This window comes from Phyllobates terribilis, unplaced genomic scaffold (genome assembly GCF_046119375.1).
Source record: "Phyllobates terribilis strain yellow unplaced genomic scaffold, ASM4611937v1 Scaffold_1__5_contigs__length_1240528914, whole genome shotgun sequence".
Taxonomy (NCBI): domain Eukaryota; kingdom Metazoa; phylum Chordata; class Amphibia; order Anura; family Dendrobatidae; genus Phyllobates; species Phyllobates terribilis.
In genome coordinates, this window is record NW_027362761.1 from 490633932 (window position 1) to 490751473 (window position 117542).

The window sequence follows — 117542 nt, forward strand, 5'->3', positions numbered from 1 at the left end:
GTTCCTGCTCCATTACAATAGAATAGAGCAATGGACTGAGTGAAATATTAAACTTTGTTGGTTATGAAAGTAAATGTCCAGGAGGATAAAGCTATGAGGTGCAGTGTACAGGAGGGTAAAGCTATGAGGTGCAGTGTGCAGGAGGGTAAAGCTATGAGGTGCAGTGTGCAGGAGGGTAAAGCTATGAGGTGCAGTGTACAGGAGGGTAAAGCTATGAGGTGCAGTGTACAGGAGGGTAAAGCTATGAGGTGCAGTGTACAGGGGGGTAAAGCTATGAGGTGCAGGAGGGTAAAGCTATGAGGTGCAGTGTACAGGAGGGTAAAGCTATGAGGTGCAGTGTGCAGGAGGGTAAAGCTATGAGGTGCAGTGTACAGGAGGGTAAAGCTATGAGGTGCAGTGTACAGGAGGGTAAAGCTATGAGGTGCAGTGTACAGGAGGGTAAAGCTATGAGGTGCAGTGTACAGGAGGGTAAAGCTATGAGGTGCAGTGTACAGGAGGGTAAAGCTATGAGGTGCAGTGTACAGGGGGGTAAAGCTATGAGGTGCAGGAGGGTAAAGCTATGAGGTGCAGTGTACAGGAGGGTAAAGCTATGAGGTGCAGTGTGCAGGAGGGTAAAGCTATGAGGTGCAGTGTACAGGAGGGTAAAGCTATGAGGTGCAGTGTACAGGAGGGTAAAGCTATGAGGTGCAGTGTACAGGAGGGTAAAGCTATGAGGTGCAGTATACAGGAGGGTAAAGCTATGAGGTGCAGTGTACAGGGGGGTAAAGCTATGAGGTGCAGGAGGGTAAAGCTATGAGGTGCAGTGTACAGGAGGGTAAAGCTATGAGGTGCAGTGTACGGGAGGGTAAAGCTATGAGGTGCAGTGTGCGGGAGGGTAAAGCTATGAGGTGCAGTGTGCGGGAGGGTACAGCTATGAAGTGCAGTGTGCGGGAGGGTACAGCTATGAGGTGCAGGAGGGTAAAGCTATGAGGTGCAGTGTACAGGAGGGTGAAGTGTACGGGAGGGTAAAGCTATGAGGTGCAGTGTGCGGGAGGGTAAAGCTATGAGGTGCAGGAGGGTAAAGCTATGAAGTGCAGTGTACAGGAGGGTAAAGCTATGAGGTGCAGTGTACAGGAGGGTAAAGCTATGAGGTGCAGTGTACAGGAGGGTAAAGCTATGAGGTGCAGTGTACAGAAGGGTAAAGCTATGAGGTGCAGTGTACAGGAGGGTAAAGCTATGAGGTGCAGTGTACAGAAGGGTAAAGCTATGAGGTGCAGTGTACAGGAGGGTAAAGCTATGAGGTGCAGGAGGGTAAAGCTATGAGGTGCAGTGTACAGGAGGGTAAAGCTATGAGGTGCAGTGTACAGGAGGGTAAAGCTATGAGGTGCAGTGTGCAGGAGGGTAAAGCTATGAGGTGCAGTGTGCTTGAGGGTAAAGATATGAGGTGCAGTGTGCAGGAGGGTAAAGCTATGAGGTGCAGGAGGGTAAAGCTATGAGGTGCAGTGTGCGGGAGGGTAAAGATATGAGGTGCAGTGTGCAGGAGGGTAAAGCTATGAGGTGCAATGTACAGGAGGGTAAATCTATGAGGTGCAGGAGGGTAAAGCTATGAGGTGCAGTGTACAGGAGAGTAAATATATGAGGTGCAGTGTACAGGAGGGTAAAGCTATGAGGTGCAGTGTACACGAGGCTATGAGGTGCAGTGTACAGGAGGGTAAAGCTATGAGGTGCAGTGTACAGGAGGGAAAAGCTGTGAGGTGCAGTGTGCGGGAGGGTAAAGCTATGAGGTGCAGTGTACAGGAGGGTAAAGCTATGAAGTGCAGGAGGGTAAATCTATGAGGTGCAGTGTACAGGAGGGTAAAGCTATGAGGTGCAGTGAACAGGAGGGTAAAGCTATGAGGTGCAGTGTGCGGAAGGGTAAAGCTATGAGCTGCAGTGTACAGGAGGGTAAAGCTATGAGGTGCAGTGTGCGGGAGGGTAAAGCTATGAGGTGCAGTGTACAGGAGGGTAAAGCTATGAGGTGCAGTGTACAGGAGGGTAAATCTGAGGTGCAGTGTGCAGGAGGGTAAAGCTATGAGGTGCAGGAGGGTAAAGCTATGAGGTGCAGTGTACAGGAGGGTAAAGCTATGAGGTGCAGTGTACACGAGGCTATGAGGTGCAGTGTACAGGAGGGTAAAGCTATGATGTGTAGGAGGGTAAATCTATGAGGTGCAGTGTACAGGAGGGTAAAGCTATGAGGTGCAGTGTACAGGAGGGTAAAGCTATGAGGTGCAGTGTGCGGGAGGGTAAAGCTATGAGGTGCAGTGTACAGGAGGGTAAAGCTATGAGGTGCAGGAGGGTAAATCTATGAGGTGCAGTGTACAGGAGGGTAAAGCTATGAGGTGCAGTGTGCGGGAGGGTAAAGCTATGAGGCGCAGTGTACAGGAGGGTAAAGCTATGAGGCGCAGTGTACAGGAGGTTAAAGCTATGAGGTGCAGTGTACAGGAGGGTAAAACTATGAGGTGCAGTGTACACGATGGTAAAGCTATGAAGTGCAGTGTGCAGGAGGGTAAAGCTATGAGGTGCAGGAGGGTAAAGCTATGAGGTGCAGTGTGCGGGAGGGTAAAGATATGAGGTGCAGTGTGCAGGAGGGTAAAGCTATGAGGTGCAGTGTACAGGAGGGTAAATCTATGAGGTGCAGTGTGCAGGAGGGTAAAGCTATGAGGTGCAGTGTACAGGAGAGTAAATATATGAGGTGCAGTGTACAGGAGGGTAAAGCTATGAGGTGCAGTGTACATGAGGCTATGAGGTGCAGTGTACAGGAGGGTAAAGCTATGAGGTGCAGTGTACAGGAGGGAAAAGCTGTGAGGTGCAGTGTGCGGGAGGGTAAAGCTATGAGGTGCAGTGTACAGGAGGGTAAAGCTATGAAGTGCAGGAGGGTAAATCTATGAGGTGCAGTGTACAGGAGGGTAAAGCTATGAGGTGCAGTGAACAGGAGGGTAAAGCTATGAGGTGCAGTGTGCGGAAGGGTAAAGCTATGAGCTGCAGTGTACAGGAGGGTAAAGCTATGAGGTGCAGTGTGCGGGAGGGTAAAGCTATGAGGTGCAGTGTACAGGAGGGTAAAGCTATGAGGTGCAGTGTACAGGAGGGTAAATCTGTGAGGTGCAGTGTGCAGGAGGGTAAAGCTATGAGGTGCAGGAGGGTAAAGCTATGAGGTGCAGTGTACAGGAGGGTAAAGCTATGAGGTGCAGTGTACACGAGGCTATGAGGTGCAGTGTACAGGAGGGTAAAGCTATGATGTGCAGGAGGGTAAATCTATGAGGTGCAGTGTACAGGAGGGTAAAGCTATGAGGTGCAGTGTGCGGGAGGGTAAAGCTATGAGGTGCAGTGTACAGGAGGGTAAAGCTATGAGGTGCAGGAGGGTAAATCTATGAGGTGCAGTGTACAGGAGGGTAAAGCTATGAGGTGCAGTGTGCGGGTGTAACGGGTCTGGGAGGCGGAACCTCTGAGCTACTATACAAGGGGGCGGCCCTTGTAAGGGAGCGGGTGGCAGTCTCTGGATGAACGGACAGGGAGATACGGCAAGTGATCAGGGCAGTCTCTGGGTAAAGGGTAGGTACGACCTGTGATGGCAGAGCCTCCGGGTAGGCTAGCAGGCAGATGGTAGATGTGTGCTCCCAGGTGAGCAAGCGAGAGTCTCTGGAATAGCAGGTGGTCACGGCACGTGACGGCGGAACCTCCGGGCTGGCAAGCAGGCAGGTAACGGAGAAGCGCTCCCAGGTGAGCGGACAAGAGTCTGAAGTAGCTGACGGTCACTGCACGTGACAACGGAGCCTCCGGGCAGGCAAGCAGGCAGGTAACGGAGAAGCGCTCCCAGGTGAGCGGGCAAGAGTCTGGAATAGCTGGTGGTCACAGCACGTGACAACGGAGCCTCCGGGCAGGCAAGCAGGCAGGTAACGGAGAAGCGCTCCCAGGTGAGCGAGCAAGAGTCTGGAATAGCTTGTGGTCACAGCACGTGACAACGGAGCCTCCGGGCTGGCAAGCAGGCAGGTAACGGAGAAGCGCTCCCAGGTGAGCGGGCAAGCTGGTCCATAGACAGACTGACCGGAGTTGTAAGGCAGACCGTCGGACCTCAGGAAAGCAGGCAGGTAGCTGATGTGCGCTCCCAGGTGAGCGGGCAGGCTGGTCCTTTAGACAGACTGACAGGAGTAGTAAGGCAGACCGTCGGACCTCAGACTGGCAGACAGGTAACAAGTATTCAGGCAGGAATCAGGCAGGTAACTGGCAGGAAACTGGCAGGTAACTGGCAGGAAACTGGCAGGTAACTGGCAGCGGGACCTGAGGGCTGAAGCACAGGTGAGACACAGGTGCAAACAACATTGCTCGGGCACCTCTATTTTGGAGGAGGTGCCTTATATATGATGAAGTCCTCCGGCCATTGGCCGGGGACTCCTTAGGACGGCGCGCGCGGCCCCTTTAAGAGGAGGGGAGCGCGCGCGCGTGCGCCCTAAGCACAGGGGCCGGGAAGGAGCGCGCGCTGAGAGCAGAGCGGGAGGAGGACGCCGGGAAGGAGCGCGCGCTGACAGCAGAGCGGGGAGAGAACGCCGGGCATGGAGCAGAGCGGTAAGGGGAGCAGCGTCCCTGCCTAGCAGAGGGCAGGGACGCCAGCGCTACAGTACCCCCCCCTTTAGGCCCCCCCTTTTTTAGGCCAGACAGAAATTTAGCTAGGATGAGAGGGGCATGGATGTTCTCCCGGGGCTCCCACGTTCTCTCCTCAGGACCAAACCCCTTCCAATCTACCAGAAAAAAGGTCTTTCCTCTTACCCTTTTGGTGGCAAGAATGTTCTCTACCTCAAAATCGTCCTCAGCAGAAACCGGAGCAGGAGGCGTACCTGTAGACTTGGAAAAAGAGTTAAGTACCACAGGTTTGAGGAGAGATACATGGAAGGAGTTAGGGATCCGTAAGTTGGCCGGGAGTTTCAATTTATAGGCCACCGGGTTGATCTGACTGATGACCTCCAGTGGGCCGATGAACCGAGGCCCTAACTTATAGGAAGGGATCTTGAGCCGGACATATTTGGACGAGAGCCAGACTTTATCCCCAGGACGGAATTGAGGAGGGTCCAGACGTTTTTTGTCAGCGTGTCTTTTCATACGCTCGGAAGACTGAAGGAGTGCGGATCGGGTACTCTCCCAAATGGAGGAAAATTTGCTAACGAGAGATTCCGCAGCCGGGTTGTCCACCGAGGTGGAGACAGGAAAAGGAATCCGAGGATGCTGACCAAAGACTACAAAAAACGGGGATTTGGAGGAGGATTCGCTCTCGTGATTATTGTAAGAGAACTCGGCCCATGGTAGGAGATCCACCCAGTCAGAATGGTGGGCATTAACGAAGTGCCGGAGGTAACTGGTCAGGTTCTGATTGATCCGCTCCACTTGACCATTGGACTGTGGGTGGTAAGCGGAAGAGAAGTCCAGGGTGACGTCTAGTAGTTTACAAGTGGCTCTCCAGAAGCGTGAGGTGAACTGTACCCCACGATCCGACACGATGTGGAGGGGCAGGCCATGAAGACGGAAGATGTGACGAATAAAGTCTCTAGCTAGCTCGGGTGCAGACGGGAGGCCTGGCAGGGGAACGAAATGAGCCATCTTGGAGAAGCGGTCAGCGACCACCCAAATGACCGTACAACCGGCAGAGAGTGGGAGGTCAGTTATGAAGTCCATTGCAATATGCTGCCAGGGGGCAGCAGGTACTGGGAGCGGAAGGAGGCGACCGGCTGGCAGATGTCTCGGAACCTTGTTGCGGGCGCAGGACACACAGGCAGAAACAAAGTCTATTACATCCTTGTGCAGGGTAGGCCACCAGTAGTGCCGGGAAATAAGCTGGAGGGTCTTCTTCTGACCAGCGTGGCCAGCCAGTTTAGACGAGTGACCCCAGTGAAGGATCTTCTCCCGATCAGGTACTGATACGAACGTCTTTCCGGGAGGGAGACGATTTAGACTCACGGGAGCCACCTGCATTACTCTGGCGGGATCGATGATGTGTTTCGGATCTTCCTCGAGATCAGATACCAGAAAGGATCGAGACAAGGCGTCCGCCTTGACGTTTTTGTCAGCCGGGCGAAAATGAAGGACAAAATCAAAACGAGCAAAAAACAAGGACCACCGGGCTTGGCGCGGGTTAAGTCTCTGGGCATGCTGGAGGTAAGCCAAGTTCTTGTGGTCAGTGTAAATTATTACCGGGTGAAGAGCCCCCTCAAGCAGGTAACGCCACTCCTCCAATGCCAGTTTGATGGCCAATAACTCTCGATCTCCTATGGAATAATTGCGCTCTGAGGAGGAGAAGAGTTTAGAGAAGAAGCCGCAAGTTACCATCCTCCCGGAAGAAGATTTTTGAGTAAGTACCGCTCCAGCTCCAGAGGAGGAGGCGTCCACTTCCAGGAAGAACTGCTTGTTGCCGTCCGGGCGATGCAGCACCGGGGCGGAAGAGAAGGCCTGTTTTAAGGAAAGAAAGGCTTCTTCTGCTTCGGGCGGCCACTCTTTGGGATTAGTACCCTTACGGGTGAGCGCGGAAATTGGGGCAGTCCGGGAAGAGAAGTGTGGTATGAAGAGGCGGTAGTAGTTGGCGAAGCCCAGGAACCGCTGAATGGCCTTCAGCCCCTCCGGTCGAGGCCATTTCTCGATGGCAGACAGTTTCTCTGGATCCATTCGTAGGCCGGTCTGAGAAATAATGTAGCCCAAAAACGGAAGCGAGGTCTGCTCAAAGAGGCACTTCTCGTATTTAGCGAAGAGGTGATTCTGCCTGAGCCTGAGCAGGACCTGACGAACGTCCCTCCGGTGAGTCTGGAGATCCGGAGAGAAGACCAAGATGTCGTCCAGGTACACCACTACGCAGGAGTAGAGAAGGTCCCGGAAGATGTCATTGACCAACTCTTGAAAGACGGCAGGAGCGTTACAGAGACCAAAGGGCATTACCAGGTATTCATAGTGGCCGTCCCGGGTGTTGAATGCCGTCTTCCATTCATCCCCTTGACGGATACGAACCAGGTTGTACGCCCCACGGAGGTCTAGTTTGGTGAAGATTCTAGCCCCCCTCAGACGATCAAATAATTCTGGAATGAGCGGAAGGGGATACTTATTCTTCACCGCGATCTGGTTTAGGCCTCTATAGTCTATACAGGGACGGAGAGAGCCGACCTTCTCTTTGACGAAAAAGAAGCCTGCTCCCGCCGGGGAGGTAGATTTCCGGATGAATCCCCTGGCCAGATTCTCCTCAATATATTCGGACATCGACCGGGTCTCAGCAGCGGATAAAGGATAAATACGCCCACGGGGAGGAGTAGTACCGGGTAACAGGTCGATGGGACAGTCGTATGGTCTATGAGGGGGTAATGTCTCTGCCTCCTTTTTATTAAAGACATCAGCATAAGACCAATAAGGAATTGGAAGTCCAGGTAGATTAGCTGGGGTAGGAGAGGGACGGACGGGATGGACGGGAACCAGGCAGGTCTTATGACAGTCTTGTCCCCAGCGAAGGACTTCTCCGGTTTGCCAGTCAAGCACGGGTGCATGTCTCTGGAGCCAAGGCAGACCTAGCAAGAGGGCGTGAGAGAGTCCAGGCAGAACATGAAAGGAGATACTCTCAGAATGCAGCATTCCCACCTGCAGAGTAATGGATTCGGTGATGAGTTGGATGGGGCGTGGTAAGAGACCCCCATCCACGGCAGCCACAGACAAGGGTACAGCCAGAGGTTTGGTGGGGATGCGGTATTTCTCTACCAGGGACTGTGAAATAAGATTCCCGGCTGCTCCAGAGTCCAGTTGGGCTAGTTCGAAATAACGGTTCTCCCCGTAGACGATTGAAACTGACAACAGCAGGGATGGAGAGGATTTATTCTTGTCTAGGTGGACCTCTCTGAGCGAACCTAGACACAGGCGTTTCCCGACCTCTCCGGGCAGGCACGGATCCGGTGCTCCTTACTGCCACAGTAGAAGCAGGTCCCCTCGGCACGGCGTAAGTCCTGATGGGTCTTGACCATCTTGGTCTGGTCGACCTGCATAGGCTCAGGAGGGTGTACCTGGTTAGAGACAGAAGGAGTGACGGGTTTCTGAAAAGTAGGAGCTAGACGTGGTAACCTCCTCTCACGGGTGACCTCTCTGGCACGCTCCTGGAACCGTAGGTCAATCCGGGTGGCAAGAGTTATTAAGTCATCGAGAGTGGTAGGAATGTCCCGACCGGCAAGTTCATCTTTAATACGGCCGGACAGACCCTCCCAGAAGACGGAAACCAGAGCGTCGTTATCCCAGGCCAGCTCCGAGGCAAGGGTACGGAACCGTATGGCATATTGGCCCACGGTGAGACTCCCCTGACGGAGGCGTAGCAACGATGATGCAGATGAGGTCTTCCGTCCGGGTTCGTCGAAGACTTTCCGGAAAGCCGTGAGAAAAGCAGGCAAGTTGGACACCAGGGGGTCTCCTCTCTCCCATAGAGGATTTAGCCAGGCCAGGGCCTCCCCGGTGAGATGGGACATGATGAAGGCAATTTTGGCCCGGTCGGAGTTAAACTGGTAGGACAAAAGTTCGAAATGCAGGGTGCACTGATTTAAGAAGCCCCGAGCCTGGACGGAGTCGCCTCCGAAGCGAGGAGGTGCAGAAAGCCGGGGTCCGGGGTAGGATACCATGGTATTAGTGGGCAGCGGAGCTGCCGGATTGCAAGATATGGCACTGGCGGAGGTTGTTGGTGGATCAGACAGAGTGTTCAGGCGAGTATTAACATTCCGCAGGTGACCCAGGATGGACTCCTGTTGGGACCTCTGACGGGAAAGTTCAAGACAGAGGTCCGAGAGCGAGGGAGCTTGGGTGCCACCGGGTTCCATGGCCCGAGCAAACTGTAACGGGTCTGGGAGGCGGAACCTCTGAGCTACTATACAAGGGGGCGGCCCTTGTAAGGGAGCGGGTGGCAGTCTCTGGATGAACGGACAGGGAGATACGGCAAGTGATCAGGGCAGTCTCTGGGTAAAGGGTAGGTACGACCTGTGATGGCAGAGCCTCCGGGTAGGCTAGCAGGCAGATGGTAGATGTGTGCTCCCAGGTGAGCAAGCGAGAGTCTCTGGAATAGCAGGTGGTCACGGCACGTGACGGCGGAACCTCCGGGCTGGCAAGCAGGCAGGTAACGGAGAAGCGCTCCCAGGTGAGCGGACAAGAGTCTGAAGTAGCTGACGGTCACAGCACGTGACAACGGAGCCTCCGGGCAGGCAAGCAGGCAGGTAACGGAGAAGCGCTCCCAGGTGAGCGGGCAAGAGTCTGGAATAGCTGGTGGTCACAGCACGTGACAACGGAGCCTCCGGGCAGGCAAGCAGGCAGGTAACAGAGAAGCGCTCCCAGGTGAGCGAGCAAGAGTCTGGAATAGCTGGTGGTCACAGCACGTGACAACGGAGCCTCCGGGCTGGCAAGCAGGCAGGTAACGGAGAAGCGCTCCCAGGTGAGCGGGCAAGCTGGTCCATAGACAGACTGACCGGAGTTGTAAGGCAGACCGTCGGACCTCAGGAAAGCAGGCAGGTAGCTGATGTGCGCTCCCAGGTGAGCGGGCAGGCTGGTCCTTTAGACAGACTGACAGGAGTAGTAAGGCAGACCGTCGGACCTCAGACTGGCAGACAGGTAACAAGTATTCAGGCAGGAATCAGGCAGGTAACTGGCAGGAAACTGGCAGGTAACTGGCAGGTAACTGGCAGGTAACTGGCAGCGGGACCTGAGGGCTGAAGCACAGGTGAGACACAGGTGCAAACAACATTGCTCGGGCACCTCCATTTTGGAGGAGGTGCCTTATATATGATGAAGTCCTCCGGCCATTGGCCGGGGACTCCTTAGGACGGCGCGCGCGGCCCCTTTAAGAGGAGGGGAGCGCGCGCGCGTGCGCCCTAAGCACAGGGGCCGGGAAGGAGCGCGCGCTGAGAGCAGAGCGGGAGGAGGACGCCGGGAAGGAGCGCGCGCTGACAGCAGAGCGGGGAGAGGACGCCGGGCATGGAGCAGAGCGGTAAGGGGAGCAGCGTCCCTGCCTAGCAGAGGGCAGGGACGCCAGCGCTACAGCGGGAGGGTAAAGCTATGAGGCGCAGTGTACAGGAGGGTAAAGCTATGAGGCGCAGTGTACAGGAGGGTAAAGCTATGAGGTGCAGTGTACAGGAGGGTAAAACTATGAGGTGCAGTGTACACGAGGTTAAAGCTATGAGGTGCAGTGTACAGGAGGGTAAAGCTATGAGGTGCAGGAGGGTAAATCTATGAGGTGCAGTGTACAGGAGGGTAAAGCTATGAGGTGCAGTGTGCGGGAGGGTAAAGCTATGAGGTGCAGTGTACACGAGGTTAAAGCTATGAGGTGCAGTGTACAGGAGGGTAAAGCTATGAGGTGCAGGAGGGTAAATCTATGAGGTGCAGTGTACAGGAGGGTAAAGCTATGAGGTGCAGTGTGCGGGAGGGTAAAGCTATGAGGTGCAGTGTACAGGAGGGTAAAGCTATGAGGTGCAGGAGGGTAAATCTCACCTCTCCGCTCCGTGCCCGGCGTCTTCCTCCCGCTCTGCTGGCAGCGCGCGCTGCTTCCCGGCCACTGTGCTTAGGGCGCGCGCGAGCTCCCCCTCTCTTAAAGGGGCCGCGCGCCAATGGCCGGAGGACCTCACCATATGTAAGGCACCTCCTCCAAAATGGAGGTGCCCGAGCAATGTTGTTGCATAGCCTATCACTCTGCTTCAGCCCTCAGGTCCCGTTACCAGATACCTGCCAGATTCCTGCTTGATACCTGCCTGATACTTGTCTATCTGCTTACATTCCTGCGGTCCGACAGTCTGCCTACCAGCCCTGCCAGTCTGTCTATGGATCTGTTTGCCCGCTCACCTGGGAGCGCTCATCTGCTACCTGCCTGCTAGCCTACCTGGAGGCTCTGCCGTCACGTGCTGTGACCACCTGCCTGTCCTGAAGACTCTTACCCGCTCACCTGGGAGCGTCTGCCTGCTACCTGTCTGCTAGCCTACCTGGAGGCTCTGCCGTCACCTGCTGTGACCACCTGCCTGTCCAGAGACTCTTGCCCGCTCACCTGGGAGCGTCCACCTGCTACCCTATCTGGAGGCTTAGCCGTCACTTGCCGTGACCACCCGCCTGTCAAGAGACTGTCCCCGTCACTTGCCGTGACCTCCTGCCCTTCTACCCAGAGACTGTCCCGGTCACTTGCCGTGACCTCCTGCCCTTCTACCCAGAGACTGTCCCCGTCACTTGCCGTGACTACCTGCCCGCCTACCCTGGGAGCCACCCGCTTCCTTACAAGGACTGCCCCTTTGTATCGTTGCCCAGAGGTTCCACCTCTCAGACCCGTTACAGCGGCCTACAAACCTGGATCAGTTACACCAGTTTTATCAGGAGGAATGGGCTCAAATTTCGACCAACTATTGTGAGAAGCTTGTGGAAGGATATCTCAAACATCTGACCCTAGTCATTCAGTTTAAGGGCAATGGTACCAAATACTAGTGATGAGCGAGTATGTTCTGTTAACCCTTTCGGCGAGTATGCTCAGGCCGAGCACTGAGTAGTTACAGCTGCTCAGTGTTATGTTTGAATCACTTCATGAGCATGATTTGCGACTGTTTGTCAGCTTTGATACATGTAAGGAATGTCTGCTTCTTACACATTCCTCACATGTATTAAAGTTGTCAAACAGTCGCAAATCATGCACATGGGAGTGATTTAAACATAACACCGAGCAGCTGTAACCACTCGGTGCTCGGCCCGAGCATACTCGCCGAAAGGGTTAACAGAACATACTCGCTCATCACTACTAATGAAATGTATGTAAACTTTTGCCTTTGTAGTAAGTAATAAAAATGCCTTAAAACATTCTCCCTCTCTCATTATTCTGGCATTTGGCAAATATAAAAAATTCTGGTAATCCTAATTGACCTAAAATGGGAAAGGTTTATTCTGATTTCCTGTCAAATATTGAGAAAAACATGCATATGTGTCTTTTTATATACTGTATGTAAACTTCTGTTTTCAACTGTAAGTGAGTGGTTCGTCGAGGGTTTCGTCTAAATCACGTAATTTTGGATTTACACGGAAACCTCTACTTTAAGCGCTCAGCCACGAGCACAGGATAAATGTGAGCCAAGCCTTATTCAGATTTTTGGGTGGCAGAATGAAATAGACAGCAGCTCAAGAATAATTCCTTTTTTTTTTCTCACTGTGCAGTATAAGTTGTTACGGGTCCGGGTGGTGGAACCTCTGTGCCGAGGAGCAAGGAGGGACCCAGAGGGACGTGACTAAGTATCCACCCGAACCGACCCTGGTCGTACGGCAGCTAACGACACCGTGACCAGGGAGGATCCGGGCAGAGGGACCAGGTGCTACTCTGGGGATGACCTTGTAAGAGAGCAGGTGGCTCCCACGGGTCAGATGGCTGATACTGACCGGTATGTTGGATGGACACGGCAAGCAGGCGGAAGTCTCTGGTAGCTGACAGGTGGTCACAGTTCGAGAAAGCAGGGCAAGTAGCAGTCTTTAGGTTTACCAGGAAGGCGGTCACAGCAAGTGACAGCTGGGTCTCCAGGCAGGTTGGCAGAAAACAGGCAGGTGCTCCCAGGTGAGTGGGCAGACAGACGAGGCGGGTAACTGACAGGTAACTGGTGGGCGCTCCCAGGTGAGCGGGCTGACGGACACAGCAGGTAACTGGTGGACGCTCCCAGGTGAGCAGGCAGACAGACGAGACAGGTAACAGGCAGGTAACTGGTGGACGCTCCCAGGTGAGCGGTCTGACAGACGAGGCAGGTAACTGGTGAACGCTCCCAGGTGAGCGGTCTGACAGTCGGGGCAGGCGGATGCTCCCAGGTGAGCGGGCGGATAGCCAAGGCAGGTAACAGGTGAGCGCTCCAGGTGAGCAGGCTGGCTGGCTCGGCAGGTAACGGACAGATAACAGGCTGGCAGGCAGGACGAGAAGTCAGGCTAGCAGCGGAACCTGAGGGCTGAAGCACAGGTGAGACACAGTGCAAACAACTTTGCTCGGGCACCTCCATTTTGGAGGAGGTGCCTTATATATGGGAAGTCCTCCGGCAATTGGCCGGGGACTCCTTAGGACGACGCGCGCAGCCCCTTTAAGAGAGGGGGAGCGCGCGCGCCCTAAGCACAGTGCCCGGGAAGGAGCGTGCGCCGGCAGCAGCGAGGGAAGGTGCGCTGGAGGACGCCGCGCGCTGAACAGGAAGGTGAGAGGGACGGCGTCTCTGCCTAGCAGGAGGCAGAGACGCCGATGCTACATAAGTGATAAGGCAGATCTTTTCTCCTGTGGGTGCAATTACAGCAATATCAGATTTAGGCTATGTGCCCACGATGCAGAAATGCTTCGGATCTCCCTGGCAGAAAAACGCATGCGGATTGTACATGCGTTTTTCCTGCCAGGGACATGCGGAAGTGAAGAGTTCTTCACATGCATTTCCGCATGCGGGTTGACAAGCGCTTTCCAAACAATTTTAGCATCACTTGGAAAGTGCTTGACAACTTGGTCACACTATATAAATCCATGCAAACGGCATGGATTTATATACTGTGACCGAAAGAATGGTTAAAAATAAAAAAATAAATCTATACTTACCTTCCAATGGCCCCCGCAGTCTTGCTTCACTCCGGCCTGGCTGCCGGCAGACCGCGGTACACTACACTGAAGGACCTGCCGTCACATGACTATGACGTCAGCGCAGGTCCTCCAGTCCATCGCGATCTGCCGGTAAGGGAGGAGGACGAGTGCACCGGGGGGCCATCAGAAGGTAAATAAAAGATGTATTTTTTATTTTCTTTTTTTCACAGTTTCTATGGTACTCGAGTCCGGAGGAGAGTCTCCTCTCCTCCACATCCGGGTACCATCCGCACATTGAACGCATGTATTCCGCATGTGCTTATCTAGTGATGCGTAATCCATGCGTTCTAATGCAAGTCAATGGCGGCGAAAACACAGCACTTCGGCTCATGCTGCACATAACACATCTGCATCTCTGGCTGCTATGGGCATAAAAGGGGACAAACTTATGGTGTGGCCCCCATGCTCCCCTGACCTCAACCCCATTGAGAACCTCTGGAGCTTCATCAAAAGGAGTGTCTATGATGGCGGGAGGCAGTTCACATCTAAGCAACAGCTCTGGGAGGGTATTCTGTCCTCATGCAAAACAATTGAAGCAGAAACCATCCAAAACCTGACAAATTCAATGGACGAGAGAGTTCAGAAGCTCCTTTCGAACAAGGGGTCCTATGTGCAAATGTAACATCACCTAGAATAAAGTTTTGAGTTGAAAACTGTTTGATTTCAGTGTGTAATAACCTGCTAATGCTTATAATTTCAAAAATGACCATTTTTTTGTTCTTTATTAAAATGAAAAGGTTGAAAACTCTGCTGTGCATAATAATTTGGAACATGCATTTTGAGTGCATTTTGAGTGTTTTATTTTTTAAAAAATATACTGTTATCATAGGCAGTTTGTACAAAAACCTTTCAGTTGTACTCTAATAGTTATTTGACTGGAAAATTACAATGACTGCAATTCATATAGGTAATTTGGGAAAATCTGAGAAAATATTATTTGCATAATAATTTGGAACACAGTGTATTAACCCGCAGATCCTGTCACGTTGTACATGCAGGCCGATCTGAGGACAGTACGGTATAGCGAAGATGCTGAGCAGAATGACAGGATTGTTGGGAAAGATTCAGTATATGGGAAGAGTCAGACGGCCGCGTAAGTCGGACGAGGATCGCAACGCAATGCCTTGACTGGACGCGGGCCGGCTCTCTATGCAGCTCGGTCGGGAGAGCTGACATACAGTTTCGGCATTGCGTTAAGATCCTTGTCCGAGTTATATGACCGTCTGACTCTTCCCTAACTTGTATTTTATTCACTGAAATCATTGGTGTTTGTATAAATGAGTCCAGGGGGCGGTCCTACTAGTGATTGACAGCTATCTCTTCATGCACAGTCATCTGAATAGGACCGCCCCCTGGACTCCTATGTATACAAACACTGGGGATTACATTGAATAAAGTATAAATTTTGCTAATATTACAAAAATGTTTATCTGTCTGATCAGCCCCTCCAGCTCGCTTAACACCCTGCACTATAGAGCAGATACCATTATAACGTGACGGGTTCCCTTTAATGGAAAGTGACAAAATACAAGTGCCCACTGAGTTTGCCTGGTCCCCATCAGACATCTTGTATTGATATCACATTATAGTTTCATCTGAGTAACTGCCATTTAAGCAATTCCCTGATACACTGATCAAGAACAGTTTGATAGAGCAACAGGTCAGAATGCCAACACTATATTACAGCTGCAGCCTCATCTACCCGGCCTACTGTGCTCGCTATCCCCCCAGGACTTCACTGCAGTCATCACCCCCTATCAGCTAATCACGTGCCCTTGTCAGGTCAGCTTCCCTCTTCAAAGATGGCGGCCACGGCTTCCTGTGTGGGAGGGGTTGTAATCTTCCAGGAAGAGAAGTGGCACTGTGTTGTGTATAGGAGGAAGCTGCGAGCGGTGTGTGAATGGAGGGAAAAATAAAAGTGGAGCTGCAACTTATACCTCCCATATCCTGGTAAGTGATCTGACGAGTGGGGGCGCTATCCTGTACAGCTGGCACGGAGGGTCCTTACATGACTGCCTGGGCTCTGTACATTCAATGCATTGTTGCCTCCATCTGTAAAGATGTCCAGACTTGTCCCTGCTCCACACCTGTAATGTCAGGGATAAATGACAGCTTATGTCAAGTGCTGGAACTTTTCAGAAACTACAACTCCCAGCATGCTGCAGGTATCAGGGTTTGCTGGGACTTGTAGTTTCCCAACCATATACATTATATTATTACTAATTATATAGTGCGCGGCTGCACTGCACTCAGAACTATTACATCCTAGGACAGTGTTCACATGTGGCAGCAGTTGTATCGCAGAAACGTTCCCATTCACCTAAATGGAGCTTTCAGAAATCCTTGCTCAGATATAACCTCATTCAGAATGAGATGAATGTTTTGTTGCAGAAATTTCTGCAACAAATCTTTAGTGTGTGAATTGTTTCCATGGAGGCTTTGTATCATGCAGGGTGTTTGGGCTCATGCCAATCCCTGTGCAGGGACCGTCCTCGGGTCTCCGACCAGAACGCAGAACCTTATAGGTGGATATGAGGCCGGCGACCTGTGAAAAGTCCGTGATCGGACCGAGTTTTATGGACAACTGTATGAGCTCTTTGTCTTGTGCTTTTTAAAGGGTGTAGGTCACCCCCAGAGCTCAAATAATCCATTAATATGGGGGACTTAGCCCCTATAAATATTATTCTCTTAGTTTAGATTTCACTTAGTGTGTTTATATAAAAAAACAAACAATTTATTACAAATGTAAATGAGGGGTCCTCAGCTCACTGTTCCTCCTCCTCTAGTTCGCACCTCTGGAGTGTCAGTGTGTGCAGGGCTGAGGATTCATCCAGGTACAGTAGCACTGTCAATCATTATAACGGGAGCAGGATAGCAATTGAGGAGGCTGAACAGTGCACTGAGCCCTTGGTCACACCACAGTTGCACCAAGGTTCCCTGAATTACATATCCAATAAAACAGTTTTTATTTAAAACAAAAGAAGTAAAATCTCTACAATTATAATTTGTTTAGGGGCTAAGTCCCTAATATGATTGTATAGCAGTCCTATTTGCATTTTGGAGGTGACAGGCTCCCTTTAAAGCGATTGTCTGGTCCAAATCGATAAGTCTGCAGTCACTCTGTGTGACTGTAGACTTAGGAATCCACCCAGCGCATGCACTGTGCACTGCCAGGATTCGCCGGTTTCTGAGCCGGGACCGGAATGTATGTATGAGTTAGGGCTCTTTCACACGTCAGCATTTCTGGTACGTATGGTGACAGTTTCCACACTTACCGGAGACACTGACACACGTAGACCCACTCAAATGAATGGGTCTGCACACATGTCAGTGTGTTTGCACGGACCGTGTGTCCGTGTGCTCCACACACTGACATGTCCGTTTTTTTGCGGATGCACGGTCCGCAAAATTTACCAAGCTGAACACACACAGATGACATCCATGTGTCATCAGTGTGACACGTACCAGCACCTGGGAATCAGTGTTCAGTTAGTGCTGTTCCCAAGCGCCGGGTGTTGAATGCTGCCCTCATCTTTGTCCCCTGCTCATACTATGATCAGGACGAGCAAGGGGCAATGTTGGGAGTGATGGTTCCACCAACATAATTGAAACCAGATTGTGGTTTGATAAAACGGTGTAATTACAGAAGACGGAGGAGACGTGAGATCTGCTCATTGTGCAACTCTCTGTGTAACAATACGAAAAAATCCAAGTGAATGGGACATGACGCAATGCTAAGCGCACTGGTAGAATAGTACACGTTGTGCAGTACCACCCAATGTAAACTATGAGGAGGCCCATTCACACAGCTGATGGGCGGGAAATGCCTGGGGTCAGACCCCACCCATCTAATACTGGATAGGACATCCGTATTGGCAGCCCCTTTAACTAGTAAGATGTGCAAGCGGATCGCAGTTACCTGTTTCAGTGAGATAGTCAAGCAATTCTATGTATTGCTATCCATAAGATCCCTTGGCTAGCATAAGCCAGGAGAAAGTAAAGGGTTAAAAAACTTCTTTGAAGGAGTTGTCCATCACTCCGATATTGATGGTATAGCCTTAAGTTATCAATGTCAAACTTGTGGGCGCCTGACATCTGACCACCCCACTGATCAGCTGATTCCAGCTCCTTCTGCAGACAGATGCACAGCGCCATACCCTGTGCAGTGGCCGTTCTCGGTACTGCAGCTGTGCTCCCATCTACTTCATTAGGAGCTGAGCTGCAGTACCCAATCACATCTACCAGGTTTGATTACTGAAGGTATGCTTTATCATTGTTTGACTTTTGTAACCATTGAAAAAAAAATTGCAAAAAGATGCAATTTTTTTTTACACTATTCCCAGTGATCTTCCATTAATGCTAAATCAATGATTTTTCTTGCTACACTTTGATCTGTATGGACGGTTTTGGGTTATTCTTATTATTAATGGATTTACGACTCGCTCATGAGCCTTTTCCAGTAAAGACTTAATATAGACATTTAACTGAAAAATATAGATTTACCATCAAGATTTCAACTTAAAAAGGACGTATCGGCAGTGCTCAGCCGGTTTTAAAAGTAGAAACAAGAGGATCATTGACATATTTTATAAATGATAGAATATTTGCTTTGATTTTCCTGGACATTTGAAAATAGAAACATACAAACCATCAGAAGAAAAAAATAATCCAGCCATGTTTTTCACAAGTAAATGTTACAGGGGTTGTCTGGGTTTTTTACTGCAGACATGTGAATCCTCACATCACACACATTGCATGCTTTCAGGATTCTCTGGTCCTTGCGCCAGGAGTAAGCAGTCATGTGACCGCAAGTATGCTCTATGCATACTCCCAGACACATTCCGACTAGACTGTGCGGCCTCACTCAATACAAGTGAAGTGAGCGAGGCTGCGCACGTCTAGTCGGAATGTGGCCGGAAGTATGCATTATTGCAGTCACATGACCTTCCCTGTCTCAGACTTTCCCATTACTTAGATAGGAGATGACAGTTGGTACTGATGAGATTCTATGTAGACCAAAGAGATAGAGAAAGAGCTCCTCCCTCCTATCTAGACAGAATCTCCTCAGTACAGCGTGTCATCTGTCTAAGTAATGGGAAAGTCTGTCTTCACTGAATACAGATTTTATATCAGAATTGAGAATTTTGATAATTCTGGCAGAGAAAGAAGCAGATTCCTCTGATAAAATGTATTACAAAGTTGCTTATTTTTACATATACTATTGATTTATTTAATAACAATTGAAATGACGTGACCTTTTTGTGACCACATAACATATTTCTTAGAGTTGGTGTGAAGTGATTCACTCGTCCTATTCCATCGGCCATGACAGCGGTCTGTGGCCACTGCACTGTATAGGGAGTACCGCCTCTTACCCGGTGACACACACGGCTCTTTGCTTTGCATTCGCCAGCCTGGCACAACTTCTCATGTACGTAATTCTGCAACGATGCCGCCAGGCCGGCTAATTAAAAGAAAAATGACTCATCCAGGATGGCACATCAATGCGAGCTGTGGCAAGAAGGGTTGCTGTGTCTGTCAGCGTAGTGTCCAGAGGCTGGAGGCACAACCAGGAGACAGGCCAGTACACCAGGAGAAGTGGAGGGGGCCGTAGGAGGGCAACAACCCAGCAGCAGGACCGCTACCTCCGCCTTTGTGCAAGGAGAAACAGGAGGAGCACTGCCAGACCCCTGCAAAATGACCTCCACAAATGTGCATGTGTCTGCACAAACGGTTAGAAACTGACTCCATGAGGGTGGTATGAGGGCCCGACGTCCACAGATGGGGGTTGTGCTCACAGTCCAATACCGTGCAGGACGCTTGGCATTTGCCACAGAACACAAGGATTGGCAAAGTCACCGCTGCCGCCCTGTGCTCTTCACAGATGAAAGCAGGTTCACACTGAGCACATGTGACAGACGTGACAGAGTCTGGAGACTCCATGAAGAGCGATCGGCTGCCTGCAACATCCTTCAGCATGACCGGTTTGACAGTGGGCCAGTAATGGTGTGGGGTGGCATTTCTTTGGAGGACGGCACAGCCCTCCATGTTCTCGCCAGAGGTAGCCTGACTGCCATTAGGTACCGAGATGAGATCCTCAGACCCCTTGTGAGACCATATGCTGGTGCGGTTGGCCCTGGGTTCCTCCTAGTGCAGGACAATGCCAGACCTCATGTGGCTGGAGTGTGTCAGCAGTTCCTGCAATATGAAGGCATTGAAGCTATGGACTGGCCCGCCAGTTCCCCAGACCTGAATCCGATTGAGCACATCTGGGACATCATGTCTCGTTCCATCCACCAACGTCACGTTGCACCACATACTGTCCAGGAGTTGGCGGATGCTTTAGTCCAGGTCTGGGAGGAGATCCCACAGGAGACCATCCGCAGCCTCATCAGGAGCATGCCCAGGCGTTGTAGGGAGGTCATACAGGCACGTGGAGGCCACACACAATAATGAGCGTCATTTTGACTTGTTTTAAGGACATTACATCAAAGTTGGATCAGCCTGTAGTGTGTTTTTCCACTTTAATTTTGGGGGTGCCTCCACATCCAGGCGTCCATTGGTTAATAAATTTGATTTCCATTGATGATTTTTGTGTGATTTTGTTGTCAGCACATTCAACTTTGTACAGAACAAAGTATTCAATGAGAATATTTCATTCATTCAGATCTAGGATGTGTTATTTGAGATATATACATACATATACTCTGTTCCAAATTATTATGCAAATAATATTTTCTCAGATTTTCCCAAATTACCTATATGAATTGCAGTCATTGTAATTTTCCAGTCAAATAACTATTAGAGTACAATTGAAAGGTTTTTGTACAAACTGCCTATGATAACAGTATATTTTTTTAAAAAATAAAACACTCAAAATGCATGTTCCAAATTATTATGCACAGCAGAGTTTTCAACCTTTTCATTTTAATAAAGAACAAAAAAATGGTCATTTTTGAAATTATAAGCATTAGCAGGTTATTACACACTGAAATCAAACAGTTTTCAACTCAAAACTTTATTCTAGGTGATGTTACATTTGCACATAGGACCCCTTGTTCGAAAGGAGCTTCTGAACTCTCTCGTCCATTGAATTTGTCAGGTTTTGGATGGTTTCTGCTTCAATTGTTTTGCATGAGGACAGAATACCCTCCCAGAGCTGTTGCTTAGATGTGAACTGCCTCCCGCCATCATAGACACTCCTTTTGATGATGCTCCAGAGGTTCTCAATGGGGTTGAGGTCAGGGGAGCATGGGTGCCACACCATAAGTTTGTCCCTTTTTATGCCCCTAGCAGCCAGAGATGCAGATGTGTTATGTGCAGCATGGGACGGGGCATTATCATGCATGAAATGATCTCTATGGTCCAGATGGATGGAGTGGAGGATGGCTGGTTGATGGACACCCCATGCAAACACGGCTACGGCGCTAACAAGGAGGAGGTGGAGTAATGTTTTTGGCTGGAATCATGGGGAGAGAGATTGTCGGCCCTTTTAGGATCCCTGAAGGGGTAAAGATGAACTCCATAATGTATGTTGAGTTTCTCAAACAGCACTTCCTTCCATGGTTCAAGAAGAAGAAACGTGCATTCCGCAGCAAGATCATTTTCATGCATAATGCCCCGTCTCATGCTGCACATAACACATCTGCATCTCTGGCTGCTATGGGCATAAAAGGGGACAAACTTATGGTGTGGCACCCATGCTCCCCTGACCTCAACCCCATTGATAACCTCTGGAGCATCATCAAAAGGAGTGTCTATGATGGCGGGAGGCAGTTCACATCTAAGCAACAGCTCTGGGAGGGTATTCTGTCCTCATGCAAAACAATTGAAGCAGAAACCATCCAAAACCTGACAAATTCAATGGACGAGAGAGTTCAGAAGCTCCTTTCGAACAAGGGGTCCTATGTGCAAATGTAACATCACCTAGAATAAAGTTTTGAGTTGAAAACTGTTAGATTTCAGTTTGTAATAACCTGCTAATGCATATAATTTCAAAAATGACCATTTTTTTTTGTTCTTTATTAAAATGAAAAGGTTGAAAACTCTGCTGTGCATAATAATTTGGAACATGCATTTTGAGTGCAGTTTGAGTTTTTTATTTTTTAAAAAATATACTGTTATTATAGGCAGTTTGTACAAAAACCTTTCAGTTGTACTCTAATAGTTATTTGACTGGAAAATTACAATGACTGCAATTCATATAGGTAATTTGGGAAAATCTGAGAAAATATTATTTGCATAATAATTTGGAACACTGTGTGTGTATGTGTATATATCAGTACAGACCAAACGTTTGGACACACCTTCTCATTTAAAGAATTTTCTGTATTTTCATGACTCTGAAAATTGTACATTCACACTGAAGGCATCAAAACTATGAATTAACACATGTGGAATTATATACTTAACAAAAAAGTGTGAAACAACTGAAAATATGTCTTATATTCTAGGTTCGATCAAAGTAGCCACCTTTTTGCTTTGATGACTGCTTTGCACACTCTTGGCATTCTCTTGATGAGCTTCAAGAGGTAGTCACCGGAAATGGTTTTCACTTCACAGGTGTGCTCTGTCAGGTTTAATAAGTGGGATTTCTTGGCTTATAAATGGGGTTGGGACCATCAGTTGTGTTGTGCAGAAGTCTGGTGGATACACAGCTGATAGTCCTACTGAATAGACTGTTAGAATTTGTATTATGGCAAGAATAAAGCAGCTAAGTAAAGAAAAACGAGTGGCCATCATTACTTTAAGAAATTAAGGTCAGTCAGTGTGAAAAATTGGGAAAACTTTGAAAGTGTTCCCAAGTGCAGTTGCAAAAACCATCAAGCGCTACAAAGAAACTGGCTCACATGAGGACCGCCCGAGGAAAGGAAGACCAAGAGTCACCTCTGCTTCTGAGGATAAGTTTATCCGAGTCACCAGCCTCAGAAATCGCAGGTTAACAGCAGCTCAGATTAGAGACCAGGTCAATGCCACACAGAATTCTAGCAGCAGACACATCTCTTCAACAACTGTTAAGAGGAGACTTTGTGCAGCAGGCCTTAATGGTAAAATAGCTGCTAGGAAACCACTGCTAAGGACAGGCAACAAGCAGAAGAGACTTGTTTGGGCTAAAGAACACAAGGAATGGACATTAGACCAGTGGAAATCTGTGCTTTGGTCTGATGAGTCCAAATTTGAGATCTTTGGTTCCAACTACCGTGTCTTTGTGCGACGCAGAAAAGGTGAACGGATGGACTCTACATGCCTGGTTCCCACCCTGAAGCATGGAGGAGGAGGTGTGATGGTGTGGGGGTGCTTTGCTGGTGACACTGTTGGGGATTTATTCAAAATTGAAGGCATACTGAACCAGCATGGCTACCACAGCATCTTGCAGTGGCATGCTATTCCATCCGGTTTGCGTTTAGTTGGACCATAATTTATTTTTCAACAGGACAATGACCCCAGACACACCTCCAGGCTGTGTAAGGGCTATATGACCAAGAAGGAGAGTGATGGGGTGCTACGCCAGATGACCTGGCCTCCACAGTCACCAGACCTGAACCCAACTGAGATGGTTTGGGGTGAGCTGGACCACAGAGTGAAGTCAAAAGGGCCAACAAGTGCTAAGCATCTCTGGGAACTCCTTCAAGATTGTTGGAAGACCATTTCCGGTGACTACCTCTTGAAGCTCATCAAGAGAATGCCAAGAGTGTGCAAAGCCGTCATCAAAGCAAAAGGTGGCTACTTTGAAGAACCTAGAATATAAGACATATTTTCAGTTGTTTCACACTTTTTTGTTAAGTATATAATTCCACATGTGTTAATTCATAGTTTTGATGCCTTCAGTGTGAATGTACAATTTTCATAGTCAGGAAAATACAGAAAAATCTTTAAATGAGAAGGTGTGTCCAAACTTTTGGTCTGTAAAAAATAAAAAAAATAAAAAATAAATAAAATAAATAAATATATATATAATATACATACACAGTGCCTACTAGTAGTGTTCAACCCCCTGCAGATTTAGCTGGTTGACACATGCGGAATTAACTTGGCATTGTGACATTTGTACTGTAGATCAGCCTGGAAGTGGGAAATGCACTTCAGCAAGTTTTTTTTTTTTTTTTTTTTTTTAAACGTTAAAAGTTAATTCAGAGTGTCATTTATTATTCAACCCCTCAAACCACAAGAATTCTGTTTGGTCCCCCTAAAGCAGGGGTCTCAAACTCGGCTGGGTATATGGGCCGCACATGGAAAAAATTTGAATTTGGGGGGCCGCATTCTTTGTTCAATGTGACATTTTTAGTGATACCATTTTTTTTGTATACACCTTTTGAACATTTTTGCCGTGTTTATTTTTTTATGGCTTGGGTCGTTATGGATGTGGCGATAATAAACGTGCACTTTTTTGTGTTTACTTTAGTTTACATATAAAACAGCATTTTTAGTGCCCAATATTTTTTCATGCTTTATTTTATTTTTTATTTTTTTTACAATTTTATTTCCCCCAATTGGCCACATACAGTAATATTGTCTTACAATTAGCATCATATAGTAATAATGGAAAACATCTTGTAGTAATGTTCCCCATCCAAGTCCCCATCTTGTACTAATGTGCCCCATCCAGGTCCCCATCCTGTGGCTATGTGCCCCATCCAGGTCCCCATCCTGTGGCAACGTTCCCCATCCTGGCGCCCATCTTGTACTAATGTGCCTCATCCAGGTCCCCATCTTGGGGCTATGTGCCCCATCCAGGTCCCCATCCTGTGGCAATGTGCCCCATCCAGGTCCCCATCTTGTGGCTATGTGCCCCATCCAGGTCCCCATCTTGTGGCTATGTGCCCCATCCAGGTCCCCATCCTGTGGCTATGTGCCCCATCCAGGTCCCCATCCTGTGGCAATGTGCCCCATCCAGGTCCCCTCTTGTGGCTATGTGCCCCATCCAGGTCCCCATCTTGTGGCTATGTGCCCCATCCAGGTCCCCATCCTGTGGCTATGTGCCCCATCCAGGTCCCCATCCTGTGGCAATGTGCCCCATCCAGGTCCCCTCTTGTGGCTATGTGCCCCATCCAGGTCCCCATCTTGTGGCTATGTGCCCCATCCAGGTCCCCATCCTGTGGCTATGTGCCCCATCCAGGTCCCCATCCTGTGGCTATGTGCCCCATCCAGGTCCCCTCTTGTGGCTATGTGCCCCATCCAGGTCCCCTCTTGTGGCTATGTGCCCCATCCAGGTCCACATCTTGAGGCAATGTGCCCCATCCAGGTCCCCTCTTGTGGCTATGTGCCCCATCCAGGTCCCCTCTTGTGGCTATGTGCCCCATCCAGGTCCCCTCTTGTGGCTATGTGCCCCATCCAGGTCCCCTCTTGTGGCTATGTGCCCCATCCAGGTCCCCTCTTGTGGCTATGTGCCCCATCCAGGTCCCCTCTTGTGGCTATGTGCCCCATCCAGGTCCCCTCTTGTGGCTATGTGCCCCATCCAGGTCCCCATCCTGTGGCTATGTGCCCCATCCAGGTCCCCATCTTGTGGCTATGTGCCCCATCCAGGTCCCCTCTTGTGGCTATGTGCCCCATCCAGGTCCACATCTTGAGGCTATGTGCCCCATCCAGGTCCCCTCTTGTGGCTATGTGCCCCATCCAGGTCCCCTCTTTTGGCTCTGTGCCCCCTGTGCTGTTCTTCACACACATAAAATAGAAAAAAAAAAAGATGATTCTCACCTGTCCTCCGTTCCCTCGGCGGCCTTCCTGCAGATGTGGCCCGCAGGCACCACAGAGTCCGACCCCTTGACGATCCCGACCTGGTCCAGGAGGAGCCGCCGACAGCAGCGCTGCATTGCCGCACAGAGACTGTCTCCCAGCACAGCATTTTCAATGTCAGCCGCCGGCCAATCAGAGGCCAGCAGCTGACATCTGCATATGGCAATGACGTCATACTCGCTGCGCCGACACGCAGATATCAGCTGCTGGCCTCTGATTGGCCAGCGGCTGGCATTGGAAATGCAGTGCTGGGAAACAGTCTCTGTGCGGCAATGCAGCGCTGCTGTCGGCGGCTCCTCCTGGACCAGGTCGGGATCATCAAGAGGTCTGTGCCTGCGGGCCGCATAAAGCAGCCTCAGGGGCCGCATGCGGCCCGCGGGCCGCGTGTTTGAGACCCCTGCCCTAAAGTATTAAGAAGTAGTTCAGGCACCAAGAATAATGAGCTTCACATGTGTGGATTAAAGATCTCTTTTGCCAGCCTTTTCTGACTATTTAAGACCCTCCCCAAACTTGTGAACAGCACTCAGACATGGTCAACATGGGAAAGACAAAGGAGCATTCCAAGGCCATCAGAGACAAGATCGTGGAGGGTCACAAGGCTGGCAAGGGGTACAAAACCCTTTCCAAGGAGTTGGGCCTACCTGTCTCCACTGTTGGGAGCATCATCCGTAAGTGGAAGGCTTATGGAACTACTGTTAGCCTTCCACGGCCTGGACAGCCTTTGAAAGTGTCCTCCCGTGCCGAGGCCAGGCTTGTCCGAAGAGTCAAGGCTAACCCAAGGACAACAAGGAAGGAGCTCCGGGAAGATCTCATGGCAGTGGGGACATTGGTTTCAGTCAATACCATAAGTAACGTACTCCACCGCAATGGTCTCCGTTCCAGACGAGCCTGTATGGTACCTTTTACTTTCAAAGCGTCATGTCAAGGCTCGTCTACAGTTTGCTCATGATCACTTGGAGGACTCTGAGACAGACTGGTTCAAGGTTCTATGGTCTGATGAGACCAAGATCGAGATCTTTGGTGCCAACCACACATGTGACGTTTGGAGACTGGATGGCACTGCATACGACCCCAAGAATACCATCCCTACAGTCAAGCATGGTGGTGGCAGCATCATGCTGTGGGGCTGTTTCTCTGCCAAGGGGCCTGGCCATCTGGTCCGCATCCATGGGAAGATGGATAGCACGGCCTACCTGGAGATTTTGGCCAAGAACCTCCGCTCCTCCATCAAGGATCTTAAGATGGGTCGTAATTTCATCTTCCAACAAGACAACGACCCAAAGCACACAGACAAGAAAACCAAGGCCTGGTTCAAGAGGGAAAAAGTCAAGATGTTGGAGTGGCCTAGTCAGTCTCCTGACCTTAACCCAATTGAAAACTTGTGGAAGGAGCTCAAGAATAAAGTCCACATGAGACACCCAAAGAACCTAGATAACTTGGAGAAGATCTGCATGGAGGAGTGGGCCAAGATAACTCCACAGACCTGTGCCGGCCTGATCAGGTCTTATAAAAGAAGATTATTAGCTGTAATTGCAATCAAGGGTTATTCCACAAAATATTAAACATAGGGGTTGTATAATAATTGACCCACACTTTTATGTTTAAAATTTAATAAAATTCAACTGAGCAACATAACTTTTTGGTTTGTAAGATTTATGCTTCTGTTCATAAAACCTACTCTCATTTGCAGTTTGAAGGCTCTAACTTATTTGCATCTTATCAAACCAGCTAAATCTGCAGGGGGTTGAATACTACTTGTAGGCACTGTGTGTGTGTAATATATATATATATATATATATATATATATATATATATATATATATATATATATATATATATATATATATATATATATATATATATATATATATATATATATTATACACTACTCAAATAGCACATCCTAGATCTGAATGAATGAAATATTCTCATTGAATACTTAGTTCTGTACAAAGTTGAATGTGCTGACAACAAAATCACACAAAAATCATCAATGGAAATCAAATTTATTAACCAATGGAAGCCTGGATTTGGAGTCACCCCCAAAATTAAAGTGGAAAAACGCACTACAGGCTGATCCAACTTTGATGTAATGTCCTTAAAACAAGTCAAAATGAGGCTCAGTATTGTGTGTGGCCTCCACGTGCCTGTATGACCTCCCTTGAACGCCTGGGCATGCTCCTGATGAGGTTGCGGATGGTCTCCTGTGGGATCTCCTCCCAGATCTGGACTAAAGCATCCGCCAACTCCTGGACAGTCTGTGGTGACGTTGGTGGATGGAGCGAGACATGATGTCCCAGATGTGCTCAATTGGATTCAGGTCTTGGGAACGGGTTGGCCAGTCCATAGGTTCAATGCCTTCATCTTGCAGGAACTGCTGACACACTCCAGCCATATGAGGTCTGGCATTGTCCTGCATTAAGAGGAACCCAGGGCCAATGGCACCAGCATATGGTCTCACAAGGGGTCTCAGAATCTCTTCTCGGTACCTAATGGCAGTCAGGCTACCTCTGGCGCGCACATGGAGGGCTGTGTGGCCCTCCAAAGAAATGCCACCCCACACCATTACTGACCCACTGCCAAACCGGTCATGCTGAAGGATGTTGCAGGCAGCAGATCACTCTCCACGGCATCTCCAGACTCTGTCATGTCTGTCACATGGACTCAGTGTGAACCTGCTTTCATCTGTGAAGAGCACAGGGCGCCAGTGGCGACTTTGCCAATCCTGGTGTTCTGTGGCAAATGCCAAGCGTCCTGCACGGTGTTGGGCTGTGAGCACAACCCCCATCTGTGGACGTCGGGCCCTCATACCACCATCATGGAGTCGGTTTGTGCAGACACATGCACATTTGTGGCCTGCTGGAGGTCATTTTGCAGGGCTCTGGCAGTGCTCCTCCTTTTCCTCCTTGCACAAAGGCAGAGGTAGCGGTCCTGCTGCTGAGTTGTTGCCCTCCTACGGCCCCCTCAACGTCTCCTGGTGTACTGGCCTGTCTCCTAGTAGCGCCTCCAGCCTCTGGCCACTACGCTGACAGACACAGCAAACCTTCTTGCCACAGCTCGCATTGATGTGCCATCGTGGATGAGCTGCACTACCTGAGCAACTTCTGTGGGTTATAGAGTCCGTCTCATGCTAGCACAAGTGTGAAAGCACAACCAACATTCAAAAGTGACCAAAACATCAGCCAGAAAGCATTGGTACTGAGATGTGGTCTGTGGTCCCCACCTACAGAACCAATCCTTTATTGAGGGTGTCTTGATAATTGCCAATAATTTCCATCTATTGTCTATTCCATTTGCACAACAGCATGTGAAATTGATTGTCAATCAGTGTTGCTTCCTAAGTTGACAGTTTGATTTCACAGAAGTTTGATTTACTTGGAGTTATATTCTGTTGTTTAAGTGTTCCCCTTATTTTTTTGAGCTGTGTGTGTGTGTGTGTGTGTGTGTGTGTGTGTGTGTGTGTGTGTGTATGTATGTATGTATGTATGTGTATATATATATATATATATATATATATATATATATATATATATATATATATATATCTATCAGTACAGACCAAAAGTTTGGACACACCTCATTTAAAGATTTTTCTGTATTTTCATGACTTTGAAAATTGTACATTCACACGGAAGGCATCGAAACTATGAATTAACACATGTGGAATTATATACTTAACAAAAAAGTGTGAAACAACTGAAAATATGTCTTATATTCTAGGTTCTTCAAAGTAGACACCTTTTGCTTTGATGACTGCTTTGCACACTCTTGGCATTCTCTTGATGAGCTTCAAGAGATAGTCACTGGAAATGGTCTTCCAACAATCTTGAAGGAGTTCCCAGAGATGCTTAGCACTTGTTGGCCCTTTTGCCTTCACTCTGCGGTCCAGCTCACCCCAAACCATCTCGATTGGGTTCAGGTCTGGTGTCTGTGGAGGCCAGGTCATCTGGCGTAGCACCCCATCACTCTCCTTCTTGGTCAAATAGCCCTTACACAGCCTGGAGGTGTGTTTGGGGTCATTGTCCTGTTGAAAAATAAATGATGGTCCAACTAAACGCAAACCAGATGGAATAGCATGCCGCTGCAAGATCCTGTGGTAGCCATGCTGGTTCAGTATGCCTTATGGTCTGTAGTGTGTGTGTGTGTGTGTGTGTGTGTGTGTGTGTGTATATTTATATATAATACCCTGTTCCCACTTAAAGGGGTATTCCCATCTCCAAGATTCTATCTCAATATGTAGTGGGTGTAGTAGTTGTAGTAATAATAATAAAATATAGTATAATTCTTCTGATAAGCTATGCTGATTACCCCATGTGCAGGGCGTTGTAGTAGCTTAGGTATCCATGGTTACGACCACTCATATAGTGACATTTAATTAGTTGTTAGTTGTCATAAGGATAGATATCTAACCTACTGCAATGCCCTGCACATGGGGTAAGCGACATAGCGAGTCAGAAGAACTATACTGCATTTCTAATTGGAGGTATTTACTTCTACTACTACTACTACTACTACTACTACTACTAATATTATACCTACTACATATTGGGTTAGGATAGGATCTTGGAAATGGAAATACCCCTCTATGCTTGATATATGTGGAGTGCTCAGACACAAAAGCAGTGTAATAGCATCTCGTGATGTTTAGAATAAGGCCAGAAAGCCCTTCATCAGGCATAGCACAATTTGGACATGATGTCTCAATGTTATGTCCGGCCCAGATCCCTTCTCTGGCACACAAGACTGTTAGCTTTGGCATGTCGGCCTCTATATCCAGAGTTGTTATACAACTACGTGTGTTTCTAACCTGAGATATCACTTTCGTTATTTTCATACTTCTTTGAATTTTGCAGGATAAACCTTGTCATGTTTTTGTATTTTAATATTTCATCTTGTGTTCCACAAAAGCCTCCAAGGTCGGAGTTCGGCACGACTCCTGTAGGAGTACAGTTGCTTTCCTGGCATTGAAACGTAGGATGTGTCTGTTTACTAGAATGTGTAGGGCAGCACTTACCACGAAAGGTTTGTGTAAATCCCCTGCTCAGGTTGGCTCTTCTTCAACTACATATTTTATGGCTTTGTTTTTGTGTTCTGACATGGGAACCCTATTTTTGTAGTACGCCTTTGGTTCCCATCTGTTTTTTTTTTTCAGGGCATAACCTTTTATGCGTTTTTCTTTCCATGTGTCTGGACCACTCGTAGACCCTTTCTGTAGATACCTGCCACATTCCAGTGCTGATCTGCTCTTCTGAGCCGGATCCACTTTGATGTTAAAGGGAAACACTTGTAAAAACAGCAGTTTCCAGTGTAATTATTCATTATGGAGTCTTTCAAGCTCCTATTTTCTGGCTTTTACTTAGTAAAACGAGACGCAGTTGCCATAGATTTATTTCCATCTTCAGCCCTTCCTGTCCTTGCTGCAGGCCTTAGAAATATGGTGGCAAGGCTGCGTTCACACTGTGACCTGGGGCCAAAACCGCTGCAGCTAGAGATGGTGCGATCTTCTCAATATTTTCTATTCTTTTTTTTCTAATACAGGTTCATCTCATTAACTTTTTGATGATATTCTAATTTAATTTATTTCAGTTCTTCAATACAAAAAGTGAAACTCATATACAGGGTGGGCCATTTATATGGATACACCTAAATTAAATGGGAATGGTTGGTGATATCAACTTCCTCTTTGTGTTACATTAGAAATATGGGAGGGGGAAACTTTTCCAGATGGGTGGTGACCATGGCGGCCATTTTGAAGTTGGCCATTTTGGATCCAACTTTATTTTTTTCAATGGGAAAAGGGTCATGTGACACATCAAACTTATTGAGAATTTCATAAGAAAAACAATGGTGTGCTTGGTTTTAACGTAACTTTATTCTTTCATGAGTTTTTTACAAGTTTAGGACCACTTATAAAATGTATTCAAAGTGCTGCCCATTGTGTTGGATTGTCAATGCAACCCTCTTCTCCCACTCTTGGCACACTGATAGCAACACCGCAGAAGAAATGCTAGCACAGGCTTCCAGTATCCGTTATTTCAGATGCTGCACATCTTGTATCTTGATGGTATGGTGTTGTATATGGGGTACAAAGATAGTGGGGCCATTCTTCATCAATGGAAACCTCAATGCCACTGGATATCTGAAATTGCTACATGATGATGTGTTGCCCTCTTTATGCACTGAAGATGGCACGTTCCCTGAGTTTTTCCAACAAGATGGTCACCACCACATTATGGGTGTCAGGTCCTAGGATTCCTACATGAACAGTTTCCTGGAAAGTGGATTGGTTGTCGTGGGCCAGTTGATTGGCCACCAAGGTGTCCCAATCTGACCCCCTTAGACTTTTATCTTTGGGGTCATCTGAAGGCAATTGTCTATGCTGTGAAGATATGAGATGTGCAGCATCTGATACTGGAAGCCTGTGCTAGCATTTCTTCTGCGGTGTTGCTATCAGTGTGTCAAGAGTGGGAGAAGAGGGTTGCATTGACAATCCAACACAATAGGCAGCACTTTGAACACATTTTATAAGTGGTCCTAAACTTGTAAAAAAACTCATGAAAGAATAAAGTTACGTTAAAACCAAGCACACCATTGTTTTTCTTATGAAATTCTCAATAAGTTTGATGTGTCACATGACCCTCTTCCCATTGAAAAAAATAAAGTTGGATCCAAAATGGCCGACTTCAAAATGGCCACCATGGTCACCACCCATCTGGAAAAGTTTTCCCCCTCCCATATACTAATGTGCCACAAAGAGGAAGTTGATATCACCAACCATTGACATTTAATTTAGGTGTATCCATATAAATGGCCCATCCTGTATTATATAGAGTCATTACAAACAGAGTGATCTATTTCAAGTGTTTTTTTCATGTTAATGTTGATGATTATGGCTTACCGCCAATGAAAACAAAAGTCATTATCTCAGTAAATTAGAATAATTAACAAAAAGCAACTGCAAAGGCTTCCTAAGCACTTAAAAAGGTCCCTTAGTCTGTTTCAGTAGGCTCCACAATCATGGGGAAGACTTCTGACTTGACAGATGTCCAGAAGGCAGTCATTGACACACTCCACAAGGAGGGTAAGCCACAAAAGGTCATTGCTAAAGAAGTTGAGTGTAAGGAAAATATGTGGTAGAAAAAGGTGCACAAGCAACCGGGATAACCGCAGCCTTGAAGGGATTGTTAAAAAAGGCCATTCAAAAATTTGGGGGAGATTCACAAGGAGTGGACTGCTGCTGGAGTCATTGCTTCAAGAGCCACCACACACAGACGAATCCAGGACATGGGCTACAAGTGTGGCATTCCTTCTGTCAAGCCACTCATGACCAATAGACAATGCCAGAAGCGTCTTACTTGGGCCAAGGAGAAAAAGACCTGGACTGTTGCTCAGTGGTCCAAAGTGTTTTCAGATGAAAGTAAATTTTGCATTTCATTTGGAAATCAAGGTCCCAGAGTCTGGAGGAAGAGTGGAGAGGCCACAATCCAAGCTGCTTGGGGTCTAGTGTGAAGTTTCCACCATCAGTGATGGTTTGGGGAGCCATGTCATCTGCTGGTGTAGGTCCACTGTGTTTTATCAAGACCAAAGTCAGCACAGCCGTGTACCAGGAAATTTTAGAGCACTTCATGCTTCCCTCTGCCGACAAGCTTTTTGGAGATGGAAATTTCATTCTCCAGCAGGACTTGGCACCTGTCCACACTGCCAAAAGTACCAATACCTGGTTTAAAAACCACAGTATCACTGTGCTTGATTGGCCAGCAAACTCGCCTGACCTTAACCCCATAGAGAATCCGTAGGGTATTGTCAAGAGGAAGATGAGAGACACCAGACCCAACAATGCAGACGAGCTGAAGGCTGCTATCAAAGCAACCTGGGCTTCCATAACACCTCAGCAGTGCCACATGCTGATCACCTCCATGCCACGCCGCATTGATGCAGTAATTGATGCAAAAGGAGAACTGATCAAGTATTGAGTGCATTTACTGAACATACATTTCGGATTTTAAAAAACATTTTTCAAGCTGTTGTTATAAAGTATTCTAATTTACTGAGATAATGACTTTTGTGTTTTCATTGGCTGTAAGCCATAATCATCAACATTAACAGAAATAAACACTTGAAATAGATCACTCTGTTTAATGAGTTTCACTTTTTGTATTGAAGAACTGAAATAAATGTAACTTTTTGATATTTTAATTATGTAGCATTAGAATTATGCAAATTGAGGACTAGAACTCTAGCGCCACCTATTGGAAGCAGCCTTTTAGAATCGCTGCTTCCAATAGGTGGCGCTAGAGTTCTAGTCCTCTTCCTCTCTGAATTTGCAGATTTAATTTCATGGCTCATAAGTCTCCTCACTCTGGCATGCCAGGCCTGGCTTGTGACTCTTCACAAGGAGAAACGTTACCCCTTAGAACCCAATAGCAGTTGAACAAATATACAAAATTGGGTGCGCAGATCCTATCGAAAACTCATACAGAGAACAGTCCTATTCCTATTACGCTGTCACGGGTCAGGAGACCTATGGCCAGTCTGTGCCTTGTGGTCCGTACATAAACAGTGTTCCACGGCCTCCTGAATTCGGCCAATCAGTCATGGAAGTTGCTTTTAAATTTGCCAGAAGTACAGATCGGGTATTTTGAGATTTTCTTCTCGGAGGTCCCCAGAACTTTAGTCTGCTGTGGTCTTCTAACTGCTTCATAAACAATCACTGAGTTTTTGCAGGGAAAGAGTGGTTTCACAATTAGGCCGATCATTCCAGCTCAGTGCTGCTCTGGATTTTGGCCACCTAACCGGCGAATCATGGCTGCACAGTGTGAACGCAGACTAATGGTTCAAGCACTGAATCTGGGACTTCCCTGTTGACTTTCCTGTTCTCCAATTGAGATTCTGCAGCTTTCACTGAGTTACGTCAGTATCCATCGCGGGCAAATGTGAACATAGCCTTACTTGTGGATTTTATTTTTATTATTTTTGTTTTTTTATTTCTCTTTTTTTTTTTATATATATATTTTACTTTTACTTTTAAGCAAAACCCTTGGCAGTCTATGCCGCTTTATTTAGGTGCTGTTCTGGCACAACCTCCCGCATCCCCCCCAATACATATTGTGTAGTTTGGCGGATAGCTGCGACAGCAATTTTGGCCTAAATATCCCTAAATAAAATACCCCTTGTACCCACAGTGCGGTGGTAGTATTCTATATCTCACATGGCCCTTATTCATTAAAGCTTTATATTAGCCTGTCATGGTCGAGCTATGATTCTTATCATTACAGCGTTATTACCTTGCATTGCTGTCATTATGTAGCTGGAGATCAGATTAAAGGATAATATATGTATTATTGCCATTGAAAGATGCAATACTGACAATCAATGGAACATCAGTAAGTTGCTCAGCCTTGTTTTTTAATAATTGTAATAGTAATAAAAGCAAATATGTAATAGTTGCAAGATTTATACTATCTAAGAATACAAACACATCTGAAAAAAAAATTGCACAATGAAAGCAGATTGTAAGTTGTATTTTTGAGCGTTAGACTGATATTGCGTTAGAAAAAAGCAGAAAGGCATCGCAGTATACCAAAAAAAAGTAACTGGAGACATGACCAAGGAACCCACAAACTGTGGTAGCAATACTTGTGAAATTCCTGCATCCATTACTATTCATGTTATTTGTATGCGCTCACGCTGTCTGCAGGTGTTTGCCACCTAATCTGAGAGCAGGATGGTGTAGGGGCAGAGATCCTGATTCCAACGATGTGTCATTTACTGGGCTGCTTGCTGTAGTTCTGATAAAATTACTGTTTTATCAGCAGGAGATTATCACTACAGGACTAATACATTTGCTGCATGTAGTCCAACCACACCCACCACCACCGATTGGCAGCTTTCTGCCTATGCAGTGTACATAGAAAGCTGCCAATCAGTGGTATGGGCGGAGTTTCAGAGCTCAACATTTGGAGAAGTGGTAGATCTGAAGCAGAGAAAAGTGATTTTATCAAAACTTCAGCAAGCAGCCCAGTAAGTGACACATCGCTGGAATCAGGGTCTCTGCCCCTACATCATTCAGCTCTCATATTGAACAGAGCCTCTCCAAAATCTCCTTGGAAAACTTTCAATTAATTTCTATGAGAAATCCACTTAGCTGTTTATATGATGTTTTTTTTGTCTTTCACTGTAAAGAGGTTTTGAAAAAAATGCCTGCTAGTAAAAAAAGAAGTGCATGTCACTTTGAAGAGGATCTTAAAGGAAACCTCTCCAAGCGAGGCATCGTCCGGTCCAATCAAAAGGATGCAAACAATGTTAAAGGGAAAAAAAATGTAATCAAAACCACTTTAGGAAAAGATAAACATGTAAAAACTCCAAGAAACTCTCAATTTTTGAGAATTTTTGTTATTGCTTGAAAAACGAGTGGCTTTTGAATGCTTCTAAAAACCAGGGCTTGGGAGTCTGAGTCGGTATAAAATAGACCGACTCCAACTCCTAAAATATATAATAAATTGGGTACAGTAGTTCAATGCAGTTTGTGGGGAATATATTTTCATAAGAATTTTGGAAAGTTATGAAATGTCCTATAAATGTCTGTCCTATTCCTGATCTAAGGGTCTAGACTTTTAGCTGAGATGAATCTGTGCTACAGTAAATTCATCACTTAAACATGAGCCGTGTATGAGTTGGAGGTTTGGCTTACCAACTCCACAGCCCTAAAAACTCAATGTGCACGAGGCCTTAGGGTTTATGCACATAAACGTGTTTTTTTGGCGAGGCTGTCAAAAACGACGAGTTTTCTAATAAAATGTGCTGTAGGGAACTATTTTCTTCTTTGAGAAGTTTTTGGAGGAGTTTTTAGTTTCCTGAAGAGGGGTTGTAGAGTTTTTAAAGTGTTATTAGGGTATGTGCACATCCTCAAAAGCAAGTAAATGAGTATAAATAAAACATAACCTGTATTATAAGTGATTAAAATATAGTATATAAGTAACTGCAAACCAGCAAAAGTAAAAACAACCCTTGCCAACAAAAATGTGAGGCAGATGGGGATTAAATTGACCAAAAGGTAAGTAGAGTGGTGGGATCTATTAGACCAACAATGGTCAGTCCTAATAGAGATGATCCATGTAGCAAAGTACCCACCCTAAACAGAAAAGTAAGGTATCTAAATCTAATCCTCACCAGTAATACAAAAGAATTAGCATAGGCACAATGGAATAAGAAGATGGAACAATCGCACCCATCTAGGAGGTTCAGCGCAGTCATGGCATATAGACTACGTGTCATGTTGACTCCTGTTCCTCATTCTTGTTGGAACTAACCCTTTTGGCTATCATCTACCTGGTCAGTCCTAAAACTGCTGCCCTGAGAAGGGGAGTCCACAGGTGTCCCTAGTAACTGGAAGCAGTAGACCGTCCCTCCGTGTTCTTCCAACAAGTTTCTGCCATCAAGTTTCTTCAGGGGAGCTTGGCACGTATCGAAAAGTCCAGAGCTAAGGTGCGACACATCCTCGACTGAGATGTATATATGGCTCCTAGTGTTATTTCAGGTGGGTCTGCTCTGAAACCCACCTGTCTAAGAACTATCTAAACGCTCAAATTAATGAACATTTCCCCTTTTCGGGATCCAGTTTTGGGCTCTACGTTTTAAAAAGGATATTGGAGAGCAAGACCGAAGGAAGCAACTAGATTATTACATGGGATGGAAGGTCCATGGGATGGAAGGTCTCCTATGATGAGAGGTTAGAAAATTTGGGCATAATCTGATTGAGAAAATCACCCCTCGGAGCCAATCTCACTTACATGTATAATACATGTGTGGTCAATACGAAGGACTGGCACATGATTTATTTCTTTCAAAGACCTTACAAGGGTCCAGGAGGCACTTATTACGTGCGGAGGAAAGGTGATTAATGCATCTACGTAAGAAAGGATTCTTTATAGAGTAGTGAAACTGCACAATGCCACCATAGGTAGTAATGGCAGACACTATATCAGCATTTACAAAATGGCTGGATGCTTTTCTCACAACAAATGGCATTGTGGGTTATAAATAATCTAGTGATAGAGGATGTAGAACTGGTGGAGAAAAGTTGGACTGGATAGACGTATGTAGTTGTGGACAGCCTCAGACTGCTATCTGTGCCGTACTACTGCGGCTCCATACTAACAGGGGGCTTGTACAGAGCCATAACAGTGGAGTCATTATAGGGTTTGTCAGTCCCTATATATAAGCACTAATAGGGTGTGATAATTTAATAGGGGCATATTCAATGCTTGGGACTCTAAAAACAAGAATGGACAAGTGTCTCCCACTCGGGTGGACTCACGGTGTAAATGTACTAGATTCATCTAAGGTGGACAACCCCTTTTAAAATCACTTTACTTTTGCAAGAACCATTAAGATCACAGCTCAGGTTCTGCATTGTACCTGATATTTTAGGAAATTCTAAGACGTCTTCAATGTTATGTATGCTGTCAAGGAAAATGTCACCTGTTCTAGATTGGCGACTTTACATGTCGCGAAAAGCTGAAATCCACCACAGTCATCTACTGGAATTGAGCTCTTGGGAAGATTACGTCTGGTAATGCTTGGAATAACAAAGTTACAATGGTGTGAAATGAGTTCTGTGTAGGTTTAATGGACGGCTGAGAAATAATTTATTACTGTAATGAGTTTGATGGTAAGAGGCTCGGGACAGGCCTTCCCATGGTATCTCCATATTATCATCTCTGTATGTGCAGTATCTTTTATATGAAGAAAACCCGGGAGACAAGTGGTTAATGAGTCGCAAAATTTGTTGGTGGCACTTTGTTGGTTTGTGTTGGGTCACTAGGGAAAAAATGGAAAATCCCTCACAACACTAGAAGTATTGTCACATGAGCTATTACCACAATATCCATTATATGTGGTGTGATCATGGCAGAAGATGCAAAATGTAGCCCAGGCTGGCGGTGCACCAGCTCCCCAACCATGATGAAGTGTCCACAGACTCAGGAAATGTCCGATGCTCTGATCCTCGGGACTGGCAAATGTACAAAGGGCTGGTGAAATCCAGCACCGGAAGCATCAAAAGTTATTTATTGGATCAGCATTAAAAAGCTAAATAAAACAAGCCAAATAGGACACTTAACACCTTACTCGTTTTGGACAGTAATGTTCTTACTCATCAGTTGTGAGTAAGGACACCACTGTCCAAAACTCATAAGGTGTTAAGTGTCCTATTTGAAAAAGGAATTAAAAAAAAAAAAAATAATTTTAAGCTGAAATCTTTTCAGGAAACACTTACTTTTTTGGGATGGGGTAGATTTTGTATGACCTTTTCCTGTAGCGTTTTTGAAAGGCCTTTTTTTTTTTTTTTTGCACCCATTTGACTGGACAGTACCTAGTTGGAGCCAATTCCATCAGAATGCACTTTTTCAGATACATATTAGTTATTAGGAAAAACTTTTTGACAGTGAGGGTGATCAATGAGTGGAACAGGCCGCCACGAGAGGTGGTGAGTTCTCCTTCAACGGAAGTCTTCAGAGGCTGGACAGACATGTGTCTGAGATGGTTTAGTGACTCCTGCATTGAGCAGGGGGCTGGACGAGATGACCCTGGAGGTCCCTTCCAACTCGTAACATTCTAAGATCCCCCCCCCCCCCCCCCCCCATCAGGCCATTTTCAAAACCTCTTCAGGAAAAAAAAACCTCACATGAACGGAAGACTGGATTTCCAACTGCAATGAATAGGAAGAATTTTACAAGCATTTTTAAGTAGGATTTTGGGGGAAAAAAAATCCTCGAGGACCGAGCCGCTCGGGTAACTATTTGTACAGGCTGGTCCCCGACAGATTCTCCCTGTGACTGACAGGTCTCTGCCTATACACGCATGCAGTCAGAGGATGCCAGTAAGTGTCCGCAGGCGGGGAGATGTCGCCGGGGTCCGCCTGTACGACTAGTCACCCTTGCGGCTCGGTCCCCAGCTGCTATTAGAGGTATGTTTTTCTCTCAAACGTTGCAGTATTTCAGAGCCAAACATGGCTGTGATCGTACAGCCAGCGTCTGATAAATGCTGCACGTGGTTTCTATCACCGGTCAGGCTTCCTTTATAAAAATAAAAGACAAAAAAATCTGGGCTGTGCTCACCCTTCCTGGGTCCACAAAGAGCCTTCACCATTATTGCCCTCAGTATGTTATTGTCTACAGCGCTGACATCACCACGAACCGCTGTAGCTAATTCCTAAGCTCAGCAGCCAGAGTGGATGGCATTAGCATTTCAGAGCCACTGAGCATACTGATTGGCTGCAGTGTCGGAAGTGCGTGAGCATACTGATTGGCTGCAGTGTCGTAGGCGCTACAGAAAATAACAAACATCGGGAGCAGAAGTAGGAATTCAGTGATGGAGCCGGGGAGTATTAATAAAGCTCAATTTATTTGTTTTATAAAAAATAAACCTCCTGGAGACGGGTTTTCTGAAGCCAGAAAGCCAAAAAGCCCTTTGATTATAACTTTCCTTTTTTCTTTTAACAGGTTTTTATATTTGTTTTGTGTTTTTATTTTTTTTCCCTCTTATCAGAAAACTTGCTTAATAAAGACATATACCTCGTAATTGATAGAACGCTTCTTGGCCTCACCGCCGTCGCCTGCTATGTGATTTCATATGATGGACATGCTGCTGAGTTATTCTTTATTCCCTCTATATATTCTCACTAATTGCAAACTTGATTAAGATGATTTGGAAAAAACTTGATTATTTGATTATCATCGATGAGGCTAAATTGAGATAACCTGCAAGTATATATATAGCCGGACAGTCAGGGATGCGTCTGCCTCTCAGGTATACTCTTCTTTTTACAGATTATCTTGGTTGACGTTGGCTCCAGACTGTCTCACCCCGTAGACTCCAAAAACAAGCCTATTCTTATTAATTTAGCAGTTTCTGATGAATGACATGTGTCAGATGCCCTCATGTAGAGGATTGAAGGCATACGTGGTACTACTAAGAACACCTCCATAGCAATCAGATTATGGCTCCGTATAAAACAGGTCATTATTCAGTTTTGTGCATGATTTTAAAGGGGTATTCCAGTCTCAGCAAGTAACGGCATGCTGTTAGCTAGATTTTACCATCATTTAAAGGGAATATGTCATCAGAAAATGACTTGTCTTTTTAAACCAAGTTTTTGTGTTTTAGATGTATTTTTAAACATTTTGTCACCATAAAATCGCATTCTGTATTAAAGATAAAAATGAGAAATTTAGCAGTTTTCACACTGGCCACTGGGGTTATTCTGCATTCAAACTTCCTGTTTAAGGAAATCCACTTGTAGGTTAGGAGAAATGAGCAGACCAAGGCCCTAACTAATAAGCCTGTCCAAAAGTCATTGTGAAGGGAGGAGGAGCAGGGGGAGCTGTGACATCACCCATTTTGATTGGTGGATCCTGTGTTATCAGCTGTCATTCTGCCTCTGCTGACAATGAGAGTGCTGAAAACTCTTCCAGAAAAAAACAGGAAACAATAGTCTAAAATAGCCCCAGTGGCCAGTGTGACAATGTCTATATACAGTGAAGGAAATAATTATTTGATCCCTTGCTGTTTTTGTACGTTTGCCCACTGACAAAGACGTGAACAGTCTATATTTTTAAGGGTAGGTTCATTTTAACATTGGGAGATTATAATATCCCCCCCCCCCCAAAAATCCAGAAAATCACATTGTATAAATTAGATAAATTTATTTGCAGTGAGAAATAAGTATTTGATCCCTCTGGCAAACAACACTTAATACTTAGTGGCCAAACCCTTGTTGGCAAGCACAGCAGTCACTTTTTTTGTAGTTGATGATGAGGGTTGCGCACATGTCAGGAGGAGTTTTGGTCCACTCCTCTTTGCAGATCATCTCTAAATCATTCAGATTTTGAGGCTGTCACTTGGCAACTTGGAACTTCAACTCCCTCCATAAGTTTTCTATGGGATTAAGGTCTGGAGACTGGCTAGGCCACTCCATGACCTTACTGTGCTTCTTTTTGAGCCACTCCTTTGTTGCCTTGGCTGTATGTTTTGGGTCATCGTCTTGCTGGAAGACCCAGCCACGATCCATTTTTAATGTCCTGGCGGAGGGAAGGAGGTTGTCACTCAGGATTTTACAGTACATGGCTCCATCCATTCTCCCATTGATGTGATGAAGTAGTCCTGTGCCCTTAGCAGAGGAACACCCCCAAAACATAATGCTTGACAGTGGGGACGGTGTTCTTTGGGTCATAGGCAGCATTTCTCTTCCTCCAGACACGGCGAGTTGATTTAATGCCAAAGAGCTCAATTTTTGTCTCATCTGACCACAGCACCTTCTCCCAATAACTAACAGAATCATCCAGGTGCTCATTGGCAAACTTCAGACAGGTCTGCACATGTGCCTTCTTGACCAGGGGGACCTTGCGGGCACTGCAGGATTTTAAACCTTTAAGGCGTAATGTTTTACCAATGGTTTTCTTGGTGACTGTGGTCCCAGTTGCCTTGAGATCATTAACAAGTTCCCCCCGTGTAGTTTTAGGCTGATTTCTCACCTTCCTCATGATCAAGGATACCCCACGAGGTGAGGTTTTGCATGGTGCCCCAGATTGATATCGATTGACAGTCATTTTGTATTTCTTCTATTTTCTTACTATTGCACCAACAGTTGTCTCCTTCTCACCCAGCGTCTTACTTATGGTTTTGTAGCCCATTCCAGCTTTGTGCAGGTCTATGATCTTGTCCCCGACATCCTTAGAAAGCTCTTTGGTCTTGCCCATGTTGTAGAGGTTAGAGTCTGACTGATTAATTGAGTCTTTGGACAGGAGTCTTTTATACAGGTGACTATGTAAGACAGCTGTCTTTAATGCAGGTAACAAGTTGATTAGTCTAACTCAGGGGTCCTCAAACTTTTTAAACAGGGGGCCAGTTCACTGTCCCTCAGACCATTGGAGGGCCGGAATATAATTTAAAAAAAAAAAACTATGAGCAAATTCCCATGCACACTGCACATATCTTATTTTGAAGTAAAAAAAAAAACAATACAGGAACAAATACAATATTTTAAATGAAGAACAAGTAAAGTTAAATCAACCGGTATTTCAATAGGCAGCATAGGTCCCCAATAGGCAGGTAAATGTCCCCAATAGGCAGCATAGGTCCTCAATGGGCAGGTAAATGTTCCCAATAGGCAGGTAAATGTCCCCAATAGGCAGCATAAGTCCTCAATGGGGAGGTAAGTGTCCCCAATAGGCAGCATAGGTCCTCAATAGGCAGGCTGTTCCCCCCTTATAATGCCCTATGCAGGCTGTTCCCCCCCCCCTTATAATGCCCCATGCAGGCTGTTCCCTCCCCCCCTAATAATGCCCCATGCAGGATGTCCCTTTCTCCCACCATATAATGCCCCATGCAGGATGTCACCCCCCAATATAATGCTCCATGCAGGATGTCACCCCCCCCCCCCCCAATATAATGCCACATTCAGGATATCACTCCCCTATCGTTATAATGCACCATGCAGGATATCACCCCCCCTCCCTTTATAATGCCCCATGCTGCATGTCACTCCCCCATATTATGCCCCATGCAGGATGTCACCCCTAATATTATGCCCCATGCCTCCATACATTAAAAAAAAAAATACTCGCCTCACTTCTCACCTGCTGCCGCTGCTCGGGTCCGGACTCCAGCGTCGCCGGCATCTTCCCGCTCTGCGCTGCCTGTGACGGCTCAGGGGAGGGCGCGGTGGAAAGACGTCACCGCACCCTCTGACCTGAGACGTCACAGGGAGCGCACAGCAGGAAGACAGCGGATCTGCAGAGGCACGGGGAGAGGTAAGTATCCAGCTGCCGGAGCCCTGAGCAAGCGGGAGGGACTGGGCGCTGACACCGCTCTCCACCGCCCACAGCCCGGCGGGCCGGATAAAAATCCTCCGCGGGCCGCATGTGGCCCGCGGGCCGTAGTTTGAGGACCCCTGGTCTAACTGGTCTGTAGGAGCCAGAACTCATAGTGGTTTGAAGGGGATCAAATACTTATTTCTCACTGCAAAATGCGAATAAATTTATCTAATTTATACAATGTGATTTTTCTTTTTGAATATTCTCTCTCTCAATGTTAAAATTAACCTACCCTTAAAATTATAGACTGTTCATGTCTTTGTCAGTGGGCAAACTTACAAAAATAGCAAGGCAAGGGATCAAATAATTATTTCCTTCAATGTATATATATTTTTTTTTAATTTTTGACAATTTTTTTTTCATATCATGGTTAATGTATCTAAAAAAACAACAACAAAAAAAAAAAACACAAAAACATTATTTAAAAATCAGTTATTTTCTGATGATACATGATTTTTAATTATTGCTGACTGTTTGTCTTGTGCCCCCACTGATCCTGAGAATGAAAGGCTCTCGGCACTGATTCTGCGCTGCACCCCTATGCACAGGGGCATTCCCTACCACCCGCTATCGGGGTGCTCCATTCCATTGAATGGGGCTGGTTACAGCTTCTTGTACAGCTGGATAGCTTGAAGCGCCATTGTGCAATGAACAGTTATTCATTCCCTTGATCCATGAGGGTCCCTTGGGGAAAGGCTCCTGGCCATCATTAAATGATGGCATTTCTTAGCGATCCTATGCCATTACTTACTAAGATGCGACTACACCTTTTAATCATTGTGAAAAATGATTACTTGTAGCATATTTCTGATATCCCTAAGGGCAGAAGTAGCTTTAATGGGAAACCATTATGCCTGGGACAATACCACATGTCGGACTTTGGGCCATTTTATTGGACATTGGGCCATTTTATTGGCATATCCTCACACCCGTATCCTGGATTATTGAACAAATCACTGGAAATATGCTTTACACTGTGTGCAGAATTATTAGGCAAGTTGTATTTTAGAGGATTATTTTTATTATTGATGAACAACTATGTTCTCAATCAACCTAAAAGACTCATAAATATCCAAGCTTAATATTTTTGGAAGTTGGAGTGGTTTTTTTTTTAGATTTGGCTATCTTAGGAGGATATCTGTTTGTGCAGGTAACTATTACTGTGCAGAATTATTAGGCAACTTAATAAAAACCAAATATAATCCCATCTCACTTGTTTATTTTCACCAGGTAAACCAATATCAGTGCACAAAATTTAGAAATAAACATTTCTGACATGCAAAAACAAAAACCAAAAAAATTAGTGATCAATATAGCCACCTTTCTTTATGATGACACTCAACAGCCTTCCATCCATAGATTCTGTCAGTTGCTTGATCTGTTTTCCATCAACATTGTGTGCAGCAGCCACCACAGCCTCCCAGACACTGTTCCGAGAGGTGTACTGTTTTCCCTCCCTGTAGATCTCACATTTTATGATGGACCACAGGTTCTCTATGGGGTTCAGATCAGGTGAACAAGGGGGCCATGTCATTATTTTTTCTTCTTTTAGACCTTTACTGGCCAGCCACGCTGTGGAGTAGTTGGATGCATGTGATGGAGCATTGTCCTGCATGAAAATCATGTTTTTCTTGAACGATACCGACTTTTTCCTGTACCACTGCTTGAAGAAGTTGTCTTCTAGAAACTGGCAGTAGGTCTGGGAGTTGAGCTTCACTCCATCCTCTACCCGAAAAGGTCCCACAAGTTCATCTTTGATGATACCAGCCCATACCAGTACCCCACCTCCACCTTGCTGGCGTCTGAGTCGGAGTGGAGCTCTCTGCCCTTTACTGATCCAGCCTCTGGCCCATCCATCTGGCCCATCAAGAGTCACTCTCATTTCATCAGTCCATAAAACCTTTGAAAAATCAGTCTTAAGATATTTTTTGGCTCATTCTTGACGTTTTATCTTATGTTTCTTGTTCAAAGGTGGTGGTTTTTCAGCCTTCCTTACCTTGGCCATGTCCCTGAGTATCGCACGCCTTGTGCTTTTTTGATACTCCAGTAACGTTGCAGCTATGAAATATGGTAAAACTGGTGGCGAATGGCATCTTGGCAGCTTCACGCTTGATTTTCCTCAATTCATGGGCAGTTATTTTGCACCTTTTTTGGCCAACACGCTTCTTGCGACCCTGTTGGCTATTTGCCATGAAACGCTTGATTGTTCGGTGGTCATGCTTCAAAAGTTTGGAAATTTCAAGACTGCTGCATCCCTCTGCAAGACAGCTCACAATTTTGGACTTTTCAGAGCCCATCAAATCTCTCTTCTGATCCATTTTGCCAAAGGAAAGGAAGTTGCCTAATAATTAAGCACACCTTATATAGGGTGTTGATGTCATTAGTCAACACCCCTCCTCATTACAGAGATGCACATCACCAGATTTACTTAATTGGGAGTTGGCTCTCAAGCCTATGCAGCTTGGAGTAGGACAACATGTATAAAAAGTATCATGTGATCAAAATACTTATTTGCCTAATAATTCAGCACACAGTGTATACCTATATATCTAAATGACTCTGCAATATCTTTATACTGGGTCGAGTGGTTTCCTAAGTTTTTTTTTTTGTTTTGTTTTTTTTTCTTGCTCAAAAAATAAAGTTAAAAAAAATCTAAATATCAGAAAAAAACAAGTACTTTACATCTAAATTAGGCTTCTCAGTACGGCCGCCTTATTGTTCTTGCTGTAAACCGTTTATCATCATTATTGGTGTCACTTGTTTTTGGCTCATTCATGCCAATGAAAGTTTCTTTTATCATTACACCAAAAGCAATTGTGGCAACGGGAAATGAAAAAATGTTTATCAGCTTCACAACCCTTAGATGACTCCTCGTTGCAGCGCTGGGAGGCAGTTTCTTCTTTTCGAAGAGGCTGTAGTGTTATTGAACAATGAAGGATATGGATTATTTAGATTTATGCAAAAGCCTTTTAAAAATCCGCTTTCAAGGGCTGTCAGTTTCCACATAAAATTGGGGAAGAGGTAGATAAATCCAGAATTAGGGCTAATACAGATGAGCGTAACGTACAGACGAGTGCTCTCCGAATAAAGATCAGGCAACACACGGACCAATATAGATCAATAGGGTTGTTCAGATGTCAATCACTTTCAATCACTGTATACTCTATTCTCAGAGTCTCGGCTGAGAGTCGCCCATTCAAGTCTATGAGTGCATACAAAAAAACTGGATCCCATACGGACCAAACTGTATTTGATCATGTATATTTTAATGTTAATGTCTGAAATCAGATGACATTATGGACAAAAATTATCCGAGTTTTCTAATTAAAAAATGTATGATTTTTCATACACTCGCCTCAACTTGGCCCTAATAAGGTGCATTTATACCAACCGATGCATGGTGGTAATGACCACCGATTGGGAACATGTTTACCCGTCAGCGGTTGCGTAATAGCCTGTTTACACAGGTAGACCACTCACAGAACGATCAGTAATGGATCTTTCTGCGCACATATGCTATTGAACTCAGCAGCACAGGCTCTGTTTACACAGGACAATGCGCTGATGAGTGATCCTTTCTTTTTTAGGCAAACCAAAAAATAATTTCACCCGACGGGCAAGCGTTTGGCTCACTTGACGTGTGATTGGCAGCCGGTTTACACTCCATGATTGTCAAGAAAAGGGCATTCCTAGGAGCGTTCATGCCAGATATTTGTGCAGTGTAAAACCCGCTGATATCGGCAATATCGTCTCAGTCTGATATATATTCCTGACAGATTCATGTCAGGTGATATAGAGGGGAAAGTCATGGATCCGGCATGTTGGATTTTGTTGCCAGAGGAGTCTGGAAGCGGCTCTCTCATAGGCAACACATGGGGACGTCGGGAGAAATAGTTGTCAGCCAAACGATCCTTCAGCTGACAGCAATCTAATGTGTATGGGGACCTAAAGATTTTGTCGTGACTAGCTGTTAAATTTTATTTTTTTTTAAATCAACAGCACTTTGGCCTTCTCCAACGCCATTCTGCTCTCTCCTCTCCTTCTGTCCTGGTCTTTTCGGTGCCTGACCACTGCAGCCAATTGGTGGGAACAGAGGCCCCAATTCATTATTGCCTTTGCGTCTGTTTTTTTGTCTAGTTTTGTGTGTTCTGCGTCTTTTTTTTGCACACAATTCGTTATTCTATGTGCTCCTTCTTCTTTTTTTTTTTTTTTTTAACTTGTGTTCACTTTTTTCTTGGCTTTGTGAGCGGAGTTTAGTGATTCCAGATATTTTCGGCTAATTCATCAATTGCAACTTTTTAAAAAGTTGCAAAGTTTGGGACAACTTTACTGCAGTCCTCCCTGGTGTAGTTTCAGGCACACCTTTTCAAAAAGATTGACCAAGATGCAACACTGTGATCAAAAAGTCACAAAAATGGGTAATGTCAGGGGAAAAAAAGCCAAATTTTTGACTATGCGCTAAATTCTTGAACCTCGTGCGCAGTTTTGATGACTTTTGGCTCCTTAAACGTCGAGTACCACAAGACAAAAAAAGAAAAGTGACTTTAAAAATAACCCGTAAATAAAGAATGGACGCTATTGACTGCAGCTGTCGGGCTACGACCAGCCTGGAGGGTAAGGAGAGAAGACTAGCCGGTACTTGGAAAAGAAGAGCAATGGGGGATCCATGGGCGACAATCTTCTATTGATGGATTTATTGGTGGATTTATAGCGCTTTAATGTACCTGTCTTCAGTATCCCCCGTAACATGGAGTGATGGTAAGGCTCGTAGCCTCCTGAGTTGTCAGACCACAGAGCGCTACTTGCCGTCCAGAGTAAAGAATAGACCCCTTGTCTTCTGTTCCTGGCCATCTCGATTTTGCAGGTGCAGCGTCCACAATACAGTAATAAAACCCTGAAATGTGACCGCTTTGCTGCTGTTCCGATCCAGCCTTGCTATTTAACTACTTTTACCCTATTCCCACAGGCACAAATAATGTGCTCATATTAAGAAGGACGTTTTGCACATAAAATCTGACAGTGATGATAGGATTTGATTGCAAAGACTCTGGATGTCTCGCTTTGCTGACAGTTTTGTCTTGAAATGTGCATGTTGTGTGGAGGATGAAGTGTGCCTAAATTGATCTTGACATGTTCCTCCGCTGCGAAGACTTGGTTCCCTGCAGTGCCGAGACGCGCTTCCAACAAATCTCTTTCCTCATTCAAAGAGTAATCAGATTGACTCGAGCTTCTTCTGATAGACACATGAATGCCCCCTAGAGAAAAACAATATGGAGCACTCTCATTTTTATGAATGTTTAGGATTCATCAGTGTACTCCATGTTCTGAATAACTGTAAGTCGCTGCCAAGAACTCGATTAAACTTTACTTTTATATAGAGGACCCACTAGGCCTTGCAGATGCTGATTTCTGGGGATTCTAGTAGTGAGAAGTTTGACTAAAATAGAAAACCCCTCTTAAACGGAATTTGTCAGCAGGATTTCACTCCCAAACTATTTATGTGCATGTAGCTTTTTCAAAGTCCAGCAATACCTTTACATAGCCAGTCTGTTTCTCTGTTACTGAGAAATCAGTGTTTTGAATTGATATGCAAATGAGGTTGTAGGACTTTGGTAGATCTGAAGCTTCTGTCACTCCAACTCTATTTCCCACCCAGTGCCACTGCCTCTTTCATCTCAACTGACGACCACTATGCTGTGTTACTTCAGGCACAGAAGCAGGCAGGAGGAGGCAGCGCTGGGCGCAGTGTAGAGCTGGAGTGACAGAGGCTTCTGTCACTCCAACTCCATTTCCTGCCCAGTGCTGCCTCCGCCTGCTTGACTAATGGCCTCAATGCTGTTACTTCAGGCAAAGGAGTCCTCATCAAGCAGGAGGCGGCAGCTCTGGACCGGGAATAGAGCTGGTGTGACAGAGGCTTGAGATCTATAAATAGCTCTTCAGCCTCATTTGCTTATCAATTCAAACGCAGATTTCTCAGTAATGGAGGGATGGACCTAACATGTAAAGGTATTGCTGAATTTGTCTTTGAAAGCGCTATATGTGCATATACTGTAAATAGTTTGGAGGGGGGGGGTGCAATCTTACTGACGGATTCCTTTTAAATTTCTGTAGAATGATTTAGTTTTCCATTCTTCTACTAAATCTCTGTTACCATTTGTAATAAAGTTATTATGAGCAGGTGGGCTATATCTACTGACAGCTATTTTGGGTGTATTCCCTAATCCACTTGTAGGTTGTGCACTTTTTCCATTAGTAGTGAATAAAGAGAGCACAGACATGGTGGACTTACCCCTCTTTTCATTCTCAGTTGAGAGGCACCATTTGACATCCGCCATTCTAGGGGGTTGGAGGTCATGGGTGCCAGAAGTGGCCCCACAAGTGAATATGTCTGAGTTTAGAATATGCATATATTTAATGTTTACACCCAGTGATTTAGGGCTGTTCTGCTTAACTTTAGATTACTTCAACTGGGAATATCTAAAAGTACCGAAATCCAGCAATGAATAAGATCTGCATATACGTTATGGTGTGTAACGGGTCTGGGTGGCGGAACCTCTGAGCTACTATACAAGGGGGCGCCCTTGTAAGGGAGCGGGTGGCAGTCTCTGGATGAACGGACAGGGAGATACGGCAAGTGATCAGGGCAGTCTCTGGGTAAAGGGTAGGTACGACCTGTGATGGCAGAGCCTCCGGGTAGGCTAGCAGGCAGATGGTAGATGTGTGCTCCCAGGTGAGCAAGCGAGAGTCTCTGGAATAGCAGGTGGTCACGGCACGTGACGGCGGAACCTCCGGGCTGGCAAGCAGGCAGGTAACGGAGAAGCGCTCCCAGGTGAGCGGACAAGAGTCTGAAGTAGCTGATGGTCACAGCACGAGACAACGGAGCCTCCGGGCAGGCAAGCAGGCAGGTAACGGAGAAGCGCTCCCAGGTGAGCGGGCAAGAGTCTGGAATAGCTGGTGGTCACAGCACGTGACAACGGAGCCTCCGGGCTGGCAAGCAGGCAGGTAACGGAGAAGCGCTCCCAGGTGAGCGGGCAAGCTGGTCCATAGACAGACTGACCGGAGTTGTAAGGCAGACCGTCGGACCTCAGGAAAGCAGGCAGGTAGCTGATGTGCGCTCCCAGGTGAGCGGGCAGGCTGGTCCTTTAGACAGACTGACAGGAGTAGTAAGGCAGACCGTCGGACCTCAGACTGGCAGACAGGTAACAAGTATTCAGGCAGGAATCAGGCAGGTAACTGGCAGGAAACTGGCAGGTAACTGGCAGCGGGACCTGAGGGCTGAAGCACAGGTGAGACACAGGTGCAAACAACATTGCTCGGGCACCTCCATTTTGGAGGAGGTGCCTTATATATGATGAAGTCCTCCGGCCATTGGCCGGGGACTCCTTAGGACGGCGCGCGCGGCCCCTTTAAGAGGAGGGGAGCGCGCGCGCGCCCTAAGCACAGGGGTCGGGAAGGAGCGCGCGCTGAGAGCAGAGCGGGAGGAGGACGCCGGGAAGGAGCGCGCGCCGACAGCAGAGCGGGGAGAGGACGCCGGGCACGGAGCAGAGCGGTGAGGAGAGCAGCGTCCCTGCCTAGCAGAGGGCAGGGACGCCAGCGCTACAGTACCCCCCCCCCCTTTAGGCCCCCCCTTTTTTAGGCCAGACAGAAATTTAGCTAGGATGAGAGGGGCATGGATGTTCTCCCGGGGCTCCCACGTTCTCTCCTCAGGACCAAACCCCTTCCAATCTACCAGAAAAAAGGTCTTTCCTCTTACCCTTTTGGTGGCAAGAATGTTCTCTACCTCAAACTCGTCCTCAGCAGAAACCGGAGCAGGAGGCGTACCTGTAGACTTGGAAAAAGAGTTAAGCACCACGGGTTTGAGGAGAGATACATGGAAGGAGTTAGGGATCCGTAAGTTGGCCGGGAGTTTCAATTTATAGGCCACCGGGTTGATCTGACTGATGACCTCCAGTGGGCCGATGAACCGAGGCCCTAACTTATAGGAAGGGATCTTGAGCCGGACATATTTGGACGAGAGCCAGACTTTATCCCCAGGACGGAATTGAGGAGGGTCCAGACGTTTTTTGTCAGCGTGTCTTTTCATACGCTCGGAAGACTGAAGGAGTGCGGATCGGGTACTCTCCAAATGGAGGAAAATTTGCTAACGAGAGATTCCGCAGCCGGGTTGTCCACCGAGGTGGAGACAGGAAAAGGAATCCGAGGATGCTGACCAAAGACTACAAAAAACGGGGATTTGGAGGAGGATTCGCTCTCGTGATTATTGTAAGAGAACTCGGCCCATGGTAGGAGATCCACCCAGTCAGAATGGTGGGCATTAACGAAGTGCCGGAGGTAACTGGTCAGGTTCTGATTGATCCGCTCCACTTGACCATTGGACTGTGGGTGGTAAGCGGAAGAGAAGTCCAGGGTGACGTCTAGTAGTTTACAAGTGGCTCTCCAGAAGCGTGAGGTGAACTGTACCCCACGATCCGACACGATGTGGAGAGGCAGGCCATGAAGACGGAAGATGTGACGAATAAAGTCTCTAGCTAGCTCGGGTGCAGACGGGAGGCCTGGCAGGGGAACGAAATGAGCCATCTTGGAGAAGCGGTCAGCGACCACCCAAATGACCGTACAACCGGCAGAGAGTGGGAGGTCAGTTATGAAGTCCATTGCAATATGCTGCCAGGGGGCAGCAGGTACTGGGAGCGGAAGGAGGCGACCGGCTGGCAGATGTCTCGGAACCTTGTTGCGGGCGCAGGACACACAGGCAGAAACAAAGTCTATTACATCCTTGTGCAGGGTAGGCCACCAGTAGTGCCGGGAAATAAGCTGGAGGGTCTTCTTCTGACCAGCGTGGCCAGCCAGTTTAGACGAGTGACCCCAGTGAAGGATCTTCTCCCGATCAGGTACTGATACGAACGTCTTTCCGGGAGGGAGACGATTTAGACTCACGGGAGCCACCTGCATTACTCTGGCGGGATCGATGATGTGTTTCGGATCTTCCTCGAGATCAGATACCAGAAAGGATCGAGACAAGGCGTCCGCCTTGACGTTTTTGTCAGCCGGGCGAAAATGAAGGACAAAATCAAAACGAGCAAAAAACAAGGACCACCGGGCTTGGCGCGGGTTAAGTCTCTGGGCATGCTGGAGGTAAGCCAAGTTCTTGTGGTCAGTGTAAATTATTACCGGGTGAAGAGCCCCCTCAAGCAGGTAACGCCACTCCTCCAATGCCAGTTTGATGGCCAATAACTCTCGATCTCCTATGGAATAATTGCGCTCTGAGGAGGAGAAGAGTTTAGAGAAGAAGCCGCAAGTTACCATCCTCCCGGAAGAAGATTTTTGAGTAAGTACCGCTCCAGCTCCAGAGGAGGAGGCGTCCACTTCCAGGAAGAACTGCTTGTTGCCGTCCGGGCGATGCAGCACCGGGGCGGAAGAGAAGGCCTGTTTTAAGGAAAGAAAGGCTTCTTCTGCTTCGGGCGGCCACTCTTTGGGATTAGTACCCTTACGGGTGAGCGCGGAAATTGGGGCAGTCCGGGAAGAGAAGTGTGGTATGAAGAGGCGGTAGTAGTTGGCGAAGCCCAGGAACCGCTGAATGGCCGTCAGCCCCTCCGGTCGAGGCCATTTCTCGATGGCAGACAGTTTCTCTGGATCCATTCGTAGGCCGGTCTGAGAAATAATGTAGCCCAAAAACGGAAGCGAGGTCTGCTCAAAGAGGCACTTCTCGTATTTAGCGAAGAGGTGATTCTGCCTGAGCCTGAGCAGGACCTGACGAACGTCCCTCCGGTGAGTCTGGAGATCCGGAGAGTAGACCAAGATGTCGTCCAGGTACACCACTACGCAGGAGTAGAGAATGTCCCGGAAGATGTCATTGACCAACTCTTGAAAGACGGCAGGAGCGTTACAGAGACCAAAGGGCATTACCAGGTATTCATAGTGGCCGTCCCGGGTGTTGAATGCCGTCTTCCATTCATCCCCTTGACGGATACGAACCAGGTTGTACGCCCCACGGAGGTCTAGTTTGGTGAAGATTCTAGCCCCCCTCAGACGATCAAATAATTCTGGAATGAGCGGAAGGGGATACTTATTCTTCACCGTGATCTGGTTTAGGCCTCTATAGTCTATACAGGGACGGAGAGAGCCGTCCTTCTTTTTGACGAAAAAGAAGCCTGCTCCCGCCGGGGAGGTAGATTTCCGGATGAATCCCCTGGCCAGATTCTCCTCAATATATTCGGACATCGACCGGGTCTCAGCAGCGGATAAAGGATAAATACGCCCACGGGGAGGAGTAGTACCGGGTAACAGGTCGATGGGACAGTCGTATGGTCTATGAGGGGGTAATGTCTCTGCCTCCTTTTTATTAAAGACATCAGCATAAGACCAATAAGGAATTGGAAGTCCAGGTAGATTAGCTGGGGTAGGAGAGGGACGGACGGGATGGACGGGAACCAGGCAGGTCTTATGACAGTCTTGTCCCCAGCGAAGGACTTCTCCGGTTTGCCAGTCAAGCACGGGTGCATGTTTCTGGAGCCAAGGCAGACGTAGCAAGAGGGCGTGAGAGAGTCCAGGCAGAACATGAAAGGAGATACTCTCAGAATGCAGCATTCCCACCTGCAGAGTAATGGATTCGGTGATGAGTTGGATGGGGCGTGGTAAGAGACCCCCATCCACGGCAGCCACAGACAAGGGTACAGCCAGAGGTTTGGTGGGGATGCGGTATTTCTCTACCAGGGACTGTGAAATAAGATTCCCGGCTGCTCCAGAGTCCAGTTGGGCTAGTTCGAAATAACGGTTCTCCCCGTAGACGATTGAAACTGACAACAGCAGGGATGGAGAGGATTTATTCTTGTCTAGGTGGACCTCTCTGAGCGAACCTAGACACAGGCGTTTCCCGACCTCTCCGGGCAGGCACGGATCCGGTGCTCCTTACTGCCACAGTAGAAGCAGGTCCCCTCGGCACGGCGTAAGTCCTGATGGGTCTTGACCATCTTGGTCTGGTCGACCTGCATAGGCTCAGGAGGGTGTACCTGGTTAGAGACAGAAGGAGTGACGGGTTTCTGAAAAGTAGGAGCTAGACGTGGTAACCTCCTCTCACGGGTGACCTCTCTGGCACGCTCCTGGAACCGTAGGTCAATCCGGGTGGCAAGAGTTATTAAGTCATCGAGAGTGGTAGGAATGTCCCGACCGGCAAGTTCATCTTTAATACGGCCGGACAGACCCTCCCAGAAGACGGAAACCAGAGCGTCGTTATCCCAGGCCAGCTCCGAGGCAAGGGTACGGAACCGTATGGCATATTGGCCCACGGTGAGACTCCCCTGACGGAGGCGTAGCAACGATGATGCAGATGAGGTCTTCCGTCCGGGTTCGTCGAAGACTTTCCGGAAAGCCGTGAGAAAAGCAGGCAAGTTGGACACCAGGGGGTCTCCTCTCTCCCATAGAGGATTTAGTCAGGCCAGGGCCTCCCCGGTGAGATGGGACATGATGAAGGCAATTTTGGCCCGGTCGGAGTTAAACTGGTAGGACAAAAGTTCGAAATGCAGGGTGCACTGATTTAAGAAGCCCCGAGCCTGGACGGAGTCGCCTCCGAAGCGAGGAGGTGCAGAAAGCCGGGGTCCGGGGTAGGATACCATGGTATTAGTGGGCAGCGGAGCTGCCGGATTGCAAGATATGGCACTGGCGGAGGTTGTTGGTGGATCAGACAGTGTTCAGGCGAGTATTAACATTCCGCAGGTGACCCAGGATGGACTCCTGTTGGGACCTCTGACGGGACAGTTCAAGACAGAGGTCCGAGAGCGAGGGAGCTTGGGTGCCACCGGGTTCCATGGCCCGAGCAAACTGTAACGGGTCTGGGAGGCGGAACCTCTGAGCTACTATACAAGGGGGCGGCCCTTGTAAGGGAGCGGGTGGCAGTCTCTGGATGAACGGACAGGGAGATACGGCAAGTGATCAGGGCAGTCTCTGGGTAAAGGGTAGGTACGACCTGTGATGGCAGAGCCTCCGGGTAGGCTAGCAGGCAGGTAACGGAGAAGCGCTCCCAGGTGAGCGGGCAAGAGTCTGGAATAGCTGGTGGTCACAGCACGTGACAACGGAGCCTCCGGGCTGGCAAGCAGGCAGGTAACGGAGAAGCGCTCCCAGGTGAGCGGGCAAGCTGGTCCATAGACAGACTGACCGGAGTTGTAAGGCAGACCGTCGGACCTCAGGAAAGCAGGCAGGTAGCTGATGTGCGCTCCCAGGTGAGCGGGCAAGCTGGTCCATAGACAGACTGACAGGAGTTGTAAGGCAGACCGTCGGACCTCAGGAAAGCAGGCAGGTAGCTGATGTGCGCTCCCAGGTGAGCGGGCAGGCTGGTCCTTTAGACAGACTGACAGGAGTAGTAAGGCAGACCGTCGGACCTCAGACTGGCAGACAGGTAACAAGTATTCAGGCAGGAATCAGGCAGGTAACTGGCAGGAAACTGGCAGGTAACTGGCAGCGGGACCTGAGGGCTGAAGCACAGGTGAGACACAGGTGCAAACAACATTGCTCGGGCACCTCCATTTTGGAGGAGGTGCCTTATATATGATGAAGTCCTCCGGCCATTGGCCGGGGACTCCTTAGGACGGCGCGCGCGGCCCCTTTAAGAGGAGGGGAGCGCGCGCGCGCCCTAAGCACAGGGGCCGGGAAGGAGCGCGCGCTGAGAGCAGAGCGGGAGGAGGACGCCGGGAAGGAGCGCGCGCCGACAGCAGAGCGGGGAGAGGATGCCGGGCACGGAGCAGAGCGGTGAGGGGAGCAGCGTCCCTGCCTAGCAGAGGGCAGGGACGCCAGCGCTACATGGTGCAACAATTGGGTGCGCTTCTTGCACAGTGTAAGCAAAAAAGTTGCATAACTCAGTTGTATAAGAGTTCAGATGTCTTCCTGCTAAGCAGACTTTATATGAATATCTAAAAAAAAAATATTTTTAAAAAATGCAGATAGAAAAAAAATTGGGCACAATTCTCCAAATTGCTGCTAACTGTAGGCAGGCATTTCCATTGTCATGCAAAAGTTTCTCTAAATGTTTAGATTGTGTAATAGAAATGGGTGATATATTAAACAGGATTTAATTTAGTGCTAGCAATCAACTGGCAAAGGCCATAAAAACCGGAAGTGCTTGGACCGATTCCTGACTAAGGAAGTTCATTGCTTGGGGCTTTAATGTGGATTTATACAGTATAACAAGGTGTCCAGCGTTCTCTCACATCAAGCTTTTAATAAGGCAGTAGTTTAGCAGGACAACAATGTTCTCATTCTGGAATTAACGGAATTGTACTAATTGCACTGGATTACATACTGTGCCTGTACTTTTTTGATATCCCATTCTTCAGATTAATGGGGTTAAACCTCCAGGAATCAGAAAGTTATCGCCTATCCTGTGGATAACTTGCCGAGGTAGGAGAACCCCTTTTTAGCTATCCAAAAGAAGAAAAATTGTGCATGCTTCATCGTGACGCAGATATTTTCATAATGATTTTGATTTTTATTGCCGTGCAATATACAAATTAATTGATAAAACCCAAACCCCCTCCCAGTCCCCTGAACAGCACAAAAGAACAAGAATTTTCCATCCGATCATCAACTATCCTAATTATTGTCAGTTTTCAAAAACTTTACTGCATTATTTCTGTGCAATCTGATGGAACTGCTGCCAGAGAATGAATAAGCCTTAAAGGGAACCTGTCACCAGGTTTTTCCCATATAAAGTAGTGCCACCTTGGGTCATATACAGAATTATAGAATGCTGTATAGAAGCCCCCCAAACTCCGCTCAATAAAATGGCTTTTATTATACATGCCTACAGTGCAGTCTGGTCCGATGGGTGTCCCTGGTCTTGGTCCAGCGCCTCCTTTCTTCTTACGGTTGCTGTCCTCTTCCTTGCTTCATGTCGATGACGCGTCCTACGTCGCCACACAGTGCCCTCTGCATCGCGCTCCTGCGCAGGCATCCTGCCGAGGGTAGAGCTAAGCATTGTAGTGCACATGTGCCGGAGCTCTTTCACTTTTCCCGCTCGCACGCACGCACATTACAGTACTTTGCCCTTGCCCTGCAATGCCGAGGACACTGTGGATGATGTAGGATGCATCAGCCACACAAAGCAAGAAGGAGGATGGCGATTGCAAGAAGAAAGGAGGCACCAGACCAAGACCAGTGACGCCTATCGGACCGGACCGCTTCGTAGGTGAGTAAAATTTAGAACTATTTTTTGTTTTATGGAGGGAGCATTGGGGTCATATATACAGCGTTCTAGGGCTTACAGGTGCTGGCACTACTTTATATGGGAATAACCTGGTGAGTGGTTCCCTTTAAACATAGTACTCATCCTGCTTACTAATCATCAATTGCAAATGTTGCAGCTTTTTGGTGGGGTCACTGTGGGTGAAAAAGCAGTGTGGCTGGTTAAAGCAATTGTTAAATTGGTACATGATTTTCCTGAAAGCCAGATGTATCACCCTCAAAATCGTGCTGCGTGTAGTAATAGTTGTGTAGTTTTATGGGCGATACAGCTATTTTCATCAGAATCATGCCTCCACTTAATGATTTATTTTAAAAATTCCAGGTCACTTCAGTTTTGGGTTTGTGCCGTCCTGTGTGACCCAATTGTTAGGAAATGCATGGTGTAGGTTATAAATGAATATTGAAAGGTTATTCCCACAATTGCATTATTTTTTCCAAAGCACACTTACTGTTACTAAACAGACGAAGAATTTGTGTCTTTTGTCCTATTCTTTCACCACTAAAATTACATTTCCCAGCAGCACCTGCTACTCCTCAGTGCTGCAGGCCCCTCTCTTCTCCTGTGTGTGCCTGACAAGCCCACTCTGAGTTACCAAGCTAATAATTGTAGAGTTTGCTTTATGCTTCTATGCTCTGCTTGCTTCTGCACAGCACCCTGCCTGACCAATTCTATCTTCTGCTGTCTATATCAGTTTAGCTGCCTGTGTGGTCTGCACTCCTCCACAGCAACGCTTTTAAAGAGAATCGGTCATCTGAAAAAAACGGCATTAACTTGCAGATATGGGGTTAATCTGCAGGTTAATAGCGTTATTAACCTGCCCGCACTTAGCTGAACGCTGTGGAGAGAAAATGAACTTTATTCCCCTCAGCAGCGTTCCATTTTCAGCCAGGGGGGCGCCGCCGGCATGGATTTATTCACCGCTCTGAGTATACAGAGTGGCGGCTGTAACCAGGGCTGTGGAGTCGGTAAGCCAAACCTCCGATTCCGACTCCGATTCCTCAATTTCCATGACACCGACTCCACGACTCCCTCATACATGGCTCATGTTTAAGTGACAAATTGACTGTAGCACAGATTCATCTCAGATATACAGTACAGACCAAAAGTTTGGACACACCTTCTCATTTAAAGATGATGGGCTCTACTTGCAGCGGCATGCTATTCCATCCGGTTCGTGTTTAGTTGGATCATCATTTATTATTCAACAGGACAATGACCCCAAACACACCTCCAGGCTGTGTAAGGGCTATTTGACCAAGAGGGAGAGTGATGGGGTGCTACGCCAGATGACCTGGCCTCCACAGACACCAGACCTGAACCCAATCGAGAATGTTTGGGGTGAGCTGGACCGCAGAGTGAAGGCAAAAGGGCCAACAAGTGCTAAGCATCTCTGGGAACTCCTTCAAGATATTGGAAGACCATTTCCGGTGACTACCTCTTGAAGCTCATCAAGAGAATGCCAAGAGTGTGCAAAGCAGTCATCAAAGCAAAAGGTGGCTACTTTGAAGAACCTAGAATATAAGACATATTTTCAGTTGTTTCACACTTTTTTGTTAAGTATATAATCCCACATGTGTTAATTCATAGTTTTGATGCCTTCAGTGTGAATGTACAGTTTTCATAGTCATGAAAATATAGAAATTTCTTTAAATGAGAAGGGGTGTCCAAACTTTTGGTGTGTGTGTGTGTGTGTGTGTGTGTGTGTATATATATATATATATATATATATATATATATATATATATATATATATATATATATATATATATTTAATCATTTGCCTTTCCATGTTTTACATTTTTTTTTAATGTCTCCACCTGAACTCATTTGCTACTTTTTAAAACTATGCTTGTGTGAAGAACACAGTAATAATTGTTTGTGAACTGCCTTTATCACAGGCGGTGACCCACAATCTGAAATTCAAAAAATGGATCGCCAAGAAGAAAAAGACGCTGCTCCGAGCAATGAGGGCTTTCAGTTCACAATGGGTCTTAATGACAACAAGGCGGGGATGGAAGGTCTGGATAAGGAGAAGATAAATAAGATTATAATGGAAGCCACAAAAGTGAGTAAATGGGCATGTAGGTGGTGAATTATCCTACAGCACAAATGTTTATCATCTCGTTGTGGGTGGGGTTATCCCCCATCGCGTTACACCCGGCATCCACAATGAATGGGTGCGTGGTGGATGCCGGGTGTGATGGATGGGCGCTCGGAATTACAAGCTGTATAGACATGTTAACCGTAGAACGCATACCTGGGGACTCGCAGGTCCGCCCTGTTAATTGTTTTCTATTTTCTGCAAGATTACTTTAGTTAGAATTTTGAAACTCTAGGTATTCCTCAGGTATATAGTTGTTTGTCATTTCCAGTTGTTCATTTATTTTTATGTTACAGGCATTTTCGGTATAACAACTCTTTTTTGAAAATACCCATTTTTATGGTCATGCGTTCTAGGGTTAAGGAAATGGAAAAATTGAAACAAAATTAAAAAAAAAATCTCTAATTATTCAGCATCAAGTATTAATGGCACACACAGAGGTACATGCACTTAACCTCCTTGGTTGTTATCAGTGAGGTTATTAATGGATGTCTGAGGAATGTTCTGCCACACTAAATGCACTTGGATGTTCAATTGCAAAGGGAGGTGCCAGCAGCGGATCTTGATGACTTGCATCCCCAAGTGCCGAACGTTCCTCAGGCAACCATTCATAACCTCATAGATAACTCCATAACTTGCCTGGTTTGTTTTTAGTTTAGGCGTGAATCTTCTGGCAGTGCTATTTCTGCAGCAGAAACATAGGATAAAATTAAACCTACCTGATCCTTCTTTTCGCAAGTTTCAGGAGTCCGGACACTCTATTCGGGTGTGACCGCATTTACACCTAATCTGTTTGGGCACTTTTTTAAGGCGTTGACCAGTCTGAAAAATGTATGGCATACTGAAAATGTCCAGTGCATGCAGGTCCCATCCATAAGACCCGCATCTGTTTCACTAGTGGGGCTCGGCTTGCATTTTGAAGAATGACTGCGGATATTTAGTTCTCTTCATTTATTTTTATTGGAGCTTCCATAATTTTCAAAGCGTCCATAGAAACAAGTGAAGGGAACCATTCTCAGGAGAGATATTAGGGCCCAGTGATTGGACCAAAATGTATTAGACATAAGGCACATATCGATAGTCCACAGATGTCCCAGATAGGACAACCCCTGCAACAGTAAAACATCTTACTAAAATGTATGTGCGTCTTATAGTCCACAGCCAGTAAGGTCATCAGGGCCAGACCTCCTTAAATCATACAGCATTGATCCGATATTTCCTGTTGTAATTACATGGTCACTGCAGGAGTTCCCTACTTCAATGGAGATTGAAGTGTCAGATCTTTCTCACTTCCCCAGTTATAATTAATCCCATATGTTCAATGTGAGGGTGATCTGTCTCCTTATTGGAGATGTCTGTATGGATTTTATATTTTTTCCTCTACGACACACACACAATTTAGCCAGCTGTACACTTTAGTAGAAGGAGTATCTGTGGCATACTGTAAGGCTATGTGCCCACGATGCAGAAATGAAGCAGAAAATTTCTGCAGCATTTCTGCATCTCCCTGGCAGAAAAAACGCATGCAGATTGTGCATTCGTTTTTCCTGCAGAATACATGCGGATTCACATGCGTTTCCGCATGCAGATTGACAAGCGCTTTCCAGGTGATAGCATCACTTGGAAAGTGCTTGACAACTAGGTCACACTGTATAAATCCATGGAAACGGCATGGATTTATATAGTGTGACCGTAAAAATTAAAACAAATAAAGCTATACTCACCCCCGATGCCCGACGTGGCTGCAGTGCTGCTTCCTGGCTGCCGGCATATCGCGAGACAGAGCGGTGAAGGGCCTGCGGTCACATGACTGTGACGTCACCGCAGATCCTCAAGCGATGCCGACATTCAGAGAGAAGACGCCGGACAGGTGAATATAACTTTATTTGTTATTTTATTCTTTTTTTACAGGTAGAATGGTACCCAGGTCTGGATGAGAGTCTCCTCTCCTCCAGAACTGGGTACCATCCGCACATAGAGACGCATAGAAGCCGCTTGTACAAATGTACAGTCGCGGTTTCTATGCGTCTCAATGCAAGTCAATGGCGGGAGTTCCGCTGCGCTTCCGCAAAATTAAATGACATGCTGCGGATTTTTGTACGCAGCATAAACGCTGCAGAAAAATCCGCAGCATGTGCATAGAACATGCGGAATCCCCTTGGGGACCATGGGGTGCGGATTACCTAGCGTTTCACAAGCGTTTACGCTACGGAAATTCCGCAGCATAAACGCTTGAAAAACGCTACGTGGGCACCCAGCCTAAATGAAAGACATTATACTTGTAAGACACCAAGCACATAGTTGACTCCACAATAAATGTACTTGTTCTCTTTATGAACTTTAGGACCTTATGTGACTATATGGGGACAGTATATCATGCACTTTATTTTTTGGTATAACCTTCCTGCTCCCTAACCTCATTACCCCCTCCACATCTTTACATCACCAGGGTAGTTTTAAATTGGTAAAAAAAGAATAATATTATGTTGGCCAAACCTGTGTGTGCCTTATAGTCCAAAAAATATGGTAGTTACCTGTGACTTGATGCCGTTTAGACTTGTCTCAGCACCCAAAACAAAAATGGCCACAATTAGCAGTAGCTACATTTAATAAATATACTTTATTGATAAGTTATTATTGAGGTTACATTTTTTGCTAAAATCATAACAGTATCTGCAGTTGGATGTCCCTGATTTTTTTTTTTTTTGGTGCAAATTTTTAAAATGTAAAAGTCTGATAACACAATGTAATAAAATCCAGGAAAAAGCAGGTAAATACGTTTTAGTGAAAAAGGGAGCACATTATGGAGAAAAACAGGAGGGCTTCCAATTCTTGCAGTGATGACTTGATCTGTTTATTACAGGGCTCGAAATTTTATGACCATGAACTAAAGAAAGACCAACAAGTAAATCAGCGCATCGAGAAAATGCTGCAACAAAAGTCTCTGCTGACCAGTGCACAAGTAAAGAAAGCTGAAATGCAGGTACAGAATGCTTCATCTCCTGCATCGTCCTTGTCAAGAATTCAAAGGTTTTTAAATTTTAATTTTTAAGTTATTTTTTTTTCTTTTTCAAACCCCTGTGCTTGCAGATCTTTCCCCTTAGGTGCACACGTTGCGTATTTGCAGCAGATTTTTCTGCCCCACAAACGAGAGTGTTGCTGGAAAGACGTTGTGGAAAATGCCTTTTAGTTTTTACATGCATTTTTTTATGCGTTTTTACTTTCATTTTTACCCTTTTCATTTCAATGGGTTAAAAATGCTACAAAAACACTGAATGAATTGACATGCTGCAGATGGGGAAAAGCTCTTTTAATTGTTCAAATCTGCAAGAAAAAAAAAATATGCATCATGTGCATGAGATTTCAGATTTCTCATTTACTATGTACTGTAGAGTTTGTTTTTTTTTACCCTTGAAAACATGCTGCATGTGAACAAGCCCTTTAAGAGGTTGTCAACTGCTTTTTCATTGATGACCTATCCTTAGGATAGGTCATCAATGTCTGATTGGTTGGGGTTTGACACCTGACACCCCTGCCGATCAGCAATCAGTGGTGACCGCCAGCCGGAAGTGCTCACTTGCAGAGCTGGCCGTCTTCTGGTAGTGGCCGAGGCTTGGTACTGAACATCGTATTCAAATCAATAGGAGGCAGATGTGCAGTACCCTGGAGCGGCCACTATCAGAAGACGGCCAGCTCCACTTCTGGCTGGCGGCCGCCCCCACCGATAACAGCTGATCGGTGGGGGTACTGGGTGTCGGACCCCGACCGATCAGACACTGATGAACTATCCAAAGGATAGGTAATCAATGAAAAAGTAGTGGCCAACCTCTTTAAATAGGTGTCCGTTAATCTCTGTCCCTTGCCTTAGAACAGTGTTCCCCAAATTCAGACCTCAAGAGCCACCGACAGATCATGTTTACAGGATTTCCTTAGTATTGGCCAGGCATTAATGCCATCACCTGTGAATTACTAAGGAAATCCTCAAAACATGATCTGTCGGTGGCTATTGAGTACCAGAGTTGGGGAACCCGGCTATAGGGCTTATTCACACGTCAGTATTTTGTATTTCTGTTTGTATGCCAAAACCAGGAGTAGAACTTACAGAGAAAAAGTATACTTGAAACATGGACACCTGGTCTGTATCATGGACACTCTCTTTGTTTTGGCATACAAATACTGATCAAAAATACTGACATGTGAATAAAGTCTTAGAAGATTCTGTAACTCCAAGAATAATGCACCATGTTGTACTATTCATGCCTTTGCAAGACCGGAACCCTCAACAGAACTCTACAGTAGGACCCCCTATTGTCCACTGGTTGGACCCCTACAGATCCTGAGAACAGGTTCCCTGCCTTAACCCATCAATGGCCATTCATGTCTGCCACCAATCTGTTCATTGTCTATGGTACCAGTGGAGATGGTTAAGTGCTGTGAATTTATGCTTTTGTGCTTTTTTTTTTTTTACATTCTCTAGTAAAAATTATTTCTTGCGCATTTTAAGCTTCCAACTCTTTTTCCCTTCAAAATATTGTGACAAGGAACACATATCTCTTAAAAATGTTAAGGTCCCTGTTGCCACCATCTTGGTGGCTTCACAGGAGACCATTATTTGTATCTTTTATTGCAATACTGAAGTTTTACAGCATATAGTACAAGGGATCAAGTAATCGCACATTCAAGTCCCCTAGGGAAACTAAAAAAATAAAATGGGAAATAATAATTAAAAATAGCACAAACCTAAAAGTTTGAATGTCCCCCTTTTTTTTCCTCCATCCTAAAATAAAGAAATTGAAACTATTAAAAAAAGCATATCTAGTATTGCTATGTCTGATATATAAAAATATATAGTATTTTGGTATCACCATAATTATACTGGAAAGTTTACCACATCTCCATTATTTATTTTTCCTAAATCCATTTTATTGATTGCAATCTCACATTTGTATACTATAAAATCCCATATCGATAAGTTCCTATCAGTTTGCTGTATTTTTTTATTTATTTATTTTTTTTTACCTTTTAATAACTTTTCAGTTTCACAACTTTTATCTCGAAAGCGACAAAGTCCTCTTTACACGTTCGCCTTTCACACTTGATAACACCCGGACCGGATTGTACTTTGTTTCAAACCTCAATTTATCCTGTGTTTCTTTTTTTGCCTGGTTTGCTGAAAATCTTGAAGGTCAAGGTTTAACAGTGCTTGACCACGAGCTATTAAATAGATGTCCTATTGTTCGTCAGACGAGTGTGTTGTAAGCCGGTCATAGGTTCTGGTCATGCCTGGATCAAGAGTTTTATGCGTTTTGAAAATCATAAGACAAAGCTGGAATGCACTCGATCATTAATACCAGCATGAAGAAGTTCTCCAAAACTAGTCTGAATCACGCAGCTTTCCACAAATTGTCTCCATACATTTTTATGTTCCTCTTTTGATGCTTAGTTTTATTTATTTGACCTGCATTCATAAAGGATCTGTGCACCATTCCACAGTCTGACTGTAAAGAACCCTTTCCTGTTTAGAAAGGCGATTCCTAAACAGGAAAGCATTCTTTACAGTCACAGCAGTCAGATTGTGGAATGCCGACCACTAGAGGTAGTGATGGCCGACACTATAACAGCTTTAAAAAACACAATTCCGGCCATACAATGTCCACTGATGAAGGAGCATGTGATCAGACCCGTCCATCAGTCTCATCTACTAGAAAAGCAGGTTTCCCATGTAGGTATTTTTCTATTGGAGGAGGTGGCTGGACAGGTCTGGTCATATGCTCCTCCTCTGCTAGCGGCCATTGTATGAACAGATAACTGTCAGGTAGTGAAGAAAGCTGCTCTAACAAGTGAAATTGGCCGACCTCTTTACCCGAGTGTCCATCAGTGACCTCGTTCTGACAGTCAAACAGGAGTATGTAAGTTTTTTTTTTTTTTTTATCTGATTTTTCCTGTGAATTTTTGTTCCCGTCCGTGCAGGCAACTAATTGTCTAACACACTATGTCCTTCTTTTACTTACTGTGTACTTCCTTTCCTGCAGTCCAGCCTCCACTTTGCTTCTCTTTAAACTCCACTCTTGATTTCCAGATTTCAACTTGCATTTTATTCTTCTATGTTCTGCTATAAATTCAATAATTCCGCATCACAACAGCAGCTTGAGCCAGTGCCATCTCTGGCTTCTGTGATAACGTTGTGATTATCGTTCCCTCTATATGCTTTCTAAATCAACCAATATATCATTAGTGTACAATCATTATGACTGTGTAAATCTAATCAGTACCTGCGATAGAAGTTCTATTTTCTGTTCCACCTTGTGGAGAACTTCATTGGTACAGTCCATGCAGGTTCATCATATGGGAACTTCTGGAGATTGGTGGGTGGGGTGTCACCATAAGCTTATATTCAAAAGTGGCGGGCACCACCCTAATATTTAGAGGGGGATCAACCCAAAGCATATAAATAGCCAAGTACAAAAAAGAAGAGATGTGCATAAATATAGACAACAATGACCCAATAAATACAATTAAGACAGTCAAAAATGGCCCCAAGTAAACAGCCTAAACTAAGGGTGAATAGTCAGGCAAAAACCCATCCCTCACCAAAAGTTTAGGCTGTTTTCTTGGGGGGGGGGGTGTCACCATGAGATCACATGACTTAAAGGGGTTGTCCTGTCCAAAGCGATAAGTCTGCAGGCACTCTGTGTGACTGCTGACTTATGAAACCCCCCTGGGTATGCACTTTGCGCTTCGGGAACTCGCCGATTTCAGACCTGGGACTGGAGGGGATGTATAAGTTACACATACTCCCTGCCAGTGGGGGCGTGGCCTCGCTCCATACACCCCGCCTAGTGTATGGCGAGCGAAGCTGCGCCCACTGGCTGGGGGTATGTATGACTCATACATACCCTCCATTCCCGGGTCTAAAACGGCAAATCCTCGCAGCTGTTTTAACTGGGAGGTTTCATAAGTCTGTAGTCACACAGAGTGGCCGCAGACTTATCGGTTTGGACCGGACAACCCCGTTAACTGAAGAGAGGTATACCATGAATTTCCAGATCGAAAGGAACAAATGTAATACCAGCTGAATTATATATATTGCTGATTAGTTATTGCAGATTTCAGCTTTCAGCAGAATAATCAGCACTTAGACACTATTTTACCTGGGTCATACAGCAACCATTATTTTCATCATCAACAAAGTGGAGGATACAGTATAGGTCGGATGCAAACAGAACCTGAGGTCATACAGTGCAGTCTAGAGGAACTGCGCACATTAACAGTTAACACACCACAATATGAAGTTTGCTTCATGCAGCATAAGCCTGCAGCTGTTGTTACTTCAACACTAGTGATAGGATGAATTAAAGTAACACAAAGGTGATTTTTTTTTTAACACTGTGGAGTAACTAGTGATTTATATAGAGGCACCACTAGTCCGAGAACATCATGTAAAGTGCTAGGTATTGACGGTGACACATCACCACTGGTGTCTTGGCTAATGCAAAGTGAATGCCACTCCTTATTATAATCCCTTAAAAAGCTAATTTTATTAAAGTATTAAACACGAATACCCATGTATTAAAATAAATACATGTGTATCTATAAGGTGCAAAACCAGGCACTAACAGATACTTATAATTCCCTACTCGAATGCCTGATACTGATACTGCTACCCAAGTGACCATCTATTTATCCTAAGCCTCCTGATGAAGCATTAGGATGAGGACATGTGTCGTGACAATAGACTAATATGATAAGTGTATGATTTCTAGCTGTTATGGGGTGGCATATTTATCTTTATCTTTACAACCTGAATGTGTATTAATCACTTTTTATATATTCAACTTTGATTATCTACCCAATTTCTTTGGCGTACTATGTTTTGCAATTGGGTTTAAGGCGAAGTAGTAGTAAGTTCTAAATAATGGTTACATCTAGTTGATCCTCCTATCTACTGCTATACTATATACTGCTATTGCTATAAACGTTTATCAACTTTCCAGCAATTCCATTCTACCTACTTCCTAATTTCACCACTTGTCTCTATGTAATCTGGTATGGTGAGCCCCCAATACCAGGGTGAGCTAGGGAGAGCGGGGTGCCACATCTCGTATCTTAGGGTGCCAACCTCCGGAGAAGTAGTATCTGGCATTTGAGTAGGGCATTACAGGAATCTGGTAGCGTACACTGGTATTGGTGTTTTTTAATACTTTAGTAAAATTAGCTTTTTAAGGGATTATATATTCACACAATAATTTTTCTCCCTTTGTATGAACAGTACTTCTTCAAAAAAACCTCCATATTCTAACCGTTTGAGAAGAGATAATACCGTGAGACTGTTCTTGAGGCCCAATTTTTCCAGTGTGCGTTATTATTAATGTTACCGCACACAATAACATATTGGGGAATTCTATGCTCCTCACTTTGTGGAAAACATTTGGGGGAACTTTGCAACCAAAATTACAATGCCTCATTTTTAATGAAGTGCGCACACCTATTCAGCAATTTTTATACAATGACCATTGTACATAGGTGGACAGACTGGCCCTGGAACTTGAGCGGAGTCGTGACCTGAGCCGTGTCATTGTACACGTTGACATGGATGCATTTTACGCAGCAGTGGAAATGCGAGACAATCCCGAACTGAAGGACAAGCCCATGGCCGTGGGGTCCATGAGCATGCTGGTGAGTAGAGGGGAAACCTATAGTGCTATTGCTTTATCATTGCTTCTTCTACAAATATGTGAAGTATGAATCATAATAAGTCATATTCATGCTTTTATATAAATTGTTTGGGGGGCGGGAGTTGGCCCTCCTTATAGTAAACGGTAGTTTTAATTTCTGTTTATTTTTTTTAATCAATGTACATGTGGAAAAAAGAAACTTTGTAATATATCTTATTAGATATTTCTTTCTCCTCCTGTATTGATAATTCATTCTCAAAAATTGTTAATTCACAAGTAAAATTTGTTTTGCGTGATTATAGATTTTCCCAGAACTGAGATAGGACTTGACAGTTAGTGCTCATAGAACTCTATGGAACTTGCAGCAGGTTGTTTGTTTTTGTCTCTAGCTCCTCCCTCTCCATAGAATTTTAAAAGCTCCAACTGTCATCTCTCTCACTAATGGGTAAAATCTGTCTTCACTGAGTTTGTATGTTCCCGTGTTTGCGTTGGTTTCCTCCCACACTCCAAAGACACACTGATAGGGAATTCAGGTTGTGAGCCTCAATGGGGACAGAGATGATAATGTCTGTAAAGCGCTGTGGAATTAATGGCACTATATAAACAAAGCATAATAATATAGATTTTACCCAAGAATTGAGAAATACCAGATTTCTCTAAGATATATTATAGAGGCTTACTTTCATGTGTACTGTTGGCGTATGAAATAAAAATTAAAACAACACTACAAAATCTTATTTGCGATGCTCCATGAGGGATACCATGAAAATGAGCCTTCCAATAGCTCGAGAGTTTTCTTCTGGAGAGAAGCAATTTGCAGGTCCAGCGGTAAAACACTTAAAATTTCACTTGCATATCTTGTTTTAATGACTAGATTGAAGACCGCAGGATATTAATGTAATATGAAATAACCCTGTCCATATTGGTGTGAAGACGAGGTCCCACTCTTAAGATACTTTTCTTGAAGCAAGAGTGGAGAACCACTTGGTTGCAATACCTTATACTGTCCATAGACAAGAGTGGCGCTATCACTAGGAGGAAATATGATTCCCCCATTTTTTCTAATCTTAGACAAACGCATTCATTTATGCCTCCTAAATGCATGTTTTTTTTCTATGAAGTCCACATCAAACTATTTAGCAAGAAGATTTGGTGTACGGGCAGCTATGCCAGGGTTCATTGCGAAGAAGTTGTGTCCGGCTTTACATATTGTTCCAACGAACTTTGACAAGTATCGGGCAGTAAGTAAAGAGGTAGGTACTGGAATGGGAAAGACATTTGTATCAAATTAACAGGATCCTGAAAAACTTAGAACTCCTTAACTCATTAATAGACTTTTTTTTTAAGGATTTATGACCAAATTAGAACTTTAAAAATATACAAATGCAGCTGCATTTCTGCATCCACGAAGGTTTTTGTGAACATTCAATATATGAATGTTATACTGCAGTATTCTTATACTTGTTTTTGGGTTGTTGTTTTTTTAAGTTCAAAATTTTAAAAGGGAAAATGTCAAAAAAATCAACCTTTCTTCCAAACCGCATATATGGGCATTCATGTCTTTGAAATTTATCAACATCTTTTATCTGTTGCTGCATTCCTGAAAGATTACTGTTTTAATTAAAATTCAGATGAGGCACTAAGTACTGGGGATTAAAAGGCTAGAGCTGGGCGGGGAAATGACCTGGGGTGGCAGAGGTTCCTTAAGTGCTGTATTACTTTTAGCCTCATTTTTATGTTAATTAAAATGCTAATTACTTACAAATGCAGCAACAGATAGATATAATGGAGTTGATGAATTTACATTTCACAGATCTGCATGTCCATATATGTGGTTTGGGGAGATTGTACTTACTGACAGATTCCCTTTAATCTTCACAAATATCTTTAGCTCTGAATTTTCTTGTTTGTACACTATAATATTACAGCCACAACAACTGAAATCTGAATATTTGTTATTAATTTTGCAAAGAGGTGTTGGCCATTTTTTTTTTTTTTTTTGCAGCATTCAAAATGGAGCTTTAAACTAAGCATACACACCCTAGGTCAAGTTTATGTTTTTGGAATTTGGGACTGAATTCACAACAGGGAGAGAGCTATGTTTTTCTATTTTATTCATTCATATTGTTCAGCATTGCAGACTGTGTGAAGCCTATTCCTGCTCTTTTTACCTCTGTTTTCTGATATTTAAAATACACTTCTCCCTTCCAAAAAATGTGCGCACTGTACTATGCTTACAGCGGCAAAACGTGGAAGATGATGCTGTAGAATAGTGGTTTGTAACCAGAGGCAATTCAGATGCCGTGGTACACCGTACCCACTTTGCTGGGAGTTGTAGTTCTGAACTGCTGGTGAGCCACAATAAAGTGAGCCCTGCTGTAGAAGGTTGCCATTTTACAGAGACCACTTCACAAGATTTTTGCTGCTTTTATCTGAGTGCAGCATGATGTAGGGGCAGAAACCCTGATTCCAGCGATGTCAAATACTGGGCTGCTTGCTGTAGTTTTGATAAAATCACTGTTTTATCAGCAGGAAATTGTCACTGCGAGGACAAGCAAACCTGCAACAATGTAGTGCTCCATATTCATGAGCTCCATTTATGTCTGCTCTCCAGAACTTCTTTCTGCCTATGCACAGGGTATACTCTATTAATACCGATCTTATCATTGTCCACTAATTACAGAAAACCTTGTCGAAATATAGTTAATTGTCTGGATACCGTTACGAGGGTATTTATCCACAGCACTGACAGTTTGGCAAATTCTGCAGTCGTGCCCATTTTGTATACATTCCTTTTAATTTAAGACAATTTATTTTCTCAATAAGTTCATATATTTTCGAAACCTTCTCATCTCTTTCTTCCTTGCCATAAGATCATTCTTTCTAGCCCAATCTTTCCTGGTTCGTTAGTGTCAAGATCTCCCACAATATACACACAAACCTTCAGAGAGAAATATTTACAAAATACACATTGCTAATTATATCTGTCATTCCCTTCCAAAACCTTTCCAGATCCAGACCGGACTACATCATGTGAAGCCAATCTGCAGTTTGTGATTGGAAACTTGGGCTTCAGTTTATAATTTGGGGGCTTCTTTTAAGTAACTTATTTTTTTTTATTTTTTTTTTATTTGTTGCTGTTTTGAGCGCCAAATTAATCAAATTGGCACATACAATTCATGAATTCTGCACAATGCATAAAATGGGTTTTCTTCCTGCCTTGAACTATTTTTTTTGTGAATTTTGACGCTAAAAGTTGTGCCAAAATTGGACGTACTCGAAAATACACCAGGACAACTGGAGTGAAAATTGCACCAAATTTTGCAACTTTTTAGAAAGTTGCAATTGATGAATCAGGTTACAGCATCTGAAATTGCTATACTCCTATGGCAAAACGAAAACCAAAAAAACCCAGCCGAGCAAATAGAATAATGGATTGGGTGCAAACAAAAAAAGGAGCAAAACACACAAAACTAGACAAAAAACAGGCGCAAAAGCAATGATTAGTTTTAAAAAGATGCAAAAACTATGTATTTTTTTTTTTTTTTTTTTAGGTTCGAGAAATCTTTTCTGAGTATGATCCCAACTTTTTACCATTGAGCCTTGATGAGGCCTATCTGGATATCACCGACCATTTAGAAGAACGTCTGACTTGGCCCGAGGAACAGAGAAGATTTGTTGTTAGAACTGGAAACAATGAAGATGTAAACTCTCCCGCAGGTATAAAGCCTTATAAATTAATCTAGTGATGCTGTCCACTTCCAGCTTGATTGGATGTTTTTTTTCCTGCTTTTGGATTGGGATTATTTTACATGTGTCTAGAATTTATTGTATTTTCTTGGTTTTGTGTTATCTTACAGAATTTAATGTATTGTTTTGTGGACAGCAAATAGAGCCCTGTTCATAATGTCTTTCTCTAAACCAGTGATTCTCAACTAGTGGCCTGATTCTCGTTTAGTGCCTGATGAGCAGTTTAAAGGGGAGGCAATTTTATGTGGCACAGCTGCCTTGTACTGGGTTGCGCTTAGACATAAGTATTCCCGCTGCATTTTTTATCCTCTGGGGACTTAATGATATCTTTACCATCTCCAAAAGTTCTGTCCTGCTTCTGCATGTGACTAAAATAACAAATGAGGATCTTTGTGGGATAGAATAAAACTCTACCAGGCATATATTGTAGATCCTCGACATAATATAATATTTCTTTTAATGATAGACTATGGATGTCTTTGCATATATACAGTGGTGTGAAAAAGTGTTTGCCCCCTTCCTGATTTCTTATTCTTCTGCATGTTTGCATGATCGAAACATCTGCTGTCCTATATATAAAATTATTTTTTTCGGATGTGGAACAAAATTTAAAATGTATTTTAGTGCTCCTAAAAGAAACTTGAAAAATAGATACATTTCCTTAATTCCTTCTATCAAAAATGAAAAAAATTATATGAATGAGAAAAAAAAAATTAAGTTATTAAAATCGTGTGTATATTTAAAAAAAAAAAAAAAAAAAAAAAAAAAAAGTGCCTGGTCAGGAATGTGGGAAGAGGACATGAGCCTGAACTGGTTGTCTAGCTGAGACTCTCACAGATTAGCAGAATGAAGGGCCAGAAGATACCACATCTTCTCTTATTACACTGATCAATGGGGGGCCGAGAGGTCAGACTCACAATGATGAAACATTTATAGCCCGGGGATTCACTGATCAGGCTCCAGGTCATCTGCCCTGTCAATGTTGTATTACCACTTGTTTCTTACCGCCATTTCCCTGGTTGAGCAGTCTTCTTCATTATGGTCACACGTATAGGTTCTCACTATTTGTGTGCTTCAGCTCTCACACCACTGATTAGTGTTCAATCTACCAATGCACAGTATAGGAAGAAGGCTGTCAATCAGCCGGGGAATATGGGAGCATCAGATAACCGGGATTTCAAGACTGAAATGGTGCTGGAATCAGTATCCTATTCACCACTTCCTGCTGTCCTTGTCTAGGTATGGAGAGTACTACGGCCAAGTGTGAGCGAGAAGAAACACTTCGCACGTCACCAATTCTTTTTGAAGACAGTCCTACCTTTCTGCCAGACCAATGCCACGACTCTGCCAGACGAGAGACCCAGTGTCAGAAGAAAGAACAAGAAAATGTGTTTGTCTTTGGAACGTCAGCTGAGGATGCTGTAAGGGAAATGAGGTTTCGCATAGAACAGAAAACCACGCTGACCGCCAGTGCAGGTAAGGGTTAACTACGCTCTACAACTACGTGAACAGAGCTCCTGCTTCGCAGGTGACTGATGGAATCCTTCATCTCTGCTTGGATCATTTCGATGTTGTTGTACCTCTTACTTGAGTTAATTTCTCTACAATTGTTCTTCTTTTTATGAAGCTGCACCCCATGCCTGGATGCTTAGGTGCAGAACTAACAGAATTCCAAAAACTATAAGGATATACAATACAATTAAAGGGGTTGTTGGTTGACTCAATAAGTCCTTTAAGATTTGCAAATGTAAGTTAGTGAAAAATGTAAGCTTCCGCTCCCTGCTTGTCTTTCACATGATAGAGAATTTCTTTCTCCACATCATATCACTGTACCAGGACAATACAGCTTGTAGACTTGGCTTCCTAAAGCCCACTTGTAGCCTTAAAGGGGCTGTCCCATGTGGGACACTTATGGTATATCCACAAAATGTGTCATAAATGTCCGATAGAGTAGTGGGACCTGCGTCTTGAGAACAGGGTCATGCTGTGCAGTGTCCAGGATGGAGAATTGGCTTTGGACGTGCATCTGCATTCAGTAATTTTTATCGGAGGTCCAAAAATTATCCAGCATGCATTCTTTGCAATTTTTAGACCTCTTAAACAAAGTAATGAACAGAGCCACCAATGAGCAGCATTTGCTCTGCTGACAGCTGCACAAACAGACCTTGTTCGTTTAGGGCATATCTGCAAGATATCTAGACTCTACTGTTTGAGATCGCAGACTTCAGGTCCACATGGAAAAATTCACAGACAAGACTAGTGCATGTAAATAGTAGACCGCTTCTCTACCTACAGATGGGCACACTGAGCTGCACACAGGGCCAGTGATGTCCGCATATTGCAGGCGTGACTGATCTGAGAAATTCAACACCTATGTGAACTCGGCCTCCCTCTATCCATGAGCTATGGACTTGTACAATGCTATATTTTTTCTAATTAGCTGCCTCTAAGGAAATACCAGGGTTTGGTTTTTATTACTTGGCAACAAGTGCTTGTTATCTTATATTTTAGTTTCTTATCCTTCTGAAAATCCATTTCACCACTGACTTAACGAATGTCCCAGTAACACATTCTAAGCAAATTACTTTGGCTGTCATACTGTAGATTACATTTTCATCAGTTAATTCCCATGTGTACGGCGTCTCGTGCAATTACTCATTTATTGCTCATTTCTCACTTGTTTTTGTCTTTAATCCTCAGGCACTGTTGTTAGAGGAAGAAATAAAGACTTTTTGCCATTTTTTTAGCCTTAATTGACAGGTTACAATAACATATAGATAGATATTTTTGTGCATATACTGTATTTTTCGGACCATAAGACGCATCTAGGTTTTGGAGGAGGAAAATAGAAAAAAATGTAAGCAAAAAATATGGTCATGATGCCCTGTTAAGGGGTGGGGGGTGGGTTTCCTGCCGACACTGTCATAGGGGTAATGTTCCCCATCTTGGTATATATGGTCCCCCTCTTCCTATTATATGTGGCCCCTATCCCCATCCTGTTATACGTGGCCCCCATCCTGTTGTGCATGGCACCTCTGATCTCCATCCTGGTGTGCAAGGCACCCCTCATCCTAGTATGCATGGCACCCCAAACCTCCATCCTGGTATGCATGCCCCCCCCCCCATCCCTCTTCCTGGTATGCATGCCCCTCTTCATCCCTCTTCCTGATATGCATGGTACCCCTCATCCCTCTTCCTGGTATGCATGACATCCACATCCTGGTATGTATGGCCCCCTCATCCTTATCCTAGTATGCATGCCCCCTCTAATCCCCATCACGCTGCACATAAAAAAAATAAACACGTTAACTCACCTTTCTTCCCTGTGCTCCAGCGCTGCGTCAGTGTCCTGCTCCCTTACAAGGTGAGATGATCTGCCGGAATAGTCACTGCTCCCCACACCGAGACACTGTGCGTGGGGAGCAGTGACTTCACTCATCTTAATAGCGGGCACACAGTGTAGCCGCAGCGCGGCTGCTGCCGGGCGATCTTGTGTGCCTGCTTTTAAAGAGCATGAATATTCACCCCTCTCCACGCCCATGGGAGTGGAGAGGGGTGAGTATTCATGCTCTTTAATAGCGGGCACACTCAATCGCCTGGCAGGAGCCGTGCTGCGGCTACACTGTGTGCCCGCTATTAAGGAAAATCAATACTCACTGCGCTTATGGGCATGGGGAGCAGTGAATATTCATTTTCTTTAGCAGCGGGCACACGCAAGAGCTGCAGCAGCGCTCCTGCCTCCTGTGCCCCTCTCCTCCACTGTATATATATATATATATATATATATATATATATATATATATATATATATATATATATATATATATATATATATATATATATATATATATATATATATATACACATATATATATATATATACACATATATATATACACATATATATATATATATATACACATATATATATACACATATATATAATATATATATATATATAATCTCACACACACACACACACCCCCACGCCACATTCGGACTATAAGACTCACCCCCCACTTTCCTCCAAATTTTTGGAGGAAAAAAGTGCGTCTTATAGTCCAAAAAATACGGTATGTATCTATCAGGGATGCACAACATTTTTTAAAGGGCTACTTAAATGCATACATTACCAGAGTCACTGTCAGTACATGAATACATGACTAGAATCTGGAGAGCGCCAGGATTTTTCCAAGTTATTTAACTCCAATTTTCTTGAACAAGTGACAGTTCTTTATTTGCAATGTAGATGAGGTCATACCTTGGGAATAGAGAGGCACATGAATAAACGTAAAACAATGGTAGATTCAGGAGAACAGCGACATTTTAGACAATGTCAAAGAAATATATAATTATGGGAAATGTTAGGTTCTTTTTATCATGTTGTGATGCAAGCTGTATAGGAACAAATCTATGTTTATTTGTACATTGTCACCTGCAAATCCCCTGTATACAGGGACAGATGGGCTGCCGACCATCTATCATTTTAGACCATATAAAAGATGTATCTGTACAGTCAATGAACGAATATTTGCTTGTTCGTCAGGTGATTGCTTCCATGTGTACATTGTTCATCGCACTTTAGGCCTTTTATTGACCCCTTAGTTGGCAACGCTCAAAACTTGATGGATTTTGCAAAACAACTTGAGAGCTTTGAACACTTGAATTGTTAAATTATTCCTGGACAAGTGTCCTACTTGGTAGCTTAAAAACGGCTCACGTGTTCTCCGTCCAAAATGTTTCCTGAGCGAGTAATTTAACCATTAAGCCTCTACTGGGCTCGTAGGATATACAGGTCATTCTGAATGATTTTGTGTTTTCAGGCATTGCTCCGAACATGATGTTGGCCAAAGTTTGCAGTGACAAGAACAAACCTAATGGACAGTATATAATTCAACATGACAGACAGGCGGTTATGGACTTCATCAAAGACCTGCCTATCAGGAAGGTAGGATTATCCACCTTGCAGGATACTTCTGTTGCTAGTAGGTATAAGACCCAGTTCACACATGAATGATCTGTTGCAGATTCAATATTTGGCAAAAAAATAGGGTTTTACATTCTGCATAAAAGTAAAATGTCCACACCTTTTAATGTATGTGTTATGCACTGTTATATCCTGCTGCAGATAACCGTCAATTATCCCAGACTAGATTTTTTTTTTTCTAGAAGAGCACCCCACTTGTCCATGGCCTGTGCCAGGTATTGCGGCTTAATCTCATACATACTACAGAGAGTTGGCAGAATCTCTGTGCTCTGATCAGTTTACATTTAGGTTCACAGATTTCTGTTCATCTGGGTCCATTAAGAAAAACAATTAGGAATAATTGAAGATGTCCACTACTCTGAAAACCCATTCTTAATCACTGTTTCCCTCAAGTAAAATAATAATACCTATACTCGCCTCCTGTGCTGGCGCTGTTCCAACGGTATCCGCACTGGCTATCCCGGGGCTCGCATGACATAATGCCACACAATGCCTGTGGCCAATCAGCAGCTGTTTAACTGTCCTCTCCTTCAGATGCTCTCTCACTTCTTTCGTATGGCTGAAGGACGGGAAAGCGAATCAGCTGTTGATTGGCCATAGGGATTGCGTGACATAACTGCATCGGAGTAGAGCTGCTATTATTTATTTGGGGGAAAGCATAGTGATTGAGAAAGGGATGTCTGAATGTATAGCTCAGAGCTGAATTTACAGTACTGCTGGCTGCAGAGCTGAAATCGTTCTGCGTACCTTACTAGGTCAGTGTCTGCACAAAAGTTTATATTGTTGTTGGGTAAAATATTAGTTGGAGACAATCCTACAACACACTACAATTGATAAACTATTACTAGAGTGTTGGCCAAGTGTAATACTTGCGGCATTGCTCCTGAGCCAATAATTTACCAGTAAAGAGGACCTGTCACCTCTCCTGACATTTCTGCTTTAGATATTAATTGTATCCTTACATAGTCTGCTACTGTCCAATCGGCACCACCGTTGTGAGACTGTAAGGGCACATTGCTTTAACAGGAATAATAGCAGCCAGTTGTCATTATATTTATAATTTTCCAAGATTCACTCGCCTTCTGCCATTGCAAACCTCAAGAAAAATAAGAGAGTATAAATTCCAATGACTGAAAGAATTCTCCCAGATTAGAAAAAGTTCTGACTTTCCCAACCATTAGCGCCACTCCTGTGTATGGGCTTAGTCTAATATTGCTGCTCATCCCCTTGCAAGTGATTTAGGACTGAGCCACAATACTGGATACAGACAATGGGTGAAAATAGTCCTGTTTCTATAAAAAAAAGAAAAAAATTATAATCCCAAACACTTTTATACAGAGGTCCTGTCACTTGACATAAATATGTAATTTTTCACCTGGGGTAAATACCGCTGTTCACCTGAATCTGGTGTTTTTGTTTTTTTCTTATTTTGTTTTTGCGCCTCTCCATTATTGAGATATGGTCGCCTCTTCCTGTATGTAGATCTAATTTTGTTATCCAACTGGGCATGGCTCAGAGAAGGCTTGAGGACCACACCCACTTGGTTAACAACTAGATTTACTTACAGGGAAGACGGGGAAATATCTGAAGGATGTAGAGGCGAAGGAACAAAAGAAAAACCTTGCTGGATTCAGGAGAACAGCGGCATTTCCACCAGGTAATAAAATACATATATGACAGGTCCTCTCTAAGGTTGTTATAGGGTTCAGAATAATAACCAAAATGGTGTAAAAATAAATTAGGCCAAATTACAAGTTACCCGCAGACGTCTCTACCATTAAAACTTCTCCGAAAAATCTCTGCTGTAGTTTCCGTGTTCATCCTGCACAATCAGGACACTGCCAAGACCTGACCGACTCGATCACATATCTGGTAGAGAATGACGAGTGCTCGGACCTTTGTCTCCACGCTTGTTTTCGCGTGAACAGACTGTGCCTGTTGGGTTTCTGATCCAGTGATCTATAACATATTTGACTTTTCTTAAGACACGTTCCCTATACGTTTTTTGCAGTAACTTCCAAAAAAACTTTTTCAGATTTCCACCTTTTCTGACAACCACAGCAAAAACCACATTATGTGAACACAACCTTAGATTGTGGCCAAACCAAAGACCACATTGCAGAATGAGAAACTCTACAGTATAGAATTCATGGGAGGCTCGCTATATCTAATATTTGTTATGGAAAGACCTACGCTAAACTTTTTCCGAGTGCCGGGTCATCATTCTTCTCTTTATATTGGAGCGGTGAGGATGGATTAGGACAGATTGTTTAGAAGTTCTCATAAGATCCCCTCCCGTTACACACACACACGTTATTTAGACCACAGCACATCGTGTGTTCCTGGCACACGTAGTAATGAATGGTAATAAAACCCAAATTATTAATCGTGCCTGGTAAGAAAACACAGCGGGCTTTAACAAATCAGCTCTTGGACGATCTCGTGCTTGTCAGCAGTAACTGCGTGCTACACCCCATGTAATGCCGCCAGCTCTCTGTATAGTGTTACTGACAATTGTGTTTATTGCTGCAGGTTCCAGGCATCGGGAAAGTCACTGAGAAAATGTTACGAGCGCTGGGAATTATAACGTGTACCGACCTTCACCAGCAGAGGGCGCTGCTCTCGCTCTTGTTCGCCGATATTTCCTGGCATAACTTTCTGCACATTTCCCTGGCTTTGGGGTCAACGCGCATAGAAAAGTGGGTGGCTATTTATTGTGTGCATAGATTTCATTCATCACCGTGATGTCCTATAAGATGGAAGGGTTTTTTTTAAAAGAAAGTTCAGAATTTATAGCAAAGCAAAACTTGCTAATTAAAGGGTATGGCCATTCTGGAGATAGATGTGGGTCTCAGATCCTACAGTACAGCTCTTCTTTTTTTAAGGCAGTCCCATAGACAATGAATGAAGCAGAGGCTGAGGATGCGCACCTCCTGTCCATTCACGATGAGGCTGCAGAGCCCCGATCTTGGGATCACAAGCAGTTCCTGCCGTCTGAGCCTCCGCAATCAACAAGTTATCCCCCTTATAGGGGCTAACTTGTGATTTGGGCAATAACTTTTTAAACCTCAAAAATGTGTAGACTAAAGTTGTTAAAGCGTATTTTAAAATAAAAATATTAAAAATACATATATATTTTTTTTCTATATCAGAGATGGAGAAAGAAAAAGCATGAGCACAGAAAGGTACGTTTGATAATTATAATGTTATTGTTTCTGATCAGGGTCTCTGGAGGACGTCGCATGCACTAATGGGGTTGAGACCTTCTTATCATGTGAGGACCATGCTGGACATACTATATGATGAACAATAGGGGGATGTCTGTAGTCTACAAACTGATATATAAAAGCCTGTTAGGGAATTTTAAGTTAACAGAGTGGGATGACCGGATGAGACAGAGGGCATTACCCTCACATACTGTATATTAGATTTCAGTATGAACTGTGTAATGTTTGATTAGGCCTCTTTAAAGTTTCATAGTTTTTAAGGTTGAAGGTAGACCTAAGCCATCGAGTTCCACCTATAGCCTGACATGTTGATCCATATTAGGGGACAAATGCCTTCCCGACTCCACATACGCTAATCAGACAAGTTCCTTGGATGAACGTCCCATCACACAATCAAGTGCCCATAACCTGTAATCTAGTTTTCAAGAAAGGCATCCAGGCCTCCCATCACAACACCATGAGGCATCACCAGGAGGCCCTTCTAAGAAGAAGACAAAGGTCCTTATATTCTAAAAACTATACACCCTAATTCCCTAGATGCAACCTGAAATACTATGCGATTCCTCCATAGTTGTGAATCAGATGTGCAAGTCACTCTTAATTTAGTAATTTTCTTCTCCCAAATTCCCAAGGTGCTCCTCCATTAATAGGATTGTCTGGGTTTTTAAAGCGAATCTGTCACAGGATTTCACAATACAAACTGTATATCTGTATTTACTTTGAAAAGTTATCAGAATGGCTGTATAATCCTTCATGAAACTTTTAGGAGTTCAACTGTATATCAGGATTTTAAATACAAGGCTTTTCAAAGTAAGTACTACAGCCCCATCAGGTCTAAGAGATCTGTATAAAACTTGTATTGTAATAATTTTAATATTGGTGACATTTTTCTTAGTAAATTAGCCATTTATTGTAGGCCCGTGGGGGTCAATCCCCAACGCTCAGCGATGTGAAGAGAACACTTTACTCTGGTGAGCGTTATGATCTCTCCATTGTTATCAATGAACAGCCAGATGTGCAATAACCATCACTGCCTCTAAGAAATGACACCTTAAGCGTAAGAAAAGCCACATCACTGACACATGCTCTGCCAACCCTTTAAAGAGGACATGTATCCAGGTCAGAAGTGGGCAGTTTATGCTCTTATTTTATTCCCTCTACTCCCTTGAATGGTAATTTTTCAATATATATTTTTTTTTAAATCTGCCATTCCAGAGATATGGGGCTTTTTTATTTAGTTATACTTTTTATGGTCTATACCGAGAGGGCGTGGCTCACAGAGTAATAATGCAGAGCGGACTAAGACACGCCCCTACAGATCCTGAGAGCCACGCCCACTTGGTAGAGGTCATAAATGTAGTACAAAATAATAAGTACCACATCTCTGGATCCGTATGATGAATTAAAAAAAAAAAAAAACCCTGAATACTTGGAGAATCAGCGTGAATAAAATAAAAGCAAAAACTGCCCATTTTTGTACTGATGATAAAAGCCCTTTAAATAGCAGATCGACGGGGTTGCCAGTAGTTTGACCGCCACCAATCCAATATTGATGTTCTCGCAAGTATCTGTCATCAACTTTTAACCCACAGGCCACCCCTTTAGGTAATGTATGCATTCTGTTCTTCATTGCTCCATCATCATAAATTATCCTACAGACCATCAGTAACATTTTCACTTTATTACCACATAGTCAAAACTGTGGTTGGTTTGTTTTGTGCTTATGTCAACTTATATACCATTTATGAATGACTTCAGTTTTGCCTAGAACTTTCCTTGCTTTGGTAATGTATAGATGTAAAACCATTCCAAGAGGTAGAATGCTGGCTTTCTTTAGTGCCATTTTTGGTGGACATTTCTTTTCTTGAGAAGACTCTGGTTTGGTTGAATATCCTTAGTTGTATCGAAAGGATTATTAAAGAAGCACTATTCCCATCAAAGTTTTTATCCTCTTAGTATATTGCAATCATCATATTATATAGCACTGTGTACTTACGATTGCTCATTTTCCCTTTCTACCCAGTTAATTCTTCTCTTTTCTCTGCTCTATGTAGAAGCAGGAAGTCTCTTGTCCTTGTATTTATCATTCCCCTCTTCACCTCCTGAACCAACTGCTCTGGGTCCCCCTGCCAGGGACTTTTGCAGTGATTAATGCCTCAAACAAAGAAAACTGACCTCATGTTTCTACATAGAGCTTAGAAGGATTCAGCTAGTCGGTTATTAATCGCATGAAGTCATAGACCTAATGGAAAAGAGAAGAATTAGCTGGTAGAAGGGCAAAATGAGCAATTGTAAGTACAGAGTGCTGTATGATCTGATGATTGCAATATATTAAGAGGATAAACATTTTGATGGGAGGAGTGCTTCTTTAAAGGGTCAACATTGACTTGTAGGGTGAGTACCTTCAATAGGTGGCCCTAGAGAGCCAGCTTTGTTCTCTTGGATGAGGCTATTTGCATAACCTTTTCCCAGAGAGCACTGCCTGGCCTGTAGGCTTTACTCCCTAAACCTAGATGTAAAGCCATAACTTTATATTGCTTTCTACTGTTTCCGGTTGGATATATTGTAGTATATATATTATTTTGAATTTTACATGTGCATCAGCTATGATAAATGATCTTTTTTTTTTCGTTCTGACCAATTTCAGAACCTTCAGTGAAATGAGCTCTGCCGAGGAGCAGTATGAGCAGTGTCGGGAGCTTTGTAAGGATCTTGCACAAGACCTCAGCAAGGAGGGATTAAAGGTTTGTGGAACTTTAGAGAAAGGCCACCTATAGTAATGGATGTGATGGGAGTGTGCTCATACAAGAACTGCTACTAAAGAAGCCCTACCTATATGTCTTCTTTAGTAGCAGCCTTATAGGTAAAATAGCCAATGTTTGAGGGAAAAATATAATTATTTGCCACAGCTTGTAAAAGGAATCAAATGGACGCAGCCCCATGCTGTAACGGTCTTTTAGTCTTTAATAAAGAAGGAACAATAATGGGGTCTATTACTTTGATTTTGAGTATAGCTCATCAATATCAAATTTGAAGGGGTGTGACACCCAGAACCCTCGCCGATCATCTATGATCAGCATTGTTGGCGGCTGGATATAAATGGTGTACGGGAAGGAAACAGCACAGCTCCCTGCGCTATATAATAGCCGCTGTTCAACCGATCTGATCTTGATGACCAATTCTAAGGATAGCTCATCAATACCCCAGTTGTGACAACCCCTTTATAATTATGGTGCAGTTTAATGAATTACCTAAAAACCTATTGGAATATACAAGTATAATGAGTGCTGTATACTGTTGATTAGCTTTATTTAACTTGGGATTTTTTACCATGTGCCTGGCTCATTTATATAGGACAAGCTTCAACTTGGGGTGTTTGAATCATCACAAACAGTACATGTGAACCCTCTCAGAACACCCTAAGAATGCCTCATGTATACTGATCGACCCCTTGTATATGACCCCAGGTCTAACCCTCTACGTCTTCTGAACCCAGGCCTGAGCCCCACTGTATATAGACCCCCCCCCCCCCTTGCATAGACCTGAAGTTAGACTTCCTTATATACAGACTCATGTCTGAGTGTGTATGTGTGTATATATATATATATATATATATATATATATATATATATATATATGTATGTATGTATGTATGTATGTATGTGTGTGTGTATATGTGTGTGTGTGTATATATATATATATATATATATATATATATATATATATATATATATATATATATATATATATATATATATATATATATATATATATATATATATATTTTATATACAGTGCAGACCAAAAGATTCATGACTATGAAAATTGTACATTCACACTGAAGGCATCAAAACTATGAATTAACACATGTGGAATTATATACTTAACAAAAAAGTGTGAAACAACTGAAAATATGTCTTATATTCTAGGTTCTTCAAAGTAGCCACCTTTTGCTTTGATGACTGCTTTGCACAATCTTGGCATTCTCTTGATGTGCTTCAAGAGGTAGTCACCGGAAATGGTCTTCCAATAATCTTGAAGGAGTTCCCAGAGATGCTTAGCACTTGTTGGCCCTTTTGCCTTCACTATGCGGTCCAGCTCACCCCAAGCCAGGTCATCTGGCGTAGCACCCCATCACTCTCGCTCTTGGTCAAATAGCCCTTACCCAGCCTGGAAGTGTGTTTGGGGTCATTGTCCTGTTGAAAAATAAATGATGGTCCAACTAAACGCAAACCGGATGGAATAGCATGCCGCTGCAAGATGATGTGGTAGCCATGCTGGTTCAGTATGCCTTCAATTTTGAATAAATCCCCAACAGTGTCACCAACAAAGCACCCCCATACCATCACATCTTCTCCTCCATGCTTCACGGTGGGAACCAGGCATGTAGAGTCCATCCGTTCATCTTTTCTTCGTCGCACAAAGACATGATGGTTGGAACCAAAGATCTCAAATTTGGACTCATCAGACCAAAGCACAGATTTCCACTGGTCTAATGTCCATTCCTTGTGTTCTTTAGCCCAAACAAGTCTCTTCTGCTTGTTGCCTGTCCATAGCAGTGGTTTCCTAGCAGCTATTTTACCATGAAGGCCTGCTGCACAAAGTCTCCTCTTAACAGTTGTTGTAGAGATGTGTCTGCTGCTAGAACTCTGTGTGGCATTGACCTGGTCTCTAATCTGAGTTGCTGTTAACCTGCGATTTCTGAGGCTGGTGACTCGGATAAACTTATCCTCAGATGCAGAGGTGACTCTTGGTCTTCCTTTTCTGGGGCGGTCCTCATGTGAGCCAGTTTCTTTGTAGCGTTTGATGGTTTTTGCAACTGCACTTGGTGACACTTTCAAAGTTTTCCCAATTTTTTGCACTGACTGACCTTCATTTCTTAAAGTAATGATGGCCACTCGTTTTTCTTTACTTAGCTGCTTTTTTCTTGCCATAATACAAATTCTAACAGTCTATTCAGTAGGACTATCAGCTGTGTATCCACCAGACTTCTGCACAACACAACTGATGGTCCCAACCCCATTTACAAGCCAAGAAATCCCACTTATTAAACCTGACAGGGCACACCTGTGAAGTGAAAACCATTTCCGGTGACTACCTCTTGAAGCTCATCAAGAGAATGCCAAGAGTGTGCAAAGCAGTCATCAAAGCAAAAGGTGGCTACTTTGAAGAACCTAGAATATAAGACATATTTTCAGTTGTTTCACACTTTTTTGTTAAGTATATAATTCCACATGTGTTAATTCATAGTTTTGATGCCTTCAGTGTGAATGTACAATTTTCATAGTCATGAAAATACAGAAAAATCTTTAAATGAGAAGGTGTGTCCAAACTTTTGGTCTGTACTGTATGTGTGTGTATATATATATTTTTATATATTATAATATAAACAGGCTCAGGAATGGGGAAAATAAAATTAAAAAATAGTTTGTACCCTGTAAGAAAAGTGTGACTGCAAGAGAATGCAAATAGAGAAGAGCGGACACCGATAAATACCAAGAGTTCCTTTAGGAAAATCTGCTTGTCATCTGCCGAACATCTGCAACATTGGGAGAATGCTTCCAATTAGGTAAAATTCCCAGGCCTCTAGCGAGACTCGTGCTATGGTTTCTATTTGGCATTACAGAGTAGTTAGTCAGTCCCAGCACCCACTATGCCTCCATCTATTCTAACGTTGACTATCTTTGTATCCACACTGGAAGAATATTTCTTTGGTTGTCCTCCAGAATTTTGTTTATATTGTTCTTGTCTTCTCGCTTCCTCCATGAGTTGTTTTATAGACGTCCTTGTCCAGTTATTTCCTGCTTTCTACTTTGAGGCTAAAAAGTTTGTGTTTCCTAAGGATTTATTAAAGTGAATACTAATATTGTGGCATTTGTTTGGAGCTGTACGAGTTCAGTCGATGGGTGGATCTCGCAACTTCCATTATAGCTGGAACTTCTTAACCTGTATGTGAACTTTCACTGTGCGGCCAAAAGCAACACAACTGAGCCTCTTTAGGGTTATAAATGGACTTCTGCTTCCTTTATAATAGGGCAGAACTGTTACACTGAAACTGAAAAATGTCAAGTTTGAAGTCAAGACCAGGGCATTAACAGTTTCCTATGTGGTCTCTACAGAGGAGGAAATTTTCTCCGTTGCCAAGGAAATTCTTAAAGCAGAAATCAATTTGACCTCACCGGAACCTCTACGCCTCAGATTGATGGGTAAATCTAGAATTCCATGCTATGAAACTTGCTTTAAGATGAATTGATGCATTAAAGCATACCTGTTGTTTTCAGAATTAGGTGTTGTGTTGAATTACTCTATTTTAGCCATTAAATGATTTGTATTCTGTATTTTTCGCCAGTTTTCCCCACTGCTGACTCTATCTCTAATTTCCAGTTGTCTCTGAGCTAGTGCATGGAAGCTAGTAGCTGATATGAAATCTCCCATAGACAGTACACAGACATAAGAAATTCCTGCTCTCCTGTCTCTATGTAGCATATGCTCAGAAACAGCAGCAGTATGAATGTCATTATACAGCAGTAATGAACAGTGTAGCTGTGACTCCAGCTCTGTAGTGAGATAAAAACACTTACCAGAAAGCTGCAGCACAACCTTTGTCTTTTTTTTCCCTCTTCTCTCACTTTTGCCCTCTCCATAGATGACTTCAATAGGTAGCTGTAATCTGAAACCCAGTAAGCTGTCTTGACTAAAACAGTTTTTTCAACAGTTTTTGTAATGAAGGATACATCTAAGAAACTGGAAGAAGAAAAGAGCAGAAGCTTCTTTCTCTGATAACATAGATTACATTTTTTTAATTTTTTGTTGCACTATTGATTCATGTAAGACTTGTTGAAACGATCGAATGTATAAAAGTCTAACCCTGCTACAGAGAACACACATGTTGTTCTAACCATGGACACTTTTTTATATTTGCATAGGAATGTATTATACTTGTGTATAAGTTAGGAAAATGAGACTCCTAAAGATGCATTCACCAGAATGTGACTCGCGAACTGCTGAAAATATTGTGCACAAGGAGCACCAGAGTTGTCTGACTGCATTACTGAGACTAGTCACGAAGGCGCGTACTGCTGACACTGGGACCAAAAAAATATTTTTTTCCACAGCAGTAGTATTATTGCTTAAATCGTAGATCTTCTCTCTGGCTGCTGTTGTCTTTGTCTGAAAAATGCTTGTCTATGAGTAGGAAAAATATATCTTTGTACAATATTAGCCAGTAGATAGAAAAATATTAAAATTTGAGAGTCCTCCGTTGTTGATACCATCTTTTCAGTTAGCCGTTAAAATGTAGCAAATTGCAAACTCTCGAAACTACTCAGGTCTCTTCATCAGGCATAAAGATATGGTACATTCTGGTTTCCTGCATTTTGATACAGGATAAAGATACATTTTTGTACCTTGTTGGCCTGTAGATAGAAAATTATTAAAATTTGAGAGTCCTCAGTGGTTGATGCCAAAATGGAGGATATCAGAATGTACCGAATCTTTATGCCTGATGAAGAGACCTGAGTAGTCTCGAAAGCTTGCTATTTATTACCATCTTTTCAGTTAGCCATTATAAGGACTCTCAAATGTCTGTCAGTAGAAATTATGTCAATTATTGGGAAGAGCTGGCTAGGGGCAGAGCCAGAGTCTTCTCGTCTTCAGCTACAGCAATTCAAGTGCCTGCTAAATGTGAAAAATCAGGAAGAACGTTGAGTTACACTTTAAGCCTTTGTATTGGATAGACTGCCCCTCTTATACAGAATGTACCTTCCCTCTCACATGCCTCTTTCTCACACAGACCGCTCCCCATTGTATCCCCCGCTGCTCCATATGACTGCCCACCCCCTCAACGTAAACTTCACAATTTCCCCTGATCAGAAAGATAAGCGCAGGGATGGGAGAGCCGACCGTCATCTTCTTTTTCCGATGTACACCACATCTTTTGGGACTACCCAATTCTAACTCCTTTTTGGGGAGAAGCCGGTAGAATTATCTCCCTGCCTTTTTTCTATTACACCATAATGACAATCTCTTGAAGTGACAATATCACTTAGTAATAGAATTCCAATGTGTCCAACCGCCTTGCTGAAAGTGCAGCTACGGGAAGAAAATTAGCTTTATTCCTCCCGGCAGCCACCGGCTTTCAGTCATAGAGGCGTGGATTTAGTCACTGCTCAGTACACAGTGAGTGCAGCTGTAAGCATGTCCCGGCACATTGACTGACAGCCAACTCCGCAGCGTATAGGTGCCGAGACGGTTATCAGAGTTACACTGAGTTACACAAGGGTTACACTGCCTTTGGTAATGGATCTGATTGATGAATTTGGCAGGATCTCTGGTCTAAAAATAAACGGGCAGAAATCCATGTTGTTACCTCTAAGCACCATGGGATGGAAGATAGGGGATGAACTCCCACAGAAGGTCTTTGCCGTGATCAACTCCCATTTATCATCCTTTATATGGGGCTCAAACTGACACAAACTAAAACTGACCGCTCTTCAGAAGCCCAAGGATGAGGCAGGTGCGCCACTCCTGGACTACTTCTTGTACTACGTAGCTGGCCAACTTCGCTTTCTACAACACTGGATAGCAGATAATCATTTGCCTATTTCTGATCACCACCTTGCTCACTGTTTGAGTCTTCAGAGTTTATGGGGGGTCTTGGAGACATCCGAGCAATACTCACGCTCTTTCTTGCCAATTCACAGACTTGCGGTGCAAGTGTGGAAAGCCACCAAACAGATTTTTCGATTCAAGGACACAGTAGCCGAGTCCCCCTTATGGCATAAGGCTGCGTGCCCACTATGCTTTTTTCAAGCGTTTTTGCTGCGGAATTTTCGCAGCGAAAACGCTTGGTAATTCGTGCCCCATGGTCCCCAATGATGATCCACATGTTCTGTGCACATGCTGCGGAAATTTCCGCTGCGGATTATCATTGCGGAAAAATCCGCAGCATGTCCATTAATTTTGCGGACACGCAGTGTAATTGCCGCCATTGACTTGCATTGAAACACATAATATCCGGATGAGCACATTTGCACAAGCGGATATCATGCGGTTCAATGTGCGGATGGTACCCGGGTTTGGAGAAGAGGAGACTCTCATCCAGAGTCAGGTATCATAGAACCTGTAAAAAAAAAAAAAAAAAAAAAAAAAAGTAAAATTAAAAAATAAAGATTATACTTATCGTACCTTCTGATGGCCTCCGGTCTCCTCAGCGATGCGTCCGGTCTGTTGTGTGGGTCGCGGTGGTGTGAAAGGACTTGCCATGACGTCATTTAGTCATATGACAGGTCACGCGACCGCCGATGTCAGCGGTTGCGTGACCTGTCACATGACTAAATGACGCCATGGCAGGTCCTTTCACACCACCGTGACCCGTACAACAGACCAGACGTAGTGGAGAAACACCGGGGGCCATCGGAAGCTAAGTATAATCTTTATTTTTTACCATTCTTATTCTTTCTTTTTTTTAAACTATTACTTGGTCACACTATATAAATCCATGACGGTTGCATGGATTTATATAGTGTGAACAAGTTGTCAAGCACTTTTCCAAGTGATGCCAAAATCGCTTGGAAAAGCGCTTGATAACCCGCATGCAAAGACGCTTGACAAACGCTTCTACCTGGCGGGAAAAACGCATGTAAAAACCGCATGCGTTTTTCCTGCCAGGGAGAAAAAATATGCAGCATTTCTGCATTGTGGGCACATAGCCTAACCGTGCTCTTCCTGAATTGCTACATTCCCAAGAAGCTCAGTTTTGGTCAAACTTGGGGGTAAATATACTGGCACAAGTATATATCCTGGGGAAGAGGGGGCAGATTTTATACACCTGATGTGGTATTGCCCTCCTATTGCAGACTTTTGGAAGGAGGTCATAGCTATCCTCCTTGAGATCCTACAACCCCCTGTACCACTCTGCCCCAATGTGTGTTTATTAGGGATCGTTGATGAGGAGACCTGGCCTCACTACCCTTGCACTCTTCTCATGGAGACATTGTTTTTGGCTCGCAGGGCTATTGCCATGAGATGGATTGATAGAAAACCCCCACAAATTTAACACTGGGTCAATATGGCAAATGCTGCAGCTTCCTATGAGAGAGTGAGGTGTAAAGCTAGACATTGTCCTCAAAAATTTGATAAGGTATAGAAGCCTTTTTTTGATTCCCCTTTAACACATTAGTCTCGAGGTGATGAGGAGTATTCTCTCATGATAAAATGTGATATTTGCTGCCTGACATGGGTGTCTTCTAGTTTTGGTTAAGATATTGGACCCATGGTATGTTAAGTTCAAGGTTAACTTTGCCAGACAGTATTAATGAGCAATGAGAAATACTGTTTGTTCTATTGTTCTATGATGTAACCTGGTTATGTTGGATAATCTTCAATAGAACAAGTTAAAAAAAAAATAAAAAATGTTTGGAGACTTGACAGGTTCCCTTTAATTTTAGAGATGGTAGAAGCTGTACATCAGTGTTTCCCAAACTCCAGTCCTCACAGCCTCTAACAGATTGTTTTCAGGATTTCCTTAGTTTTGCGTAGGTGAGAGATCCTGTGGCAATTTCTGATGCCTTGATAATAAGTCCATCACCTGAGCAATAATGAGATCCTGAAATTTTGATCGGTTGGGGGCCATGAGGGCTGGAGTTTGGGAAACACTGCTGTACGTGATAGATTTGATAAGGTGGGTGACAACATGAAGAAAGGTTCCCTTTGTGTCCCTGGAGGAGACCGTGTAGAGGATGGGAAGATGACAAAGGATCAATTCATTTGTCAGATTAAAATCCCAAGTATATTTTCCAAGGATGAATCCAAGACTGTTATTTAGACCATTACAGAATTAAATTTTGACTTCTTTAACTACTGTCATTTTCAGGTGTAAGGATTTCTGGATTTTTATCAGAAGATGACAGAAAATATCAGAAAAGTATCACTAGTTTCCTGGGCTTAAGCAAAGCTATAAAACCTAAGTGCTCAGACATGGCTGACAATTCTGACCAAATAACCCAGACTCCGGCCCCACAACGACAAAGTTTCTTTAATCAGAAACGTGCAGCCAGACAACTAGGGCTGGAACAAGAGAGTCGGGAGCAAGGGTCCACGAGAAGCGCAGACACGAGCAGGGAGCAGAGCGTGACACCGGCTCCATGCGACCAGCAGGAGGACATAACCCAGGTGGACCAGATTTGCCAAGAACCTGATTTCACCTGTCCTATTTGCATGATGAAGCAGAGTGATTGGGATTTGCAGGCATTTAATAGACATATTGACCGATGTCTCAGTAAATCTCCTCCTTCCGATAACACTGAAATAGGCAAATGTGAGAACGTACTTGGAGAAAATAATGATCAAGCCAAAAAAAGTCATGAAGGCTTTTCTGACTGCTTCGGGAGAGATGTCCATATAAAGAACCTTAAAAACAAAATGGTGACCACGACACTATTCGAAGACATGGACGACTTTGTCATTGATAAAAACACAATGCGCACCATCCATGACCAACAGGTACAGAAGGAGCCCGGCAAAGATGAAATTAATTGTAAAAACCCTGTGGAAAATCATCAAATAAAAAGTGACGTAAAAACGGATGAGAGTAAAACTGCGTCACAACCAAGTTCATCAGTGTGGTCTGGAGAAACAGTGTTCATCTGCCCAGTGTGCAACATACAGCAAGATACCTCCGACCTCGCAGTGTTTAATAGGCATGTTGATGTGTGCCTCAATAAGGGTATTCTAGACGAGCTCAAGGAACATCCTGCCAAACCGGATCTAAGACCCCCGAAAAATGGTCATCAGAATGGTGAGTGCATTGTAGATTATAGACCTTGTATAATAGAAACGTAATTATCAGTTTAAATGCTAAAAACCTTTCTAAAGTAAGGTGACAAAACAGTGAGTAGTGTTTCTGTTGTCCTTTTTGGTCAGTTTTTTTTTTTGTGCGTCACAAAGGTGGTGTAAGAAATACAGAAATTTCTTATGCCAAACAGCAGCTGACATATATGGCAAATTCATTGAGAGGCACACTCCTTTTAATGGATTTGGCGCATCTTACTCCTAATCACCCTTCATCAAAACTAGTGTGCAGAACACCTGACTTGATAAATTAGAACTCAAATTTTTTGGATTGTTTTTGATGCAGTTTTTGTATATTAGATTTTTTTTTTTTTTTTTTTTTGCTTGAATTGATTTCAGTGGTCTGAAGCCAGTTTCACACGTCCTAGTACTTACCGCCATGCACTTACTCGAACTTGAAAGCCTCATATATTCACATGATGCTGGTGAATTCATGCTCAGTCCGTGCATCGCTGCCTTATTTGGAGCATTTTTCAAGGAGGAACACCTTAAGGATTGATATGTTGCTTCTTTTTCCACGTGAATGTGTAAAGATATCTTTATGCCTGTGGGTGGGAATATAGTTCTCCTAGTCTAAGTGGTTTGATCCTATACTGCAATGAATTATGGGACTAAATACTGAATTGCTTTCATTGTTTAAAGGGAACCTGTCAGCTGATTCATGCTGCATCAGAACCTGGCTGCATGACTGCAGCCCGGTATATATTTATTTGAAACGCTCAGGCATTTCAGAGAAAACATAGTTTGAAGATCTGGCCGGGGGCCATACATAGAGATGAGATTAGTCCAGCTCCCCCCCCCCCCCCCCCCCCAGCCAGCTTCTCCTTCACCACCCTAGTTGATTGACAGGTCTCTTTCATGTATATACATCGGGGGAGATCTGTCAATTTACCTGCTAGGAAGAGCCAGCCAGGGGTGGAGCTGGACTAGTCTGGTCTCTGGCTATGGTCCCTGCCTGTGGTTTGGGCAGCATGAATCGGCTGACAGGTTCCCTTTAATTCTGATATTATTCTTATTTAATAATACACATGCTTCCGTAATCCATTAATTTCCATGTGATCTCTCTGGACCACAATACTTATGTATTATTCATGGTTTTAGCCTTGTCCAGCCATCAGTAGTCACTGCAATAACGACTGTGTGAACAGATCCTGAATGTGTTGGGAGCTGCCAGTGACCTTTGGCTGCACCTTCCTGCTCTGGGTGAATGAGCCATTAGGAGCACAATCTGTACACATGGCACGGTGCCCAGCACACAGACAAAAGTCCTGTGGAAAATAATAAATCCTGCCAGGACTTTTCTCTTTAAATAACACTTTTACTGCCCACTCGAGGTTTACAGCTCGACTAGAAAGTTTTATAGCCGGCAGTAGGAGTATGAGACCTATTCTCGGCATCTATTACTGTGTATTGTCCTCCTTGTATTTATATGGACTGTATGTATGTATATAATTATTTATTTTTAGAGCACCATTGATTCCATGGTGCTGTACATGAGAAGGGGTTACATACCAGATACAAATATAAAATACGGTGTACAAACTAACAATGACAGACAGGTACAGAGGGGAGAGGTGTCAGGACGTAATCTTTCATTGCACGCGCCTCAGTGTTCAGTAGTGAACATTGAATGCACGTGCTCACCGAACAAGAAGAAATTAATGGGCTAGCAGCCATCAAAATACAGCTGCCGGCCCAAGCACTGCTGTCTCTGGAAATCTGCCCATGGACCAGATAAAAGGTCATCGAGGACCGTAAACAGCCCGCAGGCCTAAGGTTCCCCACCCCTGGTCTACAGCATAATGGGAAAGGAGGCAGAAGGTTAGGGGGTTGTGGCAGCTCCGATGTTGTTGAGGTGGCAGGGCGTCATTGCAGGCTCAAAGCTGTCTTGAAGAGGTGGATTTTCAAGTTCTGTCAGAAAGATCCGAGTGCGGCAGATAATAGGATCAGATATGTTGGGGCACAGAGTCCCAGAGGATGGGGGATACTCGGGAGAAGACTTGGAGGCGATTGAATGACTTATGAATGTGGAGGAGAGGGGGAGGTCTTCGTAGGACTGAAGGTTGCATACTGGAAGATATCGGGAGATTAGTTTGGAGATATACGGAAGAGACAGATTATGGACAGCTTTGTAGGTCAGCGTTAGTAGTTTGAACTGGATACGTTGGGGAATTGGGAGCCTGTCAGAAAAATATTAAGAATTTCTCCCCCTGAAGTCCCTCTCACCCCTTCCCTATAGTATTTGTCAGGAGAGAAGAGCTGACAATCTACCATCTGTCTGTATGCAAATTATCACCCACAACAGAAGTAGCTTAAACAATTGGTGGCACAAGAGAGGTGCTACCAACCCAATTAAAATGCAATGCCCATATTTTTAGTGATAGGGTCAGCCTAAGGAACAATATGCTTATTTTCCCGTCACTGTAAGCTGGAGGGCTGTGGCGCAAAAGTAACAAAATTACAGACTGCAGCTATATTATGTGTGTGGCCTCTGAAGAAAGGTAAAATCATAACTGAAAATAAGGTATCGTTTTCGGGCCTCTACGGTCAACACCGATGAGTTATCGCAAAAGCCAGATATTCTAATAAAAATATGAAGGCTGGAGACCAGCCCCCGTGATGTCATCCCAGTGGGTGTGTGCACAGGTCTCCCCTTAGGCATAAAAGAATCCACGGAGGATGGATGAGTACTCATTGCCGGGAGTATGTATTTATTATAGCAAAGGGTTTTTTCGAGAACGGTCAAATCTGGAGGGTCTCCCCTCCACCTATACTGAGTCGTCCTTGCGAACTGTATAGTAAGTTTCCTCTTTAATCCTGTTTATTTTGTGTAACTGTATATTCTGTACTGTAATTGTCTCCTTTTGTAAAATCTTTGTATATTTTTCCTAAACTCTGCCTCCCTTTTGGATTAAATATAAAATTTAATAGTTCTGTTTCTTTTGTCCTGTAATCGTTCCCTCCCCCGAAGCCATATACGCTACCAGAAAGCAGGTTTCCGGCCAGGCCTGTATTATGGTTCAAACTCGGCTGGTGGTGTCAGCGCATAATATTAATTGGGCTATCGTGAAGCTGGCAGTAAACGTACGGGGTGTGTACACATATTCCATGTGTTGGAATCTGGAGGTGTGACGCTATACGCTTTCTGCTGGCTTGCCAATAGCTACGTAGTGAGTAGTCGGGATCATGTGCTCGCGAATCCCTGCTGAATCCTGTGAATTCCTGACAAAGTGACGGCAGCGGTGAGATATGGTGTGATCTCCACGGTGTCATCGCTGGCGTCCCTGACAGAGCCAATGAAGGGATTTGCAGAGGAGAGAAGCGGAGTAGCTTGGAGAGAGATGAATGAGTCGGGCAGCAGAGTTAAGGACAGACTGGAGAGGCGAGAGAGTGTTAGCAGGGAGGCCACAGAGGAGGATATTGCACGGTGGTTCAGTGGTTAGCACTGCAGCCTTCCAGCGCAGGGATTCTGGGTTCAAATCCCACCAAAGACAACATCTGCAAGGAGTTTGTGTTTTCTCCCCATGTTTGTTTCTGTTTACTCCTGGTTCTCCGGTTTCCTCCCACACTCCGAAGACATACTGATAGGGAATCTAGATTGTGAGCCCCAATGGGGACAGTGCCGACAATGTCTGTAAATTGCTGTGGAATTAATGGCGCTATATAAGTGAGTAAAATAAATAAATAAAATATTGCAGTAGTCGAGGTGGGAGATGATGTGGGCATGCACTAACATTTGTAGAGGTTGAGGAAAGGACGGATTCCGAAAATATTTTTAAGTTTGAGATGGCAAGAGCTTGGATGTGTGGCTTGAAGGACAGGGCAGAGTGTAGGGTTATCCCGAGGCTGCGGACTTCCAGTACTACAGAAAGCATGGTGTCGTTAATTGTGATAGATGGATAGATCGGGTAGGTGGAGAATTGGTCAATAAAGGCAGTGGCTGGGCCCAGGGGTTTGTATATGATGGCCACTTGCAGGTTAGAGGGAGAAAGTAGATACGGACAGAATGTACTTCAAAAGAAGGGAGGGTAGAGGTGGGATGAGTTTGGAGGTGCAGTTACAAAGGAGAAGACCCACTCCATTACTGTGTCTATTGCCAGGATGAGGAGTGTGGGTGAATTGAAGGCCACCGTAACCCAGCACAGCAGGTGAGGCCACGTTGTAGGGCGGCAGCCATGTTTCGGTGAGGGCCAGGAAGGATAGATTGCGAGAGCTAAAGAGTTTGTGGATGATGCGGAGCGTATTGCAGATGGAACGGACTTTTCAAAGAGCTCCATAAAAAGGAAGCAGTGGAGTGGTGGTCAAAGGAACAGGTTTTATGTTGCAGAGATTACAGTAGTTTCTAGTAGGTGAGGATTGCTAGGAGGCAGAATTAATTGGGGGCATCAGTTGTGGAGGTCCAGAATAGCAGTAAAGTACAGCTATTCACAGGCGCCCGGTAGTGAGGACAACCTCACTACCTGGTGCCTGTGAATAGCTGTACTTTACTGCTATTTACAGACACCGGAGACATTGACTATCGTGGACTACGATGGAGGAGCTTTGTGGGAACATTTTTTTTAATAAATTGGTGAACGTGGAATAGTGTAGGGAAGTTCAAATAAGGTATTTTTTTCTGTGTTTTTGGGCATGTCTGATAGACGCCTCTCTATCACTAACCCCTGGGATTGATGCCAGCTGACATCAACCTCAAAAATATTACCCTGATTGCCACCACACCAGGGCAATCTGGAAGAGCCGGGCAAAGTGCCAGAATTGGCGCATCTAATGGATGTGCCAATTCCGGGGTGGCTGCGGGCTGGTATTTTTAGGCTGGGAAGGACAAAATAACCATGGACCTTCCCAGCCTTATGATATAAGCATACAGCTGTCTGCTTTACCTTGGCTGGTCATCAATTATGGGGGGGGGGATCCCACATCACTTTATTTACTTCCCAGCAGCTACCTGGGAGTCAGAGATGCGTCCAGGCGTCTTCCCCATGCTGTTCCCGTTTACATTTGAGTGCTGTCTCCATCCATTTCAGCGATGTTCCTGCCCTCCTCAAAGGGTCTGCCCGAAAAAATGCTCAAGTTTCCCATTGACTTCCATTGTACTCGTTACTCCAGTTGAGCGGGTCTGAGCGTCTGACCTGCTCGATTCGAGTAACAAGCACTTGAGCATTTTAGTGCTCGCTCATCACTAGTCTGCATCTCAAGCCAAGCAGGGGCGTTCCATGCTGTGGATCTTCACAGGTAATCTACGGGAGCTGGAACATTTTTTGCTTATCTACTGGATAGCACCTCCGTGTTCGATAGTGGTCATCCAACTGTCAGCACAACGTAGGGGCCACAGCAGACGCTTCCATTGCTTATACATGCACAGTGTATCTGAATGGGAGGTTTATTTCTGCTGCATTTCAGGTTCAGAACGCGTCACCATATTTCATCAGTACCTCTTCCTCCGTGCGTCACAAACTGCACAAGGAATGACACTACAGATTTATTCTGAGCTAGATGGACGAGGATGACTGATGTTCAGAGACAGGACGAATACGGGAGTAAAACCCTACCTTTCTGCTTAATGACCTCATGTCCATCAATCACTGTCTTCCTGTAAATGTACATTGGTGGCGCTTTGTAGTGATTTATACCTGTTTAGACGGTTAATTTTTGTTTGCAGACAATTCTTTTGACAAAATATTTGTCCTTTGTGAAATAGCTATTTCTTTTTGTAAATCGGCTGACATAAATTTGACTGGAAGATACTGTATATGAAAAATGGTGATTCGGCAGCATATTAAAAGGATTATTTCTCCTATAAAGGAGCAAACTACAGATATAATCTTCATAAAAGCTTACACAACTTTATAAATACTTTGCATTGCTCCCTTGTGCTAATGCTGAATGACATTGTTTTTTACATCATTCATGTTTAAAAGGGTTGTCCGCCACTAGACAGCCACTTCTTAAGGGGGGTGTCTGGTCACAAAATATTGATGACCTATCCATCGGGATCGGTGGACACCCGATATAATTTGAGCGGCATTGCAAAGCACAGATCCATTTAGTGTGACAGTGTGAGGCGACTGCTGTCGAGTACTGCAGGACAGCTACTGCTCTTTTTTTAATAGGGGCCGTTATACATTTAATTTAATGTTGTTTTCAGCTCTGTTCAAAGTCTTTTACATTTGGCAGCCACTGGAGCAAAAAAACATTTGATGGCAAGGGTCGCCAGGTGTCAGATATGTTATGACCGGACAACCCCTTTAACTGCTTAAAGGACTATTCTAAAGTTATTAAATTGCTTTAATTAGACAGCATGAAAATAACCAAGTTTGCAATTAAATTGTTCTATATCATGTCATTCTTTTGCAATGGCCGCTTTTATCTTACATAGTGTACAGCTTGTTTCTATAGGCCGGCCACTAGAGCCTGCCCTAATGTGTGCAGTAGTTAAATTTCAGGAGAGGAGTTAACTCCTAATATCCCAGTCACCCCTCTCCAGTCCATTGATTTTTATACAGTCTATACAGCAGGTAACTGTTCACCTCCCTCCCCTCCCTCTCAAGCTGCTCCTATCATGTTTTGTGTAATCACAATCTTCTAGCACCCAGCATCATGGCTCTCACTTTCCTGAGCCGTGTGCTTTTTTAAGTACACTATTATCTCCTACATGCAAATACAGTTATAGCAGAACAAATCACTAACAGCTGAATGTGTTACAGCAGAATTTGTGCTGAGCTTTATAATTCTACTAATACTACAGCTCTTCTACTCAAAAGAGCTGTCACTCAAGGAGGAGAGCCCACCCTACTAGAAACCAGGAAGCAAGGAAACTTCAGAATTATGAACTGCTGAATAGACGACTTGAGAATAACCTTTCAGTTGCTCAACACAACATAAAAAAAAGAACAAATATTTTCCTCCCGGACTTTTACATTTTCAGCTCTGCAATTCCCCTCAGTCAGCTCACATTATGTCATATGAGCACTGCAATCTATCAGTGGTGGCTAAATTGGCTGTAGCCTTCATATTTCCATCAGATAGAACTGTGAACACTGCAGACAATCAGCGGAAGCTGATTCACTCCAGTGGTTAGATTACATAACAATGTCACGAGTGCCGACATCGCAGGAGCAGCGCTGGTCCAGGATAGAAGTATGTTTTTTTTTTTTTTTTTTTAATGTTATGTGTTGCTCTGAAAAATTTAAAATGATGACTGTGGTATCTACCTTGTCTTGTGAAGCCTGTGTAATGGTGAAATAACTCTGCTGGGTGGGAGGAAGTTTCACATTGCTATTCATGCCCCTAAACTTCCTAATGGCTTATAGTTGAGAGGGAACTTTTCCTTTGTCTCTGACCCTATTTAAAGTGCCTGCATATGTTAATAACCCAGAAGTCCTGAGTACACCATACAAGGCTGTGCTATATTAATTTCCTGACCGCTTCTAAAACAAATCAAATTATTTTGGGTTTCAAAACGCATAGAAGAGAGTGGATTTCGCTCACACTTTGTAATATATCTTTATCAGAGAAATCTGCTTCTTTCTCTTTCTGGACTGATCTTTCATTTTCAAAATTCTCAGTTCATGGGTACAATTTATATTCTGTGAAGACAGAATATAACATTACTGAGATAGAAGATGGCAGTTACTACTGATAAGATCCTATATAGACATGAGTGGGTAGGAGGCTGGAGGATCTCAGCCTCTAGCTCCTCCTCCTCCTGTCTGCACAGAATCTTATCAGCACCAACTGCCATCTCCTATCTCAGTAATGGGTAAGTCTGCCTTCACTGAATAAAAAATTTTACCTGTGAATTAAGAATTTTGATAATGACTAGTGTTGAGCGAGCACTAAAATGCTCAGGTGCTCGAAGCTCGGGCCGAGCTCGCCGTGATACTCAGGTGCTCAACCCGAGCAACGAGCCCAATGTTAGTCTATGGGAGACTCGAGCATTTTTGCGGCGGCACCCCCGGCAGTCTTTTAAAAGCCTAACAAGTGCCCAAAACGATAGTGACAGTGCTTAAATTACATGGGGACAGCATGGGGATCGCCCCAGGAAGCATTTCTGACCCCCAGGTCACTGCTGTCAACAACGTGGTCAGAGGTATTAAGCCACTTTTACAGGCTCACAATAAAACGTTCAAAAACTGAACTGAAACTGTTTTCCTGTGAAATATGTTAAGGAATTTCTTTTCCAGGGTAAAGACTTGTGTATAAGGTAAAATAAATAACCAAAAACAAAAATACTCCTCCACACCTTGAGCCATGTTCACAAGTAGCATTTTTTATGCGTTTTTGCACTTTTGTATTGCTTTCAACCGTGACAAATGCATTCACCGTGAAATGTCATTTTAACATTTTACAACCTTATCTGGCCATGTGCTGTGTGACACATCCATACAGTGCTGAAAAGACATGGGAACAGCATAGGGAAGACCCCTGGAAGCATCTCTGACACCCAGGTCACTGCCTAAAAGTGTGCCCATCATAAGTGATCCTTGCCGCATCAGAAGATGCAGACTTGCAACTACCCCCGTGCAAGTTCTAGTCCCAGGGCAGTGTTCAATTGTACCTCCCCCATTCCTTGCAATGCAAGCGCAAATATGCAGCCAACCAACCACCCACCAGAGAACCAGACTCCTCCGGTGGGCCCTGGCTTCTCCATCAGGGGAGTTGAGAGTGCAAGGTGAGGAGCATGATGATGATGATAGAAGTTAGCATCTGCTTTGTTTTCTTGGAATGCAAGCGCATGTATGTAGTAGCTGCTAGGCCTGAGGTGGTCAGCGTTTTGACGCATATCCTACCTCATCCGAGGATTGCTGGATGTTTTCCTGCTACTATCCTAGTTCTATGACTCCCGTTAAAACAAAGCTTCAGGTGATGAATGATGGATGAGGTGGTGGCAAAGGAGAAAGAGCAGGAGGAACAGGGACCATTCACATCAATATCAGGCCAGTCAACCACACATGTCTTGTAGGATATGTTTCTGTACCAAAAGGAGCGGTTCGGCTACACAGTTATAGGGCATACAGTGAGTGCAATGCCTACCAAAAATTTTCGAGGCACTCCAATGCCCCTTGGAAGTGACATGGAGGTCAGAGGGCCTTCACTAAACCATTTTTTCCATTTATAGCAACTGGGTCTCCTGGGCACTGTTGGTCTAAGCAGTGAATGGAAGGCTTTCCAAAAATTATGAGGAACTGCAATGCCAGTTGAAACAGACGTGGATTACAGCGTACTAAAAACCTTCTACCCATTATTGGGGAGTGGGTCTCCCTTAGTGTTCGCCTATGCATTGAAAAGCAAAAGCTGACTAAAATTAGGAGGAAATGTAATGCCCGTTGGAAGAGTCGTGGAGGTCCCAGTAGCTTAACAAGACTGTTTTAATGCTCCTTGGAAGAGACGTGGAGGTCGCAGTAGCTTAACAAGACTGTTTTAATGCCCCTTGGAAGAGACGTGGAGGTCGCAGTAGCTTAACAAGACTGTTTTAATGCCCCTTGGAAGAGACGTGGAGGTCGCAGTAGCTTAACAAGACGGTTTTAATGCCCCTTACAAGAGCCATACAGTACAGCATCTTAAAAATATTATTCCCATTATTGGGGAGTGCGTCTCCCACACTCTTTGCTTATGCCTTCCAAGCAAAAGCTGACAAAAATCAGGATGGAGGAACTTTCAATAATGGCAACACGGACCACGGTCACCCTGGTGGTATAGTGGTGGTGGAGGCTGAGGATAAGGAGAAGAACATAAAACAGCCGAAATGAGGAAGCGTATACCCATGTGTGGGTGTGAAGCGGTGCTTGTGAATCCACCTCCCGAAATAACACAGTGGATTTGACTTTATATTACTCTGCTGTCGTTTGGTGGTGATGAGAAGTCTGGCCCAATCCAGCCCTTGTTCATTTTGATAACTGTCACCTTGTCAGCATTGTCAGTTGACAGGCGAGTGCGCTTATCAGTTATAATTCCCCCAGCGGCACTAAAAACACGCTCCGATAACATGCTAGCGGCAGGGCAGGCCAGGACCTCCAAGGCATACAGAGCGACTTCATTCCAAGTGTCCAGCTTGGATACCCAATAATTAAAAGGCACAGAGGAATCACGGCGAATGCTGGTACGGTCGGCAAGGTACTCCCTCACCATCTTTTGAAACTTTCCACTCCTTGTGAGACTACCCCGCGCCTCAGGGTCTGTCCGAAGGGAGAGTCTGAGAAAACTGTCCCAGAACGTTGACAGTGTTCCCCTGCCTCAGCTGGATTGGAGTTGCGTCTCGCTCGCATGTACTCCTTGGTTGGGCAACGAACTGTGACCTCTGCCGCTAGCGTGTTCAGATGGGAATTTTTTTAACAGTTCTGCAGCAAGGGCCTTCTGGTACTGCCCCATTTTTGTAGACCTCTCCACCTCAGGAATAAGAGAGTGAAAGTTCTCCTTGTAGCTGAGGTCTAAAAGTGTCACCAACCAGTAATGACTGTCACCCAACATTTTGACAACGCGAGGGTCACGGTTAAGGCAGTGTAACATAAAGTCAGCCATGCGTGCCAGACTGGTAACGGGCAAGACTTCCGTGTCCTCACCAAGATGACGACTGACCATGCTCTCCTCCTCCCCCCTGTCCTCAGGCCACCCACGCTGAACCGACTGTATGACAGTTGTACAGGTACTACCATTTACAGCGCATGATACAAGCTCCTGTTCTTCCTCCTCCTCCTCCTCCTCCCCCTCATTGTCCCCCAATGCACGTTGGGATGAGATGAGGCTGGGCTGTGTGTAATCGACCGCTACGGCTTCTTGATCCATCTCATCATACTCTGGCTGCAATGCCTCCTCTTTAATTCTCTGCAGAGAGCATTGCAAAAGACAGACAAGTGGAATGCTGACGCTAATGATGGCGACATCGCCACTCGCCATCTTGGTGGACTCCTCAAAGTTTGTCAAGATGGTACATGTCTGACATCCAGGTCCACTCCTGAGGTCTTATGTGTGGAGTCTGACCTGAATATCGACGGCCTTGTTGCAGCTGGTACTCCACAACTGCTCTCTTCTGCTCACAAATCCTTTGCAACATGCGGAGGGTAGAGTTCCAACGTGTGGGGACATCACACACCAGTCGGTATGACGGAAGCTGCAAACGCTGCTGCAACACAGCAAGGGCGGCGGAAGCTGTAGATGACTTGCGAAAATGAGGTGACAGGCGGCGTACTTTGACGAGCAGATCTGGCAACTCAGGGTACGATTTAAGAAACCGCTGAACCACGAGGTTAAGCACATAAGCCAGGCATGGTACGTGTGTGATCTCGCCTCGCCTCAGAGCCGCCACCAGATTACGGCCATTGTCACACACGACCATGCCTGGATGTAGGTTCAGCGGTCTCAGCCACAGATGTGCCTGCTCTTTCACAGCTGTCCACAACTTATAAGCAGTGTGAGGTTTCTCACCTAAGCTTATGAGTTTCAGCACAGCCTGTTGCCGCTTGGCGGAGGCAGTACTGCAGTGCTTCCAGCTTGTAACTGATGTGGTGATATCTGAGATGGAGGCTGAACATGAGAAGGAGGAGGAGGATGATGCGCAGGAACTGTACACTGTGGGGGCTTAGTGTCACCAACAAAGAGAGTGATGGGGTGCTACGCCAGATGACCTGGCCTCCACAGTCACCAAACCTGAACACAATCGAGATGGTTTGGGGTGAGCTGGACCGCAGAGTGAAGGCAAAAGGGCCAACAAGTGCTAAGCATCTCTGGGAACTCCTTCAAGATTGTTGGAAGACCATTTCCGGTGACTACCTCTTGAAGCTCATCAAGAGAATGCCAAGAGTGTGCTAAGCAGTCATCAAAGCAAAAGGTGGCTACTTTGAAGAACCTAGAATATAAGACATATTTTCAGTTGTTTCACACTTTTTTGTTAAGTATATAATTCCACATGTGTTAATTCATAGTTTTGATGCCTTCAGTGTGAATGTACAATTTTCATAGTCATGAAAATACAGAAAAATCTTTAAATGAGAAGGTGTGCCCAAACTTTTGGTCTGTACTGTATTTGCGGCTGAACAGTGAGCGACACACTCAAACTTTTTTTTTTTTTTTTAGGTAAAAATGGCCCAAAGGTGGATAATACAGAGATTTGACCCGTGGAACTGCAATACCACAGTTCTATTTCTCGGGCCTACACCAGACTATTTTCAACAGATATATTTGTGTCTGAACAATCAGTGAGACACTATTACTGTTTTTCATTACGGCAAAAAATGGCAAAAGCAGGATAATACTGAAATTTCACCTGTGGAACGGCAAAACCACAGTTCTATTTCTCGGGCCTACACCAGACTATTTTCAACAGATATATTTGTGTCTGAACAATCAGTGAGACACTATTACTGTTTTTCTTTAAAAAAAAAAATACCAAAAGCTGCATAATAGAGATTTTTTACTGTGGGACGGCAAAACCACAGTTATAATTTACTGGGGTATACCAGACTTTTTTAAATATATATATTTGCGGCTGAACAGTGAGCGACACACTCAAACTTTTTTTTTTTTTTAGGTACAAATGGCCCAGAAGTGGATAATACAGAGGTTTGAACCGTGGAACTGCAAAACCACACTTCTGTTTCTCTGGCCTACACTATTTTAAACAGATATATTTGTGTCTGAACTGTCACAGACACACTTTTTTTTTGGGGGGGGGGAGGGGACACCAAAAGGTTAATAAGACGGGTATTTGTACAGTGTGAAGGAGGGAAAAAAAAAAAGGATTTAGATGAAAAAAAAAGGATTTTTCCTGGCCCCCCAGGACCTGGAGCTAAGTCGAGAAATTTCAGCAACAGGAGCAGCACAGGACTGTAATGCAGCGTTTGCTGGTATAACCACTGCGTCTCCTATACAGCCTGCCTGCCTGATATTTGGGATGGATATTAGTCCTGAGAAGGACTGTTTGTTTGATCTGGCAGCCGTTACAGACCCTACACTAACTATTTCGCAGTATAAATCTCTCCCTAGCTCAGCAGCGCTTTCCCTACGCTAGTTGATCCGGAGCAACTGTGTCCAAGATGGCGGTGTCCGGTTTTAAATACTCGAGGTGACGCTGTGCGGCCAGCCAATCAATGTAATGCCCACAACCAACATGGCTGCGGCATTACAGTGACTGGCTGGCAATCCCTGCATGTTCATTGGCTCTGTAAAGAGCGCCAAACATGCAGGGCGGAGACCCGAGCTCCCGCCCGAGTAACCCGGCAATGCTCGGTGCTCACCGAACATCCCGAGTAGCGTGATGCTCGGGCGAGTACCGAGCAGTGTCGAGCATGCTCGCTCAACACTAATAATGACTGATCAGTACTGGCAGAGAAAGAAGCAGATTTCTCTGATCTTTCTCTGATATTAAAAAGTGTGAGCGAAATCCACTCTCTTCTATACATTTTGAACCCCAAATTAATTTGATTTGTTTTACAAGCGCTCGGGAAATTAATGTAGCACAACCTTGTATGGTGTTTTCAGGGCTTCTGGTTTATTAGCGTATGCAGGCACTTTAAATAGTTTTTTTTGTGTTGTTCCAATACACGCAAAGGAAATAAACGTGTATAACAAAACGTGTAATTTCAATCATTTTCTGGGAGAAATATTTAATTTTCTAGAACAATTTCAAGGGTGCCAACACTTTCGGCCATGACTGTACTTGTTTTGCACCTTATGCTATATTTCTATGTATTATGTCATACTTATGTTCACTAAACCTTGTTTGCACCATCTTCACATGTATAGCGCCCTGGAATTACGGGCACTTCAAAATAAATAATGCATCAGGTTGGCTATTCTGTCGAATAGGCAAGAGATTGCGGAGAGCCACTGGGTCTATGGAAAGTGTGATTTCCCGGTGAGCGTCCTTTTGTGTCACAAAATCCAAATCCTAGAATTAAAAAGTGATGGAGGGCAGACAGAATGGTAAATGCACCGCCATCTCCTTGCAGATTTCTTAGAGAATCCGTGCAGCATTGGATGTAAAAGCGACAGGCGGTGTATATTTGGGAATTGCTCTTTAGGCCATACCTTATTTGTGTGGAAAACCAGTATTTGGCATATATTACATTTCTCCCATGATCTTTGTGTTTTATTGGAATATGGGACAAACTGTCGGATGCTTCATATTTGTTGTAAATACTCATTTTTTTAATTTGATTTTTTTTTGTTATCACCAGGAATCGCAGTCAGAGGGAATGCTGGGAATAAATCATCTTCACGAACTAAACGGTAGGTGTAGATATCAGGAGTCTATTACTGGGGTTTGTCGGCTTTTCCAGCCTCAAGTAAATCCCTGGATTGTGACTATGAACTCTTATCACCATCAAAGAGGATAAGTGATTTCTTATTGTAATATGGGGGTAGATGTGGAAGGGGCATTTACACACTTCATAGAAGCAGAATTGTGGATGACGCAGACCGGCACAATGTCAATAAATTCTGCAAGGAAATCCGCAGCATTTTTGGCAATCCAGATTTCATAGCAGATTTTCTGCTTTCAAAATTCTTCAGCAGATCCCCTCTGTGGGAAGCATACCCTTAGGATTTTTTTCTATGCACTAAATAAATCAGAATATGAGCAGATAAACATCGGATCACTCTCTTCAACTAAAGGGCTTGCCCTAGATTGGGGCTGTCACTATTCGGCAGTCTGTAGTTACTTAGTGACTTCAGACTTTGGTCCCAAGCCTGGACATCCATTTTAATCAGGCCAATTGTAATTATAATATATACACAGTGCATTGTGAAAGTATTTGGCCCCCTTGAACTTTTCTGCCTTTTGCTTAATTTCTGGATTCAAACATAAAGATATAAAATTCTAATTTTTTGGGGAAGAATCAACAACAAGTGGGACACAATCGTGAAGTGGAACGAAATTTATTGTATATTTTAAACTTTTTTAACAAATGAAAAACTGAAAGTGGGGCGTGCAATATTATTCGGCCCCCTTGAGTTAATACTTTGTAGCGCCACCTTTTGCTGCGATTACAGCTGCAAGTCGCTTGGGGTATGTCTCTATCAGTTTTGCACATCGAGAGGCTGAAATTCTTGCCCATTCTTCCTTGCAAAACAGCTCAAGCTCATTGAGGTTGGATGGAGGGCGTTTGTGAACAGCAGTTTTCAGCTTTTTCCACAGATTCTCGATTGGATTCAGGTCTCGACTTTGACTTGGCCATTCTAACACCTGGACACGTTTATTTTTTAACCATTCCATTGTAGATTTTGCTTTATGTTTGGGATCATTGTCTAGTTGGAAGATAAATATCCGTCCCAGTCTCAGGTCTTTTGCAGACTCCAACAGGTTTTCTTCCAGAATGGTCCTGTATTTGGCTTCGTCCATCTTCCCATCAATTTTAACCATCTTCCCTGTCCCTGCTGAGATGCTGCCACCACTGTGTTTGACAGTGGGGATCGTGTTTTGAGGGTGATGATCTGTGTTGCTTTTACGCCAAACATATCGTTTTGCATTGTGGCCAAAAAGTTAGATTTTGGTTTATCTGACCAGAGCACCTTATTCCACATGTTTGGTGTGTCTCCCAGGTGGCTTGTGGCAAACTTCAAACAAGACTTTTTATGGATATCTTTGAGAAATGGCTTTCTTCTTGCCACTCTGCCATAAAGGCCAGATTTGTGCAGTGTACGACTGATTGTTGTCCTATGGACAGACTCTCCCACCTCCGCTGTAGATCTCTGCAGTTCATCCAGAGTGATCATGGGCCTTTTGGCTGCATCTCTGATCAGTCTTCTCCTTGTTCGAGATGAAAGTTTAGCGGGACGGTCGAGTCTTGATAGATCTGCAGTGGTCTGATACTCCTTCCATTTCAATATGATCACTTGCACAGTGCTCCTTCAGATGTTTAAAACTTGGGAAATCTTTTTGTATCCAAATCCGGCTTTAAACTTCGCCACAACAGTATCTCAGACCTGCCTGGTGTGTTCCTTGGTCTTCATGATGCTCTCTGCACTTGAAACAGAACCCTGAGACTATCACAGAGCAGGTGCATTTATACGGAGACTTGATTACACACAGGTGGATTCTATTTATCATTACCAGTCATTTAGGACAACATTGGATCATTCAGAGATCCTCACTGAACTTCTGGAGTGAGTTTGCTGCTCTGAAAGTAAAGGGGCCGAATAATATTGCACGCCCCACTTTTCAGTATTGAATTTGTTAAAAAAGTTTAAAATATCCAATAAATTTTGTTCCACTTCACGGTTGTGTCCAAATTGTTGCTGATTCTTCCCAAATAATTAGAATTTTATATCTTTATGTTTGAAGGCAGAAAAGTTCAAGGAGGCCAAATACTTTCACAATGCACTGTATGTGTGTGTGTGTATATACTTATATATATATGTATATACACACTGCTCAAAAAAATAAGGGGAACACTTAAACAACAGAATATAACTCCAAGTAAATCAAACTTCTGTGAAATCAAACTGTCAACTTAGGAAGCAACACTGATTGACAATCAATTTCACATGCTGTTGTGCAAATGGAATAGACAATAGATGGAAATTATTGGCAATTATCAAGACACACTCAATAAAGGAGTGGTTCTGCACTTGGGGACCACAGACCACATATCCGTACCAATTCTTTCTGGCTGATGTTTTGGTCACTTTTGAATGTTGGTTGTGCTTTCACACTCATGGTAGCATGAGACGGACTCTACAACCCACAGAAGTTGCTCAGGTAGTGCAGCTCGTCCACGATGGCACATCAATGCGAGCTGTGGCAAGAAGGTTTGCTGTGTCTGTCAGCGTAGTGTCCAGAGGCTGGAGGCGCTACCAGGAGAAGTGGAGGGGGCCGTAGGAGGGCAACAACCCAGCAGCAGGACCGCTACCTCCGCCTTTGTGCAAGGAGGAACAGGAGGAGCACTGCCAGAGCCCTGCAAAATGACCTCCAGCAGGCCACAAATGTGCATGTGTCTGCACAAACTGTTAGAAACCGACTCCATTAGGGTGGAATGAGGGCCCGACGTCCACAGATGGGGGTTGTGCTCACAGCCCAACACTATGCAGGACGCTTGGCATTTGCCACAGATCACCAGGATTGGCAAAGTCTCCACTGGCGCCCTGTCCTCTTCACAGATGAAAGCAGGTTCACACTGAGCAGATGTGACAGAGTCTGGAGACGCCGTGGAGAGCGATCTGGTGCCTTCAACATCCTTCAGCATGACCGGTTTGGCAGTGGGTCAGTAATGGTGTGGGCTGGCATTTCTTTGGAGGGCCGCACAGCCTTCTATGTGCTCAACAGAGGTAGCCTGACTGCCATTAGGTACCGAGATGAGATCCTCAGACCCCTTGTGAGACCATATGCTGGTGCGGTTGGCCCTGGGTTCCTCCTAATGCAGGACAATGCCAGACCTCATGTGGATGGAGTGTGTCGGTAGTTCCTGCTAGATGAAGGCATTGAAGCTATGGACTGGCCCGCCCGTTCCCCAGACCTGAGTCCGATTGAGCACATCTGGGACATCATGTCTCGCTCCATCCACCAATGTCACCACAGACTGTCCAGGAGTTGGCGGATGCTTTAGTCCAGAGGTCCCCAACCGCCGGTCCGCGGACCAGGACCGGGCCGTTGGGGTTTTTCAGCCGGTCCGCGGGGAGAGGGGGCCCCTCCAGCCTCCAGCAGGGCCGCCATCAGGGCATGACTGCCCTGACTCCAGTATGGGGCCCGGCCGGTAGGAGCCCCCTCGGAGCCCCCCTCTTGTGCGTCTCTCTCCTCATGGGGCCCCCGGCCCCATGCTAAGCGCCGGGTCCGGGACATCTTAGCGCTGCTGCGGCAGCACCTTCATGATTCCCCTGACTTCCGGTCATGTGACGGCGCCGTCACATGGCCGGAAGTCAGGAGAACCTGGTGTCAGCGATTTGGACGAGCGCCAGGATTCTGCAGGGATCGCATGGGGGTAAGTATAACAAGTTTTATTTTTTTTAAATACAATTAACTAGGAGTGGGGGGAATGGGAGATGCACATGGGGGGAGGGGAGAGATGAGAGATGCACATGGGGGAGGGGAGAGATGAGAGATGCACATGGGTGGGAGGGGAGAGATGAGAGATGCACATGGGGGAGGGGAGAGATGAGAGATGCACATGGGGGAGGGGAGAGATGAGAGATCCACATGGGGGGGAGGGGAGAGATGAGAGATGCACATGGGGGGAGGGGAGAGATGAGAGATGCACATGGGGGGAGGGGAGAGATGAGAGATGCACATGGGAGGGAGGGGAGAGATGAGAGATGCACATGGGAGGGAGGGGAGAGATGAGAGATGCACGGGGGGGATGAGAGATGCACGGGGGGGATGAGAGATGCACGGGGGGGATGAGAGATGCACGGAGGGGATGAGAGATGCACGGGGGGTGGATGAGAGATGCACGGAGGGGGATGAGAGATGCACGGGGGTGAGCTGCACATGGGGGGGTGAGAGATGCACATGGGGGGGGGTTATGTTTACATAACTTTGTTGCCTTATGAAGGGCGGGGGGGGGCCCCAAAAATTTCTTGCACAGGGGCCCACTACAGTCTGTGTCCGCCCCTGGGATGAAGTAAATGCAGCTGAACAGCAGCTGTCAGGACAGCTGCCCTGTCCTGCTGCAGGGCGTGATGGGGCCTCAGTGATGCGGCTCCTGGCACAGCACATTATGTGGGGCTCCTGGCATAGCTCCTGGCGGGGACCTGGTCTACACTATATGATAAGTATGCACTAAACTCCAAATCCCTCCATTACCCCGCCCCCATATGACCAAAGCCCCGCCCACCCCACCCCCTCCTTGCTGGGCCATGGAAAAATGATCTTGCTTCAAGCCGGTCCCTGGTGCAAAAAAGGTTGGGGACCACTGCTTTAGTCCAGGTCTGGGAGGAGATCCCACAGGAGACCATCCGCAACCTCATCAGGAGCATGCCCAGGCGTTGTAGGGAGGTCATACAGGCACGTGGAGGCCACACACAATACTGAGCCTCATTTTGACTTGTTTTAAGGACATTACATCAAAGTTGGATCGACCTGTAGTGTGTTTTTCCACTTTTATTTTGAGGGTGACTCCAAATCCAGGCTTCCATTGGTTAATAAATTTCATTTCCATTGATGATTTTTGTGTGATGTTGTTGTCAGCACATTCAGCTTTGTACAGAACAAAGTATTCAATGAGAATATTTCATTCATTCAGATCTAGGATGTGTTATTTGAGTGTTCCCTTTATTTTTTTGAGCAGTGTATATACATACATACATACATATATACATACATACATACATATATACATACATACATACATACATACATACATACATACATAGTTGGCCATTTATATGGATAAACCTAAATTAAATGGGAATGGTTGGTGATATCAACTTCCTGTTTGTGGCACATTAGTATATGGGAGGGGGAAAACTTTTCCAGATGGGTGGTGACCATGGCGGTGTGTGCTTGGTTTTATCGCAACTTTATTCTATCATTAGTTATTTACAAGTTTATGACCACTTATAAAATGTGTTCAAAGTGCTGCCCACTGTGTTGGATTGTCAATGCAACCCTCTTCTCCCACTCTTGACACACTGATAGCAACACCGCAGAAGAAATGCTAGCACAGGCTTCCAGTATCCGTTGCTCCCATATTTCTAATGTGACACAAAGAGGAAGTTGATATCACCAACCATTCCCATTTAATTTACGTGTATAAATGGCCCACCCTGTATGCATGTGTATATATATGAAACAGAAATATATATTGCAAAATTTACATATGAAAAAAATAACAAAAGTTCATACAGAAAAGAAATTTGTGCATGTCATGATTATGCAGAAAACTAAACAGATCAAAAAAGTAAAATATACATCAGAATATATACATATACATGTAATTAAACTTAAATAAAGATTTTAAGAAAAAAATATACGCCGTGTAAGTGAAGAAAGTGAGGTCTAATTGTAGAGAGAAGTATTGCTAAGGGATTGCATAAGGACACAAACCATTTTGGAGCGGGTCATAAAAAAGAGTTGACTTGGGGCTCATTCACACGTCAGTTTTTCATATATTACGAGTGCGATCTGTTTTTTTGGGTACGTCTGTGTTCTGTCAGTTTTTCACTGACTGATAGGAGAAATTTTTTTTTATTTCCCTTATCGGTAAAAAAAACGAATGAAACTCAGACCAAACTGTGATGAAACTGTCTGTTTTCCTCGTACGTTAAGAAAACTGACGTCTGAATTAGGACTTAGTCCAGTTGTACAATGTCTAGAACAGGGGTCTCAAACACCCGGCCCGCGGGCCGCATGCACCCCCTCCGGCTGCTTCATGCGGCCCGCAGGCACAGACCCCGTAACGATCGCGGCTCTCTCCAGCAGCCGCCGACATCAGCGCTGTAGTGCAGTGTATTGCCGCGCATAGACCGGCTCTCTGCACACAGCAATACCAGTGCCAGCCGCCAGCCTATCAGAGACTAGCAGCTGACATCCGCATCCCAGCACAGCAGCGTATGACGTCACTGCCATGCGCAGACAGGTGAGAATCTTTTTTTTTTTTTCTCTGTCATGTGAAATACACCACGGGGGGCACTGAGCGCAGTATTGGGGTGGACAGGGACCCTGTGCGCAGTATGGGGGGGGGAGGCGACCCTGAGCGCAGTATGGGGGTGGCGGGGACCCTGTGCGCAGTATTGGGGGGGGGGGACCCTGTGCGCAGTATTGGGGGGGCGGGGACCCTGTGCGCGCAGTATTGGGGACTGGGACCGGGACCCTGTGCGCAGTATTTGGAACGGGGACCGGGACCCTGTGCGCAGTATTGGGAACGGGGACTGGGAACGGGGGGGGGGACTGGGACCCTGAGCGCAGTATGGGGGGGGGGGACGGGGACCCTGAGCGCAGTATTGGGGGGGACGGGGACCCTGTGCGCCGCATTGGGGGGGACGGGGACCCTGAGCGCCGTATTGGGGGGGGATGGGGACCCTGTGCGCCGTATTGGGGGGGACACCCTGTGCGCAGTATTGGGGGGGTACGACACCCTGTGCGCAGTATTGGGGGGGGGGGGACACCCTGTGCGCAGTATTGGGGGGGGGGGGGGGGACACCCTGTGCGCAGTATTGGGGGGGGGACGACACCCTGTGCGCAGTATTGGGGGGGGGGGACATGTCTGCAATATGGGGGACCTGGATGGGGGGACCATGTCTGCAAGATGAGGACCAGTTCAAAAGGTGTATAGAAAATAAAATGGTATCACTAAAAATGTCACTTTGTCATGCAAATAATGCGACCCCCCAAATTAAATGTTTTTCCGTGTGCGGCCCACATGCCCAGCTGAGTTTGAGATCCCTGGTCTATAAAGTCTTTCTATGAACAGTTTCTACAGCAATTGTTGTGGAAAGATGTCTTTATCTAGCTCAATGCTTGGTATGATATGTTTGATTGATTTCTGACCTTTTGCTTAATTTTTTTTCCCAACAGACCCGGAACAGCACAGCAGAAGCCCGCGTCTAAGAAAGCCAAGACAAACTGCTCCAGTCTGACAATTGATGCTTTTTTTAAATGACATTTTAAGATTCCTATTAAACAATTTGGTAGCACAACAATTACATTGTATAATTAATATTTTTTTAGATCTTTTTCAGAGTTAGAGCCATTTTCTACCCATAATGGCCTAGATTCCAGGTGCCGTTTTGTTAATAATATTGCTTTGTATCGGTTTAGATGAAGATTGTTTCAGGCATTTATATAACTGTACACATGCTTTACCTCACCAGAACTGTGACCAGACTATGAAATGATGGACACTTTAATTTTTTTTTTTTAATTAAAGTTACACACGGCCATCTTAATCCAGTCCTGAAAGCTTTATCCAAACCTTATATAATATATCTGAATTTTCTAAGTTATTTTATTGCGAAAGGTTTTGTGATTTTAATATTGTTTATTTAATAATTAAGTAATAGAAAATGTATATCTGAATAAGCAACACTTTGACCTTGTTTAGACTTCCCTGACAACAAGCAAATTACTTTCTAATGTTAGTCCGACCTGTGGTGGCCACCATTGACTTTGGACAAGCTCGAGCTCTATAACTGGTACATTACTTATCCAAGTGAAGAAAGGATGGGCTGAAGACATCTCAAATTTCCCAGAAATGGCTTAAAAAAATAATAATTTATGAATATGAAGATCACACTGCTGAAGTTTGCTTTCCAAGTGTTTCACTGATTTCCAAAATAAAGGACATGTTTCGAGAACTCAACACGACTTTGGTAGTGTTTAGAAACTTTTTTATTCTTTTTTTTTTTTTTTTTTAGAAAAAACTTGACTTGCGCAAAGGCCATTAATATCCATAGTATAGAGTTGAGCAAAATCATTTCTGCTACCCTAGTTTGGCGCCCAGTTTGGGCCTTGGTGGAGGCCTGAGCAAGGAAGTCTTCACTTATGCATTGGTCATCTTGGGCGCCTCCTGTGCTTACTAAGCCTTGTGCCGTCACTCAAGGCCTCATGTGAAGTCATGACGTCGCTGGGCCTAGTAAGTATAAGAGGTGTCGAGGATACCGGCATACAAGTAATGACTGCCTTGGTCCAGCTTCCATGGGGGACTGGACTGTGTGCCGGACCAGGGCAGCGCAAATCTTTTTGCTAAACTCTAAAAAGCAGTAGTCTCCAAATGTGTCGGTATTTGGAGTTGTAGCAAAGGGGCTGGAGAGCTCTATAAAGCCCTGCCATTGTGGAAACCCAGGGTGGAGAAATGTCGGCTTCTACGACTGATCATTTTGACTTTACGAGATCTGTCCAAATGGATTTTTCAATCGGCATCGTCATCAGGCTGAAGGCGACCACATAGCTCCATGTGAGTTGTTCATTGGACTGATTAAATTATGTGAATTTTATTTCTCAACTGATTTTCAAGTCTACATAAAACAATATCCTATATCGAAGCTTTGCAATTAATATATATTTTTTTAAATTAAGTTTATTTTTTAATTTATTCTAAATGCATGTATATTTTTGGAACATTGTTCTCCGATCCGTAAAAGTTTTCTTAGTACCGCATGAATCTGCAGACGGCTGAGAATAACTTGTAGAAAGGACACATGGCAGCATACCTATAAGAACAGTGCCATACCTGTCTATATATTGTCATTGAATGGAGCTGAGCTGCAATACCACACACAACCTGTGGACCGGTATGGCACTGTTTGTTTGTAAAAAAAAATTAAAGTAAAAAAAGCTTTTTTCCTTCTCTATCAATCTATATATTTTATAACAATAAAGGTTATACGCCTTTTGGAACTATATATTCTTTTCATCAGGGCAATGTACAAGGTACCCCTCTTATAACCAAATCTTTATTTGTGGTAATATTTTCACATACTTTTAATGTTGTGTATTTATTCTGTTTCTAAATTATGATATAAAACAAAAATGTGAGCTTAATATCTGTTTGTTTCAAGTTTTTTTGTTATTTTGATGAAAATAAACGTTGCCCAAAGAGGTCTTGATTTTGTCTTGCTACTATTCTCCTTTTAATAAAAAACAACTAAATTACTTTTAAATATTTTTTTGCACAGGCATATAATGTACACACCATGATCCGTACTATTTCAATCAATAATGGTATGTCGAATTATGTCTTACATGCAATCCAGCAGGTTATTTTGTTCCTAGAGAAAAGCTTCATATTGGAGGAGAAATAGTCAGCTCCTTATACTCTATAAGTGGAATTTATGAATGATAATGGCGTCATCAGGTTGGCTGGGTCTAAGCATTTTGTGGAACACTATGGGGCAATACTTCAGTTCTCTAATTAGTTGTAATTGAAAGGGTTAATGTCACTTGTTATTAAAGTTCTCTGGGAATAGAAAAAAAAAATAAGTAACTATAAAAAAAAAAAATGTCAAATGAATTCCTAATTAACTTTATTTTTCAAATCTCAGTTGTTTTGTCAAGGTAGGCAATCACTCTAGAACTAAAATAGGTGCTGCCTTGTTCCAATGACAGAAACCTGTCCTAGCATGTTAGAACAGGAGCCGGTGAGCATATGCAGTAGGACGTGCCGCTTCCTCATTAGCTAATATTGGAGATACCAGGAGTGCTGAGGTAAGAAGAGGCTGCTTGCACTGCTGTCCACCCTTGCTACAGTATATGATTTAATATTGGAGATACCAGTGGTGCTGAGGTAAGAAGAGGCTGCTCGCACTGCTGTCCACCCTAGCTATATGATCTATTACTGGAGATACCAGGAGTGCTGAGGTAAGAAGAAGTTGCGCACACTGCTGTCTACCCTGATGCTGGACATACCGGGGGTTCTGAGAAGGGGTGTAACATCCATAGTGGCAGACTACGAGGCTGCTATGGCGCCCATGATTTGGGAACCTGATGACGCACAGCACATACTCCCCGTAACCCACCACACTTGTCGTTACAATTTCAGCGCTATGCACATCGTCAGGAAGCGGAAACCTTTGCAGTGGATCAGGAAGTCAACAGATTTGGCACATTACAGTCATGATAACGTCACTACATTATGACTGGTGTGTGGAGTCCTCACACTTAGTTAAAAGAAAAATGTGGTTTGGTACCGTGTTAGCCAGTTGAAAGAAAAGATTGCTGTCAGTGGGAAAAACAAGATAATATTGCAGTTATGATACCTTTTAATGGCTAACAAAAATAAAATAAATGATGTTGTAAGGCAAGCTTTCGGGACAATTTAGGTCCCTTTCTCAGGCATGGTATGGTATAACATGATATAAGTTGTCCTGAAAGCTTGCCTTGTAACATCATTTATTTTATTTTATTTTTGCACAGACCTGAGAAGTGCACCAGGTAAAACGAGAGTAGCTAAGTAGTTATTTTTGTTTGTTTTTTCATGTCCACACTTTTGAGGTTTATCATACTGGGTGTGAGGTGCTATGGGGGCTATCATCCTGAGTGTGGGCTATTGAGGCCTTGATCCTGAGTGGGGGGTGGGCTGTAGGGGCTATCCCATTGAGTGGGAAGTTGTGGGGGTCCATCAAATTGACTAGAGGGGCTGTGGGAGCATAATACTGAGTGGGGGGTGGGCTATAGGGTCCATCATACTGAGTGAGGGACTGCCCTCCAAATAGTATATTGACCCCCTGCACATGTCTCCAAACAGTGTAATGGTCCCAATTAGTATAATGTCCTCCACACAGTTTAATGCCCCCCCCCTCCCCACAGTATAAAAGAAAACTAATTGCCTTACCTCGCTGCTCCACTCTGCAGTATGTGTGCTCTGAAGCTCCACATACGTACGATAAACTGAGACATCAGACCTCAGATGCACAGGGAGAATAATGGAGCAAGGAGCTGACAGCTGCCTGCTCCCTGTTCCATCATTGCTTTCAACGATCTACAGTACATCCATGGTGCAGATACAGTTAAAAGTGTAGTGTCAGCACCGGGCCCCCTCTTCCATGGGCCCCATAGCTGTCACGTGTTCTGCTATTAGCGGTATACCACACGGTATAGATTATCATCAGGTCTCCGCAGTTGCGATCCCCATTGCAC

General features: G+C 44.7%; 1 protein-coding gene across 2 annotated transcripts; it reads left to right on the forward strand.

Annotated features, from left to right (window-relative positions):
* The first annotated feature begins 15419 nt into the window (after nt 1–15419).
* POLK (DNA polymerase kappa) lies at nt 15420–115441 on the forward strand. 2 transcript variants are annotated; one of them, XM_073680036.1, is made up of 15 exons: nt 15420–15565; nt 59350–59516; nt 62416–62535; nt 68076–68228; nt 69349–69480; nt 71782–71947; nt 73217–73453; nt 76801–76925; nt 79497–79663; nt 80117–80149; nt 82839–82935; nt 86226–86397; nt 91065–91988; nt 106213–106264; nt 113484–115440. In XM_073680036.1, the coding sequence occupies exons 2-15, from the start codon at nt 59379–59381 to the stop codon at nt 113566–113568; spliced, it is 2601 nt and encodes an 866-aa protein (XP_073536137.1). In that variant the 5' UTR covers nt 15420–15565; nt 59350–59378; the 3' UTR covers nt 113569–115440. The 2 variants fall into 2 exon arrangements, with proteins under 2 accessions (XP_073536137.1, XP_073536147.1); XM_073680046.1 differs by lacking the exons at nt 15420–15565; nt 59350–59516 and having other exon boundaries at nt 62455–62582; nt 113484–115441.
* Nucleotides 115442–117542: the final 2101 nt, after the last annotated feature.

Excerpts from the sequence above, each read along its gene's own strand:
- POLK (XM_073680036.1), top strand. The coding sequence starts at position 59,379 with ATGGATCGCCAAGAAGAAAAAGACGCTGCTCCGAGCAATGAGGGCTTT. Across the intron at positions 62,536-68,075 it reads TAAAGAAAGCTGAAATGCAG|GTGGACAGACTGGCCCTGGA; the intron begins GTACAGAATGCT and ends CATTGTACATAG. Across the intron at positions 82,936-86,225 it reads TCAGCAAGGAGGGATTAAAG|GGCAGAACTGTTACACTGAA; the intron begins GTTTGTGGAACT and ends CCTTTATAATAG.